The sequence below is a fragment of the Rhinoderma darwinii genome, chromosome 1 (assembly GCF_050947455.1).
Source record: "Rhinoderma darwinii isolate aRhiDar2 chromosome 1, aRhiDar2.hap1, whole genome shotgun sequence".
In the NCBI taxonomy this organism is placed as follows: Eukaryota; Metazoa; Chordata; class Amphibia; order Anura; family Rhinodermatidae; genus Rhinoderma; species Rhinoderma darwinii.
In genome coordinates this window covers 525,828,181-525,972,359 of record NC_134687.1, presented here as the reverse complement: position 1 = coordinate 525,972,359, position 144,179 = coordinate 525,828,181, and positions in this window count along the sequence as shown.

The window sequence follows — 144,179 nt, the reverse complement described above, 5'->3', positions numbered from 1 at the left end:
TAATGTTATTTTACCATGTCATTTTTCAAATTAGATCAGTATGATATTTATGCAGGTTTTGAACGTAGCCTAAGGCAATGGACTCAAACTTGTGGCTCTCCTACTGTTGCAAAACGACAACACCCATCAGGCTGTCAGGGCATGCTGGCAATTGCAGGTTGGAGAGCTGGAGAGACACAGATTAAATACCTTAAATCAGTGGTGTCCAATCTATAATGTTGTAACGCCCATACTTTTTTTTTGGGGGGGAGGGGTTCTGTTACGTTCTTTTTGCTGTCTTTTTGTTATGATTGGCAGCAGGACTGCCGTCAATCAATAATTTTTGTTATATATGTTTTTGAGCGTTGCTAGGCAATGCCTTTGGTCTAAATCTGGATTTGGTCAGCATTTACCTTTGCCTTGTTAATTTGTGTAAAGTACTTTTCTTGGGCTTATATTTTTCAGGTGCTGGTTATACTGTTTCTGGCATGTGATAAACTCTTTCCAGATTCTACTCGGTCCTTGTCTATGTGTTTGTTTGTACTGTGGGACTGTGTTGGGCCTCTGAGAGATCTTGTTTTTGTATAGTGTTTTATGTGTTTCCTGGGATCAGTAGTTCCACTGGGTTGTTTTCCTTTCTTGTACGTTTGGTCTGCTGCCAAGCTGTTGTTGTACCCTGCTGTAGGATAGTATTACGATAACGTCAGTGTTGTTAATTCTTGTCCACTGTCTATTTATCTGTAAACTGCTTACATGCTATGCATCTGCCATCCACTCCATTTATGCATCGTCTCTATCTTCTACTATATTCAGTATTCGGTTTTGCTCATTCACTCGTGAGTAACTTGTGCCTTTTGTTTTCTGGCAGTATTAAGGGGGCTTCACCCATGTGATAGCGATTGTCTGGTATTGAGCACCACCATTGGCGTAACACTTTTCTTTATTAGACCACAGTGGGAAATTGACCAGATGCTTATGAAAATGATCCAATTGTAATGGTGGGGGTAGGGAAACAGACAAGTGAGCCCTAATCTACCCGCCACTCAGTCCCTGCCTACATGCAACGACCCGCCCTAGGCGACGGGGTACAACTGGGCGACGGTCCCTACGCTCAGTAAGCACGACAGACAAACAGACAAGGGTACACAAAGCTAAGGGAAATGGGGCAGTTGCCCACGGCAACACCGTGAGCAACAAGAGTGGTGAACGAGCCGAGTCAAACCAGGAGTGTACGAGGTGCCAAACGCTGAGAAGGAGAGTAGTGAACAAGCCGAGTCAAACTAGGAGTGTACGAGGTACCAAACGCAGAGCAGGAGAGTAGTCAGTAAGCCAGGGTCAGAATGAAGCAGGGTCAAATAGTTCAGAAGCTGCAGCAGGGCCAGGAAACCACACGAGAAGAACCACAAGCAAGGTGTCAGGATTCTGTTGTTGTACTGCAAAATTACCACTAGTGGCCGCTGTTTTACACTTTGAAGAATTGTGCTGCACTTTTACTCCTTACCACTGGAGGCTGCTGGTTTGCCCTTAAACCTGCCCTTAACCAAGATGGCAAATGTTGCATCGCGTGGAACCACCTTGTTTCCTGTTTGGGCCTACTTCAGACCACATGGAATACCAAACAGTGCTTGAGTATTGTGACTTGTTCCAGTCTCCTGCTCCTGAGAACTGTCTTTGCCAGACTGTTCCTACTTCCTTGCTATTTACTGCTACTCGTGTTCCACCCTCCAAGCACTGTTCCTGGGGACGTCTCACCGGGTTCTGCACTGTGCTCCGCTCGCTACTTCTGACCATAGGATTCCAGCAGTGTTCGCCAGTATCGTAACATGATACTCAAGCCATTTCCATGGAATCTGCCAGAGAAGCAAGTTTTGAGGTTCGTGTGAACAATATGAACTGTTTGCTTACTAACATCTTTGCTGACATGCAAACTTTAAAGACTAAATATTTGGCGTTTGAAAATCAAACAACCCATGATGTTCAAGTTTATGGACAAGCTACACAGGGTTTACAAGGCATGGTGGCTCAGCAAGCAGAGCTGATCCGGGAACTTCAGAATCGAGTTGTGACCCCAGCCTCTTCATCTACCCTGCCGCTTCCACCATTCAGGTTTGGTGGGGATCGTGATAAATACCGTGGATTTATAAACCAATGCAAGTTATATTTTGGTGCACATCCTGCTCACTTCCCTACTGATAATTCAAAGGTGCTGTGTATTATTATGCTTCTGACACATAAGGCTGTAGCCTGGGCAAGCCCTCTTATTGAAACCAATGATGCTCGGCTTGATGACTTGGACGCCTTCCTAGCAGCCATGAGCCAAGTATTTGATGATCCTAACCGGTGTACTACAGCAGAAGCAACGTTGATGGCTCTACGTCAGGGCAGACGCTCTGTTGCCGAATATGCCACAGATTTCAGACAGTGGGTGATGGATACTGAGTGGAATAATGCTGCAAAATTAACATTCTTTAAAAAAGGACTATCTAGTGCACTTAAGGACGAGTTAGCACGGGCTGAAGCTCCCACAGAGTTTGATGATTTTGTACACCATTGTATTCGAATAGACACTCGGCTGTCAGAGCGTCGACAAGAAAAATGGGGTTCTACCTGGTCCCGTAATAATAACTATTACTCGTCTGCTCTAGAGACTCTGAAACAAAGAATTACCCAGAACACCAAGCTGAACCTATGCAAATTGACAGTATACAAAAGCGTGAAAGTGCCGACAGAAGAGAACGAAGGTTTCGAGAAAATCAATGCTTCTATTGTGGTAAAACTGATCACTTCCTTATCAATTGTCCATGTCGTCAACGCAAGATGGTGGCGGTAGTAGCAGATCATGACTTCTCTGATGTAGAATCTGTTTCTTCTGAACAAGTGCCACCAGTGCATGCACTCATTCATTCAGTCTCCTGCACAGCACCCAATATTAAAAAAGAACACAAAGACACTCATTGCTTTATTCCCATCAAGTTTAGAATTGATTCTCAATGGATATCCGCCTCTGCCATGGTGGACTCTGGAGCAAATGGGAACTTTATGGACATTGCTTTTGCTAATAAACATGGTGTAAAATTTCAAGAGAGACTGTCACCCATTCTTATGGAAACTGTAGACGGATCCCCTCTGAACTCAGGTCCAGTTGATCAAGAGACTGAACCATTGGAGATAATTATGAGACCTAATCAACATGAGGTTCTATCTTTCCTATTAATTTCATCCCCACATTTTCCAATTATTTTTGGACTACCATGGCTGCAGGCTCAGAACCCTACAATTGATTGGGAAACCAAAGAAGTGTCTTTTCCATCGGAGGTCCCCTCCTCAGAGTCTTTACCAGAACAATCTCACGAAAAGATTAAAGGGGAGTTTGAAGTATCTCCTAAATTACCTCCTCTATATGACGAATTTACTGATATATGTGACAAAGAGAATGCTAATAAACTTCCTCCACATCGACCTTACGATTGTCCGATTGAACTGTTGCCTGGAGCAGCTATACCTTTTGGATGCATCTACCCATTAGCAGAGCCGGAACTGAAGGCTCTTAAAGAATACATAGATGAAAATTTAGCTAAAGGTTTTATTCGTCCATCTTCATCGCCAGCAGGTGCACCTATATTTTTTGTTAAAAAGAAAGACGGCTCTTTGAGACCTTGCGTTGACTATAGAGAATTAAACAAAGTCACAATTAAAAACCGTTACCCTCTGCCATTGATTCCGGAGTTGCTGGATAGAGTTCGTCAAGCTAAAATATTCACCAAATTGGATCTTCGAGGTGCATATAATTTGGTTCGCATTAGACCAGGTGATGAATAGAAAACAGCGTTTAGATCACGATATGGACATTATGAATATCTAGTCATGTCTTTTGGACTTTGCAATGCTCCTGCAACCTTTCAGCATTTTATTAACGATATCTTCAAGGACTTGTTGGATCAGTTCGTAGTCATCTATCTGGATGACATATTAATCTTTTCTAATTCTGCAGAAGAACATCAGAATCATGTGAGAATGGTGTTGGAGCGTCTGAAAGCATATCAACTATATATCAAGTTGGAGAAATGTGAATTCCATCAAACGGAAATACAGTTCTTGGGTTATATCATTTCTCCCCTAGGGTTACACATGGATTCTAGCAAGATTCAAGCAATTAGAGACTGGCCAACTCCAAAAAATGTGAAAGAGGTCCAACGATTTGTAGGATTTGCTAATTTCTACAGACGTTTTATCAATAATTTTTCGGGCATTATTACACCAATTACCCAATTAACAAAGAAAGGGATACCTTTTGTGTGGTCTCCTCAGACACAAGATGCTTTTTTCAATCTGAAAACAAAATTCACAACAGCCCCTATACTGGTTCATCCTAACCCTGAAAGAGCGTTTATTGTTGAAGTGGATGCTTCAGACGGTGCAATAGGGGCTATTCTATCACAGAGAACTGGAGAGAAAGATTTGCTGCACCCTTGTGCTTACTTTTCTCGAAGTTTGACTTCTGCTGAAAAGAATTATGACATGGGGAACAAGGAACTCCTAGCCATCATTGATGCTTTCAAAGAATGGAGACATCATTTAGAAGGCACAGCTCAACAAATAGTGGTTCTAACTGATTATCGTAACCTTGAATTTGTTAGATCTGCCAAATGTTTGTCTCCCCGCCAAGCCCGGTGGAGTCTGTTTCTAAATCGTTTAAACTTTGTGATCTCTTACAGGCCTGGTTCCCGAAATGGTAAGGCCGATGCCTTATCTAGGTTGTTCTCCAATGACTCCTCCTCGACAGTACCACCAACAACTATTCTTTCCGAGTCCAATATCCTGGGGGTGATCCATAGCAAGGACTTGCTTGATGAGATAAAGGAAGCCTATGAGACCGACCCAATTCTTTTGCACCCACCAGATGAAGTGTCCCTAACTTTCAAAAATCAAGTATGGACTAACAAGCACTGCATTTACATTCCAGAAACTGTAAGATTAAACGTGCTAAAATTAATGCATACAGGGAATGGATTGGACCCCTGGTAGTTGGCGGGCACATTAACAATTGCAAAAAGGAAGGTTGCCTGCAAGCAGCCAAGCCCAATTTCCCAACTACCAATTGACAGTAAGAATGAAAAATAATAAATATAATAACCTTTATTAGGCTACGTATAGCCAGACAGACCACATAGATATAGAGTTAAAATTGTCACTACCTGAGACACCGGACTTAATTATCAGTTACCTGTATATTAACAGGCAGAAATAGTGATTGACTTAGGAATAAGTGTAGTTCCCTAGCCAGTTCCCTAGCCAGTTATATTGTTAAATTAGCTAGTCAGGAATAGTGAGTCCGGTCTGCGGTAGCTATTAAAATCCTAACAGCCCCCCCGACATGTTTCGCTACAACGTAGCGTCCTCAGGGGTACACGGGGCTAATGGCGGCGCGGCAGGAAAGAGATCCTGATATGGACATGTCACATGACGTTTCCGGAGGTGTGTGAGAGCACACAACCAATAGTAGCACTGGAGATGCATCGGCGTGCCAGCTGTAAGGAGCCGGCGAATGATAGTGAGGATAAGATGCATCAATGAGAGACAGGGAGCGGCGCATGCGTATAATAGTAAACAGAGGACTTGGTGCATAGGCCGCTTATCAGGCCGTGATATACCCGGTGAGCTCATCGGCGCGTGCGCAGAGGACGATTCCCACTCGGTACCAGTGAATACACCCTACAGACCAGGACTTAGACCAATAGATTCAGAGTACAGTGTCCTACAGTACCGATCCAACAGGGGCCGAGCACACACATGTCGCCGGGACATAGAGACAGAGATCTATTAAAAAAGTATACAGCCAGGACAAATGAACAGGTGACAGTGCTATAACATTAGATCGTGAGGATATACAAGATAGTGACATACAGTGAAGGAAAGATTCATTAGGGAAAAACCCAGTATGCCCATTCCTGTTCAGGATAATGGGTGCATGAATACCATTAGCGGCACTAAGGACAAAATTGACCATATCAGGCCAGGTCTAAAACTTCCAGGACATAGGTAACAACACTGGATGGTAGAAAGATGGCCTAGGGGAGGGTACACTAAACACCAAGTCAATTAAAATAAAAGGAAATAATAAAAATATAAATAAATATAAATAAAAAGGAAGCCGCTCCCTGTATCTAAATAAGGTAAGTATTAGATTGCAAGTTATCCAATTAGGACAGCCCAATGCATACAACGTCGCAACACTAGATGCCACACGTCCAGATAAAACCAGTAAAACGTGTGACAGACAGACATATGTGTAAGGTCTGTGATAGTGGACCGCTACCACTATGTGGTCTCAGTCATATGCTACATTTGGAACAGGTGTCTGGACCATATTGTATTTATACGTGGTCATTATTTCTTGGAGTCATAACGTATACATAAATTGATCGGTACATACAGGTATGAGAATACATGGTAATGCTTACAAATGCACATCTTCCATACAGTGCGGAAGGTTGTAAGTAATTTCTATAGGTTTAGAGAAAGGCACTGAAGGTAAATCCCTCATTCAGGCCTATAGGTGACATAGTATTGAGTCGGTGAATCCACCGCGCCTCTTCTTGCAAGAGTTTGCGGTCTAGATTTCCCGCTCTCTGACCCATTTTAATTTGAGTGATACCCCAAAACTGGAGCAGCTTGGGGTTACCCCCATGACATTTGAGGATATGTCTTGAGAGAGTAGTATCTTCATTACAGTTTACAGTACTCAAATGTCTCCTCAACTCCTGAATGGTTTTACCCACATAAAGTTTAGGGCAGGGACATTTGGCGATGTAAATGACCCCACTGCTCTGGCAATTCAGAAATTGTTCAATTGAGTACCGTTTGCCATCGGTAGGGTTGACAAAGTTCCTAACAGTCGGCATCAAAGGGCAGAAAGAACATCTGCCACATGGATGGAATCCCTTAACTGGTGATCTAAGCCAGGTGGGTGGTGTATTTGATTGTCTCGAGTAATGACTATGAACTAAAAAATCCCGTAAGTTCCTTCCCCTACGATACGTAATACTTGTGTTAGTTGTAACGGCATCCTTCAGATTGGGGTCAGCAGTGAGAATTTTCCCTTAATAACCGGGTCAGTAACTCGTCAGGGGTCTCCCCCTTTTTCTGTAATTTTGGGTTTAATCCACAGGGACGGAGATGGGTGAGGGACCTGGTGCCCTGGGACAAGACAGCCCCCACTCCCACCTCGGATGCGTAAACCTCCACGATAAATGGCTCCATTTGGTTGGGCTGAACCAGCACCGGGGCCGAGATAAAGCACTTCTTAAGGACCTCAAAAGCCTGGACAGCCTCAGGAGGCCAGTGGAGGAGATCAGCACCTTTGCGAGTTAGGTCCGTAAGAGGCTTAGCGATGACCGAGAAGTTAGCAATAAATCTCCTGTAATAATTAGCGAACCCCAAGCAACACTGTAACGCCTTCAGGGAGGCAGGTTGGACCCATTCCGCCACAGCCTGGACCTTGGCGGGGTCCATGCGGAATTCATGAGGAGTGAGGATTTGACCCAAAAATTGTATCTCCTGCACCTCAAACACACATTTTTCGGTCTTCGCAAACAGTTTGTTTTTCCGAAGGACCTGGAGCACCTTCCTGACATGCTCAATGTGGGAGGACCAGTCCTTGGAAAACACAAGTATGTCATCAAGGTACACTACAAGAAATACCCCCAGGTAATCTCTTAAAATCTCATTTATGAAATTCTGGAAGACAGCGGGAGCATTACACAACCCAAAGGGCATGACGAGGTATTCGAAATGACCTTTGGGCGTGTTAAACGCAGTCTTCCACTCATCCCCCTCTTTGATGCGGATAAGGTTATACGCCCCCCGTAGATCAAACTTAGAGAACCATTGGGCCCCCTGAACCTGATTAAAGAGATTAGGAATCAAAGGAAGGGGATACTGGTTCCTTACAGTGACCTTATTCAAGTTACGGTAGTCAATGCATGGCCTAAGACCACCATCCTTCTTCCCTACGAAGAAGAAGCCAGCACCTACCGGAGAAGTAGAGGGGCGAATGTAACCCTTGGCCAGGCATTCCTGGATATACTCTCTCATGGCTTCACGTTCGGGACAAGAGAGATTAAATATCCTACCCTTAGGGAGCTTAGCTCCTGGTACCAAATCGATAGCGCAATCGTATTCTCTATGAGGAGGTAACACTTCGGAGGCCTCCTTAGAGAAAACATCAGCGAAGTCCTGAACAAACTCAGGTAGCGTGTTCACCTCCTCAGGGGGAGAAATAGAATTAACAGAAAAACATGACGTCAAGCATTCATTACCCCATTTGGTAAGCTCCCCAGTATTCCAGTCAAACGTGGGATTATGCAACTGCAACCAGGGAAGGCCTAAAACCAAATCGGACGATAATCCCTACATCAACAGTACAGAGCACTGCTCCAAATGCATGGAGCCAACAAGGAGTTCAAAAACAGGGGTATTCTGTGTAAAATAACCATTAGCAAGAGGAGTGGAGTCGATACCCACTACCGGGACAGGTTTAGGCAAATCAATCAATGGCATAGCTAGAGACATAGCAAATTCCACAGACATAATATTAGCAGAAGACCCTGAATCCACGAAGGCACTGCCGGTAGCAGACCAACCACCAAAAGAGACCTGAAAGGGAAGCAAGATTTTATTACGTTTCATATTTACGGGAAATACCTGTGTGCCCAAGTGACCTCCCCGATGGTCACTTAGGCGCGGAAGTTCTTCCGGCTGCTTATTCTTACGCCTAGGACAGTTGTTCACTTGATGCTTGTCATCCCCACAGTAGAAGCAGAGACCATTCTTCCTGCGGAACTCTCTACGTTGTTGGGGGGACACGGAGGCCCCGAGTTGCATAGGTACCTCCGAGTCTTCCGTGGAAGAACGAAGCAACGGAACCTCGGGAGGCATCATGGGGGAGTCAGAGGAGAAAACACAAACACGTTCAAGTCGTCGTTCCCTGAGACGTCGGTCAAGTCGTACCGCTAAAGCCATAACCTGATCTAGGGAGTCAGAAGAGGGATAGCTAACTAGCAGGTCTTTCAGGGCGTTCGACAGACCCAATCTAAACTGGCACCTTAAGGCAGGGTCATTCCACCGAGAAGCTACGCACCACTTCCTAAAGTCAGAACAATACTCCTCAACAGGTCACTTACCCTGACGTAAGGTCACCAGCTGACTCTCGGCAAAGGCAGTCCTGTCAGTCTCGTCATAAATGAGTCCGAGAGCAGAAAAGAAACGATCAACGGAGGAAAGTTCAGGGGCGTCAGGAGCCAAGGAGAAGGCCAATTCTTGGGGCCCTTCCTGGAGCCGGGACATAATTATACCCACCCGCTGGCTCTCAGAACCTGAGGAGTGAGGCTATAAGCGAAAGTAGAGCCTACAACTCTCCCGAAAGGAGAGAAAAGTCCTCCGGTCCCCTGAGAACCGGTCTGGCTACTTGAGGTGGGGTTCAAGAGGTGGGGTGAGGGGCACTACCATGTTAGTGTCAGGCTGGTTGACCCTCTGAGCCAGGGCCTGGACCTGTAGGGAGAGACCCTGCATTTGCTGAGCCAAGGTCTCAAGGGGGTCCATAGTAGTGTGAGGAACCAGGGTAGCCTAGGTATATGGGCTTGTGATTATGTAATGGTGGGGGTAGGGAAACAGACAAGTGAGCCCTAATCTACCCGCCACTCAGTCCCTGCCTACTTGCAACGACCCGCCCTAGGCGACGGGGTACAACTGGGCGACGGTCCCTACGCTCAGTAAGTGCACGACAGACAAACAGACAAGGGTACACAAAGCTAAGGGAAATGGGGCAGTTGCCCACGGCAACACCGTGAGCAACAAGAGTAGTGAACAAGCCGAGTCAAACCAGGAGTGTACGAGGTACCAAACGCAGAGCAGGAGAGTAGTCAATAAGCCAGGGTCAGTATGAAGCAGGGTCAAATAGTTCAGAAGCTGCAGCAGGGCCAGGAAACCACAAGAGAAGAATCACAAGCAAGGAGGAACAGGAAAGGCAGGTATAAATAGACAGAGGGTGGGAGCTAGCTCCGTCTGGCCAGGCTGTGATAGGCTCTCCCACTCCTAAGCCTGCCATCCTGAGTGGTGGAAGATGGAGTCAGTCTCACAGACATAGAAGCAGGTCCAGACTGATTACCTATGGGCGTATACCAGAAGCTGTGCCTGGCAGATCCTTTACACCAATAGAATAATATCTATCCAATATCAATATAATTGACATGCAGAAAGTGTATGTCATAGCTATACTTTGATTCATATATTTATTATGATACTTTGTCTATATGTGTCAACCTCAAAAAAGAAAATTAATATATGTCATAACTAAAACTGTCATTTACACAGTGAACTGATGCTATCAAATGTGAGTTAATCTAAATAAACAGTGATTTATGGGATAGGCTTCAATGTATTGAAAATACAATTAATGTGATTAAAATCTATTTTGCTACTAGAGTTTTTAATGCTGTAACCGTGATTAATGTGTGTTTCATATAGCTGGTAATTACAGTAAAGATGCAAAAAGGAACCACATAAAATAAATAACAAAAGTGTTATTAGCATTGGAAATGTAGAGAATTTGAAATGAAAGGCCAAAATCTAAACAATATAGTCGGGATTATGAATATATACATTGTATAAATGTAATTAGAAGACAAAATGATTTCCATTCCTTAAGGTCCATAAAATAAATAAATAAAAAAATGTAAGAGATGAACTGTAAGAAGTTTTTTTGCATCTCAGTATAATTTTAATAAACTACTATGTATACTGCTGAATTTAATGTACAAAGGGGCAAGTTTTGTCTTTTTATAATGGGACGTTTATCCTCATATATGTTAGGTGGTACTCCAGAGGTAATGCTATGCAGGACATAATATAGCAGCAATTGTTGCATGCGTAAATGTGAAGCGCTTTAAGTTGAGGCATCAGTCATTTTCACGTAACCATATTTGGAAATTACTAATCATCAGTCACGAGAAAATGCAAATAAAACAAGCGGATCTATATCGGCGCTGCTGTTTGATGTGGACGAGGTATGTGACCGAAGTCAGGTTTGAGTTTGAAAAAACAGTTTATTCGCAACGCGTTTCAGCGCCGAACTGGCGCTTTCATCAGGCATAGGGATACAGAAAACAAGACACAAGTTTATATAGGGCCAGTTCAGATTAAACAATTAGGTAAAAAACCGCGAAAACATATCGGCGGGTCAAAGTTCACATTGAGCGATCTGATATACTATAAATAAATGAAAGTTTTAATACATGAGTAAAAGAGTATAGTTAATAAGAGACTATACGTCCTATCGGGAGATGATTATGGAACGTGGTAAATTAAAACTAAGTGCAGTGTATAAAAAACAGTTCGGCCATTCCAGTAGAAGTCCACCCTAAATCCAGTTTTTACCCAACCCACCACCAAGGCCCTATGATTGAAACCTTTACGTCCCTGGTAAGCAATGAGTTTAGAACCCTAGATCTACCGTCCCATTACCCTGACAACTTAAATACGCATGAAAGGAAGGCCATGAGGGACCTGCAAAAAAATTAAGATATCATAATTCGCCCGGCTGATAAAGGAGGGGGCATAGTCGTTCAGGATAAAGAAAAATACCTCAAAGAGACTATGAGGATTCTGAGCGACACTACATTTTATAGCAAATTGACCATAAATCCACTATCCATTTACACACTGGAATACCAGAATCTGATTGAGTCAGCATCCTCATCAGGATTGATAAATAAAAAAGAAAAACGGTTTCTTTCTGTTACATTTCCAAACATGCCCTTCATTTACCACCTACCTAAGATTCACAAATCACTTACAGATCCCCCCGGGCGTCCCATTATCTCGGGAATAGGTTCCCTCACCAGCAACCTCTCACACTTCATTGACCTTCATCTTCAACCCCTAGTTCTTACCCTACCATCCCATCTCAAAGACTCTACACAACTGATCAGAGACCTAAATGATTTAAAAATTGATCCTTCAGTATCCCCAGTTTGTTTTTTGACAGCAGATGTAACCACCTTATATAGCAATATCCCGCATAATAAAGGCACAGAAGTAGCCCATTCATTTCTTTCCCTAATCAACACCATCTCCAAACCCCAGGTTGATTTTCTAACAAACTGCATTGACTTTATTCTTAAACACAACATCTTCAGTTTTGACAATAAATTCTACCATCAAATAAAAGGGTGTGCAATGGGAAGCCGTTTTGCACCATCCTATGCAAACCTGTATATGGGGTCGTTTGAAAAAACATACATCTATGGCGAACACCCCTATAAAAGTAACATACTATTATACAAACGGTACATCGATGACCTGTTTTTAATTTGGAAAGGCACTGAGGAGGAAGCTATGCGCTTCATCGAAACCCTTAATAAAAACAATTACGATCTAACATTTACATACACATTCTCCCCCACATCTATAGACTTTTTGGATCTCACGATCAATTACGATAACGTCAACAATAAATTTATAACGAGAACACACTTCAAACAAGTTGATGTTAACAGTTATATTGACTTCAGAAGCGCCCACCACCGCCCCTGGTTGAAAAACATACCTTTTGGTCAATTCAGGAGGATTAGAAAAAATTGCAGTACTGACAAAGATTTTAACAAAGAATGCTCAATCCTCGAAAAAAGATTCAGAGACAAAGGTTTCCCAACTAACCTTATAAAAGGTGCACGATCCAAAGCTTCAGAACTTACCCAAGTGTCATGTCTGAACCCCTCCATTAAGAAATCCAAATTAAGCACTAATAGCTCTAATCTCAACTTCATCACTACTTACAACAGAGGCAATAAAACAATTAGGAACATTCTGTCCAAACATTGGCACATCCTTAAAAACGACCCATACCTAAAAGATACATTATCATGCAAACCGAATATTACCTTCAGACGATCCTTGACATTAAAAAATATACTGGCTCCTAGCAGAGTAAGGAAGCATCTTATACCACATACTAACTTTCTTTCTGACATAAAAGGGTCATATAAATGTGGACACTCACGCTGCCTGTGCTGCAATTCCATCAGCCATAAAAAATATAACTACACTTCCACAGTTACTAAAGAATCCTTCACTATACAAACTTTCCTCAACTGTGGCAGCTCATACATCATTTATCTATTAGAGTGCCCGTGCCAATTGCAATATATTGGAAGAACAACCCAATGTCTAAGAACCAGGGTTAACAACCATCGGTTTAATGTAAACACTGGTTACCTTAAACACAGCATTTCCCGACATTTTCTCCAAAAGCATGACTGCCAATTTAACAAAATCAAAATCACACCAATAGAACACATTAACATTGATGTCCCAAACAGATTTAGCAAGTTGAAACAAAGGGAAAACTACTGGATCTTTAAAATGAACACACTTCATCCTCTTGGTTTAAATGACATCGCAGAGTCCTCTTTGGACTAATTAATTGACTAACTGCTCAATAAATCATCACTGAGACACCCTATGTAATCTCTCATATACCTTTCTTAATTAATTAAATAAATAAGTTGCAGTACCCCGTCACACCTCATCTCCAAACAGTATCCCGTGTATGTTTTATTACCCAATGCATTTTCGCGTGTGTTTATTTATTTATTCATTTTCCCTGTTTCAAATAAATAAAAAGCATTATGTGCCATTTTTTTGTTCTATGAATATAGGCATAGACTACCACACTAATGTCCTTATTCCATAAAACTGCCCAGCGTTCTATATAAGTAAACGCCGACAGGTGACAAATTAACATATGGGCCATATCATGGCCCTAGTTTATTTCTAATATTCTATCTTCACTCACCCTTCCTCCGATCCCCATACTTTTATACTTCTTTTCTTCTTTTTTGGAACAGTCGTTCTCAGGTCCCGTTCCTGTCCGAGCAAATCCACGACCCTTTGCGTAATGCGGTTCACCATGCGTTCCACCCTATGCGGTTCACCTTGCGTTCCATCCGGTATGGAGCACCTCGGCTTCCGTAACACATCTGGTCTCCGTGGCAACATGTAAACATTTCAACTGACATACAATACTACTTCCCAGACATAACCTTTATTCACGAACGCATCAATAAAATAATTTTTTACCCACTCCTAATTATTGTTTTAAGCATTTGAATGACGAACTGTTTTTTATACACTGCACTTAGTTTTAATTTACCACGTTCCATAATCATCTCCCGATAGGACGTATAGTCTCTTATTAACTATACTCTTTTACTCATGTATTAAAACTTTCATTTATTTATAGTATATCAGATCGCTCAATGTGAACTTTGACCCGCCGATATGTTTTCGCGGTTTTTTACCTAATTGTTTAATCTGAACTGGCCCTATATAAACTTGTGTCTTGTTTTCTGTATCCCTATGCCTGATGAAAGCGCCAGTTCGGCGCTGAAACGCGTTGCGAATAAACAGTTTTTTCAAACTCAAACCTGACTTCGGTCACATACCTCGTCCACATCAAACAGCAGCGCCGATATAGATCCGCTTGTTTTATTTGCATTTTCTCGTACCCAAGCGGTCACCCTGGTGACCGGCCCGGATCTGGCAGCAGCTACCCCGTGGAACCCAGTGCTGAACTCCTCCAACCTCACGGTGAGAATATATATCCCCTTCCCTATCTCACCTCCAATTTCCTTGATTCACACCAAGTGGCGCCGTGGCTTTTTTCTCCTTATTCTAATCATCAGTCAGCGCAACGTAAAATTATTTACTCCACTAATTTTTTGGGATTAAAGATTTTAATGTTTTTTTCCTATTAGGTTATGTTCACACCTGAGTTGGGGGTTTGCGTTGTTCTGTTCCATCAGGGCAGCATGGTGGCTCAGTGGTTAGCATTATTGCCTTGCAGCACTGGTGTTCAAATCAAACCAAGGACAACATCTGCATGGAGTTTGTATATTCTCCCCATGTTTGCATGGGTTTCCTCCAGGTACTCAATTTTCCTCCCACACCCCAAAAACATACCGATAGGGAGTTTGGATTGTGAGCCCCAATGGAGATAGTAAGTGAGAACCTCTGTACAGCACTGTGGAATATGTTGGCACTATATAAGTAACAAAAATAAATAGAGAAGCAGAGTAAGGGAAAGCCGGAAAAGATGGTGCCGATCCATCACGGATGCCACCGGCTGCCGACAGAACCCATTGACCTTAATGGGCTCTGTCAGCTTTCCGTTGGGGTGGCTCCGCATGCTGCACTTTTGTTTCCGGTAATGTTGACAAGATCTGTGATGGAGGCCCCCAACGGAGCCTCCAAAGCAGATGTGAACAAAGCCTAAGATGACTCTTTCAGTAAAAACAAAACAAAAATAATGTAACCTAACCAAGTATCAGGAAGCCATAGAAGTGATAATAGCAGGAGATTTCATAATAAAGCTGCAAGTTTCTTTCCCGTTCTATGGTGTACATATATGTCATAGTTACCAAGGTCTTCTGCTAAGTATATATATACATTTTGCTTTTATAATTTAAATATGTTGTAAATTTTGTGCTGATTAATTTCTTATTATATTCATATTAGTAAGTGTTCTGTTGTATATATATTAACCCCCGGAGACATACTCGCATACCCGCTCCCAGGATAAGTGAGGACTGTGAGTAGTGCCGACCTGTTTACTTCTTTTGTTTTGTATATATTTATATCAGTCAGTGTTCTGTTTTTCTAATATAGAGTTTAAAATGCTCTCCATAGTCATAAAGTTAAAAAATTATATTTTGGCTGCTAGGAGGCACCACTACAGTTGCTTAGGAGCTTACAGTTTTATGGTGACCAAAGTTTGGTTCAGTAGAACCTTGAGGGATGTACTTCTTGGGGCTATAATACAAATGTTAATATGTGGGCCTTATTGTAAGCACCAATTAACTTCAAACAATAAAAGAAACACATTCTTTGTTGTCTCTGAACAGTTACACTTGTTATGTTATATAAATAGTCCTGATCTAAGTAGTAGATGAGATGTCTTGCATCTAGTTAGACTGTGAACACAGTATTGTACATATCCTATCATACACCTATAATCCCAAAGAACATCTACGCAAATATACTACATCATATCACAAACACACACATTTGTACATTCAGAGTAGTTAATGAGCAGTTGTACCCTAAACAATTTCTCTAAATCAGTTCTTCGGAAGCTTTATCTGCTGGAACTTCCCCAGTCAGAAGATGGTGACACTTGGGCCTTACCCGAGGTTAAAGTTCATTCCAAAATTAAAAATATTTATCAGTTCATCTTTTATTTTTACTTACACAACTTTTGCAGCTAACGTATGTTAACGTTTATTAATCCCTTAAGGACCGAGCCAGTTTTAAGTTTTTTGTTTTAGTTTTTTACTCCCCACGTTCCAAGAGCCATAACTTTTTTATTTTTCCGTCAATGGAGCAGTGTGAGGGCTTATTGTTTGCGGGAGGAGTTGTAGTTTCCAATGGCAGCAAATAAAGTACCATATAATGTACTGGGAAACTGAAAAAAAATGATTTGCGGGCTGACATTAGAAAAAACTGCGATTCCTACATAGTTTTTTTGGTTTTCGTTTTTTAAGCTTTCACCGTGCAGTAAAAATATCAACTTACCTTTATTCTGCTGCTCAATCCGATTAAGGTGATACCAAATTTTATATAGGTTTTTTAGATATTATTTAAAAAAAAAAAAAAAAACTTTTTGTAAAAAAAATTGTTTTGTTTCACCACATTCTGAGAGCCATAACGTTTTAATTTTTCCATGGATTGAGAGGTGTGAGGGCTTATTTTTTACAGGACGAGCTGTAGTTTTTATTGGTACTTACAAGTTTTTGATCCCTTTTATTAATTTTTTTTTGCGAGCTAAGGTGACCAAATAACAGCGATTTTGTTTTTGACTGTGTTCACCGTGCAAGTTAAGTAATGGTATTTTGCAGTGGTTCCCAACCGGGGTGCCGTGAGAACCATCCAGGGGTACCGCGACACTCCGCTCATCCACTGCAACAAGCTCCACCTTTGCTTACTCCAACTTTGTAGCAGAAGCGACGCACGCACGTCTGCTACAAGTACCGCCCACCACTAGAAGAGCCTGATGGAAGGAGAGGAGCCATTAACGCTGGGCAGGGTAAGTATTTTTTATATAGTTTGTTAGAAATTGTGTGAGAACTGGAGCCAGGGTAAAGCTGGAAGTTGTAGTTCTCTCCTCAATCCTTTTCAGGGAGTTATAAGAGGAGAGGACTGATATCACATAACTGTCTGGACATGCTAGGAGTTGTAGTTCTCTCCTCTTATACCTCCTCCTGTAATATCCTCTGATATCCCATAATAACATCCTGAACAAGCTGGGAGTTGTAGTTCTCTCCTCATATACCTCCTCCCTTTAATGTCCTCTGATATCCCATAAAAACAGCCTGGACGTGCTGGGAGTTCTCTCATCTTATATCTTCTCCCTGTACTGTTCCCTGATATTACATAATAACAGTCTGGACATGCTGGGAGTTGCAGTTCTCTCCTCTTATACCTCCTTTTTATTCCTTCCCCAGGAGTAAGCACATTTTCTGTCTGTGATGGTCACTTTACTAGATGGTCATATTACAGGGGGGGGGGGGCTGATTGTCATTTTACTGGGGAGGACTGATGGTCATTTTGTTGGGGGTGGACTGAGGCTGATGGTCACATTTACTGGGGGGCTAATGGTCATTTTACTGTGAGTGGGGGGCTGATGGTCACTTTACTGGAGGGGCTGATGGTCACTTTACTGGGAGCTGATGGTCATTTTCCTGTGAGTGGGGGCTGATGATCATTTTACTGTGAGTGGGGGCTGATGGTCATTACTGTGAGTGGGGGGCTGATGGTTATTTTACTGTGAGTGGGGGGGGGGCTGATCGTTATTTTACTGTGAGTGGGAGGCTGATGGTTATTACTGTGAGTGGAGGGCTGATGGTCATTACTGTGAGTGGGGGGCTGATGGTCATTTTACTGTGAGTGTGGGGCTGATTATCATTTTAATTTGAGTGGCGGGCTGATGGTTATTTTACTGTGAGTGAGAGGCTGATGGTTATTTTACTGTGAGTGGGGGGCTGATAGTCATTTTACTGTGAGTGGGGGGTGCCTTTTTTATTTTTCCGTCAATGGAGCAGTGTGAGGGCTTATTGTTTGCGGGAGGAGTTGTAGTTTCCAATGGCAGCAAATAAAGTACCATATAATGTACTGGGAAACTGAAAAAAAATGATTTGCGGGCTGACATTAGAAAAAACTGCGATTCCTACATAGTTTTTTTGGTTTTCGTTTTTTAAGCTTTCACCGTGCAGTAAAAATATCAACTTACCTTTATTCTGCTGCTCAATCCGATTAAGGTGATACCAAATTTATATAGGTTTTTTAGATATTATTTTAAAAAAAAAAAAAAAACTTTTTGTAAAAAAAATTGTTTTGTTTCACCACATTCTGAGAGCCATAACGTTTTAATTTTTCCATGGATTGAGAGGTGTGAGGGCTTATTTTTTACAGGACGAGCTGTAGTTTTTATTGGTACTTACAAGTTTTTGATCCCTTTTATTAAATTTTTTTTGCGAGCTAAGGTGACCAAATAACAGCGATTTTGTTTTTGACTGTGTTCACCGTGCAAGTTAAGTAATGGTATTTTGCAGTGGTTCCCAACCGGGGTGCCGTGAGAACCATCCAGGGGTACCGCGACACTCCGCTCATCCACTGCAACAAGCTCCACCTTTGCTTACTCCAACTTTGTAGCAGAAGCGACGCACGCACGTCTGCTACAAGTACCGCCCACCACTAGAAGAGCCTGATGGAAGGAGAGGAGCCATTAACGCTGGGCAGGGTAAGTATTTTTTATATAGTTTGTTAGAAATTGTGTGAGAACTGGAGCCAGGGTAAAGCTGGAAGTTGTAGTTCTCTCCTCAATCCTTTTCAGGGAGTTATAAGAGGAGAGGACTGATATCACATAACTGTCTGGACATGCTAGGAGTTGTAGTTCTCTCCTCTTATACCTCCTCCTGTAATATCCTCTGATATCCCATAATAACATCCTGAACAAGCTGGGAGTTGTAGTTCTCTCCTCATATACCTCCTCCCTTTAATGTCCTCTGATATCCCATAAAAACAGCCTGGACGTGCTGGGAGTTCTCTCATCTTATATCTTCTCCCTGTACTGTTCCCTGATATTACATAATAACAGTCTGGACATGCTGGGAGTTGCAGTTCTCTCCTCTTATACCTCCTTTTTATTCCTTCCCCAGGAGTAAGCACATTTTCTGTCTGTGATGGTCACTTTACTAGATGGTCATATTACAGGGGGGGGGGGCTGATTGTCATTTTACTGGGGAGGACTGATGGTCATTTTGTTGGGGGTGGACTGAGGCTGATGGTCACATTTACTGGGGGGCTAATGGTCATTTTACTGTGAGTGGGGGGCTGATGGTCACTTTACTGGAGGGGCTGATGGTCACTTTACTGGGAGCTGATGGTCATTTTCCTGTGAGTGGGGGCTGATGATCATTTTACTGTGAGTGGGGGCTGATGGTCATTACTGTGAGTGGGGGGCTGATGGTTATTTTACTGTGAGTGGGGGGGGGGCTGATCGTTATTTTACTGTGAGTGGGAGGCTGATGGTTATTACTGTGAGTGGAGGGCTGATGGTCATTACTGTGAGTGGGGGGCTGATGGTCATTTTACTGTGAGTGTGGGGCTGATTATCATTTTAATTTGAGTGGCGGGCTGATGGTTATTTTACTGTGAGTGAGAGGCTGATGGTTATTTTACTGTGAGTGGGGGGCTGATAGTCATTTTACTGTGAGTGGGGGGTGCCTCAAGCCTGAAAAGGTTGGGATGCTCTGGTATATTGTAATAGTTCCGACATTTACGTACGCAGCGATACCAATTTTGTTTATTTTTAAATTTTTTACATTACTTTAGAGGAAAAATGGCAAAAGTTATTTTTTTTTAACTTTTATTATTATTATTTTTTTTACTACTAATAATTTTGTTAAACATTTATTTTACACCATTCATTAGGCCCCTTAGAGACATGGCTTAATAGAGCTAGACAAATGGCACCAAGGGGCCTTCATTAGGACCCAGGGCTGGCATGACAAACACCGGCGCCCCTCCAATTATGGTGTAGGGGTGCCGATGAGCTATCAGAGGGGGCCGTCCCCCTCTTTTCAACGCTTCAGAGGGGTTAAACGGCAAGGAATAGTGCAATCGCTGTTTCCGGCTGTTAGTCTGGGCTGTCAGCTGTAAAACACAGGTGACACCCGCAGGGTATGGAGGGCGCTCAGCCTGTGAGCGCCCTCCATACTTCCCTATGACACTTATCACGTACATGTATGTGCTAATGCGTCAAGGGGTTCATATTCTTCACCTTAAGATACTACTTAGAGTAATCTCTTATACATAAATTGTTATTTATACTTTCCTCAATTTCATGACAGAAAACTGAAGATATTCTTAGATTAAGTACGCTTCCCAGAAACCGATGAGCAAAACACAATTATCGTGAGTCTTTGCCAAAAACTTCTAACGCTCTTGATGAGCTGACAGATGGTGAAGATGTGATCCAGCAATGACCTGTCAAAAACTAATCCAGCCAACTTTGTTCTTCCCTTTCAATCTAAGTGCCTTCGGGGACCTGCCTAAACATCCATAGCAAACAATTTGCTTGTGGAAGACAAAATTGCATAATAGAAGGATTTTTCCTCCAATGTATTGCTGTCTTATTTTAAATAACAGATGTAGCCCATAATGAATCATTATACCATTATAGTATTTGGGAAAGTAGGTAAATTAGTTGATAAATATAACATACAATGGACCAAATACATTGCTTCAGCCAGAACATTTACATATTAGTAATCTATGCCAATATTCTAATGGTGGATAATTACAGGCACACTCCTAAAATCAAGACCATAATATAATCATATATTAAATTGAATTTTACATATGAGGGACTGTTTCATTTAGGATTCAATGCTGCTTACATTTTTAGAATTTGCATTGAGTAAAGTAGTAAATCGATTAACTATGATAAATCAATGTAGTCTCTTGTTCTGGTATACAATAGATGCATACTAAGTAAAATACCCAGGGCACACAAAGTAGTGTATTATATTAAGAACGGTGCAATGAGCCAAGTTTAGTCATTATAGCCCGCACTGAACCATGGGTTACATCATAAATATTGCAAGTAGTGGAATGTGGTATCAGCTAATCTCAAATTATAACCATATAACAAACACGCACATTGGTTTGTCAAAAAATTTGGGTACATTTTAAGACACACAGTAAGCTACAATTATTCAATACGCCAAGCAATATGAAACAGATTTTCTGAGTATTCTAAACAAATTGTTTTAATTTATGTTAGTGGCTTTGTGCACATTAGGATTATGTTATACTTGTGCAGAATTATAACAATATGGCTGATTTATTTCAGAACCAGCACCACACCTGTCCATGTGTTGTGTCCGATATTTAGCAGCTCAGCTCCATTGAAGTAAATGGGGCTGAGCTGTAATTCCACACAATACCTGTGGTCAGGTGGGGTGTGGTGCGGTTTGAATAAAATAGCCATGTTTTTATAATACTTGACAAGCCCCTTAACCCCTTGCCTCTTTGGCCACTTTTGACCTTCCTGACAGAGCCTCATTTTTCAAATCTGAGATGTTTCATTTTATGCGGTAATAACTTCGGAAAGCTTTTACCTATCCAAGCAATTCTGAGATTGTTTTCTCATTGCAAATTGGACTTTATTACTGGCAAAATTTGCTCGATACATTCAGTATTTAATTTTGACAAACACCAAAATTGACAGGCAGTTTTAACACACAAAATTGTTGCTAATTAACATCCTACTTTACTTAACATGTCTACTTTAGATTGGCATAGTTTTTTAAGGCTTAGAACTTTAGCAGCAATTTCTTAATTTTCAAGAAAATTTAAAAAGGCTATTTTTGCTTGGGCCAGTTTATTAGGCTCACAGGCGTATAGCCGTTGAGCCTTTGATTGGGGCGTTAAGGGGTTAAAATATTTTATTGGTAGGCTAGGAGTTTTTTCCCTGCACTGAGGGTCAAGAACTCTCCGTTCTTGATGCCCCTGGGGATGCGGTGCTAGTACACCCTACGTTAGGGCCTGCCTATAGACTGAGGGATAGCCGGTCTAACCCTTCCTCGGCTGCTTCGTTTGGTAGTATTAGTCGTCATCGTTCTTGCTCTCGTCGTGGCCGCTCCAGGTGGTCACGGTGTCGTCGTCATTGTTGGTTGCGGTGGTCTCCGTCATCATCGGGATCATCTTCTGGGAGTTATAGTTCCGCTGATCATAGTGCACTTCGTGCTGCTCGGCATCGTTGTGACAGATCTTCCGGGAGGAGTCGAGCGGTGTCAATGGTCCAGCCGGCCGCTTTAGCGCTGGTTCCCGTGATTGCTGCTCCTCCTCCTCCAAATCCATTGCCGGTGGTTTCAGCAAGTGCATCTGTCCCTGGTGAGTATGACTGCCTACGGGCATGGAATGTTAACAATGTTTCTGATGATGTACTGTTAGCAACTGTTCGGTCCCTGTTGGCGGGTAATGCTCCTCTAGTTGGGGAGGCGATACGGTGAGAAGTTTCGTAGGCGCTTGGCGCTAAAGCCTGACTTTGGATAGGATACTAAGGCTACCGACGTATGGTTGCGCCTTATGATATCACAGAAGCCCTTTCAGTCTATCACCACCTCCTCTGTCACCTCCTCAGGAGCTGGGGCCGCAGTTGGGGGCATTGGCTTGCGCAAGTCCAGTACCTGCTGGCTCTTCAACGAGGGCTATTGCAGGTTCTACGGGTCATGTAAGTTTAGACATGAATGCTCCATTTGCGGAGGTACTTACTCCGCCAGTAGATTCATCCGCCACACCTTGTCCGCCTCCCGTCTTGTGCATCCTGGTAGGGCAGAGGACGTCGGTCCACGTCCTAGAGATGCTCCCCTGGTTAGAGCGTTACCCCAAGATGGGGGAGGCCGCCCTGCTTAGAGTTGGTTTTTTTCATGGTTCATTTAGAAGTTTTCAGTTCATTCCTTGAATGGGTGTTACGTGATGTCACTGGGTCCGTTTCCATTACTCATTATCTGGATGATTTTCTGTTTGTTGGTCCAGTTTCGTCACCTCATGGTAATTATCTTTTGTCATATTTTTGTTATATCTGCCCCAGTTTTGGGGTCCCTTTGTCTGAGGGCAAGACGGAGGGCCCATGTACATTGCTTTGTTTTTTGGGTATTGAGATCGATTCATTGCAAATGATGTTTTGTTTGCCCGAGGCGAAAATTGTGAAGATCAGGGATTTTCTGTATTTAGCACTGGCATCGCGCAAGTTACAGCTTCGGCAGATTCAGTCCTTGTTGGGTTTGTTGGTTATTGCATGTAGAATCACGCCCATGGGTAGGATTTTTTCTAGGCGCTTATCCTTAGCCACCACTGGCGTTTTGCATCTTTCTCACTTCATCCGCATTTCTTCTTCCATTAAGGCTGATTTACGTGTTTGGCTTACCTTTTTGGAGGAATACAATGGTCATATCTGTTGGCGTACTCCCTTGTGTAACGTCTATGGCCACGGCCCGTCGTTCTGACTTAAACCTCGACGGCCGTGGCCATAGACATCTTACCTGTGTGCAGCATCGTCCTCCTGTGAGGCGCTGGCACTCACTTCTGTACATCAAGACTGTCTACGGAGGGTGCCCGCGCGTGCACGGTCTTAAAGGGCCAGTGCGCACATTTTGCAGGAGGTCTGCATTCTAGCCCAGGACGCCCTGGGCTATAAAAAGGGCTCTGCCCTCTTGCTCTTTGCCAGAGCGTTGTTTGTTACCCATAGTTTGTCGTGCTAATGGTCTCCCAGTGTCTTCCAGTTTCCCAGTGTACCTTGTTCATGTATCCCATATCCTGTTTCCGTGCTACCCAGTTCTAGTGCCGTGCTGTTCTGTTGCCGTGCAGTGCTGCAGTCTACGCTTCTTTTGCTATGCCTCACCTGACGTCTTCCCGCCGCTTGGTCCTGGACGTGCCTGCCTTGCTACTGTCTACGTTGCCTCAGGTATCCTCACTGAACTATTGAACTCTGTACTTTAACTGTTTGGCCAGCTGCTACGCGGTACGGCCCAGTGGGTCCACACCCCGCTTCGTGACAGTATGCTCTGGCCATGAACTCCGCTGGTCAATTCAAAGGCATGTCAACCTCCCAAGCCATGCAGGCGGACCTGCTGGATCTCCGAGCTAGGTAGGATCAGTTCCTTGTGGCAGTGGACTCTATGGCGCAGCAGCTAGGGACGCTAGTTGCTTCTCTTCCTGCCTCTATGCAAGCACACCACAGCCTGCTCCTCTTCAGCCATTGACAGGGTTGCCTTCTTGTTTCTCCATGTTCTCCGATGCCTTCAATAAAAAGGAGGCTGAGACCTTGCCGCATACGATTGTCTGATCGACCTGGTTCCTGAATCATCTCCTCCTCAAGGTAGAGTGTACCCTCTCTCCTTGCCATACACCCAGTCCATGTCGGCCTACATTAAGGAGAACCTGGAGAGGGGTTTCATTCGTAAATCCTCATCCCCGGCCGGAGTGGGGTTCTTCTTTGTTAAGAAAAAAGATGGATCACTACGACCTTGCATTGACTACCGAGGTCTAAATCAGATCACTGTGAAGAACAGGGGGGTTGCTGGAAGTTCGGCGCAAGTCTAGGACACCAAACGAACCTCATGAGATCTCTCCCTCAGCCTTATGTCTACCCGAGTGGCAAGCAGAATCAAGTCGTCCAAGGCAGATGGCAGGTCTCGAGCGGCCAGTTCGTCCTTGATCTCGGACGACAGGCCATGCCAAAAGGATGCAACCAAGGCCTCATTGTTCCAGGATAGCTCTCCTGCCAGAGTCTGAAACTGGATTGTAGATTCACCCACGGAGGTGTCCTCTTGGCGAAGGTTGAAGATAGCAGTGGCTGCCGACGAGACTCGCCCTGGCTCCTCGAAAACTGTTCGGAATATTCGCACGAACCCCATAAAATCTTGGGTCTTAGGTCCCTGACGTTCCCAGATAGGATTAGCCCATGTCAGGGCCTTTGATCTCTGAACTGTTTGATCGCATACGGGGGGCTAAAAAAAATTCTCAACTGGACCTGTGGCGGGCCTACAATCTGATCCGGATTCGTCGAGGTGACGAGTGGAAGAGTGCCTTTAATACCTGTGATGGGCACTACGAATATTTTGTTATGCCGTTCGGCCTATGTAATGCTCCTGCAGTATTCCAAGAATATGTCAATGACATTTTTCGTTATCTCCTTTATTTTTGTGTGGTGGTGTATCTCGATGACATTTAGATTTTTTTCCCAAATCCAGTAACTCATCAAAGTCATGTCCGCCAGGTGTTGCTCCGTCTAAGAGAGAATCGCCTTTATGCCAAGCTGGAGAAGTGTGTGTTTGAGAAGAAGTCTCTATCCTTCCTGGGCTATATCATCTCCGATCAGGGCCTCAAGATGGACCCCCAGAAGATAAAGGCTGTCCTGGAGTGGCCACGGCCGCAAGACTTAAGGACCATACAACGCTTCCTAGGATTCGCCAACTTCTACCGGCTGTTCATCCCCAACTTCTCATCTTTGACTGCTCCTATCTCCACCCTCACTAAGAAGAATATGAATGCCAAAATGTGGACTCCGGAGGATGAAGCCGCATTTGAATCCTTAAAAAGAGCCTTCACGTCTGCCTCCATTCTGTACTATCCTGATGTATCCCTACAGTTTTCGTTATAGGTGGACGCTTCCTCGGTTCGTGCTGGTGCACTGTTGTTCCAGAGAGGATCGAAAGGCAAGGCTGTGGTATGTGGCCACTATTCCAAGCTGTTTTCTTCCGCAGAGCGCAACTACTCGATTGGGAATCAGGAGTTACTGGCCATCACGCTGGCTCTGCAGGAGTGGAGACATCTACTGGAGGGCGCGGTTCATCCTATCCTGATCTTCACGGATCACAAGAATTTGACCTACCTACAGACGGCCCAGCGGTTGAATCCTCGTCAAGCCAGGTGGTCGCTGTTCTTTGCTCGGGTCCAGTTCGAACTCCACTACCGACCCGCCGACAAGAATGTGAGGGCCGACGCCTTGAAACTGATGACACTATGGAATCTCCACAGAATATTATTGACCCATCCTGCATCTTCTCTGTGAATCCCCTGCAAGTTAGAGACATTCCTCCAGGAAGGACTTTTGTGCGTCTGGCAGACAGAGGAAGAATTATTCGCTGGGGTCACAGTTCTAAGCTGGCAGGTCATGCAGGAGCTCGTAAGACCCAAGATCTAATCACCCGTCAGTTCTGGTGGCCCACGCTAACCAAAGACATTATGGACTTTGTCTGCTCATGCACGGTATGCGCAGCAAATAAAGTTGCTCACTCCAGACCTGCTGGCCTGCTCCAACCACTGCCTGTGCCCGTTGTCCCCTGGCAACATGTCGCTATGGACTTTGTCAAGGATCTTTCTTCTTCTGCGAGTTGCAGTGTGATCTGGGTGGCGGTGGATCGATTTTCCAAGATGGCTCATTTCATCCCCTTGACCGGCCTGCCGTCTGCTACACGATTGGCTGACCTCTTCATCCAACACAACTTCCGTCTGCACGGCTTGCCCCTGCATATTGTCTCGGACCGAGGTGTCCAGTTCACCTCGAAGTTTTGGAGAGCACTCTGCGGCCTCCTCGGTGTAAAATTGGACTTCTCTTCAGCCTATCATCCCCAGTCCAATGGGCAAGTCGAGAGAGTTAACCAGATTATGGAGAACCATCTACGTCACTTTGTTTCCAGGCGCCATGATGATTGGGTGCAGTTGCTCCCATGGGCAGAGTTCTCTTATAATAACCACACCAGTGAGTCGACCACTTCCAGTCCATTCTTCATCATCTACGGTCAGCATCCTCGTATACCTCTTCCTGTCTCTACTATGTCCCAGGTTCCTGCAGCCGAATCGACCTTCAGGGAATTTCTACAGATTTGGCAACAGACCCGATCTTCTATCCTGTTGGCGGTGGACCGCATGAAGAGAAAGGCAGATACAAGAAGACGGGCGCCTCCGCAGTTCCTTCCAGGTACTAAAGTCTGGTTGTCTTCTAGGAGTATCCGGCTGAGGGTGCTGTTGTGCAAATTTGCCCCTAGGTTCTTTGGACCCTTCGAAATCCTGCTACAGATCAACCCAGTATCCTACAAGCTGCGGCTCCCCCCTACCCTCAAGATTCCTAACTCCTTCCATGTCTCCTTGCTGAAACCCGTGGTCCTGAACTGCTACTCCAGGACTCCTAGTTCCTCAGTGGTCCCTGGCGGCTCATCTGGGACTTTCGAAGTAAAGGAGATTCTGGCCACCAAGAAGGTGGGAGGAAGTACATTTTATTTAGTGGATTGGAGGGGATTCGGCCCAGAAGAGAGGTCTTGGGAGCCAGAGGAGAACATCGATGCTCCTGTCCTCGTGAGTAAGTTTCTCTCCCGCTCTGGGGAGAAGAGGGGGCGTAAGAAGAGGGGGTGTAAGAGAGGGGATACTGTAACGTCTATGGCCACGGCTCGTCGTTCTGACTTAAACCTCGACGGCCGTGGCCATGGACATCTTACCTGTGTATAGCGTCGTCCTCCTGTGAGGCGCCGGCACTCACTTCCGGACATCGAGACTGTCTCCGGAGGGTGTGCGCGCCCGCGCGTGCACGGTCTTAAAGAGCCAGTGCGCACATTTTGCAGGAAGTATGCAATCTTGCCCAGGATGACCTGGGCTATAAAAAGGGCTCTTCCCTCTTGCTCTTTGCCAGAGCGTTGTTTGTTACCCTTAGTTTGTCGTGCTAATGGTCTCCCAGTGTCTTCCAGTATCCCAGTGTACCTTGTTCCTGTATCCCGTATCCTGTTTCCGTGTTACCCAGTTCTAGTGCCGTGCGTTGCTGTTGCCGTGCTGTGCTGCAGTCTATGCTTGTTTTGCTACGCCTCACCTGACGTGCTGCAGTCTATGCTTGTTTTGCTACGCCTCACCTGACGTCTTCCCGTCGCCTGGTCCTGGACGTGCCTACCTTGCTAGCGTCTACGTTGCCTCAGGTATCCTCACTGAACTATTGAACTCTGTACTTTACCTTTTTGGCCAGCTGCCATCCCGCCACGCGGTACGGCCCAGTGGGTCCACACCCCGCTTCGTGACACCTTGTTTTTTTTTTTCCAATTAAAGTTTTTATTTTTTGAGAAAAAAAACAAAACATGAGCGTTTACAACAATCCTCACACCCTTAATCCAAAGGATAATGAGGTACATCATTAGTACAGAATTACAGAAGAACAATAAGAAACAAACAGACAGTAAAAAGGAAACCGTGACTGCTGAAGAGAAAAGGAGTGTAAATGTTATACATATCTATTGAGTGTCAAACAGATATTATGGCTAACAGAATGTGCAAACATTATTAGGTCTAAATCCTATATGCAGAGAGACAGAAACTATACTTCCCAGAATCGAAAAACAAATATAATGGAAATATCTCAGCAGACAGATACCACAGGGGCTTGCGAGCGTATATCAGGAAGTTGGTCTACAAAGTCTGACCAAAGAGACCAACGTAAGGCAAAGGCAGAGTATCGGAAGGTTCGTATTGCCAACATTTTTTCCATTAACCAATCCAAGCGCACCTGGTTAGTGAGTTCCTGAAGAACCAGAGGTGACGGGGACTTCCAGGATCTAGTTATTATAATTCTAGTCGCCATTATTATATGTCCCACAATCGTCCTCATGGATTGCGGGATGTCCATAATGCCTATGAAGCATAGAGCTAGAGCCGGAGACGGGAGGATTGTGCAGCGAGTAACGTTAGATATTAAGGAAAAAGACACCTTCCAAAATTCAGATACCCGCGGGCAACTCCACCAAGCATGAAGGAAATCGCCCCTCTCACCACAGTTACACCAACATAGTGGAGAGTAGGATGGGTTAAACTTGGAGATTTGTGCAGGCGTTTTATACGATCTCATCATCATTTTTAAAGCAGTTTATCAATGTGATGAACTATGAGAGGCTTGGTTTGAGCCTCTGATGGCCTGCATCCAGTCTTCCATTGAGACAGTAGTATTGAGCTCCTCTTCCCACACCAAAAAATGACCAGGTTTCAAAGAGAGTTGGGGTCTATGGAGAGCAGTATAAAAAAAGGAAATACCTTTTAGTTGATGGGCTGAGCTGTTATAGTAATCGAAGGCTGCTTTGGGAATAGTCGGAGAGTCAGGAGACCAGGACTGTAAAAGATGTCGGATCTGGAGGAATTTATAAAAGTCCCGATTCGCGATGCCATACGTATTCCTGAGATGTTGGAAAGAAACGAGACCTGTGGAGTCCAGGAGAAGATTTATCTGGGAGATGCCCACTTCTTCCCATCCTTGGAAGGATATGTCCGGAATCTTAATCGATAGGTATTTGAGCAGTAAAAATTTCAACAATTTGTAATCCTCGATAGGTGTACATTTGTGCAGAAATTTCCAAGCTACCATAGAAGCAGCTATTGTAGAGAAGCGGGTTGAGAAACTCATTGGGTTCTGTTCACTGGAGCGTAACAATGAGATGAGAGGTACCCTGGCTAGATCTCTTTCAATGGCAACCCACCTTAGATCTGAGTTATTATTCCAATAATGTCGAAGATGGGAGAGAATGGAAGCGACATAGTATTTCCTCACATCTGAGACCCCCATCCCTCCACCAGAACAAGGTCGAACCATGGTGGAGGCGCGAATCCTAGGCTTTCTGCCTCCCAAATAAAATTGGTAAGTAAACGTTGCAACTTTTGTAAAAAGGTGACAGGAACAGGTATAACAACTGCCCGGAAAACATACAAAATAATAGGAAGTATCATCATTTTAACAATAGCCGTATGACCAGCCCAGAAGATCATAGGTTTAGAAAAGGTGCCCAGAAGATGAGATATCTTGGGAAGAAGGGGAAGATAGTTCCTAGCATACATTTGAGAACTGGGACTCGTCAAGGATATACCCAAATATGTCAGGGAGCCGTCCTGCCATGAATATGGTAATTGAGAAGCAAGTAACGTACAGGTCGCTTGATCTATACCAATGTTCAGGATTTCAGATTTGGTGTCATTAACTTTATAATATGAGATTTTGCCGAATTCTGCGAGAACTAGTTGCAATGACGGCAAGGAAGAGAGGGGCTGCGTGCAAGATATAAGGACATCGTCAGCATATAAACCTATTTTGTGGGTATATTGGTTTACCTGAATACCATGAATACTTGCAGTTGAACAAATTTTTTCGGCCAGAGGCTCCATGACCATAGCAAAAATTATCGGGGATAAAGGACACCCCTGACGAGTCCCGTTGGTGATGTTAAAGGTATCGGAAAGAAAGCCTGAGGACAGAACCCTAGCCAATGGTGAGGAGTAAAGAGCCAATATAGCCGATTTAATACCCCCACTAAAGCCAAATTTATCTAATATTTGTGACAAATAGCCCCAGTGGACCCTGTCAAATGCCTTCTCCGCATCCAAAGCGAGAAGTAGAGAAGGCGTCCGAGAGGCCTCCACCTTTTGAATTAGGTTCAAAAATCTTCGGGTCCCATCAGGGGCCTGCCTACCAGACACAAAACCAACTTGGTCAGGATAAATTAGTTGTGGAATCACATGTAGAAGCCTATCAGCCAATAATTTCCCATAAATTTTGAGATCCGAGTTTAGGAGGGAAATAGGGCGGAAATTAGCAGGGGTTATCGGATCCTTTCCTGGTTTCGGTAAAGTCACTATGGTGGCAGCGAGCATTTCTTTTGGGAAGTTTCCATCTATCCTGGCCCTATTAAACACCTGAACTAAATGTGGAGTTAATATAGACGAATAGTATTTATAGTATGAGTTGGAGTACCCATCAGGACCCGGGGCCTTATGTGGTTTGAGGGAGGAAATACATTTAGAGACTTCCTGGCTAGTAAAGGAGGAAGATAATTTCTCCACCTGTTCCGAGGAAAGCGTAGGGAGGGAAATGGAATTTAGAAATGATTGTATACCTGTAGTAGTTGGCTGTGTCAGGTTGTCGTCGAGATTAAGATTATAAAGGGAGGAATAGTATGAGTGAAATTGTTTAGCGATTAATCTAGGGTCAAGAATCTTATTATTTTGGGCATCCTTCAGAAACGCTATACGGGATCTAGATGATATCTGTCTAATTTTTTTAGCAAGTAGTGCTCCCATCCTATTATTATGGACATAGGACTGAAGTTCTAGCTTTTTAAGGGTCCTATCATACTGGGAGGTAAGTAACGATTGGAGCTGTAACCTGAGGGTATGTTCACACGATGAGAGGCATTTACGTGTGAAAAGACAGACTGTTAACAGCTGCCTCGTTTCACACGTAAATGCTCCTCCTCGCATTTTGCGAGCCGTCTGAGACGCTCGTAAATCTTGAGCTGTGCTTCATTGAGTTCAATGAAGAACAGCTCAAATTACGTGGAAAAGAAGTGCCCTGCACTTCTTTGCCGAGGCAGTCCATTTACGCGTCGTTGTTTGACAGTTGTCAAACGACGACGTGTAAAATTACAGGTCGTCTGCACAATACGTCGGCAAACCCATTCAATTGAATGGGCAGATGTTTGCCGACGTATTGTAGCCCTATTTTCAGGCGTAAAAGGAGGCATAATACGCCTCGTTTACGCCTGAAAATAGGTCGTGTGAACCCAGCCTAAGACTAAGGAGTTCCGAAATGAGAATTGGATTAGGAGATGCTTTATTCTTGGATTCCAAGTCCGTTATTGAGGAGCACAAGTCATAAATCTCTTTTTCCCTTTTGCTTTTTGCAGCTGAACCTGCTTTAATAAGCATACCGCGCATGAATGCCTTATGGGCATTCCATAAGGTATGAGGGTTCTGAACCGAACCCACATTATCTAGAAAAAAATTGGACAAATCGGTTTTCAAGGATTGTTTGTGATCAGGGTGTTGGAGGATGTAATCGTTCAATCTCCATTGAGAAGGGGGAGGAGAAGTGAAAGATTCTTGCAGGGACAATGATATGGGTGCGTGGTCTGACCAGGTAATGGTGCCTATGGCGGAAGACTGGGACTGGATAAGGGCCCTGTTAGAAACCAAGAAAAGGTCAATCCTAGAGTAGGATTTATGAGGGGCAGAGAAAAAAGTATAATCCCTTTCTCCACCGTGCTGACACCTCCAAACATCATACAAGCCCTCGTCATGTAGAAGTGGAGCAATTAGTGGGGGGTTTCTTAAACATGAGGTAGTGTCCAAAGCTGAGTCAAGCACTAAACTGAAATCACCCCCTATAATTAGCAGGGCCCTTAGCAAATGACTTAATTTTAGGGAGCAGGGATCTAAAGTAGGGGCCCTGTCGCTTATTGGGGAGGTAAACATTGAAAAATGTGTACAAAATATTGTTGATTTCCCAATTTATGCCTAGTTAACGATCCTGAGGATCCAGAAGAGTAGACTTAAGGGTAAACGCCACTGAGTCTCTGATAGCAATGACAACACCTTTACGCTTAGCTGGAGATGAGGCCATGAAAATATGTGGAAATCGTTTATGTGTAAATTGGGGAGTTTTATCTATATGGAAATGTGTCTCCTGAGCAAGAACAACATCACAATTCAACCCTTTAGCCTCCAGCCAAAAAATACTACGCTTGAAGGGGCTGTTTAGCCCCTTAACGTTAATAGATGATATTTTCAGAACCATTAGCGTTCCAAATAAAGCTACGACATGAAAGATGGCTCAGTGTCAGCACGGTGGAGCATATAGGGACACACAGATCAGAGTTACAACAACAGTATTGCAGACATTTTACTATGTGAGAGAGAGTTGCAGCAGTCACAGTATAGAACCAGGAACAAAAGCAACATAACAATAACATATCAGCATTAACACATGCAACAGTAGATACAGCGTGTATGCGCACTATGGACTCCGGGGGGGAGACAAGACACCAAATTTTTGGTAGGAAAAACATGGATGTCCAAAAAGCGTAATACAAAAAAAAACCAACAAGAAAATAATGGACACTATCTTGTATCAGAATACAATGTGGGTGAGTGCAAAATCAATATCGGCATCTTACCACCCTTCATGTGGGGGATCTTCTAGGTTTAGCAGGAAGCCAGTCAGGAGAAAGTCTAGGTGGAGAACGACCCTCAGGTGGCGCGTCGTATCCCGGATGAAGGATATGCCATTTTTGCAGCAAAGACATGCCCTCCTCCACCGAGGGGATGACATGGGATGAGCCTTTGTAAGAAATTATTAGTTTGGTGGGGAATCCCCAGCGGTACTTGATATTGTTGTCCCGTAGAGGCTTGGTAACTGGTTGGAGAATCCTGTGTGCTTGCAACGCAGACAAATCCGGAAATATGGAAATGGAGGAATACGGAGTAGAAAAACGGCCGAGTTTCCTGGATGTGAACATAATAAGTTCCTTAATATGATAAAAGTGAACTCTAACCAGAGAGTCTCTAGGGGCCGAGTCCGGATCTTGTTTGGACTTAGGCAGCCTATGAAGCACGATCTATTGTCAAGTCCAGTTCTGAGAGCGTTGGCACTATGGAGAGAAACAATAATTTGATATATTTTGCGAGATCCGATGGAGGGACCTCCTCCGAGATGCCCCGTATTTTTAAATAGTTCCTCCGTGATCTGTCCTCCGCGTCCGTAGTTTTGGTCTTGAGCCACTTTACATCGTCAGCCAAAGCAAGGTGTGCATCAACCAGTTCGTTATGGGAAGCAGAATATTCTTCCATCTTTCTTTCCAAGTGATCCGTTCTTTCACCTAGAATATTCACGTTAGATTGCAACTTGCGGATCATGGAAGACATACTAGTGGTAATCACATTTTGCTGAAGAACAAGCATATCCTTGAGGGTATCCACCGTAATGGGTTCTCCAGATGATGGAAAGAGAGCTATATCATATTGCGGGTTTAAAAGGGTCGAGGACAATGATGTGTCCCCCTCGGGACTGCTTCTTTTTTGTGCAGGTTCCATGGATTTGGGAGTAGCCGGGGAAGAGGCAGCAACTCTACGTTTGTGTCCATCTGGGTTCGGATCAGGCGCCCCCGGGAGGGCCTGAGCGACCGAAGACTGGGCTTGTAAACTCAATGGGGAAGGCATCTCCACATTATGTAACGGCAAAGATGAAGATTCCTCCAAATCAGGGGCTGAAGAGCCGAAAAATTCTGTCATTTTTCTGGGAGCAGTTGATTTCCCCCTCTTTTTTGCCATGGTAGCTGACTGTGAAGAAGCTAGAAAGAACTTCACCAAAAGGAGGGATCGTGTCAGTAGATACTGCTAATTCCGAATGTATTCCCACCTTGACACCTCTTGTGCTGAGCTATGTTAGCTCCTGGAGCTGGAGAAAACCAGGCAACTTCCCCCAGTAGATAAAATGAGTCACTCACCCCTTCACAGGCTGTGGAGAACCCAGCAGGAGGTGAGATAAGTGGAACCTGACAGATTTATCTTCAGCAGTCTTGGCGTCCCTGCTCTATGTAACTTGAGCAATAGGGGGGATGGGCGAGAGGCAGCTTCTGTGCACAGTGCAGCTAGATAACAGTCCTCACTACAGCACGAGGAGAGACCTCTGCAGAGGGAGACACAGAGGGAGACACAGAGGCTGCGATCTCTAAGCAGCTGACAGGCGGCAGGCAGACGAGCACAGCCTAGGAGAGAGCAGGACCTGGCAAGTGTTTCCTCTCACCTCGTGGCAGATCGTCTTGTGGATGGCGTCGCTGGAAGAAGAGTCAAGTTTGAGATCCCGACACAGTGAGTAAACTTGTGGGGAAACTTCCCAATGTATGCTCCGGTCCAGCCTCAAACCCCAGCAGGTATCTTAGCCGGACAATGGAGGAGATAGTGTCGCTATGAGCTGATTTGAGCTGCTACGATGCAGGAGAGCAGAGATCAAGTAGCCATTAGTCTCAGCGGTCAGACTCCGCCCCGACACCTTGGTTTTTAATCGTGACCTGGAATTGTTCACTGATGCATCAGGTGCTCTGGGTTTTGGTGCCATATTTGGCTTGGCTTGGTGCGCTGCCCCCTGGTCCGATGAATGGCGATCCAAAGGTTAGTGTGCTAATCTGACCCTACTTGAGCTTTTTCCAATAGTGGTGGCGGTCGATCTCTGGGGGGCTCCATGTCTAATAGGTCAGTTGTTTTTTGGTCTGATAATTTGAGTGTGGTTTTTGCTATTAATAAACTCACTTCTTCCTCAGAGCCGGTGGTGGTGCTGCTTCGTCATCTGGTCTTGCATTACTTGCAATGTAATATCCAGTTCCGGGCTCACCACATTCCTGGGGTGTCGAATTGCATTACTGATTCTCTCTCTCGTTTTAATTGGCAGGTTTTTCGTTCCCTCTGTCCGCAGGCGGATAACGAGGGGATCCCCTGCCCGGAGGCAATGTGGAAGCTGCTGGATCCCAACTAGTGCCTTATGTGAGATTGTCCCTAGCTCCGTCCACCTGGGCTGCTTATGGTAATGTGTGGAATGAGTGGGTGGAGGTAGTGGGAGATAGGTTGAATTCTCCTACTGATGATGTTCGTTTGTCTGTTATATTGGAATACTTGTCGCGTTTGCATGATCGCGGTGTTTCTGATCTAGTTGCGCAGCGTCGGCTGGCAGGCGTGTCTTTTTTCTCTAAACTTAGGGGTTGGTCCGACATTACTAAGTCCTTCCTTATTTCCCAAGCGTTGAAGGTTTGGAAGAAGTTTGCGGTTCGGCATGAATCGCGTTGTCCGATTTCCTTTTCTATGCTTCAGAAATTGATATCTTCCCTCTCTTCTGTGTGTTCTTCCCAGATGTCATCCTGTTTAGAGCCTCTGGCAGTCGCCATACTACCGAACACGATACCCTCTCCATACAGTTAAGCGATTGTGATAAAGGCCTGGACAAGCTGAAACGTCGAAAAAAATTGGCTAAAAAAAAATCGCCTGTGAAAAAAATCATCTGTTGTAAATAAAAAATTCTAAAAACTACATTTATCTCTATATTTGAGTTACATAATTACATAGTTTGTACGGTTGAAAAAAGACACATGTCCATCAAGTTCAACCAAGGGATGGGAAAGGGGAAGTAAAAAATGTCAACACATAGGAGCTAATATTTTTTTCTTCTAGGAAATTATCTAAGCCTTTTTTAAAGCCATATACTGTCCCTGCTGTGACCAGCTCCTGCGGTAGTCTATTCCATAAATTCACCGTTCTCACAGTAAAGAAGTCTTGCCTCTTCAGGTTGAACCTTTCTTTTTCAGACGGAGGGAGTGCCCCCATGTTTTTTGGGGGGGTTTTACATGGAACAGGATTTCACCATATTTTTTGTATGTGCCATTCATATTTTTAGATAAGTTAATCATGTCCCCCTTAGTCGTCTTTTTTCAAGGCTAAATAGGTTTAGTTCTTTTAATCTTTCTTCATAACTTGGATTCTCCATCCCCATTATTAGCTTCGTTTCTCTTCTTTGTATTTTTTCCAACTCCAGGGCATCCTTTCTATGAACTAGAGCCCAGAACTGGACTGCATATTCTAGATGAGGCCTCACTAATGCTTTGTAAAGTGGTAATATTACATCCCTGTCCCACGAGTCCATGCCTCTTTTAATACACGACAATATCTTGCTGGCCCTTGAAGCAGCTGATTGACATTGCATGCTGTTATTTAGTTTATGATTTACAAGTACACCCAGATCCTTCTCAACAAGTGACACCTCCAGTGTAGCTCCCCCTAGAACATATAATGCATGCAGGTTGTTCATACCCAGGTGCATAACTTTATATTTATCTGCATTAAACTTCATCTGCCAAGTGGACGCCAAAACACTTTGTTTCTTTAAATCCGTTTGCAATTCACGAACATCTTCCATAGACTGAACAATACTACATAGCTTGGTGTCATCTGAAAAAATAGAAATAGTGCTATTAATCCCATCCTCTATATCATTAATAAATAAGTTGAATAATAGTGGTCCCAGCACTGAACCCTGGGGTACACCACTTATATAACCGGTGACCATTCAGAGTAGGAATCATTGACCACAACTCTCTGGATACGGTCCTTGAGCCAATTCTCAATCCAATTACAAACTATACTTTCTAAACCTATTGGTCCTTAATAAACCCATTAGACGTCTATGGGGGACAGTGTCAAATGCCTTTGCAAAGTCCAAAAACACTATTTCCACAGCGGTCCCTCTGTCTAGGCTTCTGCTCACTTCTTCATAAAAACAAATCAGGTTGTTTTGACAACATCTGTCCTTAGTAAAACCGTGCTGGCTGTCACTTATAATACTATTTATTGTCACACAATTCTGTATATAGTCCCTCAATAGCCCCTCAAACATTTTCCCCACAATTGATGTTAAGTTTACTGGTCTATAATTACCCGGCGAAGACCTAGAGCCCTTTTTGAAAATAGGCACCACATTTGCCCTGCGCCAGTCCCTTGGCACTATGCCAGTCTCGAGAGAATCTCTAAATATTATGAAGAGGGGAACATAAATAACTGAACTAAGCACCTTAAAAACCTTAGGGTGTAACCCATCTGGTCCCGGGGCCTTGTGTAAGTTTATTTTATTTAATTTAGCTTGCACCATATCTACATTCATCCAATTCAGTATATCAACTGATATATTAACAGCACTTGCAGCGGCTACATCAGCTGCTCTTTCTTCTGTTGTATATATAGAGCGGAAGAACCCATTTAGTAACTCTGCCTTCTTTTGATCCCCTGTGACCATCTCCCCATTACCACTATCTAGGGGTCCTACATGTTCAGACCTTGGCTTTTTTGCATTTATATGCTTGAAGAATTTTTGGGGATTTGTTTTACTATCCTTGGCCACCTGCCTTTCATTTTGTATTTTTGCTGATTTTATTACCTTTTTACAGATTTTATTAAGCTCTTTATATTTTACAAAGGCTACAGCTGTACCCTCAGATTTGTATTTTTTCAAATGCCCTTTTTTTTGTCACGTATTGCCCTTTTTACAGAAGGTGTAAGCCATGTGGGGTTTAATTTTAGTCGTTTATACTTGTTACCTATAGGAATAAATTTTGCTGTATAATTACCCAAAGTAGATTTGAAAATCTCCCATTTATCATTTGTACCATTATTTGACATTAGTTCTTCCCAGTCTATATCCTGAATTGCAGCCCTCCTCATCTTGGGGAAATTGGCCTTCTTAAAATTAAAGGGAATGTGTCGCAAATTAAACCTTTTTTTTTTAAGTGTCGTTATTTATTTCTATTATATTTTTTTACGTTTTTTGCTGTATTTTTTTTTCTTCCATATGGTGGAAAGTATTAAAAATCAAATAATAATTTGACATGTTTTCCTATGTTGGCCACCAGGGGGAGCACTTCCCAGAATTATAGCAAGGTGAATAAGGCAAAGCAACCTGACTCACTGCTGCTGTAAATGTGGGAGGGAATCTCACCCCCCCCTCCTACAAGCCAGGAAAAGGTGTCTTCAAATTGCTAAGCAGTGGCCGGCAGTTAGTTTGGGAGTGATTCTGCAGCTGGCAGAAGTAATAGGACTCAACAAAAGGCTAAGTGTATGTTCACACGCTTACTAAACAAAGGTAAAACAGCTCCTGATTTTCAGCCATTTTTTAATCAAACTCGCGAATTTTAACGGCCGTTTTTGGAGCTGTTTTTCTATAAAGTCAATGAAAAACGGCTCCAAAAACGTCCCAAGAAGTGATGTGCACTTCATTTTGGTGGGCGTCTTTTTACGTGCCGGTTTTGGAAAATGACCACGTAAAAAACGCCCTGTCGGAACAGAACGCCGTATTTCCCAATGGGCAGATGCTTGTAGGCGTTCTGCTTCTGATTTTTCAGCTGTAAACATTGTGTGTGGCCTTACCCTTAGGGCTTATTCAGACGAACGGGATATACGTCCGTGCAACGCGCCTGATTTTCACGCGCGTTGCACTGACCTATATTAGTCTATGGGGCTGTGCAGACAGTTGCGTGATTTTTACGCACCGTTGGTCCGCTGCGTAAAAGTCACGACATGTCCGTTCTTTGAGCGTTTTTCGCGCATCACGCACCCATTGAAGTCAATGGGTGCGTGAAAACCACGCATGTCACACGGAAGCACTTCTGTTTCACGCACGTGATTCGCGCAACAGCTGTGAAAAGGATGAATGAAAACAAAATAGCACCACGTGCTTTTCTGTTTACAAACATCCAAACGGAGTGTCATAGTGATGGCGGCTGCGTGAAAATCACGCAGCCGTGCACCATATTTGCGTGCTCAAAAGGCACTTAACAGCTTCGTGTGGCCTTAGCATATGATGCACGGCTGCGTGATTTTCGCGCAGCCGCCATCATTATGACACTCTGTTTGGATGTTTGTAAACAGAAATGCACGTGGTGCTTTTCTGTTTTCATTCATCCCTTTTACTGCTCTTGCGCGAATCACGCGCTTCCCACGGAAGTGCTTCCATGTGACATGCGTGGTTTTCATTCACCCATTGACTTCAATGGGTGCGTGATGCGCAAAAAACGCTCAAAGAACGGACATGTCGTGACTTTTACCCAGCGGACATACGCTGCGTGAAAATCACGCACCTGTCTGCACGGCCCCATAGACTAATATAGGTCCCTGCGATGCGCGTGAATATCACGTGCGTCGCACGGACGTATAACACGCTCGTGTAAATGAGCCCTTAGAATGATGAAAGTGAAGTGAATGACTTTTCAGTTGACCGGTTCCCACGCCGTGTATTTGACACGTTTTTTTTTTTGCACATTTTACGTGCAAAAAAAACACATTAAAAAAACGCTGGATTACACTTGATTTTGCATGTTTGGGGGGATTTGTGTGTGTGTGGGTGTGGGACGGGGGGTGCTCGCCGCTGATTCTTCAAAACAGCTGATAAGCGGCCATGAAGTATCAGCGGCGCCCGTGCACACTCCGCTCTGCCACACACACGGGAAAAGTCTTAAAGGGGTCGTCCTGGAAAACATGGCACTGCACCTGTCCTCAGGTCGTGTGTGGTATTACAGCTCTGTCCTATTCACTTCAATGGAGGTGAACTGTAATACCAGACACAACCTGAGGACAGGTGTGGCGCTGTGTCTCGAATCCGGACACCCCTTCTGTCCTGAGATGACCCAACGGGGGAGGCGGGTGTCAGAGCCACCCAGCGCCATCACTGCAGACAGAACCATACAACTACGGCATGAGGGCAGGGCTTGTCCTGAGTGCACTGTCTCTTGTTATGGACAGATTTATAGTCACATGAACCCCGTCTGCATCAAAACCAGTAACCTAGGTCCAATCACATGACAGAGGGGGATCACCAAAAACGCTGTGCACCCTCAGCCCGTCCATCCAGCCCTTTCCTGGTTATATTTGCTTCTGGGAAAGCTGGGTTACCACCATTACCCCTCCTATTGGAGTGTGTTTGGGGATGTGACTAATGAACCTCTCACACTCCAGTAGGAGTGGTAATGGTGGTCACCCAGCTTTCCCAGACCCCTGAACGGTAAATCTCTCTAGTTGTGCTGAGACTGTTTGGGGATGTGACTAATGAACCTCTCAGTCTCAGCACAACTAGAAAGATTTATCGTTCAGGGGTCTGGGAAAGCTGGGTGACCACCATTACCCCTCCTACTGGAGTGTGTTTGGGGATGTGACTAATGAACCTCTCACACTCCAGTAGGAAGGGTAATGTTGGTCACCCAGCTTTCCCAGACCCCTGAACGGTAAATCTCTCTAGTTGTACTGAGACTGTTTGGGAATGTGACTAATGAACCTCTCAGTCTCAGCACAACAAGAGAGATTTATCGTTCAAGAGTCTGGGAAAGTTGGGTACCACACTAACAGCGGGCATATTATCACCCAGCTTTCCCAGGACAGTTACATCATGTGTCCTTTATACAGTCTCCTGCACGACTACAGGGGGGCCCGTCGCGTGGGGGGGCCCATTGGGGAGGGGCCCTTCGGGGGGGCCCCATCGGGGGGGGCGTTGGGGGAGTGGCCCATCGGGGGGGCCCATCGGGTGGGGGCTCGCCCGTCGGGGGGGTGGCCCGTCGGGGGGGGGGGGGGGCGTCGGGGGTCACGAGAGCGGCGGTCTGTGAGAGAGAGAGAGGGACAGACCGAGAAACACACATCTTACCTGCAGTGCAGCTGGTCTTCATGATTGCGCCTGCTGTCTCCCTGCAAACAGCTGCTCTGCTGTGTGACTCTGACCTGCGTCTGCGCAGTACAGAGCCAGAGAGCAGAATCAATGGAACGGCTCCCGTTCATTGACTCCTATGCACTGTAGCTGCCGTATTCCATCTCTGTATGTGTCGTTAATCGACACATACAGAGATGAAAAACAAAATGGCAGCCCCCATAGAGAAGTAAAAGTTAGAAAAAAGAAAAAAGTAAAACACAAACACACAAATAAATACAATTTATTTTAATAACATACTAAAAGCAATATTATATTAAAAAAAATACAACCTTGGAGGTCCTTCCCTTCAGCTTGTAGCCTAGTTCTTTAAAATTATTCTTAAGTCTCCTCCACCTACCATTTATTCTGTCGTTGGTACCCACATGGACCACGACAGCTGGATCATCACCAGCCCCTCCCAGCAATTTGTCCACCCGTTCCACCACATGCCGAACCCTGGCACCAGGGAGACAGCAAACCATTCGGTTGAGGCGGTCTTGGCGACAAATTATTCTATCCGTCTTCCTGATTATAGAATCCCCTACAACTATCAATTGTCTTGGCTTACCTGCATGACCACCCCGCTGACTACTAGCTGGGCTGTTCTCCCGGCTGTTAGGGAGATCAGTATCCACAAGGGGTGCCATTTCTCAGACCGACACCCTCGCATGATCACCCAACTTGCCAATTTTGCTTGGAATATCAGAAACAGGATTGGCCTTCCATTTCTTTGACCCCTTTCTACTGCCCCTAACTACATTAACCCAGCTACTTGCCTGATCCTGTTCACCCATGTCTTCACCCTCCAGTTCTAACCCACTAACTGCTTGCTCAGTGAGCAGCATGCTCCGCTCAAGATTGTCTATCGTCTTCAGTGTTGTATTCTGCTCCTCCAGATCTCTAATGCGAGCTTCCAGGTGACCAACATGCTCAAATCTGCCATAGAGGTATTCACCCTGGAACCCAGGCTCCAGTCGTGCATACATATGGGAAACTGTGCACTGAAGAAAACCTCCAATCTCGCTGTCCATTATCCCAGTTACAACAAAACAGCGAACAATTGTCAAAGTAAAAGAAAAGAAGAGTACTTACAGGTGCCTTTACTCCTGTTTAAAACTCCAGTTTTATAACTTCACTTATATCACAAGCCACTTAAACCACCAAGCTCAGAAAGAGCCAGCTCAAAATGAGTTCTGCTGGCTAATTTATACCACCTGTGTCCAGTCAACCCCTCCCCCTAGTCTGCTGCTCAGCTGGAAGGAATCTGCAAGGAAAAAAACAAAACGTTTTTAAATGGTGTCAGTTTTTGCAGAAATCAGTGTGCACTCGATGTTGCAGAGTGGAAATGGGATTTTTTCTGTGGATATGCCAATATGTGGTGCCCAGCTTGTGCTACCATAACAAGACAGCTCTCTAATTATTATGCTGTGTTTCCCGGTTTTAGAGACACCCTACATGTGGCCCTAATTTCTTGCCTGGACATTTGACAGGGCTCAGGACTGAAAGATTACCATGGAAAATTGAGGCCTAATTTGGTGATTTACAAAGTATTGGTTCACAACTGCAGAGGCTCAGATGTGAAATAATAAAAATAAACCCCTGGGAAGTGACCCCATTATGGAAACTGCACCCCTCAAGGCATTTATTAAGGGGTGTAGTGAGCATTTTCACCCCACAGGTCTTTTCCATAAATGAATGCGCTGTGGATGGTGCAAATTAAAAATTTATATTTTTCCCTAGATATGCCATTCAGTGGCAAATATGTCGTGCCCAGCTTATGCCATAATTGGTATTGGTATTGGTTCATAATTGCAGAGGCTCTGATGTGAAATAATAAAAGAAACCCCTGAGGAGTGACCCCATTTTGGAAACTGCACCCCTCAAGGCATTTGTTAAGGGGTGTAGTGAGCATTTTCACCCCACAGGATTTTTCCATAAATGATTGCGCTGCGGATGGTGGAAAGTAAAAATTATATTTTTCCCTAGATATGCTATTTCAGTGGCAAATATGTCGTGCCCAGCTTGTGCCACTGGAGACACACACCCCAAAATTTGTTAAAAGGGTTCTCCCGGGTATGGCGGTGCCATATATGTGGAAGTAAACTACTGTTTGGGCACACTGTAGGGTTCAGAGGCGAGGGAGCACCATTTGGCTTTTGGAGCGTGGATTTGCTTGGTAGTAGATTTGTTTGAGTATTGCTGGTGTTTTCGTTTATAATGTGGGGCATATGTAAGCTGGGCAGAGTACATCAGGCATAGTCAGGTGGTATAATAATTGGGTTATTAAAAAACAGTAAAATAATCCATAGATGTGTGTTACGCTGTGAAGCAATCCTTTCTGCACAGGCCAGTGTCACACTGACATATGTCCTTTCTTATCCCCCTTTTGGTACACACTCCGAACTTTTGCATTTTGGGGAATTTTGCTGGGAAGTGTTGTCCTGATATAATACAGGCACCCTCACTTCCAGCAGATATGTTTGGGCCCTACCCTTCCTGGCTCCCTAATTTTAGGGCCTTGATAATTCACCTCTTGAAACAGAAGAAATTTTCCCCTCAGGCCTGCACAACTGCATATTTTGTATTTACTGACATATGGAAGGCTTAATTAATTTATTTTTTTCATAGACTAAGTGGTATGAAGATTCGTTTTTTTTTGTTTTTTTGCGAGACGAGCTATAGTTTTTATTGGTACCATTTTGGGGTACATGCAACTTTTTGATTACTTTTTATCCTATTTTTTGGGAGGCAAGGTGACCAAAAAAGAGCAATTCTGGCAGAGTTTTCTTTAGTTTTTTTATACAGCGTTCACCATGCGCTATAAACTACATGTTAACTTTATTCTGCGGGTCAGTCTGCTTCTGGCGATATCTAATTTATAGCACTTTTTTATGTTTTCATCTTTTTGCACAATAAAATTACTTTTATAAAAAGAATGCATTTTTTTCTGTCTCCAAGTTGTGAGAACCATAACGTTTAAATTTTTTCGTCAACGGAGCTGTATGAGGGCTTGTTTTTTGCGAGACGAGCTATAGTTTATATAGGTACCATTTTTGGATACATCCGACTTTTTGATCACTTTTTATTCCAATATTTGTAGAGCAAAGTGACCAAAAAACATAAATTCTGGTATAGTTTTTTACCAAATATGTATGGTTTACTTTTATTTTTTCAATAATAAACGGCTTGATAAGGGAAAAAGGGTGATTGCGTTTGATTTTATTACTTTAAACTTTTATTATATGTTTTAAAACTTTTTTTACACTTTTTTTTACACAAGGGGACTTGAGGGTCCAACCGTCTGTTTTTTTTTTTAATACATTGCACTACCTATGTAGTGCAATGCATTAGATCTCAATGTATAAAGAAAGAAACGTAGCCGCACCGTATTAGACGTTTTCAAATGCTTTATTGCTCAAAAAATGAAGTGGGGGGAGAGACGGAGTACACAGATTACAGGCAACAGCTGTTTCGCGTAGACACGCTTTCTCAAGCCTTCTGCATTATTGTAATGTATTAGATCTGTCAGTTATTCACTGACAGCAAACCGATTAGGCTGCGCCTCCCATCTCCCCATCTTACCGTCAGCTACGGAACCTTTTCATGCCCCGTCCAGTATTAGGCCTCCAGTTGCCATTGCAGCCACCGGAACCCCTGCAATTTCATTGCTGGGGTGCCGATGAGCTGCAAACAACTTAAATGCAGCGATCGCTTTTGACAGCTGCATTTAAGGGGTTAATGGCAGGGATCTAAGTTAATTTCGGTCCCCACCATTACAGTTGGATGTCAGCTGTAAGATACCGCTGACATCTGGTGATGGTGGCACCGACTCAGCTTTTTAGCCGGTGCCATGCATTTGTCGTATGGATACGTCAAAATGCAGGAAACACTAGCTATCCATGACGTATCCATACAGCAGATGTCGGGAAGAGGTTAAAGTGAATGTCCGCTGTTTGACACCAGTTTGTTTTAGGTCAACATTGTGTGCTGATTAATTACAAAAGATGCCTTCATAGGAGTTTGGTGTTTTTCTGATACGGAATTCCTAATAATCAGCCACTAGTAAAAGCTTACTGCATACAAGTCTGTATGCAGTGAGATCCATCTAGTTACACCTGTTGGCAGCCAGAATTTTATCATATAACTATGTTTATGCGGGGGATTTGGAATTCTATATCAGAAAAATAGAGCTCCAACCCTAATAAAGATGACATGATATTATTCAGCAGAAAGTTTTTCACATATTTAGCAAAAAAAGAAATGTGTTCAGAGGCAGACGCTCACTGTTTACAATTTGATTTATAAATATATTCATGTTATTTCTAAATTTGATTTTAGGCAATTACCTAATTTACTAGAAACTGACATACAGTGCTTCCTTATCCGTATTTTTTTCTGATAGATTTCATATGATGTATTGCAGATCCTTGCAAAACACATCCGTAATATGGTACTGTGCATGAGGCCTTAAATGACAAAATTAGCTCTGCTACATCTGTAGTTATGAGGCAAATTAAAATGTAAGTTAAAGGAGAGTAAGCTTGATGTGTTGGAAGCAGTCAGTCTAGTAGAAGACAGCATTTTAGTAAACTTCCTTACATTTTTACATGCTGCTCTGCTTTGGTATTACATCCAAAGAGGTTTGAGCTCCTAATTTCCAAAATGAAATAGAGCCTTGTATCCTTTTCATTTACCAAATGTGTTTATAATTTACTGAATAAACAAGAACATCAGGTTTGTTCCATCCTATCTTCTTTTCTAGTTTTGACCATGTTACCTCCTGCTACTTGTGTAAATCAACACTGATAGCTTTTTCTATCCAGCAGCGTTAATAGTTAAGTTGGTCATGAGTGAATCTTTAGGAGGACAGGATGCTGTGACATATTAACAATCTAAAATCAAGAATAATTCTAGACTATTTTATAACATTGTTTAGCATGCTTGAAAGAGGTTTTCTGAGATTTAACACTGATGGCACATCCCTAGAATGTACCATCAATGTGTGATTGGTGTGGGTCCAACTGCAGGGACCCCTAATGATCATGAGAATAGGTGGAGCACCATGGGCCATTCCTAATTTTTTCAGTTACACAGGGTTTAGCTGCAATGCCAGACACAGTATATTGAGGAGTTGGTCTGTCTATGAAAAACGGAAATGTGCTGCAGCACTCTATCAAGTAACATAAGCAGCGGTCTGACTCTTGTCTGTTACACATTGATGGCACATTCTAGAGAATACCATTAATGCTAAATATTTGAAAACTCCTTTAATTAAAATATGTAATTGCCTATGACTTTACAGCACACCACCCCCACCCTCATTGAAGCTGTTGTAGGGCCCTATTGTTTCCTTAAAGCATACTTAACTTTTCAGGTGACTTTTCATAAGTGACCAGTGTAGTTGTGAATCCAGCACTGAGGTGAAATGTAACACTTACTAGGAGCTGCATCAGCATCCGTGTCTCTCTCTGCTCCTGCCCCTCTCCTCCCCCTCCCCTCTTCATAGACGTCTATGGGCAGCTGTTACCTGTTCCCTCAGTTAGCTGATGGTTCGTCTCGTCTTGAGGAGACGGATTTAGCAGTAAATTCAGAGTGAGTGAACAGTTAAGGGGGGGCTGAAAATCGGAGATTGAGACATTTTTCTTGAATAAGATATATTACAGAGTTTCTTATATTTACTTGTACTATTGATTTCTGCAAAGTTAGTGACCATTTAAAACCAAAATTCATCAGGAGAGAGTAAAGTATCAGACATCTCATAAACAAATGCTACATTTTGCAAATATTTTTATACAGCCATTAGGGCAGAGTTACTGTTCATAATGCACCAGAATTCTGGCTCAAATTGCACTAAAATTCTGGTGTACATGCTGTGCGCTACATTTATTAACTGCTACAGATGGTTTCATCTTTTGACAAGGGGCGTGGCTTAGCGGGAAGAGGCATGGCCTACTGGAAAGGGCGCTTGGTTAAAACATTGTGCGCCACAAATGTGGTAACATTTTGGCGCAAGAAACTAGCGTAAACTAATCCAACTAGTTTGTGGTATAAAGTGTCTAGCATGTCTAGAAAGATGGGCCAAATTTATCATACAGCGTGCACCACTGTGATAAATTTGGAGTGTTTTCTGACTTTATCTACAACTTAGACCAAGTTAGTAAATTTTATATATATATATGCATATTTATTTATATTTAGTGGCTTAGGTGGCATTAGTGTTCGTAGTGTGCTGTCGCTATTTCTTTGTCTGCTCTATATATATATATGTATATATATATATATATATATATATATATATATATATATATATTGCTCTGTTACATGTGCGCTACTATTTTTCTGTTACGTCAGAAGAACAGAATGATGGAAAAAACTGAACAGCGGGATCCATTGCATGACGGAAGTCAATAAAGTCTGACAAAACCCATTGACTTTAGTGGGTTCCAACGGGTATCTGTCTTGGTTTCCATCATTTGGCTGGACAAATTAGCGCTGCATGCTTCACTACTCTGTCCAGCAAACCTGACAGAATCTGCGACAACGACTCCTAACAGAGCCTTATGAAGCAGGTAAGGAAGGAGAAATGTGGACCAGCGCTGCGGATTGTGGACACAATCAATCTAAAGTATAATATACAAAAAAGCAATTTATTAATTTAAAGAGCTAATATCTCGTCTCTCCAAGACCCCCCCTCCCTCGTATATCTACGGTCTGTATATGCATAACATGTGCTTTTTGTCATATACATCACCGTTCATATCTTTTAAACCACTTTTCGTCACTCACTAATACTATTCATGTTTTAATTACACCAATTTTTTGTTCCAGTTGTTGTCCTATCCCCACCTTCTCCTCTCTTATTTTCGCATCCTCAATATTCACAATCGAGCGCCACGAGATTATCGGGAATATCACCCTTATATCCTAGTTCTGCACAATACATTATTTCTGCCCACTCATAACAATGAGCATTAGTTACTAATCCATAGTCACTAAATATTTTTTAGTTTACAAACGAATGGAATAATCCTAATACTTATAAATAATCAATTCAATTTTTTCCAGACTAACATTTTCCCAAACTCAAAATACTTACGAATATTCCATTTGCTACTATGCAGTTGAATCTGAGTTATGAGACAGTCGGAAGAGATGTCTCTGTTCCGTCGATCTCTCCCACATTCCACGTAACAACATCACCTGAAATATAAAACACATCTTACTCAGGTCTAGTATACATAATCAATAATTCCGTTCTATATACTTATGCAGCAGTCAACCCCTGAAGCAACTAAAGATGTAGATATCGACACGAGTAGAAACCATCCCTATTTCCGGTTTGCGTTCCAACCAGTTAACAACAGTGGAACGCACTCAATAATCAGCTGTACCGCAGGAAACCAGGATATAAAGATGACAGCGCGCTCTTTTCAAATTAGACATTACAGCCAAGACTAAGGACGCAGAAGCATCCGAAACGCGTAGGCTCCGAGGATATCACTGCCCGCTTACCCACACACCAGGACTAACTCTCTCTGGACTACCTCTTTTAACTAAGAAACATTAAACTTGGAAACCCGCTTCCATTTTAAACCTCACGCAGCGCTGGTCCACATTTCTCCTTCCTTACCTGCTTCAGATCGTGTGCCGACACGAGGACCCGGGCGCTGCAGCGACACAATCCATAGTGTCAGGTGAGCTGGAGGACTCCTCCCCCCCTTCCTTTCTCTATATTTGTCAGCAATATCGGCTTCTTCCTACGAGCTCCCTATACGTATATTCCTGTATGTTCTAACTTAGAACACCGGAGAGTTCATTCATATGTGTGCATCCAGGCGTGATAAATATACAATTCTTCAATAATACAAGAGTCTAACAACCAACAAAAAATTTCATACAAATTATTGAAAACGAATACGCTGGTTTTTCCTACCTGTGATTTACATTGCTTTTAAATCCACTATATCCTTTACCTTCTTGTCCTGGAGAGCATTCTTGGTCATAACATGACACACCAAACAAGCAATATGCCCGCTGGGGCTTTCTCTACTCGCTCTGAATTAGCCGAAAAAGTTTTTGGCAACCATGGCAACCATATTGAAAATCACCAAGAAATAGAAGAATTGTTTCACACCTTAGAAAAATACCTCGCACAACAGGCCAAGATATGGTGGGATCTTACAACCTTAAAGAACTACATCGCTAAAGATATGATACCTAGAGGTTTACGCCTCAGGAAAACACCAACCTTCATCTATACTGAAGATTTCCTGAAAGAATGGAATGAGACCCTCTCCACATGTTCTATCAGCCTGATGAAACTAATTACTAAACAGGAAGAGCTAAAACTGTCAGAATTAGACATCAACATCGCTGATACCAGAAAATCGCTTGAAGTGTTCTCTAACACACCATCTTTTTCTTCCCTCCAAATCCGAACTTCCACTGCCATTGACAAATTGGACCACTCTATTGCTGAAACAAAAAAGAGCAAATTCCAGCGGGATACAAGAGATTATACCCATAATGAAATCTACAATTGGAGCCAACGAACGAGAAAACAAACAAGACCTAGACCTATCCTCAAAAAACGAAACCAATATCGCAGTCAATACAGAGATCTACCAAACAGAGTGAGCTTCAGTTCTACAGAGCCGGACTCTGCTGACTGTTTGTCAGAAGATGATAATATAAGAACTCGTCCACACTCCACGTTTAGAACAGAAAACCCAAGCCATCAGTCAAAAAACGAGGCAGGAGGGGGGGCAGGAAGCACAAATCGAACAAATCTGGATTACAACCGTTGCCTCCGCCCACGGAAATTTCAACAGTATTAGAAATGAATGTAACCAACTTATCCTCCTTTCCTCTAACCAAGGAACAAATTGAAGTTTTATCTCTGGGTCTAAATTTCGCCCCCAAAAACAATTTCAAATTATTCAACACATTATTGGATATTAATAAATTTATCCGAAACCTGACCGTGAAAAAGCATTTTCTCACGCAGGACAATACCGTTCCGGACAATGCTCCATCATCACCTTCTCTCACCATTCCGATTGAAGAGGACGTCCATCCAGCACACCCAGTGTCTAGTCTTGACAAATTCTCCTTCCAAGAACTCACCACTTTAGCGTGCCTGGACCATTTACGCACGGAGACTCATAATCAAACAGTGACTACAGCCACGAACTTTTTAACATCTAACCCCAAGTTCTACCCCACAAGTTCACGATCAGACTCTATGGACCGTTTCCAAACGGTCATAGAAAAAGAATTACAAACCCTGGCGGACAGCCTTAAACTCCAATACCCAATAACCAACATGTCGACTTTACATAAACAAGCGGTCAAGTCTCTACACGACAATAAAGACATAGTCATAAAAATGGCGGACAAAGGAGGCAGTGTCACTGTAATGAACAAGAACGACTATAAACAATCCATCATCAACATGCTATCGGACAAAACAACTTACAAAGTATTGGAGAAGAACCCAGTTGACAGTATTAAAAATCACATGAACAGACTTCTTAACGATGGTCAACTAGGAGGTTTTATAACTAAAAAACAAGCCGATTTTATTCTTGTCGATAAACCCATTACTCCAATCATCCACGCACTTCCAAAGATCCATAAGCAGATTTTTCCTCCACCGATGAGACCCATTGTCTCAGGCATCGGGTCAATATTGGAAAAATTATCAGAGTGGCTGGATACACTGCTGCAACCATTAGCACAAACAGCTCCTGGTTTCCTCAAAGACACCAAGAACGTCCTCAACTCACTATGTGATAAAAGATGGGAAAAAAATTTCACATGGCTCACATGTGATGTTGTGTCCTTATACACATCTATTCCTCATCACGTAGCCTATGCCGCCCTTGAGTACTATCTCACCAAACACAGCGTATATGACAAAAACTTCCAAATGTTCATCTTAGATGTACTCATGTTTTTGATGACCAACAATTACTTCCAATTTGACACAAAATATTATCTTCAACTCAAGGGCGTCTCCATGGGAGCCAAGTTCTCTCCTTCGATAGCCAACCTAGTCATGTCCTGGTGGGAACAGTCTCATATTTTCTCTACTGACAATACATACGGCCACTGCATTGAATGGTACGGAAGGTATATAGATGATATATTACTCATCTGGAAAGGGGATACTGACATCATCCCTGCTTTTGTAGAAACCCTCAACCAAAATAACTGCAATCTCAAGTTCACTTATCATTACGATACCACCAACATCACATTCTTGGACTTAGAACTACAAGGCACGGAAGGGCACATAATATCTACTCAAACTTATCGAAAACCTACCTCCTCAAACAACATCCTTCATGCAAGAAGTAACCATTCAATGCAGACCATCAAGGCCATACCAGTGGGCGAGCTACACCGTGCCAAACGAAATTGCACCTCCCACAGCCAGTTCGAAATCGAACAAAATTCGATCAAGACTAGACTCAGAGCAAGAGGCTATCCCACATGGTCACTTGACAGAGCAAGTGACATCATGACCAAAATACCTAGAACCGACCTACTTGCATACAATAACAAACACACCAAAAAAGACTCCACAATACCTTCTAGTGGTAACCAACCCACTTTAATCCTACAACAAAGTAACCAATTCATGCAAATCAAAAAGATAATCACCAACAACTTACCAATCCTCCAAGAAGATGATGATCTTCGCTCCATCTTGGCCGAAGGCTGTAGAGTCGTGGCAAGAAAGGCACCCTCTCTAGGCACTGTGTTATCTCCGTCACTATTCACACCTAACGAAAACATCAAAACAACATGGTTAGAAACCAAAGGTTTTTATAAATGCGGACAGCATCCCTGCAAGACCTGTTCCTTTGCTCATCCCACAAAAACATTCAGCAATTCCACACAAACAGATACATTCAGTATTCAAAACTATATCAACTGCAACAGCGAATCAGTCGTTTATATCATTGAATGTATAGAATGTCATTTAAAATATGTGGGATGTACGAATAGAAAACTAAAAACAAGAATTTTAGAACATCTTAGTTACGTGAGAAACACCAACATCACTAATATCTCCAATGCATCAAAACATTTCATTGTACAACATAATCGCAACACCAAAAATCTACGTTGCTATGCTATCGAAAAAATTCATCCCCCTAAAAGAGGAGGCGACATCAAACATAAAACCCACCTCAGGGAGGCATTCTGGATATACAGACTCAGAACTAGATATCCAGACGGCCTCAACCTCAGAAGAGATTTAATGTTCCAATATTAAATAACCGAATAAATGACACAATATCACCTCTTTATCTCTCCTCTTTTTTCGGTATCTCTCCATCTCTATATAGACCAAGAACACAATCAATCTAAAGTATAATATACAAAAAAGCAATTTATTAATTTAAAGAGCTAATATCTCGTCTCTCCAAGACCCCCCCTCCCTCGTATATCTACGGTCTGTATATGCATAACATGTGCTTTTTGTCATATACATCACCGTTCATATCTTTTAAACCACTTTTCGTCACTCACTAATACTATTCATGTTTTAATTACACCAATTTTTTGTTCCAGTTGTTGTCCTATCCCCACCTTCTCCTCTCTTATTTTCGCATCCTCAATATTCACAATCGAGCGCCACGAGATTATCGGGAATATCACCCTTATATCCTAGTTCTGCACAATACATTATTTCTGCCCACTCATAACAATGAGCATTAGTTACTAATCCATAGTCACTAAATATTTTTTAGTTTACAAACGAATGGAATAATCCTAATACTTATAAATAATCAATTCAATTTCTTCCAGACTAACATTTTCCCAAACTCAAAATACTTACGAATATTCCATTTGCTACTATGCAGTTGAATCTGAGTTATGAGACAGTCGGAAGAGATGTCTCTGTTCCGTCGATCTCTCCCACATTCCACGTAACAACATCACCTGAAATATAAAACACATCTTACTCAGGTCTAGTATACATAATCAATAATTCCGTTCCATATACTTATGCAGCAGTCAACCCCTGAAGCAACTAAAGATGTAGATATCGACACGAGTAGAAACCATCCCTATTTCCGGTTTGCGTTCCAACCAGTTAACAACAGTGGAACGCACTCAATAATCAGCTGTACCGCAGGAAACCAGGATATAAAGATGACAGCGCGCTCTTTTCAAATTAGACATTACAGCCAAGACTAAGGACGCAGAAGCATCCGAAACGCGTAGGCTCCGAGGATATCACTGCCCGCTTACCCACACACCAGGACTAACTCTCTCTGGACTACCTCTTTTAACTAAGAAACATTAAACTTGGAAACCCGCTTCCATTTTAAACCTCACGCAGCGCTGGTCCACATTTCTCCTTCCTTACCTGCTTCAGATCGTGTGCCGACACGAGGACCCGGGCGCTGCAGCGACACAATCCATAGTGTCAGGTGAGCTGGAGGACTCCTCCCCCCCTTCCTTTCTCTATATTTGTCAGCAATATCGGCTTCTTCCTACGAGCTCCCTATACGTATATTCCTGTATGTTCTAACTTAGAACACCGGAGAGTTCATTCATATGTGTGCATCCAGGCGTGATAAATATACAATTCTTCAATAATACAAGAGTCTAACAACCAACAAAAAATTTCATACAAATTATTGAAAACGAATACGCTGGTTTTTCCTACCTGTGATTTACATTGCTTTTAAATCCACTATATCCTTTACCTTCTTGTCCTGGAGAGCATTCTTGGTCATAACATGACACACCAAACAAGCAATATGCCCGCTGGGGCTTTCTCTACTCGCTCTGAATTAGCCGAAAAAGTTTTTGGCAACCATGGCAACCATATTGAAAATCACCAAGAAATAGAAGAATTGTTTCACACCTTAGAAAAATACCTCGCACAACAGGCCAAGATATGGTGGGATCTTACAACCTTAAAGAACTACATCGCTAAAGATATGATACCTAGAGGTTTACGCCTCAGGAAAACACCAACCTTCATCTATACTGAAGATTTCCTGAAAGAATGGAATGAGACCCTCTCCACATGTTCTATCAGCCTGATGAAACTAATTACTAAACAGGAAGAGCTAAAACTGTCAGAATTAGACATCAACATCGCTGATACCAGAAAATCGCTTGAAGTGTTCTCTAACACACCATCTTTTTCTTCCCTCCAAATCCGAACTTCCACTGCCATTGACAAATTGGACCACTCTATTGCTGAAACAAAAAAGAGCAAATTCCAGCGGGATACAAGAGATTATACCCATAATGAAATCTACAATTGGAGCCAACGAACGAGAAAACAAACAAGACCTAGACCTATCCTCAAAAAACGAAACCAATATCGCAGTCAATACAGAGATCTACCAAACAGAGTGAGCTTCAGTTCTACAGAGCCGGACTCTGCTGACTGTTTGTCAGAAGATGATAATATAAGAACTCGTCCACACTCCACGTTTAGAACAGAAAACCCAAGCCATCAGTCAAAAAACGAGGCAGGAGGGGGGGCAGGAAGCACAAATCGAACAAATCTGGATTACAACCGTTGCCTCCGCCCACGGAAATTTCAACAGTATTAGAAATGAATGTAACCAACTTATCCTCCTTTCCTCTAACCAAGGAACAAATTGAAGTTTTATCTCTGGGTCTAAATTTCGCCCCCAAAAACAATTTCAAATTATTCAACACATTATTGGATATTAATAAATTTATCCGAAACCTGACCGTGAAAAAGCATTTTCTCACGCAGGACAATACCGTTCCGGACAATGCTCCATCATCACCTTCTCTCACCATTCCGATTGAAGAGGACGTCCATCCAGCACACCCAGTGTCTAGTCTTGACAAATTCTCCTTCCAAGAACTCACCACTTTAGCGTGCCTGGACCATTTACGCACGGAGACTCATAATCAAACAGTGACTACAGCCACGAACTTTTTAACATCTAACCCCAAGTTCTACCCCACAAGTTCACGATCAGACTCTATGGACCGTTTCCAAACGGTCATAGAAAAAGAATTACAAACCCTGGCGGACAGCCTTAAACTCCAATACCCAATAACCAACATGTCGACTTTACATAAACAAGCGGTCAAGTCTCTACACGACAATAAAGACATAGTCATAAAAATGGCGGACAAAGGAGGCAGTGTCACTGTAATGAACAAGAACGACTATAAACAATCCATCATCAACATGCTATCGGACAAAACAACTTACAAAGTATTGGAGAAGAACCCAGTTGACAGTATTAAAAATCACATGAACAGACTTCTTAACGATGGTCAACTAGGAGGTTTTATAACTAAAAAACAAGCCGATTTTATTCTTGTCGATAAACCCATTACTCCAATCATCCACGCACTTCCAAAGATCCATAAGCAGATTTTTCCTCCACCGATGAGACCCATTGTCTCAGGCATCGGGTCAATATTGGAAAAATTATCAGAGTGGCTGGATACACTGCTGCAACCATTAGCACAAACAGCTCCTGGTTTCCTCAAAGACACCAAGAACGTCCTCAACTCACTATGTGATAAAAGATGGGAAAAAAATTTCACATGGCTCACATGTGATGTTGTGTCCTTATACACATCTATTCCTCATCACGTAGCCTATGCCGCCCTTGAGTACTATCTCACCAAACTCAGCGTATATGACAAAAACTTCCAAATGTTCATCTTAGATGTACTCATGTTTTTGATGACCAACAATTACTTCCAATTTGACACAAAATATTATCTTCAACTCAAGGGCGTCTCCATGGGAGCCAAGTTCTCTCCTTCGATAGCCAACCTAGTCATGTCCTGGTGGGAACAGTCTCATATTTTCTCTACTGACAATACATACGGCCACTGCATTGAATGGTACGGAAGGTATATAGATGATATATTACTCATCTGGAAAGGGGATACTGACATCATCCCTGCTTTTGTAGAAACCCTCAACCAAAATAACTGCAATCTCAAGTTCACTTATCATTACGATACCACCAACATCACATTCTTGGACTTAGAACTACAAGGCACGGAAGGGCACATAATATCTACTCAAACTTATCGAAAACCTACCTCCTCAAACAACATCCTTCATGCAAGAAGTAACCATTCAATGCAGACCATCAAGGCCATACCAGTGGGCGAGCTACACCGTGCCAAACGAAATTGCACCTCCCACAGCCAGTTCGAAATCGAACAAAATTCGATCAAGACTAGACTCAGAGCAAGAGGCTATCCCACATGGTCACTTGACAGAGCAAGTGACATCATGACCAAAATACCTAGAACCGACCTACTTGCATACAATAACAAACACACCAAAAAAGACTCCACAATACCTTCTAGTGGTAACCAACCCACTTTAATCCTACAACAAAGTAACCAATTCATGCAAATCAAAAAGATAATCACCAACAACTTACCAATCCTCCAAGAAGATGATGATCTTCGCTCCATCTTGGCCGAAGGCTGTAGAGTCGTGGCAAGAAAGGCACCCTCTCTAGGCACTGTGTTATCTCCGTCACTATTCACACCTAACGAAAACATCAAAACAACATGGTTAGAAACCAAAGGTTTTTATAAATGCGGACAGCATCCCTGCAAGACCTGTTCCTTTGCTCATCCCACAAAAACATTCAGCAATTCCACACAAACAGATACATTCAGTATTCAAAACTATATCAACTGCAACAGCGAATCAGTCGTTTATATCATTGAATGTATAGAATGTCATTTAAAATATGTGGGATGTACGAATAGAAAACTAAAAACAAGAATTTTAGAACATCTTAGTTACGTGAGAAACACCAACATCACTAATATCTCCAATGCATCAAAACATTTCATTGTACAACATAATCGCAACACCAAAAATCTACGTTGCTATGCTATCGAAAAAATTCATCCCCCTAAAAGAGGAGGCGACATCAAACATAAAACCCACCTCAGGGAGGCATTCTGGATATACAGACTCAGAACTAGATATCCAGACGGCCTCAACCTCAGAAGAGATTTAATGTTCCAATATTAAATAACCGAATAAATGACACAATATCACCTCTTTATCTCTCCTCTTTTTTCGGTATCTCTCCATCTCTATATAGACCAAGAACACAATCAATCTAAAGTATAATATACAAAAAAGCAATTTATTAATTTAAAGAGCTAATATCTCGTCTCTCCAAGACCCCCCCTCCCTCGTATATCTACGGTCTGTATATGCATAACATGTGCTTTTTGTCATATACATCACCGTTCATATCTTTTAAACCACTTTTCGTCACTCACTAATACTATTCATGTTTTAATTACACCAATTTTTTGTTCCAGTTGTTGTCCTATCCCCACCTTCTCCTCTCTTATTTTCGCATCCTCAATATTCACAATCGAGCGCCACGAGATTATCGGGAATATCACCCTTATATCCTAGTTCTGCACAATACATTATTTCTGCCCACTCATAACAATGAGCATTAGTTACTAATCCATAGTCACTAAATATTTTTTAGTTTACAAACGAATGGAATAATCCTAATACTTATAAATAATCAATTCAATTTTTTCCAGACTAACATTTTCCCAAACTCAAAATACTTACGAATATTCCATTTGCTACTATGCAGTTGAATCTGAGTTATGAGACAGTCGGAAGAGATGTCTCTGTTCCGTCGATCTCTCCCACATTCCACGTAACAACATCACCTGAAATATAAAACACATCTTACTCAGGTCTAGTATACATAATCAATAATTCCGTTCTATATACTTATGCAGCAGTCAACCCCTGAAGCAACTAAAGATGTAGATATCGACACGAGTAGAAACCATCCCTATTTCCGGTTTGCGTTCCAACCAGTTAACAACAGTGGAACGCACTCAATAATCAGCTGTACCGCAGGAAACCAGGATATAAAGATGACAGCGCGCTCTTTTCAAATTAGACATTACAGCCAAGACTAAGGACGCAGAAGCATCCGAAACGCGTAGGCTCCGAGGATATCACTGCCCGCTTACCCACACACCAGGACTAACTCTCTCTGGACTACCTCTTTTAACTAAGAAACATTAAACTTGGAAACCCGCTTCCATTTTAAACCTCACGCAGCGCTGGTCCACATTTCTCCTTCCTTACCTGCTTCAGATCGTGTGCCGACACGAGGACCCGGGCGCTGCAGCGACACAATCCATAGTGTCAGGTGAGCTGGAGGACTCCTCCCCCCCTTCCTTTCTCTATATTTGTCAGCAATATCGGCTTCTTCCTACGAGCTCCCTATACGTATATTCCTGTATGTTCTAACTTAGAACACCGGAGAGTTCATTCATATGTGTGCATCCAGGCGTGATAAATATACAATTCTTCAATAATACAAGAGTCTAACAACCAACAAAAAATTTCATACAAATTATTGAAAACGAATACGCTGGTTTTTCCTACCTGTGATTTACATTGCTTTTAAATCCACTATATCCTTTACCTTCTTGTCCTGGAGAGCATTCTTGGTCATAACATGACACACCAAACAAGCAATATGCCCGCTGGGGCTTTCTCTACTCGCTCTGAATTAGCCGAAAAAGTTTTTGGCAACCATGGCAACCATATTGAAAATCACCAAGAAATAGAAGAATTGTTTCACACCTTAGAAAAATACCTCGCACAACAGGCCAAGATATGGTGGGATCTTACAACCTTAAAGAACTACATCGCTAAAGATATGATACCTAGAGGTTTACGCCTCAGGAAAACACCAACCTTCATCTATACTGAAGATTTCCTGAAAGAATGGAATGAGACCCTCTCCACATGTTCTATCAGCCTGATGAAACTAATTACTAAACAGGAAGAGCTAAAACTGTCAGAATTAGACATCAACATCGCTGATACCAGAAAATCGCTTGAAGTGTTCTCTAACACACCATCTTTTTCTTCCCTCCAAATCCGAACTTCCACTGCCATTGACAAATTGGACCACTCTATTGCTGAAACAAAAAAGAGCAAATTCCAGCGGGATACAAGAGATTATACCCATAATGAAATCTACAATTGGAGCCAACGAACGAGAAAACAAACAAGACCTAGACCTATCCTCAAAAAACGAAACCAATATCGCAGTCAATACAGAGATCTACCAAACAGAGTGAGCTTCAGTTCTACAGAGCCGGACTCTGCTGACTGTTTGTCAGAAGATGATAATATAAGAACTCGTCCACACTCCACGTTTAGAACAGAAAACCCAAGCCATCAGTCAAAAAACGAGGCAGGAGGGGGGGCAGGAAGCACAAATCGAACAAATCTGGATTACAACCGTTGCCTCCGCCCACGGAAATTTCAACAGTATTAGAAATGAATGTAACCAACTTATCCTCCTTTCCTCTAACCAAGGAACAAATTGAAGTTTTATCTCTGGGTCTAAATTTCGCCCCCAAAAACAATTTCAAATTATTCAACACATTATTGGATATTAATAAATTTATCCGAAACCTGACCGTGAAAAAGCATTTTCTCACGCAGGACAATACCGTTCCGGACAATGCTCCATCATCACCTTCTCTCACCATTCCGATTGAAGAGGACGTCCATCCAGCACACCCAGTGTCTAGTCTTGACAAATTCTCCTTCCAAGAACTCACCACTTTAGCGTGCCTGGACCATTTACGCACGGAGACTCATAATCAAACAGTGACTACAGCCACGAACTTTTTAACATCTAACCCCAAGTTCTACCCCACAAGTTCACGATCAGACTCTATGGACCGTTTCCAAACGGTCATAGAAAAAGAATTACAAACCCTGGCGGACAGCCTTAAACTCCAATACCCAATAACCAACATGTCGACTTTACATAAACAAGCGGTCAAGTCTCTACACGACAATAAAGACATAGTCATAAAAATGGCGGACAAAGGAGGCAGTGTCACTGTAATGAACAAGAACGACTATAAACAATCCATCATCAACATGCTATCGGACAAAACAACTTACAAAGTATTGGAGAAGAACCCAGTTGACAGTATTAAAAATCACATGAACAGACTTCTTAACGATGGTCAACTAGGAGGTTTTATAACTAAAAAACAAGCCGATTTTATTCTTGTCGATAAACCCATTACTCCAATCATCCACGCACTTCCAAAGATCCATAAGCAGATTTTTCCTCCACCGATGAGACCCATTGTCTCAGGCATCGGGTCAATATTGGAAAAATTATCAGAGTGGCTGGATACACTGCTGCAACCATTAGCACAAACAGCTCCTGGTTTCCTCAAAGACACCAAGAACGTCCTCAACTCACTATGTGATAAAAGATGGGAAAAAAATTTCACATGGCTCACATGTGATGTTGTGTCCTTATACACATCTATTCCTCATCACGTAGCCTATGCCGCCCTTGAGTACTATCTCACCAAACACAGCGTATATGACAAAAACTTCCAAATGTTCATCTTAGATGTACTCATGTTTTTGATGACCAACAATTACTTCCAATTTGACACAAAATATTATCTTCAACTCAAGGGCGTCTCCATGGGAGCCAAGTTCTCTCCTTCGATAGCCAACCTAGTCATGTCCTGGTGGGAACAGTCTCATATTTTCTCTACTGACAATACATACGGCCACTGCATTGAATGGTACGGAAGGTATATAGATGATATATTACTCATCTGGAAAGGGGATACTGACATCATCCCTGCTTTTGTAGAAACCCTCAACCAAAATAACTGCAATCTCAAGTTCACTTATCATTACGATACCACCAACATCACATTCTTGGACTTAGAACTACAAGGCACGGAAGGGCACATAATATCTACTCAAACTTATCGAAAACCTACCTCCTCAAACAACATCCTTCATGCAAGAAGTAACCATTCAATGCAGACCATCAAGGCCATACCAGTGGGCGAGCTACACCGTGCCAAACGAAATTGCACCTCCCACAGCCAGTTCGAAATCGAACAAAATTCGATCAAGACTAGACTCAGAGCAAGAGGCTATCCCACATGGTCACTTGACAGAGCAAGTGACATCATGACCAAAATACCTAGAACCGACCTACTTGCATACAATAACAAACACACCAAAAAAGACTCCACAATACCTTCTAGTGGTAACCAACCCACTTTAATCCTACAACAAAGTAACCAATTCATGCAAATCAAAAAGATAATCACCAACAACTTACCAATCCTCCAAGAAGATGATGATCTTCGCTCCATCTTGGCCGAAGGCTGTAGAGTCGTGGCAAGAAAGGCACCCTCTCTAGGCACTGTGTTATCTCCGTCACTATTCACACCTAACGAAAACATCAAAACAACATGGTTAGAAACCAAAGGTTTTTATAAATGCGGACAGCATCCCTGCAAGACCTGTTCCTTTGCTCATCCCACAAAAACATTCAGCAATTCCACACAAACAGATACATTCAGTATTCAAAACTATATCAACTGCAACAGCGAATCAGTCGTTTATATCATTGAATGTATAGAATGTCATTTAAAATATGTGGGATGTACGAATAGAAAACTAAAAACAAGAATTTTAGAACATCTTAGTTACGTGAGAAACACCAACATCACTAATATCTCCAATGCATCAAAACATTTCATTGTACAACATAATCGCAACACCAAAAATCTACGTTGCTATGCTATCGAAAAAATTCATCCCCCTAAAAGAGGAGGCGACATCAAACATAAAACCCACCTCAGGGAGGCATTCTGGATATACAGACTCAGAACTAGATATCCAGACGGCCTCAACCTCAGAAGAGATTTAATGTTCCAATATTAAATAACCGAATAAATGACACAATATCACCTCTTTATCTCTCCTCTTTTTTCGGTATCTCTCCATCTCTATATAGACCAAGAACACAATCAATCTAAAGTATAATATACAAAAAAGCAATTTATTAATTTAAAGAGCTAATATCTCGTCTCTCCAAGACCCCCCCTCCCTCGTATATCTACGGTCTGTATATGCATAACATGTGCTTTTTGTCATATACATCACCGTTCATATCTTTTAAACCACTTTTCGTCACTCACTAATACTATTCATGTTTTAATTACACCAATTTTTTGTTCCAGTTGTTGTCCTATCCCCACCTTCTCCTCTCTTATTTTCGCATCCTCAATATTCACAATCGAGCGCCACGAGATTATCGGGAATATCACCCTTATATCCTAGTTCTGCACAATACATTATTTCTGCCCACTCATAACAATGAGCATTAGTTACTAATCCATAGTCACTAAATATTTTTTAGTTTACAAACGAATGGAATAATCCTAATACTTATAAATAATCAATTCAATTTTTTCCAGACTAACATTTTCCCAAACTCAAAATACTTACGAATATTCCATTTGCTACTATGCAGTTGAATCTGAGTTATGAGACAGTCGGAAGAGATGTCTCTGTTCCGTCGATCTCTCCCACATTCCACGTAACAACATCACCTGAAATATAAAACACATCTTACTCAGGTCTAGTATACATAATCAATAATTCCGTTCTATATACTTATGCAGCAGTCAACCCCTGAAGCAACTAAAGATGTAGATATCGACACGAGTAGAAACCATCCCTATTTCCGGTTTGCGTTCCAACCAGTTAACAACAGTGGAACGCACTCAATAATCAGCTGTACTGCAGGAAACCAGGATATAAAGATGACAGCGCGCTCTTTTCAAATTAGACATTACAGCCAAGACTAAGGACGCAGAAGCATCCGAAACGCGTAGGCTCCGAGGATATCACTGCCCGCTTACCCACACACCAGGACTAACTCTCTCTGGACTACCTCTTTTAACTAAGAAACATTAAACTTGGAAACCCGCTTCCATTTTAAACCTCACGCAGCGCTGGTCCACATTTCTCCTTCCTTACCTGCTTCAGATCGTGTGCCGACACGAGGACCCGGGCGCTGCAGCGACACAATCCATAGTGTCAGGTGAGCTGGAGGACTCCTCCCCCCCTTCCTTTCTCTATATTTGTCAGAGCCTTATGAACTTAAATATAAAAACTGCCTAGTAAGGCTTCGTTCACAGCTGCGCTAGGGTCCCGTTCCGACATTCCGTCTGAGCTTTCCGTCGGAACAGGACCCTGACTGACACAAATGGAAACCAAAGGTTTCCGTTTCCATCACCATTGATTTCAATGGTGACGGATCCGGTGCCAATGGTTTACGTTTGTCTCAGTTCTGCAAGGGTTCCGTCGTTTTGATGGAATCAATAGCGTAGCCGACTACGCTATTGATTCCGTCAAAACAACGGAACCCTAGCACAACTGAGATAAACGGAAACCATTGCACCAAAACAAAAAAGGGAGAGACCCTGATAGTTAGTGGGCGCATAATCAATATATAACAACTGGATGCCAACTGCCAAGAAAACCCCTCTTTTTCCAACTATCATGAACAGTGAAATACACATGTTTCTTACACATGTAGAGTCCTCAGGGGTACAAGAGCTAATGACAGCGCGCCGCGGATATCCTGTTCCTAAATATACAGATACTAAACAGGTGAGGATTCCATGAGAAACAACCAATAAAAACTGGGCAGAAAGTCCAGCCCCTTCCAGTGTGACAAACAGAAGCATGGACCAATGAAAATCTCAGTTTAGATGACCAGTATGACCAGTGTAGCGAAACATGTCAAGGGGGCTTAAATTTGAAACATATGCTCTGTTGCTAGACTTTTTGTTACTTGTCATTTAGTGTAGGTACAGCATTCTGCCGCTGTTGGTACTTTAGGTACTATCACCTCAAGTGCCTACCGCCATATGTAGTATTCGTTATTGCACTATGCAGATCTTCTCTAGCAGCATGCATGGTTATTTTAATCAATTTGTGTGGTTCGTTTATTTGCTTATATAGCTTAATAAAGATTTACAATTTAACTGTTCATGATAGTTGGAAAAAGAGGGCTTGTCTTGCCAGTTGGCATCCAGTTGTTATATTAACGGAAACCATTGTCACCGCATCCGTCACCATTGAAATAAATAGATGGAATGGTGATGGACACGGAATGCTTTGGTTTCCAAAATTGTCAGTCAGGGTCCAGTTCCAACGGAAAGCTCAGACGGAACGTCGGAACAGGACCCTATTCTCCTTATCACTGGGGGTCCCAGCGATCACACATGTATCCCCTATCCTGTGGATAGGGGATACAAGTGTTCTGTAAGAACAACCCCTTTAATGGCAGACCGGGGAGATAACTCCCTGCACTGCCGAGGTGTTCAGTGGCCTTGCGCTGTAGCAGTCATAGCGGCTGCTAGCAGAGCCTCCGGCCATGAGGGGGGGGGGGCGTGGGCCCCATAGCAGCCGCTGAGGCTGCTACAGCGGTAGTTACGACACTGCTTCTGGCCACATCCTCGGTAGGTGGTCGGGATTTATGGAAACAGCGTAGCACAGTGAGCTAAACTGTTTCCAGAACTCGGGAGCTACATAGTTCATGAAATGGCCAGGAAGCAGCAGGCGCTGAACTAGGTAAAACAGTGGGCCCATTTCTAGAGACAGGTGCAGTTCCCACAGGTGGGACCCACATCTATCGAACATGTATGGCTTATCCTGTGGACAAAGACAATGGTGTATTTTTAAGTTATGATGCCAATATGAGACGCACTTAGCCAAAATATATACACCAAATTATAAAGTTCAAAAACTTGCATGACAATGTGTGTCATGAACTGAAAAGAGTATCAGCACTTTTTATAAAAGTTAAGGGAACACATTGCTTCATCAACATCAGAGGATTAAATAGATGAGAAAATGGGGACTTTTCAACAGACTTTAAAACTGCTAATTTATTACATCATGCTAATTAAAAGATGCTGACTTTTTAATGGAAATGCATAGAGCCTGAGTAGAAAAGCTGTTAAGATAATTATATTTGTTACACAGGGGGCATAGTAGATTACAATTATTAGAATGCTGACATACTGCAGGGATGGAGATAACCACTTATTTGGACATGAAGACCACATTTTGCAATTTCCTCAATTTGTGTCCATTTGTATTTTACTCTGATGTATTTTTCATTTAATAATTGATAACCCATATGTGCCCATATTCTCAAGTAATGCCAAGGAAGACCATTTTTCATTGTAAATGACTTTTTACAAAACAGTTCAGAGATGAGCAAACCAATATGTCCAAGCTGGTGGACCAACCAGCTTTTTAAGTGAAAATAGGGTTAATTAGCAAACTTTTTTACACATTTTATGAAACGTGTTCTATTGCTACTGGAAAGGACTCTGCATTACAACCTGTTTAAAATGTAAGTGCCTATTGTTAAACTGCTGATGTATGATAGATTTATTTCAGACAGAAATGTTGGGTCCAACCTATATATTTTGGGTCTATTCCTTTCAGTCTGATCCTTTCTGTAAATATTAATTTCCTGTCTTTATGTTCACTGAGTGGGCGGGATCTCCCTTCTGGGGTATAAGAACTATGCTGTGTGCTATGAGCCAATCAGATGTCTCCCTCTGCTGCTAGTGCTCCCGCCTCATTCACTGATACACTGAGGCAGAGAGGCTGCAGCTATATACCCGCCTCTGCCTCTTCTCTTACTAGTAATTATTTGTTTACGCTAGTTATATTTTAAAGAGTAACTAATCTAACCTAGAAACCCAAATTTTCCAAGTAACAATGCTCTTACCATTCGCAGCTTGTAACGTGGGTGTTCTCAAGTGGTTACCTTTTAAAAGAAACATAATTACAGACCAATTGAACATTGAATAAGTACCTTTATAGAACATTCAACTGTAATTACAGTGGCATACAAGGATATGATTACTTTCTCTTTAAGAGGCACGGCAAGCTTAATGGTTACAACACGTAAAGTGGTACAGTCTCTTCAACATTACTATTAGAGTTAAACAGATAAACTTCTTATCATAAACTATACTTTGATGCAGGTTTTTGCTTTCCTTTCAGACACCACTACCAGGCTGTTACTTCGCACAGTCCCCGCCTTTTCAACAGCTTTCCCACATTTTTGTTAGACGTCCCATTTCTCCTATGCCTCTCTACTCCTTTTATTCCTAGTCTTCTAGGCTGCTACCAACCAGCAGCTCCAATCCCACCCCTCTAGAGCAGTCACTACAATTAATGATTTGCTGACCACGACAACAGGCATTTCACTATGAGGTCTCCTTCCTCACACTTCCAATGACTTTAGGATCCAGGTAGCCTATCCACTAGGGCCCTGCTCTAACTACAATGGCTATCTAGTAGTCCAGCTTTTCTAAGGCCTCCGGGGTAACCAGACCCACTGTAGCTTCCCTCCGGGCACACCTGTCCAGAGAACTCTCTATACTCCTCTACCAGGCCCACTGCAGACTTCCCCTGGGTTTGAGCACAGTACTACTTATTCCCTCTTTGTCCCCAATTTCAGGCTGACTATTTCCACAGCCCTTAGCAGACTTCCCTAGAGCTATCTTTCCAGCAAGGCAAAATACTCTGCCACCAGCACTGCTTCAGTGGTACCCTGTTTGCACTCACCATGCCACTCTTCTCCATGGTCTGCCTTTCTTCGCACTAGACTATATGCGTAGTCTGATAGCTCACCGTCTACTCCATGACTCAAATACTTGTGTCACCCTCCAGCACCAACTCTCAAAAACTGCAGCCTCCAGCCTTCCTCTGCTCTTCTGACATAGGTGACCCTGCACTGATCTAATCCAGCTGTTCTAACTGCACTACGCGTTTTTTTCTGCTTTCTCTCCCTCGGGACCAAAACAACCCCTTAAATCAGCTCCTTAGCATCAACCTCTCCTACTTAAAAGTATTAGGCTCCTCCAGGGCCTGCCAGTCCTTCCCACCTCCTCTGGCACTGCTTTATGCAACCTCTCTTCAATTACATGACCATGGGATTACAGAGCTCGCCCCATTTCGAACCCTTATTGCTTAACCTTCCCATCAATACTGTCCACCCCCTTTCTTGCTTCCAGGCCTTTTTCCCCTCCTCCCGTGTCACTCTCCCCTCCCCCAGTGAGACACACAAGACAGTGGGTTGGAAATTTTCGGCCACAGCAGCCATTTTATTAACAAATTTACATGAACATAAAACATTCCTTTATAAATAACATTACTAGGAAAGGGGAAGTCCTTGGAGCTCCAAAACTTTGGCGCCTAACTGCCCCCTGTATAGCTACTTACCCCCAGCCGTCCCCTACAGGCTCAGAGGCACCTTTCTGCTCCGCAGTTGGCTTGCCAAGTATGTAAAACCACTTCCCGGGACACCACCCAGCAGGAGTCCAAAATACGCCCATCTCCATGAGCAATTATGTATTTGTTAGGGACCATACCTCTGATGAATCCCCTACTTCAAATTACCACCAACTCCAAGGACCCCCCAATCCGCCAACAAAGCCACCGTGACTCCGCTCCTACCAGTCACCACCAGCCGACTCCTGTAAAAGAAAAAACACCAGCAGCAACAAAGAATCCACATTGCTAAACAAAACATAACCCTATCTTAAGGGAGGGCGGGCGGGACAAGTCTAACTGCTTTCCTGGGGCGTGAATGGCGCGAAACTGTCTCTCACCCTTCCTATATTCCCTCTGTCCACCACGCCCCCTCCCCTCTACCTTCCTCCCCCTCCTTCCCTTGAACTTTTCACCTCATTCCTTCTCCCCTGCAACCCTGGTCATGTTTGCCTCCCCCAATCATTGCATGATGTGTCTGGCTATTTCTTGACCATGGGATTACAGAGCTCGCCCCATTTCGAACCCTTATTGCTTAACCTTCCCATCAATACTGTCCACCCCCTTTCTTTGCTTCCAGGCCTTTTTCCCCTCCTCCCGTGTCACTCTCCCCTCCCCCAGTGAGACACACGAGACAGTGGGTTGGAAATTTTCGGCCACAGCAGCCATTTTATTAACAAATTTATATGAACATAAAACATTCCTTTATAAATAACATTACTAGGAAAGGGGAAGTCCTTGGAGCTCCAAAACTTTGGCGCCTAACTGCCCCCTGTATAGCTACTTACCCCCAGCCGTCCCCTACAGGCTCAGAGGCACCTTTCTGCTCCGCAGTTGGCTTGCCAAGTATGTAAAACCACTCCCCTGGACACCACCCAGCAGGAGTCCAAAATACGCCCATCTCCATGAGCAATTATGTATTTGTTAGGGACCATACCTCTGATAAATCCCCTACTTCAAATTACCACCAACTCCAAGGACCCCCCAATCCGCCACACGAGCATACTTAGACCACCTTTAAGTATGCGAGCCCCCACCATCCATCATCGCCCGCTCGATTCCTTCCTGAATCCGCAAGGCCCATAGGTCAATGCCCACCGCATTGAGATGCACTCCATCACCTAGCCAATACTTCCCTTGGCCATCCTCGAAATCGTAGTGCCGCACAAAAAATCCCCCGTTTTTTACCACAAAGCTGGAAACCGCCCGATTGACTTTCACCCAGGCCTTGTTCACACGCTCTACCGAACGCGCATTTCTCCATACACTACGCGGCACTATTTCCGACCAAATCACCTTTACCTTCGGAAAACAGGACCAAAGCCGGAGAAGGTCATACTTCACATCCCGAATTAATTCTCTAAACGGGCGAGTACCTAAGTCGTTTCCCCCTACATGAAGGACCAACAAATCAGGAACCCGATCCAACTGCGCATACCGATGGAAATCCGGCAAAACTCGACTCCACACCATACCGCGCGTGCCCAGCCACCGTATCACCACCGCCGACCTTTGGAACCCCAGTTGCCGCCCATCTGGCCGCACATCCGCCCTTAACGCCCCCCAGTGCACATATGAGTGCCCAAGAATCCACACCAGTGCCGGTGTACCATCTGAAATAAAAGAATAACAACGATAACACCAACCAAAAACAGCACGTTGATACGAGAAAACAAATCACATAAAGTGGAGACACACGTAGGACTTATACCTCCCCGACTCCCAAAGACCTATGCGCTTCACCACATCAGGCCCCAACCCCCATGACGCAGCCTCCGTGGCTGCTCCTATACGAAAGGAGTGTGGTGAATAAATACCTTTATCCAAACCCAACACCTGCAAACATCTACGGAAGACAGCTGTAAACTGGCACCTTGACAAGAAAGCCCCATCCGTATGACATAACAGCGCCCCCCCCTACACCCTCGCAGCGTGACGTACCGCTTATAGCATTTCACCGGGCACAACCCCGCCCTTGCCACCGCCCCCAGAACCACTCGTTTACCTTTTCCACTTTGATCCGATTTCGACCGCCTTACCCAGAATTCCACTCTCCCCCTTCCTCCTGTTACATCTTCCGCTTGCAAACCCCCCGCTCTCTTCTTACTAGGGGAAATTAACTCGCCCACTCTTAAAGCCCCAAAAAACGCCCATGAAAAAGCCAACTGAAACAATGCTACCTCATAGCCTGAGAAACACAGCTTCCCCAACGCTTCACCTAACTGCTCCAAAAGCGCGAAAGAAACCGGGCGACGGCCGTCCGGCCACCCCGCCCCCTTTCTCCGAAACCCCTTCAACGCCTGGACAATCAAGAAATCTTTCGTCACGTTCCCCAACCCCCTTAGTTTAAAACCAAAGGCCAAAGCTGACACGAAACGATTCACTTTAGACACCGACCAGCCTTCCACTGAGACCCATCCCAAAAACCCCAACAAAGCTACCACTTGTTCCTCCATCGACCCGCCTCCGGGCAAACCTGTTAACCACGACACCCAGTCCCTCCACGCCGCGTCGTACGCCAACCATGTACCAGGCGCTAGAGAAGACTTGATCAAACCTCGTGCTGCTCTTAAACCACGTCCCAAAGCCATCCCGGGAACGCGACCCCTTCCAGATCCGCCTCCGGTGCCAACAGACGAAACCGCTCCCACTGTAGGGGAGAGAGAGAATCCGCAATGTCATTCTGTACCCCCGGAACATGAACCGCAACATCCACGCATTGAGTTCCAAACAACGCAACACCAGCCGCCGTAACAACCTCACCACCGGGGGTGAAGAAGCCGTTACATTATTGATTGCCAACACCACCCCCATATTATCACAGTGGAACCGCACCTTGCTATTACGGAAACGCTCCCCCCAAATCTCCACCGCCACCACAATTGGGAATAGTTCCAGAAGTACAAGATTACGAACCAGTCCCAACGACACCCATTCCTCCGGCCACTGGCCCACGCACCACTGTCCTCCACAATAAATACCGAAACCCACATTACCTGCAGCATCGGTAAACAATTCACATTGCACATTATCCACCACCGGCGAGATCAACAACGATTTTCCATTATACAAATTCAAAAACTCTCTCCATACTGCCAAGTCATCCCGATGCTCCCGCGTCAACCGCACAAAATGATGTGGGGCTCTAACCCCCGCCGTTGCTGACGCCAACCTCCTGCAAAAAACTCTGCCCATGGGCATTATCCGACAAGCAAAATTACGTTTTCCTAACAACGACTGCAACTCCCGCAGCTGAATCTTATGAAGCCGACCCGCCCTGCTCACTTCCAATCGCAACGCTTCCAGCTTGTCCTTAGGAAGTCGACACTCCAATGCCACCGAATCCAGGGTAATGCCAAGAAAAACTTTACAAGTACTGGGACCCACGGTCTACTCTGGAGATAACGGAACCCCAAATCGCTGAGCGACCCACTGTATTGCCCTCAGCAAATTGGCGCACACCTCCGAACCCGCTGGGCCCACACACAGGAAGTCATCTAGATAATGTATGACCGACTCTAACCCTGCCACTTCCCGGATTACCCACTCTAGGAACGAACTAAACGCCTCGAAGTACGCACAAGATACTGAACAACCCATCGGGAGACACCGATCCATATAATAAGCCCCCTCCCAGTAACACCCTAACAGCCGCTGGCTGTCCGGATGAACCGGGAGAAGCCGGAAAGCCGATTCCACATCGGTCTTTGCCATAAGGGCCCCCACCCCGTACCGCCGCACGCACTCAACTGCCGCGTCAAACGACGTATATACCACCGAGCACAGCTCAGGCGCAATGCCATCATTTACAGACAACCCCCGCGAATGCGACAAATGATGGATAAGCCGGAATTTGTTTGGCTCCTTTTTTGGAACAACCCCTAACGGAGACACAACCATGTCCTGAACGGGCCGCACCGGGAACCGCCCCGCCATGCGCCCTAACCCCACTTCTTTACGCAACTTGTCTGACACTACCTCCGGATACTCCATTGCCGACTTTAAATTCCGTAAGGAAAGGGGGAAGGGATCACAAAACCAAACTGAAAACCACGCAACAACAACTCGCCTTTCTCCCTGTCCGGGAACCTATTTAGGTACGGCTCCATCTCTTCCCACCTCACCGGCGTCAGCCCCATGACCCCCACCACTTCCCCCTTTTCCCTTCCCTTTTTTGAAACACTTGGCAGACCCGTGCGAAGTCCCGCCGCAAGAGGAGCAAGAGTGCTTAAACTTACAACCCGCCCCAAACTTGCATTGACCGTCGTTAAACTGCCAGCACAAGCCCGCCCTTCCTCCTGTCCCTCCCCCCGATTGCCCCGATTGTCCTGAGGGGCCGGCAACCCCAGCCCCCCCCCCCCCTTGAAAGGACTGCCCGAACTTAGTCGGGGCCATTACTTTTAACCAAAGCCCAATGTCTTTATTATCCCATCTAATGTTGGGACGAACCGCTTTCCTCTGACGAAACTGTTCGTCATACCGCAGCCAAGTCTGACCCCCATACGAGCGATGCGCCTCACCGATCGCATCCATGTACCCGAAAAGGGCAGAGCAATTCTCCGGGGCCTTTTCCCCTATAACACAGGCCAGTATGGCAAACGCCTGCAACCAATTCACAAACGTCTGCGGGATTAAACGATATTGACGCTTCTCTTCCTCCTCCTTTTTACTTTCCCACCTTTTACCCTTGTCTAAATTAAACTTTTCCAGAGGAAGAAGCGAAAAGATTTCTACGTACTCATCCCTCCAATTTTTTTCTTTCACTTCAGTCTTCAAATGCGACCCCAACAACCCCTCAAAACAAACGTTTTATCATCTAACCTCACCCTATCCACATCCTTATCTTTATCAGTCTGAACCGCAACCGTCACTCCCCCGACCTCCACCTCGGATACCGTCCTCGGGGGTTGCACCGATTCACCACCCCCCCCCCCCCCGCTGCCAGAACCCACGCCTCAACCGGGGATGCAGCAGGCAACCTACCCTCCTCACAACGCGCTAGCAACACCTTTACACAGCCAAGCAATTCCTGCACATCTCCCCCCCCCCTCTCCCAACAGACAACAACCCACTATTTTCAACATTCCTAACTGCCTCCCCTTGGGAACCCTCCCCAAACCCGGGGATCTAAATAACGCTGGAAATGTATGTAATGGTGACATCGACTCACCAGACTGCATGGGCGCTGAGTTCCCACCAGCCGGGGCTACGGGACCTCCTTGACGAACATCCTCCATTGGCACACCTCCGTTTTCGCCCACCTCCGGACATCTGGGGCCTGAAGCCGCACCGCAGGCTCTGCAGCCGTGCACACCATCCTGAACCGCATAAGTGTCGCAAGACGTCATGATCCGTTCCGGCCTCCGCTCTCTCTCCACCGCTGCCCCCTCCCTCCGTCTCTGCAGCACCACCGATTGTGGCCTGCGTGACCGTCCGGGGACATCTTCCTGCTGACAGGCGGGCCGCCCGACTGGAGCATCGCCAGAACGGCCCGCCGCAAATCCTCGTGGTGCTGACCTGGATACGGGAGGCTGTCCCACTGGCCTGGGACCCTGCCCTCCACTCTTTGGAGGGCCTGACCGGCGACCGGGATTCCTCCCGGACCGGGACCTCCGCCCCCTAGTGGTGGAAGCGGAAACCCGGCCTTGAGCGTCCCTCGAGGGGCTCCCAAGCCTGCGTCGAGCCCTAGACAATTCGTCCGGGCTAAGGCGTTCTGGCGGCCGCACCCGCCGCGACCGCCGGAGGGGGGATGTCATCACCTCAGGCGCTGCCTGCGTCCCGGCCGCACTCGAACCCGCTGCCTCCTCTAGCCCTGCAGACAACTCCGTCCCTGATGCCACCGGACCCGTCCTCCCGAGCTCCTCCTCAAGCCAGGCCATGCCCCGTTCCGCCACAGCCTGCCGCACTTGCTCCATCAGGGCCTGCATCGTTCTCAAGGTCAGTACAAGTCTAACTGCTTTCCTGCGGCGTGAATGGCGCGAAACTGTCTCTCACCCTTCCTATATTCCCTCTGTCCACCACGCCCCCTCCCCTCCACCTTCCTCCCCCTCCTTCCCTTGAACTTTTCACCTCATTCCTTCTCCCCTGCAACCCTGGTCATGTTTGCCTACCCCAATCATTGCATGATGTGTCCGGCTATTTCTGTACCACACAACCAGCAGCGCCGCAGAGTATCGCGGCCTGCCTCCACCAGGGACCTTTAAGACAAAACAACAGAAAAAAATAGGAATGCTCACGAGGCAATATCAGAAGTTGTCTGGACTGTCTCTTAAGGACCAGGTAACTTATTTACGAAATAATATGTCCATAGGTTGTATATAGGGAGGGGACACTTGGTTCACCACTCTTACAAGCTCATACATATTAACAAGGCAGCAAAATGTCTGCCAAGTGGACTGAGACATGAATATGTAATGTTTGCCAGTGTCTCATGTAGCACATACACTGCCCTCACTTTCCCGTCTCGTGGGAGAAAGAAGGGACATGCCCTATCTTCGAGCGTTTACGCCTCTGACCTCCCATTGACATCAATGGGAGGCAGAGAAAGCGTATTTAGTGGCGTTTTATGCCCGTGGCGCTCAATGGCCATGGGCGAAAACCGCAGCGAAAATCGGCGTGCAGGAGAGGAAAATCTGTCCAAACGGAATTTTGAGGCACAAAAAAACTCTGTGTGAACATTGAATAAAGAAGAAGACAGAGAAGTGGCACTATTCAGGACTAATGAGGTTAGAATATTTCAGAGCATATGGATTAAAAGGTAATTAAGCTCATTACAAAGGTTCTAATTTCCTCCTGATTTAATTAATATCCCCCCAAAAAAATGTTGGAATTAAACTTTACAACCCAGCTCTGCATTTCAGCTAAACTCGCCATCTGCTTATAGGAAACTGTTTCATTGTTAGAGTTTCCTCTGTTATTCCTTCTAGAAATTTATGACGAAACTAACAACTGGATTTGACTAGTTGGGGGTGTGTGCCTACATAGACTGACGCTGTCCAATCAGTGTTGACAAAGTCAGAGTGTGTTGGGACAAGGGAAATGGTAACAACCAGTTGTCAATTTATTAAAAAATGTCTTGGAAGAATAACAGAGGAATGGCACAACGCAGAGTTTCAATAAAATATGTATTCCATTTCATGGGGAATACAAGTATTTGCTAGAAATAGTCATGTCAGTGGAGGTGACGGGACCTCTTGAAAACCACAGACATATCAGAGTAATGACAAAGTGTTTTATGTGCTTCTTAGACAACCACTGACTTTTTGTTATAGGAATTGGCTCATACAGTTGCTATCTTCTGACTTGTCTCTATTAGATCTCAGAGGATAATGCCACGCCCCCTCAGTCAGCTGATCAACGGGGGTTCTGGGAGTCGGACCCCCACCAATCTGATTGTAATGATAGGGGTAGGGAAACGGACAAGTGAGCCCTAATCTACCTGCCACTCTGTCCCTGCCTACTTGCAACGACCCGCCCTAGGCGACGGGGTACAACTGGGCGGCGGTCCCTATGCTCAGTAAGTGCACGAGACAAACAGACAAGGGTACACAAAGCTAAGGGAAATGGGGCAGTTGCCCACGGAAACACCGTGAGCAACAAGAGAGGTGAACGAGCCGAGTCAAACCAGGAGTGTACGAGGTACCAAACGCAGAGCAGGAGAGTAGTCAGTAAGCCGGGGTCAATATGGAGCAGGATCAAATAGTCAGAAGCTGTAGCTGGGCCAGGAAACCACACAAGAAGAATCACAAGCAAAGGAGGAACAGGAAAGGCAGGTATAAATAGACAGAGGGCGGGAGCTAGCTGAGTCTGGCCAGGCTGCGATAGGCTCTCCCACTCCTAAGCCTGCCAGCCTGAGTGGTGGAAGCTGGAGTCAGTCTCAGAGACTTAGACTCAGGTGAAGACTGATTACCTATGGGCGTTAACCCCGAAGCTGTGCCTGGCAGATCCTTTACAGTACCCCCCCCTTTTATGAGGGGCCACTGGACCCTTTCTAAGTGGACCTGGTTTATTGGGGGAAACGAAGGTGGAACTTCCTGACCAATACCCCAGCGTGAACATCCCAGGCGGGTACCCAAGTCCTCTCCTCAGGCCCGTATCCTCTCCAATGGACCAGGTACTGGAAGGAGCCTTGGACCATCTTGCTGTCCACAATCTTGGCCACCTCGAATTCCACCCCCCCAGGGGTGAGAACCGGAACAGGAGGTTTCCTCAAGGGAGCCAAGGATGGGGAGCAGCGTTTAAGGAGGGAGGCATGAAACACGTCGTGTATTCGAAAAGATGGGGGCAACTCCAGTCGGAAGGAGACAGGATTGAGGACTTCAATGACCTTATACGGCCCAATAAACCGGGGAGCAAATTTCTTGGACGGGACCTTAAGGCGCAAGTTCCTAGACGATAACCACACCAGATCCCCGACCATAAACAAGGGGTTAGCAGAACGTCTTCTATCAGCCTGAGTTTTTTGGACGCTCTGGGACGCCTCTAGGTTCTTCTGAACCTGGGCCCAGAATGTGCACAGTTCCCGATGAACGACCACTACCTCGGGATTGTTGGAACTACCAGGTGAAACGGAGGAGAACCGTGGATTAAACCCAAAATTACAGAAAAAGGGGGAGACCCCTGACGAGATACTGACCCGGTTATTAAGGGAAAATTCGGCGAGGGGAATGAATGAGACCCAATCATATTGACAGTCAGAGATAAAACACCTTAAATATTGTTCTAGAGATTGATTAGTCCTCTCGGTTTGGCCATTAGTTTCATATTTACGGGAAATACCTGTGCGCCCAAGTGACCTCCCCGATGATCACTTAGGCGCGGAAGTTTTCCGGCTGCTTATTCTTACGCCTAGGACAGGTGTTCACTTGATGCTTGTCATCCCCACAATAGAAGCAGAGACCATTCTTCCTGCGGAACTCTCTACGTTGTCGGGTGGACACGGAGGCCCCGAGTTGCATAGGTACCTCCAAGTCTTCCGTGGAAGAGCGAAGCAACGGGACTTAGGGAGGCATCATGGGGGAGTCAGAGGGGAAAACACAAAAACGTTCAAGTTGTCGTTCCCTGAGACGTCGGTCAAGTCGTACCGCTAAAGCCATAACCTGGTCTAGGGATTCAGAAGAGGGATAGCTAACTAGCAGGTCTTTCAGGGTGTTCGACAGACCCAACCTAAACTGGCACCTTAAGGCAGGGTCATTCCACCGAGAAGCTACGCACCACTTCCTAAAGTCAGAACAATACTCCTCAACAGGTCTCTTACCCTGACGTAAGGTCACCAGCTGACTCTCGGCAAAGGCAGTCCTGTCAGTCTCGTCATAAATGAGTCCGAGAGCAGAAAAGAAACGTTCAACGGACGAAAGTTCAGGGGCGTCAGGAGCCAAGGAGAAGGCCCACTCTTGGGGCCCTTCCTGGAGCTGGGACATAATTATACCCACCCGCTGGCTCTCAGAACCTGAGGAGTGAGGCTTTAAGCGAAAGTAGAGCCTACAACTTTCCCGAAAGGAGAGAAAAGTCCTCCGGTCCCCTGAGAACCGGTCAGGCAACTTGAGGTGGGGTTCAAGAGGTGAGGTGAGGGGCACTACCATGGTAGCGTCAGGCTGGTTGACCCTCTGAGCCAGGGCCTGGACCTGTAGGGAGAGACCCTGCATTTGCTAGGCCAGGGTCTCAAGGGGGTCCATAGTAGAGACAGGGACCAGGGTAGACTAGGTAATGGGCTTGTGATTATTTAATGATAGGGGTAGGGAAACGGACAAGTGAGCCCTAATCTACCCGCCACTCTGTCCCTGCCTACTTGCAACGACCCGCCCTAGGCGACGGGGTAAGTGCCCGAGACAAACAGACAAGGGTACACAAAGCTAAGGGAATTGGGGCAGTTGCCCACGGCAACACCGTGAGCAACAAGAGAGTTGAAGGAGCCGAGTCAAAGCAGGAGTGTACGAGGTACCAAACGCAGAGCAGGAGAGTAGTCAGTAAGCCGGGGTCAATATGGAGCAGGATCAAATTGTCAGAAGCTGTAGCTGGGCCAGGAAACCACACGAGAAGAATCACAAGCAAAGGAGGAACAGGAAAGGCAGGTATAAATAGACAGAGGGCGGGAGCTAGCTGAGTCTGGCCAGGCTGCGATAGGCTCTCCCACTCCTAAGCCTGCCAGCCTGAGTGGTGAAAGCTGGAGTCATTCTCAGAGACATAGACTCAGGTGAAGACTGATTACCTATGGGCGTTAACCCCGAAGCTGTGCCTGGCAGATCCTTTACACTGATATTGATGACCTATCCAAAGTATAGGCTATCAATATAAAATGCTGGAAGAACCCTTTTAAAGAGGCTCTGTCACCAGATTGTAAGTGCCCTATCTCTTACATAATCTGATTGGCGCTGTAATGTAGATAACAGCAGTGGTTTTTATTTTGAAAAACTATCATTTTTTAGCAAGTTATGAGCTAGTTTAGATTTATGCTAATGAGTTTCTCAATGAACAATTGGGCGTGTTTTTACTTTTTACCAACTGGGTGTTGTACAGAGGAGTGTATGAAGCTGACCAATCAGTGTCCTACACTTCTCATTGTTCCAGCCCAGCATGATCCACAGCACAGTGTGATTGTGCAGTGAAAGAAGTAAACACGCCCAGTTTCTAAAAACACAATACACGCCCAGTTGCTAAAAAACACAATAAATAAGAGAAAACACGCCCAGTTGTCCATTAGAAAGGCTCATTTGCATAAATATAAAATTGCTCATAACTTGGCCGAAAATTATCGTTTTAAAAAAACCCCCAAAAAAACGTTATTGTTATCTACATTGCAGCACCGATCACATGCAATAGGAGATATGGATTTGATAATCTGGTGACAGAGCCTCTTTAAGGTGGAATTCACTTTTAAAAAGGTTGAAATGCAACGTTTGGTACATGAGATATCTACTTGTTGGCATCATTTTAGTCTCGATGTGAGTCTTATAGGAATGAACAGAGACACTGACTTCTTTTCCACACAGCAGACGCTGTAAGATTCTGTTAGTCAATGCGGGGCATCCTGGAACAGAGGCTGAAACTACAAGATAAAGGTAAGGATGAGTCTGTTGCAGAGAAGCAGCGGATTTTCACAGCGAATTTCAGCCCTTGCAATGTATATGCTGAAACCTTGCAGATCTGTTGGGGAAACATTCACAGCAAAATCTGAAGTGGAGATTGTCCGCCACGTCTGAACATGCCCTTAAGGCTTTATTCAGACGAACGGGAAAAACGTCCGTGCAACGTGCGTGATTTGCACGCGCGTTGCACGGACCTATATGTGTCTATGGGGCTGTGCAGACATGTCCGTGATTTTTCCTCAGCGTGAGTCCGCTGAAAAAAAGTCACGACATGTCCGTTCTTTCGGCGTTTTGCATGCATCACGCACCCATTGAAGTCAATGGGTGCGTGAAAACCACGCATGCCGCACGGAAGCACTCCCGTGCGAACTGCGTGATTCGCGCAAGAGCTGTCAAAAGGATGAATGTAAACAGAAAAGCACCATGTGCTTTTCTGTTTACAAACATCCAAACGGAGTGTCTTTGAGATGAGCGAACCCGGACAACCGAACCGAACTTCACCGGGTTCGGCCGAACTCGTTTTGGCCGAACCCAGCAAAAAAATTTCCGGTACGCGACGTCAAGAGATAGTCACTGTCCAGGGTGCTGAATGAGTTAAACTGTTTCAGCACCCTGGACAGTGACTTCCGATCCCAATATACATGAACGTGTAAAAAAAAAAGAAGTTCTGACTTACCGATAACTCCCGGCTTCTCCCTCCAGTCTGACCTCCCGGGATGACAATTCAGTCCAAGTGACGGCTCCAGCCAATCACAGGCCAAGCACAGGCTGCAGCGGTCACATGGACTGCCGCGTCATCCAGGGAGGTGGGGCCAGATGTCAAGAGAGGCGCGTCACCAAGGACGCGTCACCAAGGACGCGTCACCAAGGCAACGGCCGGGAGGGAAGTTCTCGGTAAGCACGAACGTCTTTTTTTTTTTTTAACAGGTTGCTCGATATGGTGATCGGAATTCACTGTCGAGGGTGCTGAAAGAGTTACTGCCGATCAGTTAACTCTTTCAGCACCCTGGACAGTGACTGACGTCGACTAGCCTCATCTCTATGATGGCGGCTGCGTGAAAATCACGCAGCCGCGCATCATACACGGATGACACACGGAGCTGTCAAGTGGTTTTTGCGCGCGCAAAACGCAGCGTTCGTGTGAATCCAGCCTAAGACGCAGTCACACGCAATAGATTATGTGGCTGAAATTTCTGCCACTGAAAATCTGTTCCATTCATCAGAAATCCATGCACCTGTTGCAGAAACAGCCCCATTTAGCTAAATCTGCCGCGTAAATCCAACCTAAGGCTGGGATGTCACGTCGCGGTTTAAATGCCTTTTATGCTAAAAATCATAGCAAAATAACACCGTTTTGCCACAATTTCCGGCAAAAAACACATTTAAACTGCGACAAGAGATCCCAGCCTCAAAGTATAGCATAATCTTAGACTTCTCTGCAAATATACAGTGCTGTGAAAAAGTATTTGCCACTCACAAGATTTATTTTTTCTAATTTATCACATTTAAATGTTGAGATCAACCAACTAATTTTAATATAAGTTAGACAACACGAGTAAACACAAAATGTAGTTTTTAAATGATTATTCCATTTATTGAGGATAAAGATTCAGATGAGCGTAGCTAACCCCGGACGTGAAAAACTGCAGTTTTTCATATCCGCGGTGCAGCTGTGCGGGACACGTTGTCACGGATCCCCCATAGACACGCATTAAAATAGGACATGTCCTATTTTTTCACGGACCCTTCACACGCTCCATTGAAACAACGGTCGTGTGAACGGCCCCATTGAAGTTGTTTTAACGTCCGTCACACAGACTACATAGAGATGTAGCTATTTTTAACTTGATTCTGATAACTTGATGTCACACAACAGAAGCCATTGAAAAGTCATTGAAAAAGTCAAAATAAGAGATCTAGTCATTGTTTATTTAATGCGTTAAAAGTCAAGGTAAAGACGGCTACATCTGTATACGCTCATTTAAATTAGCCCTTATTCAAAACCTATATCACCCATGTGAAAAAGTCATTGCCCTTAAAACCTAATAACTGGTTGTCCCACCCTTGGCAGAAATAACTGCAATTAAATGTTTGCAATAACTTGCGATGAGTCTTTTAAATCGCTGTGGAGAAATTTTAGCTCACTCGTCTCTGCAGAATTGTTTTAATTTGGCTACATCGGAAGGTTTTCCAGCATGAACTGCCCGTTTATGGTCTTGGCACACCATCTCAATTGGATTAAAGTCAGGACCTAAAATTAGGTCGACCACTTCAAAACCTTAATTTTGTTTCTTTTGAGCCATTCAAAGGTGGACTTGCTTGTGTGCTTTGGATCGTTCACCTACTACATAACCTAAATGCGCTTGAGCTATAGGCAACAAACAGTCTGTTGGACGTTCTCCTTCACGATTTTCTGATACAGAGCAGAATTCATGGTTCCATCAATTATGACAAAGTCGCCCAGGTCCTAGAGAAGCAAAGCAGCCCCCTGACCATCACATCACCGCCACCATGTTTGACTGTTGGTATGATGATGTTTTTATGGTGTAATGCAGTGTTAGCTTTACGCCAGATATAATGAGACCCAATTCTTTCAAAAAATTCCGCCTTTGACTCATCAATTCACAGAATATTATCCCAAAAGTCTTGGTGGTCATCTAGATGTTTTTTTTTGGCAAATGCAAGACGAGCCTTTGTGTCCATTTTCTTCACTAGTGGTTTGCACCTTGCAATTCTCCTATGGATTCCATATTTGCCCAGTGTCTTTCTTATTGTGGAATTGTGTACATTGAACATAGCTGAGGAAAGTTTGGCCTGCAGTTCTTTAGATGTTCATCTGTGTTGTTTTGTGATTTCCTGGATGAGTCGTTGATGCACTCTTGGTAAAATTTTGGTAGATCGGACACTCCTGGAAAGGTTTACCACTGTTCCAAATTTTTTCCATTTGTGGATAATGGCTATCACTGTGGTTCACTGGAGTTCCAGAGCCATAGCAATGGTTTTGTAACCCTTTCCAAACTGGTAGATTTTAATTACTTTGTATCGCATCTATATTTTAATCTCTTTAGAACGTGGCATCATGTGCTGCTTTTTGAGACGTTCTAGCCTGCTTTACATTGCCAAACAGGTTCCTTTTAAGTTTTGTTTACATTAAACAGGTCTGGTCGTATTAATTCCTGAGTGTGGCTAGAGAAATTTAATCCAATAGCCAATTGAATTTCGATAACTGGTTGATTTAGTAAATAAGAGGGCAATTACTTTTTCACATAGGGCTAGGTAGGTCTGAATAGCATTTTTCCTTTAACCAGTTAGTGACCGCCAATACACCTTTTCACGGCGGCCACTAATGGGCTTTATTTTGATGCATAAGCCTTTTCACGGCGTTGCATCAGAATAAATAAACAAAGCAGGTAGCCATTAAATCTCCCTGCTATCGGTTACCAGAGGTAGCCGATGGCTGGGAGCATCCCTGCTAGAACGGGTGAGATCAATATCAGTATCGATCTCACCCGTTTAACCCCTCAGATGCGGCGCTCAATAGCGAGTGCCGCATCTGAGTTGTTTTGGAAAGAGGGAGGGAGCTCCCTCTCATCCCGCCGGCACCCGGCGATAAGATCGCTGAGTGTCTGTGACTCCGATGGCAGCCGGGGGCCTAATAAAGGCCCCCAGCTCTGCTTGTAGTGAATGCCTGCTAGGTCATGCCAGAGGCATGTCCTAGCAGATGCCTGTCCATTTTAAACGGACAGGCAGTAATACACTGCAATACAAAAGTATTGCAATGTATTATAAAAGCGATTGGAGGATCACATATTAAAGTCCCCTAGTGGGACTAGTAAAAAAGTAAAAAAAAAGTTTAATAAAGTTAATTTAAAAAAAATGTGAAGAAAAAGAAAGGAAAAACCCACTTTTTCCCCTTACAAAATGCTTTACTATTAAAAAAGCGAAATAAAGTAAAAAAGTTACACATATTTGGTATTGCCGCGTCCATAACAACCCCGACTATAAAGCTATTACATTATTTAACCTGCACGGGGAACGCCATAAAAATTAATATAAAAAACAATGGAAAAATTGCTGTTTTCTGTGAATCCTGCCTTAAAACAAATGTGATAAAATGTGATCAAAAAGTCGCATCTTCTCCAAAATGGTACCAATAAAAACGACAAGTCGTCCCGCAAAACAAAAGCCCTCATACAACTGCATCGGCGGAAAAATAAAAAAGTTATTGCTCTTCAAATATGTAGACACAAAAACAAATTATTTTGAAAAAAAAGTGTTTTTACTGTGTAAAAGTAGTAAAACAAATAAAATCTATACAAATTTGGTATCGTTGCAATCGTAACAACCTGCTGAATAAAGTTATTTTGTTGTTTATACCACACGGTAAACGGCGTAGATTTAGGATGCAAAAAAGCATGGTGAAATTTCAGGTTTTTTTCTATTCCCCCCCAAAAAAAAGTTTATAAAAGTTAATCAATAAATTATATGTACCCCAAAATGGTGCTATTAAAAAATACAACTTGTCCCGCAAAAAACAAGACCTTATACAGCTATGTCGAAAACAAAAATAAAAAAGTTATAGCTCTAGGAATGCGACGATGTGGTGGCTAGCTTACTATGTAGACGTTGTAGCACGATTTGTTGCATTCAGTGCATTGTACACTTAGACTTCTAGAATGCTAGAAGATCTAATAGATTGATTGCTGTTGGCCCCTGAAGATTTGCGGCAGAAACAGATAGCAAAGAAACGCGTAGGGCTAATAGTGGGTAGGATAGAAATTAAGGGTCTTAGCACTTGAACAATATTCCTTGCACCTAACTTGGATGTGCTGGACTTGGATTGAATCTATCTATCTATCCTTGAGCAGATCTCTATAGGTGTGGCTATTGGGCCCCATCTATATCTCTGATATTCTATGTCCAGTTTACAAACATATATAAAAACAAATAAAAATAGATAGTAACTAAGTTACAAACTGGACATAAATATATGTGATATGTTATTTTTTTAGCATTATTACCTACCATACTAGATTCATTTATTTTGTGTCAATGCAAAGTTCTAAAGCACTAGACACATATTCTTGATACATTGTATCATTTATCTTGTATAAACTGACATACATATGATACAAACATTGGCAGTGAAGCGTTGACTGCCAATTTATATATCCCTTAAACAGGTCAGAGACTCAGTGAAAATAACTATATAATGTACTAAAAACAATAAAAAAATATTTTAAAGTGGAATGGACAAAAACAGCAATTCCGACATTGTTTTTTTTATGTTTTGATTTTACGGCATTCACTGTGCGATAAAAATGACATGTTAACTTTATTCTGCTAGTCAGTACAATTACAGTAATACCAAATGTATATATTTTTTTTGTTTTACTACTATTATAAAATAAAAACAATTAGTTGGAAAAAAATTGTTTTGTGTAGCCATATTCTGAGACCCATGACTTTTATATTTTCCGTCTATAGAACTGTGAGAGAGCTTGTTTTTTGCAGCGCGAGCTGTAGATTATATTCTAAATTATTAAACAGCTGAGATTGGAGTTATCGCCGATTTCAGCAGTTAGAACCGGTCTCAGCTACTGAGCCTGCTCCATACTCCCCTGCCCGACTATGATGTACATGTACCTAAAATTTCAAAAAGGGATTAATGTTTTGAATTTTATATACATAACAAAATTCAATTTAAACATTCAAATTGTAAATGATATTAGAATGTACATGGCACATAATAAAACTAGTATTTTGTAGACATGACGAGGGTTAATTTTAATTTCAAGGTAACACGGAACAAAGCTTCAATGACATTAAATATTGTCAATACTTATTCATGAATTAGGAATACGGTCATGTTCAAATCACGTCAATTGAATTTTTCATTCATATACCCCAAATCCAAGGGATGAGATAGGATTAACATTGTTCTATTTGTGTGGACCATTGAAAGAGAGAATGTAAAATCTGGCAAAGCCACTGTTTGTTAATGTTTAAGAATGCATAAAGCTGTGTTTATGTTGCTATGGATTACCTATCCCATTGTTTGGAAACCATTGTCCTCTGCTTAATTTACAATGACAATGATAAAGAAACTGCTCGCTTAAAATGTTCAAATACAAAGGATTTATCAACCTAAAATCCATGTATAATATTAAAAATCCTATAAGTACAAACTGTGATGTTCTTGTTATATCATCATACCAGTAAACATCTACATTGTACAATATTTACCCTATTACTTTCTCAGTAAAAATAATATTCTTTATAATAGACCAGTTGCTCCCAACCGGGGTGCCGCGACACTCCGCTCATGCACTGCAATTTATTTATTGTTGCTACCAGCTCTGCCCCGACACTTATTCCAGCTATGCTTGTAGCAGACGTGACGTACGCACATCTGCTACAAGTACCGCCCACCACTTACCACTAGAAGAGCCTGACGGAGGGAGAGGAGCCATTAACGCTGGGCAGGGTAAGTATTTTTTCTATAGTTTGTTAGCAATTGTGTGAGAACTGGGGCCAGGGGAATGCTGGAATATGTAGTTCTCTCATCTTATACCTCTTCCCTGTAATGTCCTCTGATATCCCATAATAACAGCATGGACATGCTGGAAGTTGTAGTTCTCTCCTCTTATAACTCTTCCCTCTAATATCCTCTGATATCACATAACAACAGTCTGGACATGCTGGGAGTTGTAGTTCTCTCCTCTTATACCCCCTCTCTGTAAATGTTCTCTGATATCACATAACAGTCTCGACATGCTGATAGTTGTAGTTCACTCCTCTTATACCTCCTTATTTATTCCTTCCCCAGGAGTAAGCACACTTTCTATCTGTGATGGTCGCTTTACTAGAGGGGGGCTGATGGTCATTTTACTGTGAGTGGCGGGCTGATGGTCATTTTACTGTGAGTGGGGGGCTGATGGTCATTTTACTTACTGTGAGTGGGGGCTGATGGTCATTATACTGGGGGGGGGGGCTGATGGTCAGTTTACTGGGGGGGGGCTGAGGGTGATTGTGGCTTTACTGGAGGGGGCTGATGGTCACTTTACTGGAGTGGGCTGATGGTGATTTTACTGAGGGGGCTGAGGCTGATGGTCATTTTACTGGGGGGGATGAGGCTAATGGTCACTTTACTGAGGGGGGCTGAGACTGATGGTCACTTTACTGGAGGGGGCTAATGGTCTCTTTACTAGGGGGGCTGTTGGTCATTTTACTGTGAGTGGGGGGATGATGGTCACTTTACTGGGGGGGCTTATGTTCTCTTTACTGGGGGTTGATGTTCATTTTACTGTGAGTGGGGGGCTGATGGTCATTTTACTGTGGGTGGGGGCCTGATGGTCATTTTACTTACTGTGAGTGGGGGCTGATGGTCATTTTACTGGGGGGGCTGAGGCGGATGGTCACTTTACTGGGGGGGGGGTGATGATCATTTTACTGTGAGTGTGGGGATAATAGTGACTTTACTGGAGGGGGTTGATGGTCACTTTACTGGAGTGGGCTGATGGTCATTTTACTGGGGGGCTGAGGCTGATGGTCATTTTACTGGGGGGCTGAGGCTGACGGTCACTTTACTGGGGGGGCTGAGACTGATGGTCACTTTACTGAAGGGGGCTTATGGTCTCTTTACTGGGGGGGCTGTTTGTCATTTTACTGTGAGTGGGGGGATGATGGTCAATTTACTGAGGGGGGCTTATGGTCTCTTTACTGGGGGGCTGATGGTAATTTTACTGTGAGTAGGGAGGCTGATGGTCATTTTACTGTGAGTAGGGGTTGATGGTGACTTTATAGTCTGTTTTAAATACAGAGCTGAAGAACCCATTTAGTAACTCTGCCTTCTCTTGATCCCCTGTGACCAACTCCCCATTACCACTATCTAGGGGTCCTACATGTTCAGACCTTGGCTTTTTTGCATTTATATACATGAAGAATTGTTGGGGATTTGTTTTACTATCCTTGGCCACCTGCCTTTCATTTTGTGTTTTTGCTGATTTTATTACCGTTTTACAAATTTTATTAAGCGCTTTATAATTTAATAAAGGCTACAGCTGTACCCTCAGATTTGTATTTTTCAAATGCCCTTTTTTTGTCAAGTATTGCCATTTTTACAGAAGGTGTAAGCCATGTGGGGTTTAATTTTAGTCGTTTATGCTTGTTATCTATAGGAATACAGTTTACACTTGTCACGGCGCGGGGTGTGGACCCACTGGGCCGTACCGCGTAGCGGGGTAGCAGCTGGCCAACTAGGTACAAAACAATGTCTATAGTTCAAAACGGGTACCTGACGCAATAGTAGACAGTGGCAGGATCACGACTTGGCTTTCACAGCAGGTGACGCCGCGGATTCAGCGGGAAGGCACGACTTGGCTTTCACAGCAGGTGACGCCGCGGATGCAGCGGGAAGGCACGACTTGGCTTTCACAGCAGGTGACGCCGCAGATCCAGCGGGAAGGCACGACTTGGTTTTCACAGCAGGAGATGCCGCGGATGCGGCGGAAGGGCACGACTTGGCTTTCACAGCAGGTGACGCTGCGGATGCGGCGGAAGACACGACTTGGCTTTCACAGCAGGTAACGATAGTACGGGATACAGGGTACAGGCAGCAGGAACGGGCAACACTGGGAACTGGAAAACACTGGGAGACCTTTAGCAAGACAGACTAGGGTATACAACAACACTCAGGCAAGGAACCAGTGGGCAGAGCTCAGTTTTATAGTCCAGCAGCCATTTGGGCTAATAACTGATTACTGGCAGCTGGACGCGTACTGGCCCTTTAAGGCCGTGCACGCGCGGGCGCGCGCGCCCTGCGGGGAACGGCGCGAGGACCCGGAAGACAGTGCCGGCGCCTGCCAGAGGAAGGAGGACGCCGAGCAGAGAGGTGTCCATGGCCGGGATCGTCAGGGGGTGAGTTAGAACGACGATCCCCGGCCATGGACGTAACAACACTATAATTACCCAAAGTAGATTTGAAAATCTCCCATTTATCATTTGTACCATTATTTGACATTAGTTCTTCCCAGTTTATATCCTGAATTGCAGCCCTCATCCTGGGATAATTGGCCTTCTTTAAATTAAGTGTTTTTGCCCTCCCAGCCTGTGTTTGTTTTTTACGGTATAGGTAAAATGTAACTATATTGTGATGACTTTTACCGAGGTTTTTACGAACATTGACATTCCCAACAAGCTCTGCATTAGAAATTACCAGATCCAGCAGAGCATCACCTCTAGTCGGGTCTTCCACAAACTGGCCCATAAAATTTTCCTGCAACAGGTTGAGGAAATTTCTCCCCTTTGCAGTTGAAGCCAAACCATGACACCAATTAATATCCCGGTAATTAAAATCTCCCATTATCACTACAGTACCCTCGTGTGCAGCCCGCTCCATCTGTTTATATAGCTGACCTTCCATCTCCTCAGTTATATTGGGGGGTCTATAGATTACACCAAAAGTTATTTTTTTCAGTTTTTACCTCTCTTTGTAATTCCACCCACAAGATTTCAATCCCCTCATAGTCTTCACCCTCTAATGTCTCTTTCACACTCACCTTCATATCACTTCTCACATACAGACATACACCACTGCCTTTCCTATTCGCCCTGTCTTTCCGAAACAGTGTAAAACCCTGTAGATTTACAGCCCAGTCATGTAAAGAGTCTAGCCGTGTTTCAGCAACACCCACTATATCTATATTTTCTTCCAGTACCAAGGCCTCCAGCTCCCCCATTTTCCTTGCTAGACTTCTGCCATTTGTGAACATACACTTTAACTTGCCTTTAAATGTTTCACTTTCAGTATCAGAAATGTTTTTATTTGACATTATTTGGGCATTTTTATTTTCATTGCTGTTTTGTAATGAAGGGATCTCCTTATCATATTGTCAAGTCCTCTCCCCACAGTCTGTATCTCCCCCCACCAATATAGTCTGATCCCTCTCTAACCTAACTACCCCTTTATGTTTTAAATTGGCCTCCATCCTCAGCCCTAGTTTAAATATTCTGCCTCCCCAGTTAGAATTCTCTCCCCCCCAGCACAGCAGACACCCTTCCATTTAGGTGAAAATCATCTGCAGAATACAGTTTGTACCCCAATGAAAACTCAGCCCAGTGCTTTAGGAACCCAAAGCCTTCTCCTCTACACCAAGACTTAAGCCATGCATTTAACTCCCTGAGCGCCTGATGTCTTTCCTGTGATGCGCATGGCACATGCAGTATTATGTCCATTAGAAAAGGTTTAAATAATGTCATTATGAATTTATTTAAATAATGAAACTAAATTAATTAAAGACTAGGATAGAAAAAGACTAGGGGCCAGTCAGTGGTCCCCTACGGGGGTGTGAGGGAAAGCGACTGTAGGATTGTACAGAATAGATACATAGGGGGAGATGTTATCTCATGGAGGGTGGTAAGGGAACTGTAGGGGACATTTGCCTAACGACACAGTAACCATAAAGTGACAAAAAACACACAACAAAGGTTCTAATAATGTGTTGGAAAGAACAAGAGCCAAATATAATCCCACTTAATAAACGTCTTCCTAGAGCCGGGGACGACTCCTCAATGATGACTTGGAGGGGTCCCTCTCAGGCAGACTAGGCCCGCTTGGATCCATTGGCGGGGACAGTGCAGGCTGTAAAGTCCTTCTAGGGAGCAAAACATCTCCCAATTTAATGTTGTGGAGAAACATTTCTAGGTCCAATGGGGATTGCAGAGTGACCTGGCGACCATCCTTCGCAGCCTAGGGAGCAAAAGGAAATCCCCATTTATATGTGATATTACAAGAGTAGAAACTGTCTGTTAAATGTTTAAGAGCCGCAAGTTGTGCTGGAGTTCATCTTGACAGGTCACGTAGAATTTAAAGATGTTAACCCTTTTACTCAGAGTTCTCAGGTACAGAGATGCCTAAGTAAGAAGGATTGATCTCCCATCTTGGAAAATTTTCAAATTACATCTGGTGGTATAGATGGGTTTGTAGCCCTATGGTGGGCCGATGTTAAGGGTTTAGGCTGATCTTGTTGACACCCAATGACTGCAGAAAAGATAGAAGATAAAACTATGACCAGTTCCTGATCTGGTACTGAGTCCACAAGGCCCCTAGTCTTAAGGCACCTAGATGTGTTTTATTGTCCATATCATCTATCAGATGTCACAAGTGGTAGCCAGTGAGTTGGTTGCTATGTATTAGTTCCTGAATGGAGAGCAATGAGGATTTTAAAGTAGCATGAAATTCATCCACCTATTTACACGTTCAATTGTTACGTTCTGGTCTATTTTATCATTATGAGTTCAGCAAGTAGTGCCAATTCAGGACGGGACGTATTTTTATTTGAAGTTTGCACAGAACAGGGAAGATAGTTGGCTAGTCTGCTCTCTCCCACTGTAAGAACTTTAGGTGGGACAGTTGAGCATGTTGTGGAAGGTGCAGAAGGGGAATGAGCCAGAGAGCCCATGCCCCAGTCTCCTAAAAAATAATAACTCAGAAGCCTGAGGATTAAGTAAGTTCATCTCTATCGGCAGGTTGAGTTTCTGTTGGGACAGTGAATCTTCTTGGGATCAGGAACTCGTCTCTACGGTTCTACTAGCTGTGCAGAAGATCTGGAAATGGCTCCGGTTGAGGCGGGAGGCATTGATGTGGAAACGCTTAGCTCCACTGAGAGTCCCTCTGATCTCTCGGTATAATCAGTCCTTTGATGGAATTTGGGGTAGAGGATTTCAATGGCTGAGAAGTTAGCGGCCGAGGCAGGAGGAGAGGAGAAGGGTGCCATTAGCACGCTGTTCCGTATAGTAGGCCTCTGTGAAATACGCAGGCTCCTGTCTCCAGAAATTATCTAGAAAAAAGTCCAATCTATATATATATATTCTTTTTTTTAATAGAAGATCAGATAATGCAAACCCACAGTTTGTGTTTTTTTGTGCACAAGCTCTTGTAGATGTATACATGTGTGGTATATATATACACTACCGTTCAAAAGTTTGGGGTCACCCAGACAATTTTGTGTTTTCCATGAAAACTCACACTTATATTTATCAAATGAGTTGCAAAATGACTAGAAAATATAGTCAAGACATTGAGAAGGTTAGAAATAATGATTTTTATTTGAAATAATAATTTTCTCCTTCAAACTTTGCTTCTTCCCTAAATAGTTCTTGCATAATTTGGAGGTTTGCTTTGGGTCATTGTCCTGTTGTAGGAGGAAATTGGCTCCAATCAAGCGCTGTCCACAGGGTATGGCATGGCGTTGCAAAATGGAGTGATAGCCTTCCTTATTCAAAATCCCTTTTACCTTGTACAAATCTCCCACTTTACCAGCACCAAAGCAACCCCAGACCATCACATTACCTCCACCATGCTTGACAGATGGCGTCAGGCACTCTTCCAGCATCTTTTCAGTTGTTCTGCGTCTCACAAATGTTCTTCTGTGTGATCCAAACACCTCAAACTTCGATTCGTCTGTCCATAACACTTTTTCCAATCTTCCTCTGTCCAACGTCTGTGTGCTTTTGCCCATATTAATCTTTTCCTTTTATTATCCAGTCTCAGATATGGCTTTTTCTTTGCCACTCTGCCCTGAAGGCCTGCATCCCGGAGTCGCCTCTTCACTGTAGACGTTGACACTGTCGTTTTGCGGGTACTATTTAATGAAGCTGCCAGTTGAGGACCTGTGAGGCGTCTATTTCTCAAACTAGAGACTCTAATGTACTTGTCTTGTTGCTCAGTTGTGCAGCGGGGCCTCCCACTTCTTTTTCTACTCTGGTTAGAGCCTGTTTGTGCTGTCCTCTGAAGGGAGTAGTACACACCGTTGTAGGAAATCTTCAGTTTCTTGGCAATTTCTCGCATGGAATAGCCTCCATTTCTAAGAACAAGAATAGACTGTCGAGTTTCACATGAAAGCTCTCTTTTTCTAGCCATTTTGAGAGCTTAATCGAACCCACAAATGTAATGCTCCAGATTTTCAACTAGCTCAAAGGAAGATCAGTTTTATAGCTCCTCTAAACAGCAAAACTGTTTACAGCGGTGCTAACATAATTGCACAAGGGTTTTCAAGTGTTTTCTAATCATCCATTAGCCTTCTAACACAGTTAGCAAACACAATGTACCATTAGAACACTGGAGTGATGGTTGCTGGAAATGGGCCTCTATACACCTATGTAGATATTGCATTAAAAACCAGACGTTTGCAGCTAGAATAGTCATTTAGCACATTAACAATGTATAGAGTGTATTTCTGATTACTTTAATGTTATCTTCATTGAAAAATACTGTGCTTTTCTTTCAAAAATAAGGAAATTTCGAAGTGACCGTAAACTTTTGAACGGTAGTGTATATATATCTCTGCTTTCTACATATAATAACACTGTAAACTTTGCGTGTCTGTACATTGAAAATATTTGAGAAAATAAATGTTTGGGGGCAGGGGCGTAGCTAAAGGCTCATGGGCCCGGGTGCAATAATTCAGCTTGGGCCCCCTACCCCTCCACAACACCACCATCACCAGACCCCTTTGCGTGCTTATGCCCAGCCGCCTTTTCCCATAGCTGCCCCCACACAGTATAATGCCCCCATAAGTGCCCCATACAGTATAATGCCCCCCATAACTTCCCCATACAATATAATGCTTCCCATATAAGCCCCCATAGTATAATGCCCCACATAGCTGCCCCATACAGTATAGTGCCCCCCATATCAGCCCCCATAGTGTATAATGCCCCCATATCAGCTCCCCATACAGTATAATGCCCCCCATATCAGCTCCCCATACAGTATAATGCACCCATATGAGCTTCCCATACAGTATAATGCCCCCATATGAGCTTCCCATACAGTATAATGCCCCCCATATGAGCTTCCCATACAGTATAATGCTCCCCATATGAGCTCCCCATACAGTATAATGGAGGATCCGATATTGCACGAGATTGTAAAGACACACATGGTTCATGGGCCATGCGGCGCTTTAAATAGAAACTCTCCTTGCATGCAGGATGGTCATTGCTCTAAAAGATACCCTAGAGGGTAGTGACTAGGCCACGTTTGCATTGAGAAATAATAATGAATACGGCGAAGTGACGAGGTTCCAATCTGGCCAATATATAAGCTCTTCTGAGGCGGTGTGGCACATTTTGAGATTCCACATTCACGAGAGACATCCGCCGGTGATGCATGTTGATGTTCACCTTAAAGGAGGGCAATGGGTGTACTCCAACCATGAAAATGTGGCAGAGCGGTTAGAAAACCCGAGACAAATCACTTTGCAGGCATACTTTCAACTTTGTGAAACAGATGATTTCGCAAAAACACTGTTATATAACAAAGTTCCGTCATATTATACTTATAATAAGCATCAAGGTATTTTCAACCGTAGGAGGCGTGGAACAGCTGTGAATGGAGAGCCCAGCATTTTAAAAGAACCCGTCATTGGAAGGGTCTATATGGTGCATCCAAACAACTCTGAATGCTATTACTTACGCTTACTTCTACATACAGTGCGAGGACCTACTTGTTTTGCCGAATTGCGAAAGGTTGACGATATTGAATATCTGTCACTAAGGGTCTGTGGACCCACTGGGCCATACCGCCTTGGCGGTAAGGCAGCTGGCCAACATGGCGCAGGTCAGAGTCTATAGTATATAGGGTACCTGTAGCAGCACAGACAGTAGCTTGGCAGGAGCTAGGCAGTGGGTAGACGTCAGGCGTGGAGAAGCAGACAGGCATGGTATCCAGCACAGCACGACTAAAGCAAGCACGGCACTAGATCAGGATACAGGTTACAGGAACAGGAAACACTGGGAGCAAGAAACACTAGGGGACCATTTGCATAGACAGACTATACGGAACACAACAACGCTCAGGCATAGAACTGGTCCCCTCTTATAGTCCAGGGTACTCACGGGTCAAAGTTCGTCCATGATGTCCCGTGCGCACGCTGCCCCTTTAAGAGCGGGCACGAGCATGGGCGCGCACCCTACGGGATCCGGCAGAGGTGAGTGGATGCGAGCGCTGGCGTCTCCTGAGGAGGAGGCTGGTGCCAGCGCTTGCCGACTCGTGGCTGCGGCTGTCGGGGAGGTTGGAGCTGACAGCCCGCAGCCACGGACATTACAGTATCACCCCTCTTACGCCCCCTCTTTTTGGGACCAGAGTGAGAGAAAATTCTTCAGAAGAGTATGGGCATTGAGGTTCTCCTCTGGCTCCCAGGACCCCTCATCAGTGCCGAACCCCCTCCAATCCACCAAATAAAAAGTCTTTCCTCTCACTCACTTGGTGTCCAAGATCTCCTTAACCTCAAAGATGTCCGAGGGGCCGCTGGAGGCAACCGCAGGGCTGGGAGTCTTGGAATAGCGGTTCAGGATCACTGGTTTCAGGAGGGAGACATGGAAGGAGTTTGGAATCCTAAGGGTAGGAAACAGCCGAAGCTTGTAGGCGACAGGGTTGATCTGCTGCAGGACCTTGAATGGTCAGAGGAACCTGGGGGCAAATTTACATGACAGTACCCTCAGTCGGATATTCCTAGATGACAGCCAGACCTTAGTGCCAGGAAGAAACTGTGGAGGCTCTCTTCTTTTTGTGTCAGCCTTCCGTTTCATGCGGTCCACTGCCATTAGGATGGAGGATCGAGTATGCTGCCACATCTGCAAAAAGTCTCTAAACGTGGAGTCAGCTGCAGGTACCTCGGAAGTATCAGGCGCTGGAAGAGGAATTCGTGGGTGCTGGCCGTAGACAATGCAGAACGGTAGTAGTAGTAGACTCGCTGGTGTGATTATTGTAGGAGAACTCCACTCATGGGAGCAGCTGCACCCAGTCATCATGCTGTTTGGAGATGAAGTGGCGTAGGTAGTTCTCCAAAATCTGGTTGTTCCTCTCGACCATAAGACAGGATGGTAAGTAGAAGAAAAGTCCAACTGCGCGCCAAGAAGTCCGGAAGTCCGCAGAGGGCTCTCCAGAACCTCGAGGTAAACTGAACCCCCCGATCAGACACAATATGCTGTGGCAAGCCGTGCAGGCGGAAGATGTGTTGAATAAATAACTTGGCCAACTGAGGAGCAGAAGGAAGACCGGTCAGAGGAACGTAGTGGGCCATCTTCGAAAATCGATCCACCACCATCCAGATAGCACTGCAACCAGCAGAGAGAGGCAGGTCCGTGATAAATTCCATCGCTATATGCTGCCAGGGAGCATTGGGCACAGGCAATAGCTGTAGCAGACCAGCAGGTCTGGAGTGGGTGGCCTTGTTGGCAGCACATACAGCACAGGAAGAAACGAAGTCCATAATATCCTTGGGCAGAGTGGGCCACCAGAAATGACGAGCGATCAAATCCCGCGTAACCCCGCGTGACCTGCCAGTCTAGAGGAGTGTCCCCAGCAGAGTATTCTTCCACCATCAGCCATGCACACAAAAGTCCTCCCTGGAGGAATGTCCCCAATTTTCAGGGGATTGACCGATACAATGCAAGATGGATCGATAATGTTCTGTGGACTCTCAATGGTGTCTTCTGTCTCAAAACACCTGGACAAGGCATCGGCCCTCACATTCTTGTCGGCCGGGCGATAATGAAGCTAAAACTGAAACCTTGCAAAGAATAGTGACAGCCTGGCCTGACGAGGGTTCAGCCGTTGAGCCGTCTGGAGGTAGGTCAGATTCTTGTGGTCTGTAAAAATCAAGATCGGTTGAGCTGCGCCCTCTAGTAGATGTCTCCACTCTTCCAGAGCAAATTTGATGGCCAGTAACTCCCGATCCCCAATCGAGTAGTTGCGTTCTGCAGAAGAGAAGAGCTTGGAAAAGTATCCACATACCCTTGACTTGCCCTTGGGACCTCGCTGGAACAGGAGTGTACCAGCGCCGACAGAGGATGCGTCCACCTCCAACGAGAACTGCAGAGAGACATCCGGATGATGGAGGATAGAGGCAGACGTGAAGGCACTCTTAAGGCTGTTGAATGCGGACTCTGCCTCGGGAGTCCACACCTTGGCGTTTCATACCCTTCTTAGTAAGGTTAGAGATGGGAGAAGTCAGTGAGGAGAAGTTCGGAATAAACTGCCTGTAAAAGTTAGCAAATCCCAAAAAGTGCTGTATGGCCCTCAAGCCTTGAGGACGTGGCCACTCCAGGACAGACTTTACCTTCTCAGGGTCCACCTCGAGACCTCGATTCCAGACGATGTAGCCAAGGAAGGGTAGAGCATCCTTGTCAAATAATCACTTCTGCAACTTGGCATACAGACGATTCTCCCTTAACCGTAGCAGAACCTGGCGGACATGTCTCTGGTGCGTCATAGGATATGGGGAGAAAATCAAGATGTCATCAAGGTAGACTACAACACAAACATAGAGGAGGTCATGGAAAATGTCATTCACAAACTCCTGACCGCGGGAGCGGGAGCATTACACAGGCCGAAGGGCATTAATAGATACTCATAGTGTCTATCACGGGTGTTAAATTCAGTCTTCCATTCATCACTCTAGCGAATCCGGACTAGGTTGTAAGCCCCACATAGGTCTAGTTTACAAAAAAAATTTGCACCACTTATGCGATCAAACAGTTCGGAGATCAGTGGCAACGGATATTTATTCTTCACCGTGATCTGGTTAAGACCTCAGTAGTCGATGCAAGGAGAAGAGAGCCATCTTTCTTTTTGACGAAGAAGAACCTGGCTCCTGCCGGGGAGGAAGACTTTCGTATGAAGACACTTTCTAAGTTCTCTTTCATATAGGAGGACATGGACAGAGTCTCTGGCAAGGAGAGAGAATATACCCTACCACGGGGAAGGGAAGCACCCGGAATCAGTTCAATAGGGCAGTCATATGCCCGATGTGGGGGCAATGTCTCCGCCTCCCTCTTGCTAAAGACGTCCGAAAATGCAGCATAATGACCCAGCAATCCTGCCAGAGACTGAGGCAGCTAAGACTGAGCCGAACGAATCCGCACAAGGTAACGACCTTGAAACAGGGATCAACTGGAGAACCTCTCCAGAATTCCAGTCCAGGACTGGGGCATGCAGATGGAGCCAAGGCAGGCCCAGCAACACAGGGTTAACAGCTTTGGGCAGGACATAGAAAGGCAGAAGTTCGGAGTGAAGAGCTCCCACTTGGAGCCTCAGCAGCTTGGTCACAGCTAAAACAGGATCTGGCAAAGGTAGTTCATTTACTGAAGCTACTATCAATGGGCTCCCCAGAGGGGTGGTGGGCAAATGCAGAAGGTCCACCAGATCTCTTCGGATGAAATTAGCAGCGGATCCAGAGTCCAGATACGCAGAGACCTGATGCGTTTTCTCGCCGGACACTATGGTCACAGATATGGACAATTTAGACGGAAGTGGCCAGACTAGGAAGGGCTCCCTCCAGTTGAACCTCTTGGAGGCGTTCACGGATCCATATATCAATCCAGGCAGACAGAAGGATGAGGTCATCCAGGGTAGACGGCAGATCCCGGGCGGCAAGTTCGTCTTTAATACTGGAAGATAGTCCGTGCCAGAATGCAGCCACCAGAGCCTCATTGTTCCTTAAGAGCTCTCCCACCAGGGTGCGGAAGTGGCTGGCGTACTCATTCACGGAGGTGTCTCCTTGGCGCAGGTTAATCAAATAGGCCGCTGCAGATGAGACCCGTCCAGGCTCCTCAAACACCATGCGAAAAGTCCGGAGGAAGGCAGGGAAGTCACGGGTCTCTGGTCCTTGTCTCTCCCAGATAGGGTTCGCCCATACAAGAGCCTTTCCGGTGAGGAGAGAAATGATGAAAGCGACCCTGGCACCATCAGACGAAAATGTCCTAGCATACAAGCTGAAGTGGATCTGGCATTGATTAAGAAAACCATGACAGGTACTTGCTTCTCCATCATAGTGGTCAGGAAGTGGTAAAAAAACACGTGGGTCAATACTGCCAAGAGGTGTAGACTGAGGATTCACATTGCCAGGAGGTGTAGTAGGAGGAACAGCAGCTTGTGCCTCCTGCCGACGCGCAAGAATGTTCAACGCCTGGAGGAGTTGGTCCTGTCGAGACCGGAGGTCCAGCATATCCGCTCGCATCTCCTGTGTCGTCGTCATAGTCTTGAACCGACAACCGGGGTCCATGGCCTGAGCGTACTGTCACAAAGGGTCTGTGGACCCACTGGGCCATACCACCTTGGCGGTAAGGCAGCTGGCCAACAGGGCGCAGGTCAGAGTCTATAGTATATAGGGTACCTGTGGCAGCACAGACAGTAGCTTGGCAGGAGCTAGGCAGTGGGTAGACGTCAGGCGTGGAGAAGCAGACAGGCGTGGTATCCAGCACAGTATGACTATAGCAAGCACGGCACTAGATCAACATACAGGTTACAGGAACAGGAAACACTGGGAGCAGGAAACACTAGGGGACCATTTGCATAGACAAACTATAGGAAACACAACAGCGCTCAGGCATAGAACTAGGGGGCTGGACCCCTCTTATAGTCCAGGGTACTCACGGGTAAAAGTTCGTCCATGAGGTCTGGTGCACGCGCTGCCCCTTTAAGAGCGGGCACGAGCGTGCGCGCGCACCCTACGGGATCCGGCAGAGGTGAGTGGACGCGAGCACTGGCGTCTCCTGCGGAGGAGGCTTTGGCCAGCGCTTGCCGACTCGTGGCTGCGGCTGTCAAGGGGAGGTTGGAGCTGACAGCCCACAGCCACGGACATTACAATATCCTACTTACCAGGCTGCTTGTCGAGAGCGTCACTTGCTAGAAGGTGATCAGCATTAGGATGGCGCTTTGGACGAAGAATGCGTCAGCGATAGTCCTCATCGCTTGCGTCATTTATTTGCCATTTTGCTGTTTTTTTGTGGACTTTCGGATGCTGCACAGTTCTGGCAAAATTATCAGGAAAAATTAGTTGAAGACTTTTTCAGGAATGCACAACTAAACAATAACGGCGAACTGAACGACACGTTGCGTGAAAGTAATATGAATGGATGTTTTCTGGCTATCCAAGACATAGTTACATCTATAGGGGGTAATCCTGTCTCTCAATATGGTATGCCCGCACCAGCTTTAGACAAGGAACGCATAAACAGGGAGTACGCGGCGGAAATTAACTATAATCCAGCGGAACTGGCCGAAACATTGCAAAATGGTGTCTCGAGTCTGTCAGCGGAACAGCGTATGATATTCGATCGCGTGTGTCATAACGTAGATGGTATTTTGGGGGAAATCCTGTTTTTAGATGCACCCAGTGGGACAGGAAAAATATTTCTCACCAAAGTCATCTTAGCCCAAATTACGCAATCAAAGCAAAATTGCTCTTGCTGTCGCTTCATCGGACATAGCAGCCACATTGTTGCCCAAAGGTAAAACCGCCCATACAATGTTTAAGATCCCGATTGACTTAAATCTTACTGAAAGCCCAGTGTGTAATGTTTCTAGAAACAGCGGCAAAGAAAGGGTTGCTGCTTAGTAATATAAGACAAGAGCTCTATGGCAAACCGTAAAGCGGTAGAAGCAGTAGATAGGACCTTGCGAGATATAAGACAAAATGACCAACCCACGGGAGGTATAACAATGCTTTTCTGTGGCGAGGTTAGGTAGACGTTGCCAGTCATACTACGAGGAACGAGGGCGGATGAAATTAGAGCCTGCCTAAAGAGCTCAAGTCTGTGGCACAACGTTATACCGACGCATTTAACAATAAATATGTAGGCGCGAACAAGAGGCAACCCAAATGCACAAGCGTTTTCAGATTTATTACTAAAAATTGGTGACGGCACATTTCCGCAGGAAGAAGGGAAAGTTATTTTGCCTGATAATTTATGTTGTACAGTTCCATCACTGCAAGACCTCATTTAATCTGTGTATGGTGACTCAACGCAAATAACAAATCATGAAAACTCTTGGCTATGCGAAAGAGCTATTTTGACCCCTCGCAACGACCAGGCAGCGGCAATAAACGCTAAAATATTGACGTGTGTTCATGGGGAAAGTGTAGAATATATCTCTATCAACAGAGTCATTGAACAAGTAGACGCTACCAACTATCCGGTGCAATTTTTAAATTCCCTAAGCACACCCGGTCTTCCGTCTGTCATGTCCATGGCCACGGGCCGTCAGGTTCACTCACCTCCTGCCATGGGTCTGCGAGCACTGGGCCATTCTCCGCCTCAGGAGACGCCAGCGCTCACTTCCGCTTACCTTGGCCGGGTCCCATAGGGTGCGCGCGCACGCTCGTGCCCGCTTTTAAAGGGCCAGCGCGTGCACCAGAGGTTAATGTCTAAATTAGCCTATGAGTACCCTGGACTATAAGAAGGGCCCAGCCCCTTCCTCCCATGCCTCAGCACTGTTGTCATACCCTAAGTTTGTCTAGCAAATGGTCTCCTAGTGTTTCCCAGTTCCCAGTGTTCCCCGTTCCTGTACCTGTATCCTGTATCCCGTGCTACCTGGTCAAGTGCTGTGCTGAGCTGTAGTTGTGTTGTGCTGTATTTCATGCCTGTCCTGCTACACCACGCCTTACATCTGCCTGCTGCCAAGCCTGTCATTGCTACTGTCCGAGCTGCCACAGGTACACTATACGAACTATAGACTGTGACCTGCAAACTGTTGGCCAGCTGCCATACCGTCAAGGTGGTACAGCCCAGTGGGTCCACGCACCCAACGTGACACCGTCACACAAAATTAATTTAAAAGTTGGCATCCCCATAATTCTCCTTAGAAATTTAAGCCCACCAAAACTATGTAACGGCACCCGACTAAAAATCACAAATCTAAAACAAAAAGTGATAGAAGCTGAGATTTTAACAGGATGCGGCGCAGGTGATAGCGTTTTTATACCCCGAATCTCCTTCATTACAAATAATTTTCCCTTCAGTTTTAAAGGTGTACTGTTTCCTGTCAGCTTATGTTAAGCTATGACCATCAACAAAGCACAGGGCCAAATGCTGCGCCTTGCGGGCATGGACCTCAGTTTCAGCTGCTTTGTGCACGGCCAGGTCTATGTGGCTCTCTCCCGTGTTAATAACTCCACCAATTTTTATGCAAAAGTACCTGATGGTTCTAATGCTAACATTGTTTATAGGGAAGCGTTTTCGTAGTAAACCTGACATCTGAAAGAAAACTATTTTTAACCCCTTGATGCACCATGACACACCCTTACGTCATGATGCGGGGGGGGATGATTTTTAGGCTGGGTTCACACAACCTATTTTCAGACGTAAACGAGGCGTATTATGCCTCGTTTTACGTCTGAATATAGGGCTACAATACGTCGGCAAACATCTGCTCATTCATTTGAATGGGTTTGCCGACGTACTGTGCAGACAACCTGTCATTTACGCGTCGTCGTTTGACAGCTCTCAAACGACGACGCGTAAAAATACAGCCTCGTCAAAAGAAGTGCAGGACACTTCTTTCAGACGTAATTTGAGCCGTTCTTCATTGAACTCAATGAAGCACAGCTCAAAATTTACGGCTGTCAGAGAAGCCTCGCAAAATGCGAGGTGGAGCAATTACGGCTGAAACGAGGCAGCTGTTTTCTCCTGAAAACAGTCTGTCATTTCAGACGTAAAAGCCTACTGCCGTGTGCACATACCCATAGAGCGCGCTCCATATGCTGCGGGCGTCGGCTGTGTTTTACAGGCGACACCCGGGACTAACAGCCGGGACCAGTGATCGCGCTGTTCCTGGCTGTTTAACCACTCGAATGCTGCAGTCAATCGCGACCGCAGCATCTGAGGCGTTGAAAAGAGGGGTGTGACCCCCTCCGACAGCTAATCGCCCCCCCTGCAAAGAGATGGGGGGGTGACGATGGTTGTTATGGCAGCCCAGGGGCCTAATGAATGCAACCAGGGCTGCCTTCACTCTGCCTCTGTTAAGCCCAGAATATTGTACCAGCGAACTAAAGATCGGTGGTTCAAGTCCCCTAGGGGGGCTTATAAAATGTGTAAAAAGAAGTGATATAAAGTTTTTAGTACTGCAAAAAAAATTCAAAAAAATAAAAAGTTCAAAAAAACCCCCCTTCTCCCATTTTTCCTCTAAAGTAATCTAAAACATAAAAAAAGTAAACAAAATTGGTATTAATGCGTCCATAAAAGTCTGAACTATTACAATATAGCGTTATTTAACGCGCACGGTGAACGCCGTACAAAATAAAAATTCTAAACCGCCAAAATTGCCGTTTTTTGGTCACCTTAGCTCCCAAATTTTTTTTTATAAAAAGTGATCAACAAGTCATATGTACCAACAAATGGTGTAAAAAAAAAAAAACTAGAGCTCATCCAGCAAAAAATAAGCCCTCATACCGCTCAATGCACAGGAAACTAAAAAAGTTCTGGCTTTCATGTAGTGAAACAAAAAATTTTTTTTTAACAAAAAGTTTTTTTGTTTTTTTAAAGTAGTAAAATATAAAAAAAATCAATATAGATTTGATATCACCGTAATCTTATTGAGCCACAGAGTAAAGTTAAATTGTTGTTTTGGAGAAAGACGTAAAAACGGAACCCAAAAAATTATGGAGGAATCACAGTTTTTTACAATTTCAGCCCGCAAATAATTTTTTTCAGCTTCCGAATACATTGTATGCTACTTTAAAGAGGCTCTGTCACCAGATTTTGCAACCCCTATCTGCTATTGCAGCAGATAGGCGCTGCAATGTTGATTACAGTAACGTTTTTATTTTTAAAAAACGAGCATTTTTGGCCAAGTTATGACCATTTTTGTAGTTATGCAAATGAGGCTTGCAAAAGTCCAAGTGGATGTGTTTAAAAGTAAAAGTCCAAGTGGGCGTGTATTATGTGCGTACATCGGGGCGTTTTTACTAATTTTACTAGCTGGGCGCACTGATGAGAAGTATCATCCACTTCTCTTCAGAACGCCCAGCTTCTGGCAGTGCAGATCTGTGACGTCACTTCCCCAGGTCCTGCATCGTGACGGCCACATCGGCACCAGAGGCTACAGTTGATTCTGCAGCAGCATCAGCGTTTGCAGGTAAGTAGCTACATCGACTTACCTGCTAACGCCGATGCTGCTGCAGAATCAACTGAAGCCTCTGGTGCCGATGTGTCCTCGCTCGTCTGACACGATGCAGGACCTGTGAGTGACGTCACAGCGTGATCTGGCAGAAGCTGGGCGTTCTGAAGAGAAGTGGATGATACTTCTCATCAGAACGCCCAGCTAGTAAAAGTATTAAAAACGCCCCAATGTACGCACATAATACACGCCCACTTGGACTTTTACTTTTAAACACACCCACTTGGACTTTTGCAAGCCTCATTTGCATAACTACAAAAATGGTCATAACTTGGCCAAAAATGCTCGTTTTTTAAAAATAAAAACGTTACTGTAATCTACATTGCAGCGCCTATCTGCTGCAATAGCAGATAGGGGTTGCAAAATCTGGTGACAGACCCTCTTTAAAGGAACAGTGTCATCACAAATTATTTTTTTATATGTTAAAGATGTTAGTGCTTTATTAAAAACGTTTATATTCATTTGTGTGTTTGTGTTTTACTTTTTCTTATTTTTACACTTTTTCTTCCCTATGGGGGCTGCCATTTTTTGTTCCATTTCTGTCTGTGTCGATTAACGACACATACAGACATGGAATACGGCAGCCACAGTCCCATAGGGACTGCGAACGGCTCCCGTCCCATTGACTTCAGTGTACGGCGTCTGTGTGGGAACTGCGCATGCGCCGCTCCCACACAGTCCAATTCGAAATTGGCGCCGTCCGGCGCCATTTTCCTGTGGACCGGAAGTCGCGGCCGGACAGTAATATTACTACTTCCGGTCGCGGCTTCCGGATTTGTGCACTTGGACCAGCGGCAGCAAACGGAGCGGACGGGCCGGAGGGAGCCGCGGCGGCAGGAGCAGGTAAGAGATTTCAATGTATGTTCGTGTTTGTGTGTGTTTACTACTGTATGTAAACCTACTACGCTGTGTGTTAGCTCAAAAAATGGCGACACACAGTGTAGGAGGTTACACCGTTCAAACCCCTCGTTTATCCCGGCACTAGCCAGGATAAAGGAGGGGGGGATGCTGAGAGCTCACTAGAGCGAGGGCTTTTTACCCAATGTTGCAATGCTGCAATTTTGGGAAATAGCTCCATCTAGTGACCAAAAATGGGTAGTATTATAAATTAGAAATAATTTATAATATTTCCTGACTCGTGAAAAAAATAAAAAAAATTTGAACAATGTTTAATCACCCACACACTAAATGTTTAATTAAAAAAAAACAAACATGTTTTTCTGGCAACACCATGCCTTTAAATGCTACCAATAGAAACTACAACTCCTCCCGCAAAATATAAGCCCTCACACCACTCTATTAAAGGAAAAATAAAGACATTATGGCTCTTGGAAGGCCGGAAGTGAAAAACGGAAATCAAAAATGGCTCGGACCTTAAGGGGTTAATTGAAGTTTGTTTATTGTCTTTGTTTTTTTTCACTTGGTTTTGAGTATGGTCCAAGGCTAGGAGTATACTTATAAAAAACAGCATCAGCACGTTTTTCAGTGGTCTGCGTGTACGAAGTTGCGGAGACAGCTTGTGTGTGTGTGTATATATATATATATATATATATATGTATGCATATATGTATATATATATACATGTGTATATATATATATACACAGTTTCAGTCACAAAGGTGACATTTTACACATTTTATTTTTGTTTGTCTCAAATTTGCTGTTCAAAACCATATTCTTGGTTCGGTTTTCAGTTTTGGTGATTTTGTGAGGATATATGCATGAAGACATGTGCTTGGGTCAGAACTTTATCCCCAAATGTGAATATTTATGCATTTTATTTTATTTTTACTTTACAAAACATTACACCTTGATTCAAAATTGCATCCACTAGTGTAAACTACTGGGTTCCAATTTCACAATGTACCATAAAAATATTGGCATGAGGGTATATTCATTTTTTTAATTTTGTAGTAAAAGTTCTTATTTGTGTATGTACGGTAAGTGTGAAATTTGTTCAGGCAGCAAAAGGGTTAAACAATATACTTAACAGTATAGTATAACCTCATAAGCTGATATAACGTAATGATTTATCATCTGATATGTAATAATAGGTAATCAAAATAATAATTGATGTGTCAGTGGTACTGCAACAATCGAATACAAAGGCACCTGTTTTTTTAGATAACTAATGCCTCATGCACACGACCATATGTGCCGGCCGAGAACAGACATATCATATCTTTCCACGGATCGGAAAGTCGGTCCGTTTTCACGGACCTGATTCACTTGCTAAAGTCAATGGGTCTGTTAAAACTATCGGGTGCCACTCAGATACCGTGAAAAATGGCCCAAGTGGGAATTACTTGAGATCATGCTTGCTGTCATTTACAGAGTGATCTCGCGAGATCATGCTTGCTGTCATTAAGTCCCACACAAACGTTACCGAAGTGTCGAGAGTGTTTAATAGACATCGCGTCCTGGCTGGAGGTGATGTCTGTTCACTCTCAAGACACTTCAGTAACGTTAATGTGTGAGTAAGTGGCAGCACATCATGATCTAGCAAGATAACTATGTGCTGAATACATGAATGTAGAGAAGTGTATGACGCTGATTGGTCAGCGTCATACACTTCTCTTTACAATGCCCAGTTGTTAAAAAGTAAAAACACGCCCAGTTGGGCATTAAGAAATTCATTAGCATAAAGTTAAAATCGCTCATAACTTGGTGAAAATTGATAGTTTTTCTAAATAAAAAACACTGCTGTTACCTACATTACAGCGCCGATCACATTATGTAGGAGATAGGGCACTTATAATGTGGTGACAGAGCCTCTCTAAGTAAAAAATTTTATGTCAGATTTAGCAAAGACAATACTTTGCTAGCCATGATTTATTTTTATTTTTTATTTGACCTGTAGCATTTAACAGCATAGAAATAATTGTTTGTTTCTGTAAGATTCAGATTCTGGCAAAAGAGGTATTGGTACTAGAAAGGCTGCACGTTGCCACCTGCTGCCCCTCAAGTAATACTGCAACATATATTCCTTCAGCTTCATTCTGAATAGTTAGACTTCCACATCTCTAGATCTTAAAAGTAAACAAAACGTTACACACAGTTTATGCTAAAATAAAACTAAAAATAGAATGATCATTCCCCAAAAATGGAATTTAGAATTCGGTAACTGATATCTCCATTAAACAATCTTCAAAATAACATAAATGACTCAAAAAAGTTCTTCTAACCAGATGAACAAATACTTAGATATTATTCTATTCACTTTGTTCTCTTTATAATCCCCTGCTGATAGCCAGATGCTTCTTTTAATACTTTTATGTATAGACATTAGGCGAGATAGCGGTTGATATGATATTATTTTTTATTTATGTTAATCAGATAACATTGCTAGTAGGAGTTGTTCCATTCCAATGGCCAAATAACATCTGTGGTAATACTGCACATTCATAGCTTATTGTCAACTATTACTCAAAGTTTGAAGTTAAAGGAACAAGACAACCTTAGATTTCTAGTAATACCATTAAATATGACATAACATATGAAAATCACATCACATCAATTGTTACCACTGTCTGCTTTCTAATGGAAATTGTGTCAGTATTAATAGCAATTACATCTAGAAATAAATACAAAACAACAACATAACAAAGAAAAAAAAAAGAAGACTTCTACTAATCACTTTTTAATTCAGACCTCCGAGTGTGTTTTTATATTTGAGCATCTTATATAATAATAGAACCAGATGCTGTTGGTTCAAACCTCCCATGGCGCTTTTCTTTCTCCCTTAACTGATCTGTCAAATTCCAATCTGCGATCAATGCATCATTATATATTTTCTTTCTGTCAATTACTGAGAAACATATTACATTTTAACTTATTTATAGGAGTTGCTTCAATGCATGTCATTGTAATCACCATCGTGTTAAAATGACTTTAGCAGGAAGCAAATGTCATTTTGAGAGATCATAACACCACACTGGGACAGCAACATTTCCTGCAGTTCACCAAAGGGATCTCCTTCTTCCTTGACCTTGATGGCAGTAGGAAGTTGCACAAGCATGGGGAGTTTGTGGGAGGAAGAGTTTGTGCTTGACAGATAGGTCATGGTTGTAGAGGTAATTTGACAGTGTGAACACATTAATGTAAATGTTATAGGGAGTGAAAGATTTCTAGAGTGAATATATTTAACAGAAATAAAGAACTTTAAAGAAACTACTGCCATTAAATAGGGGAATAAAAAAAAAAAATTAACGTCCGTGGATGATGCTTTCCATCCCAAGGAGATGTTCTTCTTGACCCTTTATTTGGTTGCATAAGGTGTTTTCTCTCTCTCTCTCTCTCTCTCTCTCTCTCTCTCTCTCTCTCTCCATACATATATATATCTATCTATCTATCTATCTATCTATCTCATATCTATCTATCTCATATCTATCTATCTATCTATCTATCTATCTATCTATCTATCTATCTATCTATCTATCTATCTATCTATCTATCTATCTATCTATCTATCTATCTATCTCTATATATAGATATTATAGATATATATATATATATAGATATATATATATATATATATATATAGATATATATATATAATTTTAACCCATTAGTGACCGCTCATTGGTCTTTTTACGGCAGTCGCTAATGGGCTTTACTCTGATGCATAGGCCTTTTTATGGAGCTGCATCAGAATAAAGCAGTACTGCCGGGAGCAGTAAAAGCTACCTGAGCTTGCAGCAGACCTGCTCGAGCGGTGCGGGATCGAAATCAGTATCGATCATGCCTATTTAACCCCTCAGATGCAGCGGTCAATAGCGACCACCGCATCTCAGTGGTTTTCAGAGGGAGGGGGCTCCCTCTCTCACCCCACTGGCACAAAAGTGATTAGGAGTTGCAAATGGTTTTTATGGCAGCCGGGGGCCTAACAAAGGTCTGCCTCTAGTGAATGTCTGTTAGGCCTGCCAGAGGCATGGCCTAATAGATGCCTGTCAGTTTTACACTGACAGGCAATAATACACTGCAATACAGAAGTATTGCAGTGTATTATAAAAGCGATCAAATGATTGCATGGTAAAGTCCTCTAGTGAGACTAAAAATAAAATGGAAAAACCCACTTTTTCCCCTTACAAAATTTTTATTATGAAAAATCAAGAAAAAGTAAAAAAAGTTAGACATATTTGGTATCGTCGCATCCGAAATGACCCCGACTATAAAACTATTATATTATTTATCCCTGACAAAGAACACCGTAAAAAATAAAATAAAAAACAATGCCAGAAATGCTGTTTTCTCTTCATCCTGCCTTAAAAAAAAATTAAAAAAGTGATCAAAAAGTCACATCTACTCCAAAATGGTACCAATAAAAACTACAAGTCATCCCGCAAAGAAAAGCCCTCATACAGCTATGTCAGCAGAAAAATAAAAAAGTTATGGCTCTTAAAATATGGTGAATAATTTAAAAAAAAAATGTTTTTACTATGTAAAAGTAGTAAATCATAAGAAAAAACAATATAAATTTGGTATAGCCATAATCTTAACGTCCCGCTGAATAAAGTTATTATGTTATTTATACCACACGGTAAATGGCGTAAATTGAAGACGCAAAAAAGAATGTCAAAATTGCTGAGTTTTTATTCAAAAAAAGTGAATAAATGTTAATCAATTAATTATATGTACAAATGGGGCTATTAAAAAATATAACTTGTCCTGCAAAAAAAGTCCTTGTACAGCTATGTCGACGGAAAAATAAAAAAGGTTCTAGCTCTTTGAATGCGACGATAGATAAACTTAAAAAATTGCTTGGTCATTAAAGGCTATGTAAACCCTTGCAGTGTGTTTGGTGTAACATTATAATTAGTTTTTATAAAAATCAGTTTTACTTTTTGAGATACAGCTGCTCTGAATTCTCTATAAAGAGCAGCTGTGTCGTTTGCTAAGACCTGAATCTATAAGTCTTGCGGTTCTGACGGGTTCTGTGTCAGCGGGTCCTGTGTTTTTGACACACAGGATCCACCTGTAATCTATCACATCTAAGTTATGAACTTAGATGAGATAGAATACAGGTTGATCCTGCATTTCAGAGACACGCTGCACCCGCTTTCACTGAACCCATCAGTCCCGCGGACCTTATGGAAACTGGATTTAAAGCTAGATACGGCTGCTCTGTATAGAGAATACAGAGCAGCTGTATCTCAAAAAGTAGAATTCATTTTTTAGAAAAACTATTTAGAAAGTTATACCAATCACACTGAGTGACCTACTTATTAAAAAAAAAAATGCCCTTCAAAGGTTTACATAGCCTTTAACCCGTTAGTGACCTCCAATACGCCTTTTCATGGTGGCCACTAACAGGCTATATTCTGATGCATACACCTCTTCCCGGTGCTGAACCGGCAGGAGCAGTTAAAATTCCCTGCTCTCAGCTACCTCTGGTAGCTGAGAACTTGGAGCAGCACTACTGGAGCGGGCGGATCTAAATACGCCCATTTAACACCTTATCTGCGGTGCTCCCATAGAACCACAAAAAAATAAATGAAAACCCCCTTTTTCCCCTTACAAAATGCTTTATTATGAAAAAAAAGTAAACAAGTTACACATATTTGGTACTGCCGCATCAATAATGACCCCTACTAAAAAGCTATTATGTTATTTAACCTGCTTGGCGAATGCCGTAAAAAATAAAATAAAAAAAGAGTGCCAACATGTCAAAAAGTTGCATGTACTCCAAAATGGCACCAATAAAAATTACAAGTCGTCAAGCAAAAAAAAAAACCTTATACAGCTGCATTGGCAGAAATATAAAAATGTTATGGCTCTTCAAATATGGAGACACAAAAACAAATAATTTTGAAAAACAGTTTTTACTGTGAAAAGTAGTTAAACATAAGAAAACTGTAATGATGGGGGTAGGGAAACGGACAAGTGAGCCCTAATCTACCCACCACTCTGTCCCTGCCTACTTGCAACGACCCGCCCTAGGCGACGGGGTACAACTGGGCGGCGGTCCCTACGCTCAGTAAGTGCACGAGACAAACAGACAAGGGTACACAAAGCTAAGGGAAATGGGGCAGTTGCCCACGGCAACACCGTGAGCAACAAGAGTGGTGAACGAGCCGAGTCAAACCAGGAGTGAGGCCTCATTTACACGAGCGTATTATACGCGCGTGCGACGCGCGTGCTTTTCACGCGTGTCGTACGCACCTATAATAGTCTATGGGGCTGTTTAGACGATGCGTGAATTTTGCGCTGCGTGAGTGCGTTGCGTAAAACTCACGACATGTTCTATATTCTTGCGTTTTTCACGCAACACGCACCCATTGACTTCAATGGGTGCGTGAAAACAACGCATGCCACACTGACGGTCCTGCGTTGCATGCGCGAAAATCACGCAAGAGCTGTCAAAAGGATGAATGTAAACAGAAAAGCACCACGTGCTTTTCTGGTTACAAACATCCAAACGGAGTGTCAAATTAGAGATGAGCGCACCGAACTTCACCGGGTTCGGCCGAACTCGTTTTAACCGAACCCGGCAAAAAATGTTCGGGTACGCGACGTCAGGAGACAGTCACTGCCCACGGTGCTCAAAGACTTAAACTGTTTCAGCACCATGGACAGTGACTTTCGATCACAATATACATATACGTGTAAAAAAAAACAGAAGTTCTGACTTACCGATAAGTCCCGGCTCCTTCCTCCAGTCCGACCTCCCGGGATGACAATTCAGGCCAAGTGACAGCTGCAGCCAATCACAGGCCAAGCACAGGCTGCAGCCAATCACAGGCTGCAGCGGTCTCATGGCCTGCCGCGTCATCCTGGGAGGTGGGGCCGGATGACAAGAGAGGGACGCGTCACCAAGGCAACGGCCGGGAGACCGGACTGGAGGAAGCAGGCAGTTCATGGTAAGTGTGAACGTCTTTTTTTATTCACAGGTTGGTGTATATTGTGATCGGCATTCACTGTCGAGGGTGCTGAAAGAGTTACTGCCGATCAGTTAGCTCTTTCAGCACCTTGGACAGTGACGGGCGTCGACTACCTCATCTCTATGATGGCGGCTGCGCGAAAATCACGCAGCCGCGCATCATACACGGATGACACACGGAGCTGTCAATTGCCTTTTGCGCACGCAAAACGCAGCGTTTTTTTGCGCGCGCAAAACGCACACGCTCGTGTAAATGAGGCCTGAACGAGGTACCAAACGCAGAGCAGGAGAGTAGTCAGTAAGCCAGGGTCAGTATGGAGCAGGATCAAACAGTAGAAGCTGTAGCTGGGCCAGGAAACCACACGAGAAGAATCACAAGTAAAGGAGGAACAGGAAAGGCAGGTATAAATAGACAGAGGGCGGGAGCTAGCTCCGTCTGGCCAGGCTGTGATAGGCTCTTCCGCTCCTAAGCCAGCCATCCTGAGTGGTGGAAGATGGAGTCAGTCTCAGAGACATAGACTCAGGTGCAGACTGATTACCTATGGGCGTATACACAGAAGTTGTGCCTGGCAGATCCTTTACAAAAACTATATCAATTTGGTATCATCGCAATCGTAAAAACCCACTGAATAAATGTATTATGTTATTCAGACCACACGGTAAACGGCATAAATTAAGGATGCAAAAAAAGAGTGGCGAAATTGCTGGGTTTATTTCTATTACCCCCCCAAAAAAAAGTTAATAAATGTTAATGAATAATATATATGTACCCCAAAATGGTGCTATTAAAAAATACAACTTGTCTTGCAAAAAACAAGTCCTTATACAACTATGTCGTCACAAAAATAAAAAAGTTTTAGCTCTTTGAATGCGACGATGGAAAAATGTAAAAAATAGCTTGGTCATAAGTAGGCTGATCACTAAGGGGTTGAGGCCTAAAATAGGCTGGTCACTAAGGGGTTAAATTTAGCATCCTAATACAATGCATTTATAAAATATAAAAGTAAAAAGAAAAGAAACAACAACTCTCCAGTGGGTATGTCGGACTAGGCACTGTCATCCTTGGGATCAGTAGGGGTCCCAGATTTCGGAATCCTACTGTCAAATTGATATGCCATAAATATTTACTGGGGGTAGTATGCCTGACATGCTGGTAGTTTGCAGTTTATTACAAGGAGCAATGGAGGAGCAACTAACACGATTTTCATGGCATTACACATATGTCAGCAGGGCTCATCAATGTTACATTCGGAAAAGTACAAAACTTGACTTTTTAAAACGTAACCTTATATTTACCCATATACTTCATTTAAATAACTTCTGCATGTTATCTTCACCTGACATTAATAACAATAACACCATACTTATATCATCGGTGCGGGTCGACACCCGGACCCCGCACCGATCAGCCTCTCCGGTGGCCTGCGGGTACCAGATGTTATGGCACATAATGCTATGTACGGAGTCGGAAGCAGTTGGCTCCATACATAGCATAGCGGCTGTGCTGCAGAACTGCAGGTCTGCTCCTATTCGCAGTACTGCAGCTCGGCCGCTATTCCGTGTCCGGTGCCAACTGCTTTAAGTACTTTAAATTTATCTTATTTCATATTTTTTTCCCCCCTTTTTTTTACATAATCTTAGCATACAATGATGTGACAATAAAAGTGTCTCCTGGAGAAGTATTTGTGAACTCAGCTGACATAACAATGCTACAGATTTATAGCCAATTTAAAGATAGTACACCAGCTCAGACACAGATCATTTGCAAGACAGTCAGGGGATATGTTTTAATATGTTCTTAACATAATTTCTTTTTTCAATAATGCAACATAAGCAAGTGAAAGTTACATTTATGCTTTTGGGGAAATCACAGAAATGTGCAGTGCATTCAATTTGCATACAAGCTTTTATTGTTTTTCACTGTATGTCTTCTGATGATAATACGCTTTTACAAATTCAAAACAATATTGTTGCTTATAAGACTATAGAATTACAAAAATGGCAAACTCTAAATGACTCCAAAAACCTGTCTGCCCCAATTGTTGTCAATGCCTTTGTATTTGTAAGTAATTCACTTTATAAAGAGGCATCTACATGAGAATGCTCTGGGCATTGCTGACTGGAGGAGACAGTCTGAGAGTCCTGCTGCAATGGCCGGCTGACCCATTGTGAAGGACAGTCACAGTGGAATAGCCCACCTCAAATTGCAGACCGAATACAATCAGTGCCCAATGGTTTAAAGGCCCTATTACAACGAGCGCCGATCAACGAGACAGCTCGTTGATTGGCGCCGGTTTGCTCCTGTCACAAGGAGCTATGTATTTGGAAGAGTGGTCGTTACTCCAATTGCTTGTCCCCATACATTAATATCATGTCGACAGCATGTCTCCTTGTTTACACAGGGAGATGTGCTGCCAACAACGTTGCCGACAACGATAATATTTCAGTTCTTTAATACGCTACGATCAGCAGATGATTGAGCGTTTGTTTGTTTGTTCATCTGCTGATTGCTGCAATTATCGGCAACGAATGCTTGTCTGACCGATAATTGCCCAGTGTAAAACCCCCTTTACTCTAAAGGGTTATCATTTATTTATATCTTCCCCCAGGTATCTGTATCTAAATATCCTGAATTTAGCTAGTTGGAGCCCCCCTGGTACCCAATGCCCCACCTGCCCCCGAGCTACAATCTGGCATTATAAATAAACTATAACTGTTGGCCTATTCTTGATAGAGCTCATTGATCCCTAATTCCTATACAGCTCTTTGTTTAAACAAGTATATATTTATAATGTGCATGAGCCATGATAACACTTTCTTTTATGGCTATATTTGTTTTGAAGTCTTGTTGCTGGCACTAGAATCCTTTATGACTATAAATGTATTGTGGCTTTGTGCATGGCAATGGAGAATTTGTGGCTGGCACTATAAGAATTCTGAGGCTGGCACTCTATGGGGGTTGCATGTTGGGCACTGTCTGGCTCTCACTAGTGACTTTGTGTCTATTATTGTAGGGGGGTTTTGTGGCTAGCAATAGGGCCTCTCTGTCTTATAATAGGGCTGCTTAAGCATCAATTATATGGGAACTATATTGGGGATCTGTGGTTTACACTGGAGATTCTGTGGGCATAACTATATGTAGTTCTGAATCTGGCAGTGAGAAGTCTGGGGAAGACACTATAGGGGGGTTCTGTGGATGGCATTGTATGTGGGTGCTGTGGTTAGCCATGTTATGGGGATACCAATTTCTCACTGTGTTATGAGGCCACTGTGGTTTGCACTGTTATGGGGGCACTGTGACTTAAAGTGCTATGGGGAAACTAGCTAGCACTGTTATTGGGCACTGTAGCTGGTATTTCTTATGGTAATTTTTTAAAGGTTTACTGACTATGAGCCACTGTGAATGCATACACTAAGATTGACAACTTTATGGCACTGACTGTGGCTAGCAATGTTACGGGGCCTGGCTGGCAATCCTTTATCCTTCATATGGCCCTGGTTATTTAGAGATGTCAAAATATAGGCTTAAGGTTTTCTTTTCTTTACGAAGGAAAAACTCAAAACAAAAGCAAAATGTCATTCTTATGGTTCACAAAAACAATTTAATCCAGAACCATGATTCAGCTCAGCAAAATGACTGGGTACTGTTGGTCTCATGCCCAGGTCAGCAGAACTGCTTGACTTCTGTGGAGTGGAATATGACAACACCAAATGATGACGAAAATGTTAAATTTGTTGGCTAAAATGTGCGCTATGCAAAGCAACTCGAAGGGTAATTGCCTGTTCAGTAAAGAATTCAGTTAAAATGATCAAATTCCTACCACGTTTCACTTTGCTTTCCTTTGAAATTTGGACCTTGGAAACAGAAAAGATGTATAGTATATAACCTTGCATATAGCTAATGGTATAAAATAAGCAAAAAGGAATTTTACTCTAAAGCTGGGTTCAAGTTTGAAGATTAAAGTTTTATTGGTGAGCATCATTGACTTTCATTGTGCATGTCCTTAGCAATTTACCAGTATTATCGAGGCTTATAAAACTGCATTTTCAAAATAAAACACTACAGTTACACACTATCAATTACAAATGCTTATTCAAAGGAGAACAACAAAATGCTCTGCTTAACAGGACATGCCATTTTACCGACCTTCAGTGTCAATGATCACATTTACATATACACTATAAACTTTGCCAAAGTCATTCCATGTACATGTCTTGTTAAATATCACTTCATATTTTATGCTTATTGAATATTTACTACATGACAATGTCAACTTAAAATGCTAAACTGCACACTTACTAATCCTCTGGGGCTGAATAAATGTCACACTAAAATGTTTCACTGTTCTCAGAAAGTAATAGTAGGCAAGCTGCCCTTAAAACAATTGTTCAAAAAGTATAGTACACTATATAAACTCTAAACACATAATGTCCCGGATAATGCGACTTTCCTAAGTGATGAAGTAACGAGTGGCTAAATAAATATCATACAATATACATGTGATCAATATATATATATATATATATTAGCCTTTGTATAATTGAATCAGCCATATTGAATGTGTAGTATGGTGTCAGCCATAGCGCACATACAATACCCTAGCCACAATATATATATATATATATATATATATATATATATATATATATATATAAAATTCCAATAACCATAGTTTGTTTATAATAGCAACAGCCATGGCATCTATATTATAGCCCCATTCCCAGCTCACATATCATAGTGGAATTTTACAGTGCACATTTCATAGTGCCAATGATAGAGTGTATATAATGACACATAGCCCACATAATCCATAGTGGATATGCAATATCAGTCATATTTCCTATGCACAACTACCAATACTGCACACTGTATTCAGCATAGGTACTATCGTATACCAGCCATTGAACAATATTGACAGTTAGAATATTGTAGGATTCTGTGCTATTCTATCCAGTAAAAAAAAACAACAAAAAAAAACGGTTAACTGACGAATCAAGTACAGATAAATGGGGGGGGGGGTGATCAGAAGCGATCATAATGAATCCATCAAATGTATCATGATGTATCATATTTGATCACTCATATTCATTATGAATCTAGTAATAAAATAAGCTATGATGTCAGTGTGAATAGAGCCTACATCTGATGCACTCTGACTACAGCTTGTACAGTAGGTAATCACATAGTTCACTGACATCCTGATCATGAACTGTAACATTTGACTACCCACTGTAGACGTTACAGTCAGTTAAATGTAATGAATGATTCTTATACTTTGAAAGGATCTTTATGACATCACTGTCACACATAACTACAGTATGTCTCTTCTATACTGTGCTGTAAAGTTATGGTCATGAAGCAGTGATGGTTATGTCCCCAAAGGTCTAAGCTCCAAATTCCCTACTTCCCTTCACACAGCCATAGAAACCACTAGGGTGAGCACTCTACAATCATATTTATATATATCCCAATAATCTAAACAGTAGCTGTATAAATCAATTCTCAGCTAGCTTCTCCAACTCATGGCTGCACACTATCCATTAAACATCCAGGTGATATCCTGCGATAAATGGAGCGAGCTGTAGAGAAAGTGGCCAATTCAAGGTGTCCCCGAGGAAATAAGGGGGAGTTCTGCATAGGGATGTTAAGTTGAAAGATGAGAAAGAATGCATATGGTCAGAAACGAACATAATGTGTACTATGAAACCATCTTGTATACGTTCAGAGGTGCCATCTGCATGACACTGTTGTCACCTTACTGTCCGCTTTAATCAGTCTGGCCTTTCTCCCCTGACCTCTTTCATTAACAAGGTGTTTGTGACATAAGGTTCACATTTCATATTTAATCTGAACAACGATAGACAGACAGATGATGACTGAGCCAGGAGCCCTTGATCAAGAAGGGAAGTCTTAAAGTCTGTGGAGATTCTGGTTGGCTTAGTTGCTGCTAACTCATAGTGAACGCTTGTCCTATGGGCAGGCTTCCCGTAAAAGCAAACTGTTTTCATGGGTGAGTGGTTAGAACTATTGGCTATTGGCTAGTAAAACCGGGAGCATTGATTGTAGTAAGTAAGAATCAGCAACAGGACAAGTTATCAAGATCAAAGGCCAGATAAAGGTGTGCAATGACGTCAAGACCAAGTAGTAAGTGTAGCTGTATCAGTACCAGAACAAATCTTGCCACAGATTTGAGTTTTTGCATTGCAAATCTGAAATACGCAGTGAAATTCCGCTTCTTCTCCGCAACAGACAGTGCATGCTGCGGACTGAAAATTCTGCACCGCAGCCTATGGTCCGCAGCGGAGTTTTCCGCAATGTCTGAACTAACTTTCCTAAAAATTTATAGAAACAAATGTAAAAAACGGCTGCTGGAGAATTCCACTGCGGACTGTCCACAGCGGAATTCCACAGCAATTTCGCCACGTCTGAATGTGCCCTTAGTGTGTTAATGTCATTGCTTCCAGGAACACTTTATATTAGAAGACATATCTCCCTCATATGAATAGGCAAATTAAGAAATTTGAGTTTTCATCTGGCATGACTTAATTTTTACAATTTAAGTGAATGTTGATTATACTGTAAAAGAAAAAACAGAAAATTGCTTATTTTTTTCATTTTTTTTTTTACAGTCGATGCTTAATTTTATTCAAGGAAAGTTATCAGTCATTGTTCATGCTGAGAAAATAATGTGGATTTCTTTTGACAAAAATAGAATTTAAAAATGTGCACTTTAAACACGCCACTCTAAGCCTTCATTTGTATACCCACACATAAACACACACACACACACACACACACACACACGCTGTAAATTTAATTAAAATAACTGAAATGAAACTAGAGATAATTTGTTTTTTAAATAGATTGCCACATGCTACATTTACATAAAATCCATTAGTTTGCATTAAATACAAATTAGCCTCTGATATGAATTAAATCACATATAAATACTCTAGAATAATTATAAAAACTAATATTCTAATTATGTAAACAGAAAAACTGTATACTTAATAAAAAACTTAAGTACAGAAAAGGTACTGTACCTATGGCTCTGTCCACACTTAATCCTCCGTCGGACGTATATGGCAGGAGAATTTCCCAAGGTACTGTATAACTCCGACGGGAGCCTGCGACGTAAATGACTGTATAGGCAAAGGCATACGTCGCATATAGGATGGTATAAATATTTTACACGGCATGCATGGAATAGCATAGTTTACTATGCTATTTCATATAGTAAAAAAAAAAGGTGTGCCGATACGTAGCGATGTGGGATATACCAGAAGGACACACTGGAGAATGGGGGCTGATAAATGCGAAGGGTCAAGAGCTTTCCTGGTGCATACAATAAACAAAGTTCACAAATGCAAAGTGGACAGAGTCTTACATTGATATTGATTGAAACACCATCCATATAATGTATGTAAGCATGGCCATGTAATAACTGTTCCAGGACGTTATAAGCTATGAAAATCAAACTTAGTAAGTTTACTGAGTTCCTCTGTGCCACATCAGCCAAAGATAGTTTCTTTATACACTAAACGATGCTTTTAATTTTATAATAAAAATATAATTATATTGGCTTTAGGTTGCCAGATCCTCCTTATAAACTTAAAATGGGTTCTTATGTTCCAAAATATTTTTTTTCTGCATAGTATTTCAATAAATCTCCCATTAGATATAAATTGCTCTATTATTAGTAAATAATCTTTAAATGTACTTTTATATTGGGATGAAAAAAGTCGTCAACTACTCACTTAGTCTTTAAAATAGCTTTAGTACCACCAGACAGTTAGAATGCATTTTGGGTCAACTACACGCCATGCATTTTGATTATAAAATTTTATGTCTAATAAAAACTGCATCAAAATGTGAAGTTTGTGAACTGGGACTTACAATATTTTTATTTTCACTCCTTTTGTTAAAGTAGCTTTGTTTCTTGAATATTCTGACATAATTAAAGGCTATGTAGCCCATTCATTGGCTTCCTAAATGCAAAATGAAGCAACTTTCTGTGTAGCTTTTTCACCCAGCCGGCTTTACACAGCACACTACTCCTGTCAGGTGCTGAATCATCTGCTATTTATGCTCTCCTCCTCCCTTCTTTCAGTGTTAGAGATAGCAGAAGGGTTGGGGGGAATACATGGCAGTCAGGGCCGGTTTTAGACAAAGTGTGGCCCTGGGCAAAGTTAAAAGTGGGGCCCCAAATGCTGAATTACTGTATTAATAATGCAGTCAATTCAGAAGGCAGTGTGTAGAGAACTGCATCACTGATTTGTAGTGCGTCTAGGAGTGTTGCAAGCTCCAAAGCATATGTCCCCCCTCTCACACAAAAAATATCTATATACATATACAGTTATTAAATCATACCACTTTACCAGATGAAATATTACCTGCACACTGTTACTGAACACAACTCACTATTATAAGACCAATATTACCAATAATTACACAGTGCCACACCATAACCACAGTGACTGAATAATACCACCATACTGTTACTGAATAATACCACCACACTATAACCACATACTGTTGCTGAATAAAAACAACTATACAAAGACCAATATTACCACCATATACCACCATATAGTGCTAGATGCCAGTTATCAGAGGAGATCTGCACACCATATAAGAGAAAACATAACATTTGTATCCAGTGACTCACAGGTGAAGTTTTCTCTGATTAGAGTCGTTAACTATCCCTTTTTTCTCTATCCGGCACAGACCACTGTGCCGACTTATTCCAGCCATGACTTGTCTCTGCAGAATTTGACACACAGACATGTGGGTTTCCTTCTTTTCCGGCACCCTCTCCACCTATACCCTATCCTCTAAACAAACTCATAATCCACATTGCCCCAGATGGTAATAATGATCCCTTAGTGCTCGACAAAATATAAGTGCCCATCATTAACTGTGCCCTTTGTGTCCCCACAGTAGCAATACCCCCTTTCTGCCCCCTGTATATAGTGCCCCACACAGCCCCCTGTAAATAGTGCCATACAGCCCACTGTAGATAGCGCCACCCCCCCTTGTATATAGTGCCACACAGCCCCTCATTGTATATAGTGCCACACAGCCCCCCTTGTATATAGTGCCACACAGCCCCCCTTGTATATAGTGCCACACAGCCCCCCTGCCTTGTATAAAGTGCCACACAGCCCCCCTTGTATATAGTGCCACACAGTCCCCCCTTGTATATAGTGCCACACAGCCCCCATTGTATATAGAGCCACACAGCCCCCCTCTCCCTTGTATATAGTGCCACACAGCTTTACTCTGCCATCTAGGAGCAGAATACCCACAGAGTGTTGCTGACGCTCTGACCAGATATTTCACTCCTAGAGGGAGCCCTTGAAGTCTCTGTCCATATATGGACAGTGACATCAGGGGCTCCTATGGGATCGGAATAGCCACCCAGAGGATTGGCCTGAAATTCTGCTTCTGGAGAGACCCCTGACATCACTATCCATATTTGGACAGTGACATCAGGGGCCCCACTTGAAGCTAAATCCTCAGTCAGAACGTTGCTGACGCTTTAGAGGGAGCCCCTGACATCACTGTCCATATATGGACAGTGAAGTCAGGGGCTCCTCTTGGAACGGAATCCCAAGCTAGAGTGTTGCCGACACTATGGCCAGGGACTCCACTCCTGGAGAAGCCCCTGATGTCACTATCTATATATGAACAGTGACATCAGGGGCTCCTCTGGGAGAAGAATTCCCGGCCAGAGCGTCCCTCCTAGAGGGAATCCCAATGGCGCTATCTACAGGGAGGGGTTGTAGGGCTATCTACAGTGGGGTGTGTGTGGCACTATCTACAAGGGGGTGTGTGTGGCGCTGTCCGCAAGAGGATGTGTGGCACTATCTACAGGTGGGCTGTGTGGCACTATCTATAGGGGGCTGTGTGGCACTATCTACAGGGGGCTGTGTGGCACTATCTACAGGGGCCTCTGTGGCATTATCTATAGGGGGTGTGTGGTACTATCTACAGAGGGCACTATGGCATTATGTACAGAGGGCACTGTATATATACACACACCCCCTCTCTGTAGATAGTGCCATTGGGGTTCCCTCTAGAGGTGGAATCCCCAGCCAGAGCGTTGGCACTATCTAAAAAGGGTGTGTGTGTGTGGCTCTATCTATAAGAGGGTGTGTGGTACTATCCACTGGGGGCTATGTGGCACTATATACAGGGGGCTGTGTGGCACTAAATACGGAGGTCACAGTGCCACTATCTACAGAGGGCACTGTGGCATTATCTATAGAAGGCACTGTATATATGGGGGCACACACTGGGGGCTTAACTTATATATAGGGCATTAACGGGGTCTAACTTCTATATGGGGGCACAAACTGCCATTGTACTGCCGCTGTGAGTTACCCCGCAAAGGGGTGCACTAAGTCTGTGTCTCCCGAGGGCCCACATAAACCTGGAGCCGGCCATGAGTACCATAACACCTGCATATTATAATTATGTTTTCAAGTTCTAATCTAAGAAATATCTAGTATAGATATAGAAAGCCATGAGATAAGAACTTGAGATTTTCCCTTTTTCTTGCAATTTGCCAGAGGTCATATAGAGCAGACATGGGATTTAAACCATAATCCCCTATACCAGATTTAGCAGGGGAGATGAATTATTTGATAGCAACATTCTCCAAAGAAATGGTTGCCGAAAATAGTCCTTAGAAAAAGTCCTATAACACAGCAGCTCCACTCTCCTCCTTCATACAATCCATAATTGTTTAAATGATTTAAAAAAGATTGGACTAAAATGGAAATAGTCTAAATTACTAATCTAATAATGGACCCCATTAAAAAAAAAACCATACTAATACATCTAGTATACATCTAAAATTAATATTATCTCGCTTGCTGCAATAATCATTATCTTGCCCGCTGTTGTACTTTTCTCTGCTGTATTCTGTGAAACTTATTCCGTATGTTTACAAATTTACATAACCTTTCAAATGCCTTTGAGAAAAATATAAATTTATCAAGGACTGTATCATTCAAAAAATATTTGTTTTAAGCACTTTGGGGCATTCCAGCTGATATAAAGTACTTGTAGCAAGCAGTTGAGCATTTAAAGCAAGACATATCAGTTAAGATGTCTTTATAACAGCATGAGCAATATGCATTCTCCACAGGAGAACCCAGATATTTTCTGTTAGCAATTCCAATGAAGTAAATCAATCCTCTTACATAAGGTACATACATACTTAATAGATGCACCACCGAGCAGTTTAGTTACAAGTCGGAAAAAAAAAAGTCCTGTGCACTTGATGTGTGTATATATATATTTTTTTTCAGTAATCCAATATTCTGTATATATTATAATATTAGTATTATAACGTAGTAAGGGAACACAGTTCAATAACCTAAAATCGTACTTTTTCTTTTTCTGCTTTTCTATCAAGATACACCATGTTTTTATATTTTAGTTCCTGTAAAGCCTTAGGGAATTTTTGACAATAAACAAAACAATAGTAAAACTGGAGTTTTCATGGCAAATGTTTGAACTCCAGCTATAAGGCTAGGGCTACATGATAATATCTACAATTTATATTTGCTATAGGCTTAAATAGCCTCAAAATAACTTCAAGCTGAGCCATTTAAGGCAGTGCATGTGTTATTTCTAAACATCATAAAAAATCTGCTTTTTAGTTTTGCTTGGGTGTCAAGATTTTTCTAATGGAGACCACTGAGTGGGAACTTCTCACCTCATCTTCCCCCTCATCAAATGGAATAGTAACATAGATGCACCTAAGGTGTACATAGGGACACTTTGCTTCAAAGAAAATAAAAAAAACTTAGATTACATTAAGGAGTTGTCCGAGATACCATCATATTTTCAAAAACCCCTTTAATGCATCTAATTTATAAATGTAAATACATTTGTAATATACTTACATTTTCCAAAGTGGCCCCGTTTCCAGATCCTGCCGTGGGGAACTTGACTGGTGACGTCACTCTCTGGACTGGCTTTGCCGCTTTGTTGATCTTGAATTCTTTGCCGGGTATACGACACGTCACTTGTCACGTGGTGTATATCGGCTTGTTTTGCTTCACAGCCCGTAACGCGCATGCGCTGTCACTGCTGTTCTCGCGGTCCCTGCTGTTCTCGGGATAACAGCAGGGGCCGCGCATGTGCGTTACAACAGAATAAGCCGATATACACCACGTCACAAGTGACATGTCATATACCCGGCAAAGTATTCAAGATCAACAAAGCGCAGAGCCAGTGCAGAGAGTGACATCACCATTCAAGTTCCCCACGGCAGGATCTGCAAACGGGGCAACTTTGGAAAATGTAAGTATATTACAAATGTATTTACATTTATAAATTAGATGCATTAAAGGGGTTTTTGAAAATATGATGGTATCTCAGACAACACCTTTAAATTAAAGAATAAACCACCGTTGCCGTAACAAATGTACAGAAGTGCTCAGCTGAGCACTTAGCACCTTCGGCTGTGATCGGCGGTCCTCGCCAGGCTGAACACGGCTCTCAGACGTTCTATGAGAGCCAGCTTCAGCCTGACAGGAAGAGCTGATCACAGCCAAAGGTACAAAGTGCTCAGGTGAGCGCTTCTGCATCTTCGTTGCGGCAACGCTGGGGTCTCAGCACCCCGACACCACTGATCCAAACTTTTGATATCAAAAGTTTGGTGAGAGTGTAGTTTGATTGCAAAATAAACTCTTATGTTTCTGCTGGGTGTTTTGGGCTGAGGATGAGTCCAGCTTATTCATAGGTTAAGTGCTAACCCCACCTTGTAGTCATTAATTGACGGGTCTATCTTTGGCTGTCATCACATGTCAGCTCAAGCAGCGCTTGCCCCGACAGAACTCTGACGGACTCCAATGGGGTATGTCTGGTGCTATTCAGGTATTTCGGGTTTTGTTTGGACCTGTCAACATAGATATGAGTCATAGCGCAGATATGAACATAGCCGTATTGTTTCTGCACATGGCTATATTAGGGTGCAGTCACACATGGCAGATTTATTTGCAGAAATTTCTGTGTCTTAAAGAGGCTCTTTCACCAGATTTTGCAACCCCTATCTGCTATTGCAGCAGATCGGCGCTGCAATGTAGATTACAGTAACGTTTTTATTTTTAAAAAACGAGCATTTTTGGCCAAGTTATGACCATTTTTGTAATTATGCAAATGAGGCTTGCAAAAGTCCAAGTGGGTGTGTTTAAAAGTAAAAGTCCAAGTGGGTGTGTATTAGGTGCGTACATCGGGGCGTTTTTAATACTTTTACTAGCTGGGCGCTGTGAAGAGAAGTAACATCCTCTTCTCTTCAGAACGCCCAGCTTCTGACAGTGCAGATCTGTGACGTCACTCACAGGTCCTGCATCGTGACGGCCACATCGGCAGCAGAGGCTACAGTTGATTCTGCAGCAGCATCAGCGTTTGCAGGTAAGATCGACTTACCTGCAAACGCTGATGCTGCTGCAGAATCAACTGTAGCCTCTGGTGCCGATGTGGCCGTCACGATGCAGGACCTGTGAGTGACGTCACAGATCTGCACTGTCACAATCTGGGCGTTCTGAAGAGAAGAGGATGTTACTTCTCATCAGAGCGCCCAGCTAGTGAAAGTATTAAAAACGCCCCGATGTACACACATAATACACACCCACTTGGACTTTTACTTTTAAACACACCCACTTGGACTTTTGCAAGCCTCATTTGCATAACTACAAAAATGGTCATAACTTGGCCAAAAATGCTCGTTTTTTAAAAATAAAAACGTTACTGTAATCTACATTGCAGCGCCGATCTGCTGCAATAGCAGATAGGGGTTGCAAAATCTGGTGACAGAGCCTCTTTAAAATCAGTTTAATATATCTGAATGGGGTTGTTTTAACCAGTTGCATGGATTTCTGCAAGTTTCATTTAGATAAATGGAACTGACAATTTTCAGTGGCATAAATTTCAGCAACAAAATCTGTCACGTGTGACTGCACTCTTACAGCTTTGGGCATGAGCCTCGTCCAGTGTTAGGGGAGCAAACTGGGCAATTACCCAGGGCCCCCATCCCCTTGGGGTCCTCTGCTGCTATGGAACCCGAGGAAGCCCGCGGCGCCCGGCTCATAGAATTTATTGGCCGGGCGGCACGGGCCCCCTCATGCTCGGTGGCATCGCTAGCACCGGAGGGGGACCCGGTGCTAGCAACAGCCACATTCCTCAGGATGCAGATGCAAATGAATATGTGGCTATACTGCCTATAGGCTGCTGGAAAAACTCCTTGCGCAGGCCGGCGTGGTGACGTCACTGCATCACGCCGGTCTGCGCATTCAACCCGACTGGAGCCAGTGCAGCGCGGTGCAAGATAAGTACAATAATAAAAAAAAATTGGGGGGCTATGTGGCAATATACTGGAGGATTGCTGTGTAGCACTATATACAAGGGGGGGAGCTGTGTGGCACTATTTACTAGAGGGGACTGTGTGGCAGTACAAACAAGAGGGGGTTGTGTGGCAATATATACAAGGGAGGGCTGTGTAGGACTATATACAAGGGGGGGCTGTATGGCACTATATACAAGGGATGGGGCTGTGTAGCACTATAAACAAGGGGGGGCTGTCTGGCACTTTATACAAGAGGGGGCTGTGTAGCACTATATACAAAGAAGGGCTGTGTGGCACTAAATACATGGGGGTGCTGTATGGCACTATATACAAGAGGGGACTGTGTGGCACTATACACAAGGGGGGATGTGTGGCACTATACACAAGGGGGGCTGTGTGGCACTACATACTAAGTGGAGGCGCTGTGTGGCACTATACTAAGTGGGGGCACTGTATGGCACTTTACTAAGTGAGGACGCTGTGTTACACTATTTACAAGGGGGGGCTGTATGGCACTATTTACAAGAGCGGGCTGTGTGGCGTTATCTACAGGGGGACAGTGTGTGGCACTATCTACAGGGGTCACAAAGAGGGCATCATTACTGTGGGGGCACGGTTACTGATGGGGCACTATTATTGTGTTGATCACTGAGGGATCATTATTATATGCTGGAAAAGCGAGAAACTAACATGTCTGTGTGTCAAATTCTGCAGAGACGAGTCGTGACTGGAATAAGTTGTCACAGTGGTCTGGGCTGGATGGAGAAAAAAAGGGAATGTGAACGACACTAATCAGAGAAAACATCACCTGTGAGTCACTAGATATAAATGTGTTGTAATCACTTATATCGTCTGCAGAACTCCTGTATATAACTGCCATCTACCACTTTATGGTCACTATATGCTGTTAATATTGGTCTTTGTATAGTGGTTTTTATTCAGTAACAGTTTGGGGGCATTATTGTGGTTATGGTGTGGAGGTATTATTCAGTAACAGCATGGGGGTATTATTCAGTAACAGTATGGGAGTATTATTCAGTCACTATGTGGTTATGGTGTGGAGGTATGTTTTAGTAAGAGTATGGGGGTTTTATTTAGTCATTATTTGGTTATGGTGTGGTGGTAATATTCAGCAATAGCATGGGGGTATTATTCAGTCACTTTGTGGTTATGGTGTGGAGGTGTGGAGGTGTTATTCAGTAACAGTATGGGGGTATTATTCAGTCTCTATGCGGTTATGGTGTGGCAATATTATTCAGTATCAGTATTGGGGTATTATTCAATCACTGTGATTATGGTGTAGCGTTATTATTCATTAAAAGTATGGGGCTATTATTCAGTCACTATGTGGTTATGGTGTGGAGGTATTATTCAGTAACCATATGGGGGTATCGTTCGGTCACAATGTGGTTATGGTGTGGTGGTATTATTCAGTAACAGTATGGGGGTATTATTAAGTCACTATTTGGTTATGGTGTGGAGGTATTATTCAGTAACCGTATGGGGGTATTATTCAGTCACTTTGTGGTTATGGTGTGGGGGTATAATTCATTAACAGTATTGGGGTATTATTCAGTCATCATGGTTAAGGTGTGGCGGTATTATTCAGTAACAGTGTGGGGGTATTATTCATTCATTTTGTGGTTATAGTGTGGGGGTATTATTTAGTAAAAGTATGGGGGTATTATTCAGTCACTGTGGTTATGGTGTGGTGGTATTATTCAGTAACAGTATGGGGGTATTATTTGGTTACTATGTGGTTATGGTGTGGCGGTATTATTTAGTAACAGTATGGTAGGATTATTCAGTCACTATGTGGTTATGGTGTGGCGGTATTATTCAGTATCCGTATGGGGGTATTATTCAGTCACCGTGGTTATGGTGTGGCAGTATTATTCAGTAAAACTATGGGGGTATTATTCAGTCACTTTATAGTTATGGTGTGGAGGTATTATTCAGTAACAGTATGGGGTATTATTCGGTCACTATGTGGTTATGGTTTGGCGGTATTATTCAGTAACAGTGTGCGTGGATTATTCAGCCACTATGTGGTTATGGTGTGGAGGTACTATTCAGTAAGGCTGGATTCACACACCCTATTTACGGAAGTAATTCGGGCGTTTTAACCTCGAATTACATCCAAAAATCCGGCACCAAAGCGTCGGCAAACATCTGCCCATTCATTTGAATGGGCTGTACGATGTTCTGTAATGGAGGCTGCCGTGTGAACATACCCTCACAGTGTGGGGGTATTATTCAGTCACTTTGTGGTTATGGTGTGGAGGTATTATGCAGTAACAGTATGGGGGTATTATCCGGTTACTATGTGGTTATGGTGTGACGGTATTATTCAGTAATAATATTGAGGTATTATTCAGTCACTGTGTGGTTATGGAGTGGTGGTATTATTTGGTATTATTTGGACCTTATAATGTATTATTGGTAATATTGGTCTTATAATAGTAAATTGTGTACAGTAACAGTATGCAGGTAACATTATAGTGGTATGATTTAATAACTGTATATCTATATAGATTTTAAAAAAAATTGTGTGACAGGGATGACATATGCTTTTGGGGCTTGCAACACTCCTGGACGCGCTAGAAATCGGAAACTATTTGCAACGGAAAGATTACCATTCAAATCAGTGGTAATGCAATCAGAAAGCTTGTTTGGTTTGCGTTCATGGGTTTCCCTGACGAAAATGTATGACGGAAGCCATCAACGGAATTCCCGATGCAGATGTGAACAGGCCCTAATTCAGCATTTGTGGCCCTACGTTATCTTTGCCCAGGGCCACACTTTGTCTAAAACCGGCCCTGGCATGAGCCATGCATTCAGTGCCAAGGCCATTATCACATGCCACCTTATGAGATCAAGAAAGACTTTGCTGAAACTTGCTTTGGGAAAGGCTTTTGTGATCTTACGGGAATTACTGTGTACATGAGCCCTTATTCTCAGTTATCAGATTGTTTAAGAATCCTCTGCTGTCTGAATTTCCAACAAAGGACTTTCATATCTAGCTAATTTCTGAATGTTGGACACTGGACTATAGGAATTTATTGTATTCCTTGATTATAAAAAAATAAAACATGTAATTGAACAAGTAATTTATTATACACTTAAAAAATTTACTTGTTATATAAGGTACAGCCGGTGTGTAACAGCAAATATCTAGAAGTTTATAATATGGTATATGATGTATGAAAGATGACGGAAGCATTTCTATTCATTCTCAGAAATCAAGAACATAGGAAACAACTAAATAGTTTAAAACAGATGAATTTCCTATATTTGATGCCAAATAATTGTGCTGAATGTATCTGGCAAATGAATTTATGAGGTGCATGCTTTGGATGTGAAATGATTTAGTTGCGATAAAAAAAATAAGAATAATTTTAAAAAGAGTTTCCATTTTTTTGTAAATAAAACATAATCATTGTGCAATTAAAACTTATGCAGCTTTCTAACATACTTTTTGTCTAGTACATTTTCAAGATCTCTGCTTGCTGTCAGTGAATATAAACACATACGTTTATTTAACATATAGCTGATTTGACTGAAAATTAGGGTTATTTCTGCATCCGGTGCATTTTTTATTATAAGTCCTATTCAGATGCATGGGACAATAACAGAAATTATAACAATCTCTCGCGTGTGAACATACCCTTATACCTCCTTCAAACATACACTTTTTTAAGCATTTTAAAATACATGTAATTACGAAAATTTTGAATGCCGTTTTTCACTTGTGTTTTTGGTGGCTTTTATTTGTTACAGGTTTATTTTTTTCTGCCGTTTAAGCACTACATGCTGCATTTAAAAATAAAAGCCATTGACCCAAGGGCTGATTCAGACGAACGTGCCGTTTTTGTGCACGCAAAAACCGCGGCGTTTTGCGCGCGCAAAAGGCACTTGACAGCTCCGTGTGCCCTGTTCATATGGATGCGCGGCTGCGTGCTTTTCGCGCAGCCTCCATCTTTATGACACTCCGTTTTGATGTTTGTAAACAGAAAAGCATGTGGTGCTTTTCTGTTTACATTCATTCTTTTACTGTTATTGCGCGAATAACGCTTGTCCCACGGAAGTGCTTCCGTGGGGCATGCGTGATTTTCACGCACCCATTGACTTCAATGGGTGCGTGATGCGCGAAAAACGCAGACACATATAACATGTCGCGAGTTTTACGCAGCGCACTAACGCTGCGCAAAACTCACGGACTGTCTGCACTGCCCCATAGACTTCTCTAGGTCCACGTGAGCTGCGTGAAAACCACGCGACCGGCACGGACACAAAACACGTTCGTCTGAATCCGCCCTAAAAAAGTGCTTCAAAAATGCCACAAACCAAAATGCACTGTATTTAGGCTGTCTCATGATTTACTATAGACTTTAAAGTAAGATACTGTATGACCAAAGTGTTTTTTTGGGGGCAAAACAAACACGTGAGAAAAAACACCACCAAAAATACGAGGAAGGTCTCTATCACACGGCAGTATTCTGGTCAGTATTTTGCATCGGTAATTGTAAGCCAAAACCAGGAATGGGTCCAAAATACGAAGATAGGTACAATTCTTTCCATTATACTTTTTCTCTTTTTTTACACATAGCATAAATACTGCAGATTTTCCGAATTTTGTTGCGGAAAATCGGCAGCATAATACAGTAGAAGATGAGTGGATGAGATTTGAACAAATCTCATCCACATGCTGCGTAAATGAAAAGCGGAAAATAACATTCAGAAATTGACCTGTGGTGCGTTTTTTTAATCCGCAGCCTGTCAATTGTATTTGCATAAATGCTGCTTATTTGTTGCAGGTTTTCCCCATTGAATTTAATGGGGAGGTAAAACCAGCAACAAATAGCAGATGCTGCAGATGCTGCTGAAAAGTTGAGATTCCACTGCAAAAAATCGCAACAAAAAATTTAATTCTTACACTTATCCAGAATTCCGTGCTTCTTCATCCAGGCCGGCCTCCAATCACAGGCTGTTGTCCCAGGACTGCAGAACGTTAGAATGTCAGGAAGTCAGGACGTCGGAGGGATGCGTCGCCATGGTAATTATATACATTTATTTTTTATTGCAGGATTTCCGCAGCAAACATTCCGGCCGAAAAACTGCACCACAATTTGGTGTGGTTTTTCGGCCGGAATTCCCTGCAGGCAACATGATGGATACGCTGTGTACCTTTACACAGCGTATCCCCCCTGTGTGACCTTACCCTTTATGTTTAACTCCTAGTTTTGGCTTCCAAATACTTATGCAAAATACCAATCAAAATACTGCCATGTGAAAGAGGCGTAAGTTCTCTTTCACACTGTAGTATTTTGGTCAGTATTTTGCGTCAATATTTGAAAGCCAAAACCAGGAGTGGTACCTACACAGAGAAAAACTATAACGCAAAGATTTACAACTCTTAAGTGTTATGGACCCACTACTGGTTTTGAATTACAAATAATGATGCAAAATACTGACCAAAACACTGCTGTGTGAAAGAGACGCAAGGATGGATTCACATGCACCAGATTTTGTTGCAGAAATTTCTGCGACCTAGGCCTCTTTCATACGGCAGTGTTTTAGTCAATATTTTGCATCAGTATTTGTGATCCGAATCAAATCAATGGGAAATTAGTAAATCTCATGCCCATGTTGCAGAAAAAAATGCAGCGTAAATGTTAATAAATTGACCTGCGGTGTGGAATTTAATTCCCGAGCATGTCAATTTATGTTGCATTTTTGTTGATTTTCTGTTGCAGGTTTTCCCCATTGAATTCAGTCTGGATGCAAAACCCGCAACAGAAAGCCAAATGTTGCGACTTTTACACCGCAACAATTGCAACTCCAGGAAAAAACATCATACTTATCCAGAACGTCCTCCTTCTTCCTGCAGTCCGGGCTCCTGGGATGACGTTTCATCCTATGTGACCGCTGCAGCGTCACATTGCCTGCAATGTCATCATGGGAGGCCAGACTACGCGCAGAGAAGACGGAGGGAGTAAGTATGAGTGCTTTCTTCCGCAGCGGAAATTCAGTTCAAGAAATTGCACCACAATGTTTTGCATGCATTTTTTAAGGCCTTATAGGCTTTAATTGCAAGATCACGCTGTGTTGTCCCTTTGGCCGCAGGTCCTTCACCACAGCGACTAAGCGGTATTCAAAGAAGATGGTCTCTACATTGCCTCCAGCTGCGACGGACTACTCTCATCCACAGCAGCAGCACTGCATATTTATTTATTTATAGTATTTAGGTGGCATTAGTGTTTGCAGAGTGCTGTCGCCATTTTTGGATATTCTATTGTTTTGCAGTCTTAGGGTATGTGCACACGTAAACTGCATTTACGTCTGAAATGACGGAGCTGTTTTCAGGAGAAAACAGCTCCAGAATTTCAGACGTAATAGCTCGTCCTCGCATTTTGCGAGGCGTCATTGACGGCCGTAATTTAGAGCTGTTCTTCATTGAATTCAATGAAAAACGGCTCAAATTACGTCCAAAGAAGTGTCCTGCACTTCTTTGACGAGGCAGTCATTTTACACATCGTCGTTTGACAGCTGTCAAACGACGACGTGTAAATTACACGTCGTCGGCACAGTACGTCGGCAAACCCATTCAAATGAATGGGCAGATGTTTGCCGACGTATTGGAGCCGTATTATCAGGCATAAATCGAGGCATAATACGCCTCGTTTACGCTTGAAAATAGGTCGTGTGAACCCAGCCTTAGGCTTCCTTGCACCTGTATACACCTTTTGTTTTATTTTGTTGGAATGTGCTGATCAAATTTTGTTGTCTCTTATGTAATGCATATATGTAGGGTTGACTGCCTCCATTGTTGATCTTGCACTCCTCCCCTTCTGCCATGAGTGATTTTCATTTAGTTTAATGCTGGTTCCTACCATCTCCAGGTACCATCCCCAGGTATCTGTTGGCTTAGTCGCCTGTCTCCATTTTTGGATATTATATTGTTTTTGTAAAGGATCTGCCAGGCACAGCTTCGGGGTTAACTTCCATAGGTAATCAGTCTTCACCTGAGTCTATGTTTCTGAGACTGACTCCAGCTTCCACCACTCAGGCTGGCAGGCTTAGGAGTGGGAGAGCCTATCGCAGCCTGGCCAGACTCAGCTAGCTCCCGCCCTCTGTCTATTTATACCTGCCTTTCCTGTTCCTCCTTGCTTGTGATTCTTCCCGTGTGGTTTCCTGGCACAGCTACAGCTTCTGACTATTTGATCCTGCTCCATACTGACCCTGGCTTGCTGACTACTCTCCTGCTCTGCGTTTGGTACCTCGTGCACTCCTGGTTTGACTCAGCTCGTTCACCACTCTTGTTGCTCACGGTGTTGCCGTTGGCAACTGCCCCATTTCCCTTAGCTTTGTGTACCCTTGTCTGTTTGTCTCGTGCACTTACTGAGCGTAGGGACCGCCGCCCAGTTGTACCCCGTTGCCTAGGGCGGGTCGTTGCAAGTAGGCAGGGACAGAGTGGCGGGTAGATTAGGGCTCACTTGTCCGTTTCCCTACCCCTATCATTGCAGTTTTGCAGTCTTAGGCCTCATGCACAAGACCATAGCCATGTACACGGCCGTGTTTTTCGGGTCGGCCGGCAGCGGAGTGTCACTCGCGAACCACCCGCATATCGCAGGCCGTGCACATGGCCGCATCCATTATTTCCTATGAGCCTGGACCACAGAACACGGCTGTAATAAGACATGTTTGTTCTTTCTGCAGCCCAGGCTGGAAACCATGGTCGTGTGCATGGCCCCATAGGAATGAATGGGGCCGCAATTCTCCCATGGATTTTCGGGGGAATTGCGGCCGCAAAAAAGAACGTTTGTGTGCATGGGGCCTTAGGCTTTCTTGCACCTGTATACATTTTGTTTCATTTTGTTGGTAGATAGATAGATAGATAGATAGATAGATAGATAGATAGATAGATAGATAGATAGATAGATAGATAGATAGATAGATATACACTTGCACATATACACTGAGCAAAAGTAGTGGGACACCTACACATTACACCAGGGTCGGCATTAGGGGGGGCAAACTGGGCAGTTGCACAGGGCCCCCAACCTCTTAGGGCCTCCTGCCCACTGTAGCAGCCATAGTGTCTGCTGCGCCGCCCGGCTCATAAAATTTATGGGCCGGTCGGCAAGGGTCCCCTCATGCTAGGTGGCATCGCTAGCACAGGAGGGTGCCCCGGTGCTAACGACAGCCACATTCACTTGTATCTGTGTCCTCAGGATGCATATTCAATTGAATACTATAGGCTGCAGGCCACGTCACTCCATCATGCTGGCTGGCTCAAGGGTCGCGCCCAAAGGCTGGGAAGCACTCCATTCGTCGCAGAAACGGGGCAAGGTAAGTACTTTTTTTGGGGGGGCTGTGTGTCACTATATACCATCGGAGGGGGGAGTTGTGTGTCACTATATTCAAGGGGGCTGTGTGCACTATACACAAGGGGAGGGGGAGCTGCGTGGCACTATGTACAAGGGGGTGTGAGGCAGTATATACAAAGGACGGGGCTGTGTTGCACTATGTACAAGGGAGAGGGGGGCTTTGTGGCACTATATACAAAGGAGGGGGCTGTGTGGCACTATATACAAAGGAGGGGGGCTGTGTGGCACTATATACAAGGGGGGGTGGCATTATATACAAGGGAGGTAGCTGTATTGCATTCTATACAAGGGAGAGGGGGGCTGTGTGGTACGATATGTAATAGAGGGGGCTGTTTGTCACTATATACAGGGGAGAGGGGGCTGTGTGGCACTATATACAAGGAAGGGGGCTTTGTGGCACTATATAAGGGGGAGGGGGCTATGTGTCACGATATACAAGTGGGGGGGCTGTGTGGAACTATATACAAGGGAAAGGGGGCTGTGTGGCACTGTATACAATGGGGGCTGTGTGGCACTGTATACAACGGGGGCTGTGTTTCACTATATACAAGGGGTGACTGTCATCTGCCACGTCCGGAGGAATCCGCCACGTCCTGTGTCATCTGCCACGTCCGGAGGAATCCGCCACGTCCTGTGTCATCTGCCACGTCCGGAGGAATCCGCCACGTCCGGAGGAATCCACCTCGTCCTGTGTTATCTGCCACATCCGAAGGAATCCGCCACGTCTGGCGCAACTTGCGGCTCCTGTGTCATCCGCCACGTTTGGCGCCATCTGCTGCACCCATCTCATCTGTGCCAGAGCTGTGGCCACCATCTGGACTATTCAGGTACCCTTGTGCGGGACATTGTATTTCTGGGGTGTCCTGTTGTTTGGCCAGCTGCCTCCCCGCTGCGGCGGTACGGCCTAGTGGGTCCACTAACCCGCTTCGTGACAACCAGATCTTCAAGTCTCCAGGTCAGTGTAAAAGAAAAAGTGAAAAAAGTAAAAAAAATGTGAAAGAAAAATAAATAAATAAAAGTTTTAACTAATAAAAACAATAATTGCCCTGTTTCCCTAATCAACTCCTTTATTATTAGAAAAAAAAATGATAACATGAAAAAAAAAATATATACATAATAGGCATCGCCGCGTTCGGAACGGCCTGATCTATAAAAATGTCACATTATTTTTACCGCACGGTCAACACCATAAAAATTTTTAATAAAAAACAATGACAGCATTTTATTTTTGGGTCATCTTGTCTCAAAAAAAATGGAATAAAAAGTGATCAAAAAGTTGCAAGTAACGCAAAATGGTACCAATAGAAACTACAGTTTTTCACGCATAAAACAAGTCCTCCCACAGCAATATCAACTAAAAAATAAAAACGTTATGGCTGTCAGAAAATGGCGACACTAAAACATGTTTTTTTTTCGAAAAGAGTATTTTTATTGTGGGAACGTAGTGAAACGTAAAAAAACAATATAAATTTGGTGTCTCTGTAATCGTATCGCCCCGCAGAATAAAGTTAACATGTTGTTTATACTGCACAGTGAACACTGTAAAAAACAAAACAAAAAAAAACGTGCTTGAATGGCTGTTTTTTGGTTTCTTCATCTCCCAAAAAATTTAATAAATAGTGATTAAAAAAATCGCATGTACCCCAAAATGGAACCAATAAAAATTACAGCTCGTTCCACAAAAAACGCGCTCTCACAAAGCTCCGTCAACTGAAAAATAACACGTTATAACTCCCAAAACGCAACGATGCAAAATGATGCTAAATGACGGTCCAGACTCATTTTTTAGGTCCAGTAGAATTTCACTAAACACCCCACATCATCATTTGCTGGAGCCCACAGGTGGACCCCGTGGACGCAGCGGAGATGAGGAAACTTTAGGGCCTTGTGCGGCTTATAGGGCTAGTGAAGAAGTCAAATATAAGGCAATACTGGAGCGCAGATATTTTGTATAATACCCAATAAACCCGGCCTGTGCATAAAGGATTGGTTCAAAGCATATTACACCAATCCATGGATTATTCATTCACCCCATTATTACATCATCCTATTATGCCCTGATGCACTCCACCCAGATTACATATACCCTGATGTACTCTGCCAAGCTTACATATACCCTGATGTACTCCGCCCAGCTTACATATGCCCCCACATTATAAAGCCAAATGGTGGTCCAACTGAGCCTGGCAGTGTGCCCAAACGGCAATTTATGACCACATATGGGGTATTACTGTATTTTCGAGAATCCGCTTAACAATTTATGGGATGTGTGTTTACGGTGGTACAAGCTGTGCACAACACATTGGGCACTGAAATTGCATATCTGTGGAAAACAGCAATTTCAATCTGCAACATCTATTGATTACTCATTTTTGCAAAACACTTGTGCGGTCAAAATGCTCACTACACCCCTAGATAAATTCTTTGAGGGATCTAGTTTCCAAAATGGGGTAATTTTTCAGGGGTACCACTGTCATGGTACTATAGCTCAATGCAACATGGTGTAAAAAAACGAATCTTGTAAAATCTCCACTCCAAATACTAAATGGCGCTGTAATGACGGGGTAGGGAGACAGACAGGTGAGCCCTAATCTACCCGCCACTCAGTCCCTGCCTACTTGCAACGGCCCGTCCTAGGCGACGGCGTACAACTGGGCGACGGTCCCTACGCTCAATAAGTGCACGACAGACAACAGACAAGGGTACACAGAAGCTAAGGGAAATGGGGCAGTTGCCCACGGCAACACAGTAAGCAACAAGAGTAGTGAACGAGCCGAGTCAAACCAGGAGTGCACGAGGTACAAATCGCAGAGCAGGAGCGTAGTCAGTAAAGCCAGGGTCAAAAATGAAGCAAGGTCAATAATCATAGCAGGAGCAGCAGAGCCAGGAAACAGAAAAGAATCACAGACAAAGGAGGAGCAGGAAATGCAGGTATAAATAGACAGAGGGCGGGAGCTAGCTCCGTCTGGCCAGGCTGTGATAGGCTCTCCCACTCCTCAGCCTCCCAGCCTAAATGGTAGAAGATCGTGTCACCCTCTCAGACTTAGGAGCAAGTGCAGACTGATTACCCACGGGCGTCGACACAGAAGCTGTGCCTGACAGATCCTTTACAGGCGCTGCTTCCCTTTAGAGCCTTGCTGTGTGTCCAAATAACAGTTTATGACCACATGTGGGGTATTTCCCAACTCTGGAGAGAATGCTTTACAAATGTCATGGTGCTTTTTCTCCTTTATTTGTTTAGAAAATGAAAAATTTTGAACTAATGCTATGTCTTATTGGAAAATAATGTAATTTTTCATTTTCACTGCCCATTTGTAATAAAATATATGAGACACCTGTTGGGTCAAAATGCTCACTACCCCCCTAGATGAATTCCTCAATGGGTGTAGTTTGCCAAATGGAGTCACTTTTGGGGAGTTTCTACTGTACTGGTACCTAAGGGGCTTTGCAAAAGCGACATGGTGCAGAAAAACCAATCCAGCAAAATCTGCTCGCCAAATAGCGCTCCTTCCCTTCTGAGCCCTGATGTGTGATACAGTGGTTTATTACCACATATGGGGTATTTCCGTACTCTGGAGAAGTTGCAAATGTTACGGTGCTTTGTCTCCTTTATTTCATGATAAAATTAAACATTTTTACCTAAAGCTACATCTTAGGGTATGTTCACACGGCCAAATTTCAGACGTATACGAGGCGTATTATGCCTCGTTTTACGTCTGAAAATATGGCTACAATACGTCGGCAAACATCTGCCCATTCATTTGAATGGGTTTGCCGACGTACTGTGCAGACGACCTGTTATTTACGAGTCGTCGTTTGACAGCTGTCAAACGACGACCCGTAAATTTACTGCCTCGGCAAAGAAGTGCAGGGCACTTCTTTGCCACGTAATTTGAGCCGTTCTTCATTGAAATCAATGAAGCACGGCTCAAGGTTTACGAGCGTCCCAGACGCCTCGTAAATTACGAGGAGGAGCTTTTACGTGTGAAACGAGGCAGCTGTTAACAGTCTGTCTTTTCACACGTAACTGCCTCTCAGCGTGTGAACATACCCTTAGTGGAAATTCTGCACAATTCTAATGAAATCTATGAAACACCTGGGGGGTCAAAATGCTCACTACACCCCTAGTTGAATTCCTCTAGGGGTGTAGTTTCCCAAATGGAGCCACTTTTGGGGGTTACCACTATACTGGTACCTTAGGAGCTTTACAAATGAGACAAGGTGCCGAGAAATTAATTCAGCAAAATATGTACTCCAAAAGCTAAATGGCGTGCCTTCCCTTCTGAGCCCTGATGTGTATTCATACAGTGGTTTATTACCACATATGGGGTATTTCCGTAATCTGGAGAAGTTGCTTTACAAATGTTATGGTGCTTTTTCTCATTTATTTGACGAGAAAATGAAACATTTTGACCTAAAGCTACATCTTAGTGGAAGAAAATGTAATTTTTAATTTTTACTGCACAATTCTAATGAAATCTATGAAACACCTGGGGGGTCAAAATGCTCACTACACCCCTAGTTGAATTCCTCTAGGGGTGTAGTTTCCCAAATGGAGCCACTTTTGGGGGTTACCACTATACTGGTACCTTAGGAGCTTTACAAATGAGACAAGGTGCCGAGAAATTAATTCAGCAAAATATGTACTCCAAAAGCTAAATGGCGTGCCTTCCCTTCTGAGCCCTGATGTGTATTCATACAGTGGTTTATTACCACATATGGGGTATTTCCGTAATCTGGAGAAGTTGCTTTACAAATGTTATGGTGCTTTTTCTCCTTTATTTGACGAGAAAATGAAACATTTTGACCTAAAGCTACATCTTAGTGGAAGAAAATGTAATTTTTAATTTTTACTGCACAATTCTAATGAAATCTATGAAACACCTGGGGGGTCAAAATGCCCACTACACCCCTAGTTGAATTCCTCTAGGGGTTTAGTTTCCCAAATGGAGTAACTTTTGGGGTTTACCACTATACTGGTACCTTAGGAGCTTTACAAATGAGACATGGTGCAGAGAAATTAATCCAGCAAAATCTGTACTCCAAAAGCTAAATGGTGCTCCTTCCCCTCTGAGCCCTGATGTGTGTTCATACAGTCGCTAATTACCACATATGGGGTATTTCCGTACTCTGGAAAAGTTGCTTTGCAAATGTTATGGCGCTTTTTCTCCTTTATTTGATGAGAAAATGAAACATTTTGACCTAAAGCTACATCTTATTGGAAAATAATGTAATTTCTCATTTTCACTGCCCAATTCTAATGAAATCTATGAAATACCTGTGTGGTCAAAATAATCACTACACCGCTAGATGAATTCCTCTAGGGGTGTAGTTTCCCAAATGGGGTCACTTTTGGGGGGTTTCCTTTGTTTTTGCACCACAAGACCTCTTCTAACCTGACATGGTGCCTGAAATATAATTTAAGAAAAGGAAGGCAGAAAAATCCACTAGGTGCTCCTTTGCTTCTGGGGCTTTTGTTTCAGGCCCGTAGCACACTAGGGCCACATGTGGGATATTTCTAAAAACTGCAGAATCAGGGCAATAAATATTCAGTTGTGTTTCTCTTGTAAAAACCTTCAGTATTACAGGAAAATATGGATTAATATGGAATTTCTGCAAAAAAAAATGAAATTTGCAAATTTCTCTTCCACTTTGCTTTAATTCCTGTGACACGCATAAAGGCTTAAGAAACTTTTTAAATGCTGTTTTGAATACTTTAAGGGGTGCAGTTTTTAAAATGGGGTGATTTGTGGGGCTTCCTAATATATAAGGCCCTCAAAGCCACTTCAGAACTGAACTGGTCCTTGACAAAATAGCCTTTTGAAATTTTCTTGAAAATATGAGAAATTGCTGCTAAACTTATAAGCCTTGTAGCGTCCTAGAAAAATAAAAGGATGTTCAAAGAATGATGCAAACATAAAGTAGACATATGGGAAATGTTAACAAGTCACTATTTTGTGTGGTATTACGATCTGTCTTACAAGCAGATACATTTGAATTTAGAAAAATGGTAATTTTTCTAAATTTTCTCAAAATTTTGGTGTTTTTCACAAATACATATTGAATTTATCGACCAAATTTTTTCACTAACAAAGTACAATATGTCACGAGAAAACAATCTCAGAATCGCTCGGATAGGTAACAGAATTCTGGAGTTATTACCACATAAAATGACACATGTCAGATTTAAAAAATGAGGCTGTGTCCTATGGTCCAAAAGTGGCTGCGTCCTTAAGGGGTTAATCTGCGTTGGGTTTGTATAACCATTATAAAAATTTGTTTGACAATCAGATAAATCAGTATTCTTATAACAAATACCTTCAAAGCTACATGTAATATTCCGTAAAACCAATCACCTATTCGCTTAAAGAGGCTCTGTCACCAGATTTTGCAACCCCTATCTGCTATTGCAGCAGATAGGCGCTGCAATGTAGATTACAGTAACGTTTTTATTTTTAAAAAACGAGCATTTTTGGCCAAGTTATGACCATTTTTGTATTTATGCAAATTAGGCTTGCAAAAGTACAACTGGGCGTGTTTACAGTAAAAGTACAAGTGGGCGTGTATTATGTGTGTACATCGGGGCGTTTTTACTTCTTTTACTAGCTGGGCGTTAGGAATGGGAGTGTATGATGCTGACGAATCAGCATCATCCACTTCTGTTCGTTAACACCCAGCTTCTGGCAGTGCAGACACACAGCGTGTTCTCGAGAGATCACGCTGTGACGTCACTTACTTCCTGCCCCAGGTCCTGCATCGTGTCGGCCACATCGGCACCAGAGGCTACAGTTGATTCTGCAGCAGCATCAGCGTTTGCAGGTAAGTAGCTACATCGACTTACCTGTAAAGGCCGTTGCTGCTGCAGAATCAACTGTAGCCTCTGGTGCCGATGTGTCCTCGCTCGTCCGACACGATGCAGGACCTGGGGCAGGAAGTGAGTGACGACACAGCGTGATCTCTCGAGAATACGCTGTGTCTGCACTGCCAGAAGCTGGGCGTTCTGAAGAGAAGTGGATGATACTTCTCGTCAGAACGCCCAGCTAGTAAAAGAAGTAAACACGCCCAGATGTAACACACATAATACACGCCCAGTTGGACTTTTACTTTAAACACGCCCAGTTGGACTTTAGCAAGCCTCATTTGCATAAATACAAAAATGGTCATAACTTGGCCAAAAATGCTCGTTTTTTAAAAAAAAAAAATGTTACTCTTATCTACATTGCAGCGCCGATCTGCTGCAATAGCAGATAGGGGTTGCAAAATCTGGTGACAGAGCCTCTTTAACCCCTTAATGAGGTGGCCTAGTTTGGGCCTTAAAGGGAATGTGTTGCCAGAAAAACATGTGTTTTTTTTTTAATTAAACATTTAGTGTGTAGGTGATTAAACATTGTTCAAATGTTTTTTATTTTTTTCACGAGTCAGGAAATATTATAAATTAATTCTAATTTATAATATTTCCCATTGCTGGTCACTAGATGGAGCTATTCCCAAAATTGCAGCATTGCAAAATTGGGTAAAAAGCCCTCGCTCTAGTGAGCTCTCAGCATCCCCCCTCCTTTATCCTGGCTAGTGCCGGGATAAACGAGGGGTTTGAACGGTGTAACCTCCTACACTGTGTGTCGCCATTTTTTGAGCTAACACACAGTGTTGTAGGTTTACATACAGTAGTAAACACACACAAACACGAACATACATTGAAATCTCTTACCTGCTCCTGCCGCCGCGGCTCCCTCCGGCCCGTCCGCTCCGTCTGCTGCCACTGGTCCAAGTGCACAAGTCCGGAAGCCGCGACCGGAAGTAGTAATATTACTGTCCGGCCGCGACTTCCGGTCCACAGGAAAATTTCAAATTGGCATGTGTGGGAGCGGCGCATGCGCAGTTCCCACACAGACGCCGTACACAGAAGTGGATGGGACGGGAGCAGTTCGCAGTCCCTATGGGACTGTGGCTGCCGTATTCCATGTCTGTATGTGTCGTTAATCGACACATACAGAAATGGAACAAAAAATGGCAGCCCCCATAGGGAAGAAGTGTAAAAATAAGAAAAAGTAAAACACAAACACACAAATAAATATAAACGTTTTTAATAAAGCACTAACATCTTTAACATATTAAAAAATAATTTGTGATGACACTGTTCCTTTAAAGCTCAGAGCCCATTTTTCAAATCTGACATTTGTCACTTTATGTGGTAATAACTCTGAAATGCTTGTACCTATCCAAGCGATTCTGAGATCGTTTTCTCGTGACACATTGGACTTTATGTTAGTGGTAAAATGTGGTCGATATATTCAGTGTTTATTTATGGGAAAAAAAAAATTGCGAAAATTTGGAAAAATTTGCATTTTTATGAATTTGAATGCATTTGCTTGTAAGACAGATAGTAATACCACAAAAAATAGCTACTAGTTAACATTTCCCATATGTCTACTTGATGTTTGCATCATTTTTTTGAACGTTCTTTTATTTTTTTAGGATGTTAAAAGGCTTATAACATAAGCAGCAATTTCTCATATTTTTAATTTAAAAAAAATAGTTTTGAGCATCTTATATATTAGAAACCCCCATAAAACACCCTATTTTAAAAACTAGACCCCTCAAAGTATTCAAAACAGCATTCCGAAAGTTTCTTAACTCTTTAGGCGTTTCAGAGTAATTTAAAGCAAAGTTGAAGTGACAATTACATTTTTTTTTTTTTGTGAGAAAATCCTTTTTATTAATTTTTTTTCTGTAAAGCAGAATTAGGATTTACATGAGAAACGCAACTCAATATTTATGGCCCAGATTCTGAAGTTTTTAGAAATACCCCACATGTGACCCTAGTGTCCTAATAGACGAAAGCATCGGCCCCAGAATTAAAGGAGCACCTAGTGGATTTTGGGACCTCCTTTTTATAAGAATATATTTTAGAGAAAATGTCAGGTTTCAAGAGGTTTAGTGGTGCCAAAATAGTGAAACCCCCCCCAAAGTGACCCCATTTGGAAAACTACAGCGCTCAAGGAATTTATCGAGGGGTATAGTGAACATTTAGACCCCACTGTTTTTTTGCTGCATTTTTTGGGATTAGGAATAGATAATCACATATATTTACGATAAAAGGAACAATTTTTTAATCTTTACAAGGAATAAAGGAGAAAAAGCACCCCAACATTTTAAAAGCAATTTCTCCTGATTACGGCAATACCCCATATGTGGTCATACACTGCTGGTTGGACAAACGGCAGGGCTCCATGTAGATTTTGCTGGATTGGTTTCTGGGCGCCATGTCACATTTGCAGAGCTTAAGAGCTACCAGTATAGGGGAAAGTGACCCCATTTTGGAAAGTAGACCCCTTGAGGAATTCATTGTAGTTTTCATGGTGTGCATGCGACTTTTTGATCAGTTTTTATTATATTTTTTATGAGACATGGTGACTAAAAAACAGCATTTCTACTTTTTTTTTACAGCGTTCACCCTGTGCTATAAATTACATATTCACCTTATTATGTGTGGCGATACGATTACGGCGATACCATGTGTTTATAGTTTTCTTATGGCCCGCTCTTAAAGGGGCAGCGCGCGCACCGAACCTCATGGATGAACTTTGACCCGTGAGTACCCTGGACTATAAGAGGGGTCCAGCCTTCTAGTTCTATGCCTGAGCATTGTTGTGTTCCCTAGTTTGTCTATGTGATGGCCTCCTATTGTGTTTCCTGTTCCAGTCCCTGTCCCTGTACCTATACCTGTTTCCACTTCCTGTTCCTAGCAATCCATACCTTCCTGGTCTAGCACTGAGCTGTGCCAAAGTTGTGCCGTGCTGCATCCACGTCTGACCTGCTTCACCTCGCCTGACGTGCGCCTGCTACCTAAGTCCCAGCCGAGCCTGCCCTGCTGCTATCTGAGCTGCCACAGGTACCTATAGAACTATAGACGTTCACCTGCTCCCTGTTGGCCAGTGGGTCCGCAGACCGTTCGTAACAGTACGCTCAGGCCATGGACCCCGCTGGCCGATTCAAGACTATGACGACGACACAGGAGATTCGAGCAGTAATGCTGGACCTCCGGTCTCGACAAGGACCAACTCCTCCAGGCGTTGAACATTCTTGCACGTCGGCAGGAGGCACAAGCTGCCGTTCCTCCTACTACACCTCCTGGCAATGTGGATCCTTAATCTACACCTCTTAGCAGTATTGACCCACGTGTTTCTTTGCCACTTCCTGACCGCTATGATGGAGAAGCAAGTACCTGTCGTGGTTTTCTTAATCAATGCCAGATCCATTTCAGCCTGTATGCTAGGACATTTTCGTCTGATGGTGCCAGGGTCGCTTTCATCAGTTCTCTCCTCACCGGCAAGGCTCTTGCATGGGCGAACCCTATATGGGAGAGACAAGGACCAGAGACCTGTGACTTCCCTGCCTTCTTCCGGACTTTCCGCATGGTGTTTGAGGAGCCTGGATGGGTCTCATCTGCAGCGGCCTCTTTGATTAACCTGCGCCAAGGAGACACCTCAGTGAGTGAGTACGCCATCTACTTCCGCACCCTGGTGGGAGAGCTGTTATGGAACAATGAGGCTCTGGTGGCTGCATTCTGGCATGGACTATCTTCCAGAATTAAAGACGAACATGCCGCCCGGGATCTGCCGTCTACCCTAGATGACCTCTTCCTTCTGTCTGCCCGGATTGATATACGGATCCGTGAACGCCTCCAAGAGGTTCAACGGGAGGGAGCCCTTCCTAGTCTGGTCCTTACTTTGCAGCAACCCCTGTTGTCCTCCGATGTCGATCCTCTTAAGAAGTCGGTAATAACGGACCAGTATAAGTTATCTGCCCAAGAGAAACAACGTAGACGCACATCTGGACTTTATTGGGCCATCTTGTGCGCCTGTGTCCCCAAAAAAAACAAAACCTAGGGTTGCTTAGAGTGACGACCTTGGGTAAAGATGGACTTCCGTCTAAATTGTCCATACCTGTGACCATAGTGTCTGGCGAGAAAACGCATCAGGTCTCTGCGTATCTGGACTTTGGATTCGCTGCTAATTTGATCCGCAGAGATCTGGAGATCTGGTGGACCTTCTGCAATTGCCCACCACCCCTCTGGAGAACCCATTGACAGTTGCTTCAGTAAATT